This window comes from Puma concolor, chromosome A3, assembly GCF_028749965.1.
Source record: "Puma concolor isolate L17-30 chromosome A3, mPumCon1.1.hap2, whole genome shotgun sequence".
Taxonomy (NCBI): domain Eukaryota; kingdom Metazoa; phylum Chordata; class Mammalia; order Carnivora; family Felidae; genus Puma; species Puma concolor.
Genome location: NC_141669.1, coordinates 77,465,980 through 77,586,532, shown reverse-complemented (window position 1 = coordinate 77,586,532; position 120,553 = coordinate 77,465,980). Strand labels below are relative to the sequence as shown.

The 120,553-nt window shown below is 37.7% G+C and overlaps 1 protein-coding gene across 1 annotated transcript; it reads right to left on the bottom strand.

Annotated features, from left to right (window-relative positions):
* Window positions 1-7,697: 7,697 nt before the first annotated feature.
* Window positions 7,698-120,261, bottom strand: LRPPRC (leucine rich pentatricopeptide repeat containing). Its single transcript, XM_025932164.2, has 38 exons — window positions 120,060-120,261; window positions 105,300-105,496; window positions 103,960-104,082; window positions 101,126-101,247; window positions 100,960-101,018; window positions 100,175-100,261; window positions 99,202-99,328; window positions 98,709-98,853; window positions 98,248-98,393; window positions 97,887-97,992; window positions 97,698-97,805; window positions 88,567-88,685; window positions 86,985-87,078; window positions 83,909-83,975; window positions 69,555-69,582; window positions 67,491-67,548; window positions 66,266-66,372; window positions 65,966-66,043; window positions 65,582-65,626; window positions 65,117-65,230; window positions 63,952-64,082; window positions 63,160-63,245; window positions 61,533-61,740; window positions 51,867-51,991; window positions 51,284-51,390; window positions 41,394-41,462; window positions 40,507-40,597; window positions 32,678-32,820; window positions 32,434-32,542; window positions 29,237-29,363; window positions 23,148-23,236; window positions 19,233-19,437; window positions 17,333-17,472; window positions 17,085-17,200; window positions 14,487-14,561; window positions 12,545-12,629; window positions 9,720-9,862; window positions 7,698-7,857 (listed from the first exon to the last, which is right to left on the bottom strand). The coding sequence occupies exons 1-38, from the start codon at window positions 120,206-120,208 to the stop codon at window positions 7,801-7,803; spliced, it is 4,185 nt and encodes a 1,394-aa protein (XP_025787949.2). The 5' UTR covers window positions 120,209-120,261; the 3' UTR covers window positions 7,698-7,800.
* Window positions 120,262-120,553: the final 292 nt, after the last annotated feature.

Below are 120,553 nucleotides of genomic sequence, written 5' to 3'. Positions count from 1 at the left end.
ACCAGAGTCTGGGACCAAAAAAGGGAGGAAGGTGAGTGGGAGGCAAATAGTAAATGTTCACCCCAGGTTTCCTTGGGCCCTTACTACTAACTGCTCTGGACAGGCAGCATGGGTCTTAACCTCGGAGCTGCTCCGACAGGCAGAAGCTCACACTCTACCTAGACCTACTGAATCCAAATCTGCATTTTAGGAAAATCCCCAGGTGGTTTATGTACCCGAGTTTGAGAGGCAGTGCTCTAGCACACTGCCCTTTTACAGTACAACCATGAAACTCAGGGTATTTACGCTGCCATTATTTACACTGCCACACTGTAACATGGCACATTATGATGTTGATACCTGGCCACTGTCGAATGGGCAGGCCCCATTCAAGATTCACTGATTGTTCTGACAAGGTCCTTCATAGCAAAAGGATCAAGATCAGAATCCTACATTGGATCTGGTCGTCAACTCTCCTTGGTCTCCTTTAGTTGAGAACAGTCTTTAACTTTCCTTGACTTGTGTGACCTTGACACTTGAAGATTCTGCAAATTAGCCGTCAGCTTGAGCTTGATACATTTTCATGACAAAATTCTGGTCATGAATTTAACGGGATATCACAGGCACTTCTTTTGGCAGGGATGTTGCAGAAGTGATGCACCCTTCTCATTGCATCCTGTCGGTGGTGAGGATTTCAATTTGTCCTATACCGAAGATGTCCACTTGGGTCACTTGATCAAGGGAGTGTCTGCCAGCCTTCTCCACAGCCAATCCCCCCTTTGGTAATTAAGCATTCTATAGGTAGGTGCTTTATAAATATGTGAGTTGCCTATTTCTCATTAAACCTTCCACTTAGTGATTTTTCAATTTATAGCAATATAAACCTGTAGTGTCCTGTTTTATTCAGTGGGTTATAATCCCTTAGTCTCATGACTAATTTTCACACTCAAATTGTCCCTGTTTTGGCCCTGGGGCACATTCAAGCTGGTTTCTGCATCCTTTTGATATGTCTCCATCATTGTGTGAACATTTTCTTTCACAAAGAAGTGTTTCAGGCTCATTTTGTTCTTTTCTACCCCCCAGTCCTTAGTCCCAGTGCTTGGAAATGCAGACATTTGTCTAAGAATTCTTTGTTCCTTTTAGTGGAAAATGGTATTTAGAAGCAAAGATCTGAGTGATAAATATGCCCATTGCTATTGCAGCATCACTGCCCCCAGATCCTCTCAGGAGGCAAAACAGGGAATGCATACATGTGGATATATGTACACAGGTCTGTATATATTTGTATGTACACACACACAAACACATCTACCTGTACATGTGAGTTCACATTAATACATCCAATTCCCAAATACCAGCACACCATAGAGTTGATTCTAATTTTCTCCCTTTCTGCATTTGTATCTGGGTTTTGTTTTGTTTTGTTTTGGTTTGGTTTGGTTTGGTTTGAGAGAGAGAGAGAGAACACAAGCGATGGAGGGGCAGAGGGAGAGAGAATCTGAAGCAGGCTCCAGGCTCTATTCTGTCAGCACAGAATCCAATGTGGGGCTAAAGTCACGAACCATGAGACCATGACCTGAGCTGAAGTCAGACACTTAACCAACTAAGCCACCCAGGTGCCCCTGTAACTCCCTTTTCCAATTGTGACAAACCTGGCTTCCACTGTCCTTCATATTTTCACTCATTTGGTTAATCCCCTGTATGTAACCAATCTCCCATCTGCACCCTACTCACTCTGCTGGGGCTGTGTTACCAAGCTGTCCCCTAGTCTGCACAGATGCCATTCTCACCCTACTGCAGCCTACCCCACTCTCAATCCCACACCCATACACAGTCACCTAATGGCTTTAGGCCTGAATGGAGGAGGTAGAGGACACTGGGCTTTTTTATGAACTCCACAGTGATTCCAATGTGCAGTGAGGGCTGGCAGCCAGTGGGGTACATCATCTGAGTTATGGCCACTCAGTCTACAAGGGGCTTTAATGACTCAGTGGACTCTGGTGCACAGGGCTGTGGGGGAAAGGGGCAAAGTGCTGAGGCAGGAGAATTGGAGAAACTCCAGCAGCCACCATTTCTTTCTTTCTTTTCTTCTTCTTTTTTTTGTTACAGCATCCTGGTTCTCCACCCCACAGCTTTAACAAATACCACTATGGACCCCAATCCCAGAGATTCTGATTTCACAGGTCTGTTTTTTGAAACCAAAACAAAACAACAACAACAACAACAACAAAAACTGCTCCCTGGGGCATGCAGGCTGTCCACTCAGCCCCTCCCTGCATTGAAAGGGAGAGAGGTCAGCTTGTGAGTAATTATCAAAAGCAGGGGTTGCAAACTCTTCTGGTTAAGAGTCAGACAGTATTTCAGGCTTTGGGGGCCAGAGTATCTGTTGCGACTACCCAACTCTGTTGCAGCATGAAAGCCACTGCAGACAATTCTGAAACATGGATGGTGTGGCTGTGAAACATTATGTACAAAAACAGGCAGTGCATTGGATTTTGCCCAAGGTTGTAAGCTTTGCACACTCTTGATCAGAAGGCAAAGGTTTTGAAATTTGTATTTTAAGCCCTCCAATTTCAAATTATGCTATTGACAGGGACATTTTAATTAAGCAGAAAGTAATTACCTATATGGACTCAAATATTTCCTGATGTGATTTTTATTTTCCTGCTCTTGTTCTTACAAAAATGATTTAAGACCTAATCTTGCCCCCCGGTCAAGCTAATCTCCCGGGTCAGGTTCACAGAGATCTTGCATTTGCTGTGTTCCCCGCCACCCCCCCCCCCCCCGACTTGTCTTCTTGTTTTGATTCCAGATTAAACAGCTAGCAGCAGGCATATTTAAATGGACACCAAATCCAAGCGCTAACTACAGACCTGGTAGACATAGGGGTTCTACTGAGACTCAAGTATGTCATTCACAGAGGGGTGCAGCACAGCCACCATGTGCCATTTCCTGCTTCCCTTGGCCCAGCCATAGGCCTGGAGCACCCATCAGGCTCCAGAGGAACAGGGCAAGGGACTGGGAAGCCGAAACTGAGGAAGCATCTTGCTGACTGACCTGTTCTTTGGAAAATATATCCAGTGCTCACGCCTGAAAGTAAAGGCCCCTATTTTCATAGTCTAAACTAGATCATTCAAATCTCAAGTTATCTGTCACTTGGTTTATTTTTCAATTTTTTTTTAATGATTGTTTATTTTTGACAGTGTGAGCGGGGGAGGGGCAGAGAGAGAGGGAGACACAGAATCGGAAGCAGGCTCCAGACTCTCAGCTGTCAACACAGAGCCCAACGGACCTGAGCTGAAGTCAGACGCTTACTCCACTGAACCCCCCAGGAACCCCTGACACTTGCTTTTGATAGTAGGATAGGTTCTTCCTTTAAAATGGCCAGGGTATAGAGCAATATCCTGGTCCCTATCACATGGTGTCTGCCCAAGACACTAGGGCAGGGGAGGTGAGAGGCAGGTGGAGCACAGCCCATTTCTGTTGGCAACCGGGGAACAGCAGCAGCCATGTGGTATCAGCAGCTAACAAAACAGTAATTTTTAAGCAGCAGGTTGAGATTTTTTAGCACACACCAACTCAAAGACCAGAAAAACACTTCGCAGCTTTCTATGTAGTAATAGTGCCGTTTATCGTATGATAGTCTTGCCATTTTGTAAAGTTGGAGCAATTCCTTGTTTCCCCAAACCGCCAAAAAGCTCCACTGTCCCTCTTTTTGTTGATTCCACTCTTACACTGAGCTGCACCATCACACATTTGAGAGCCCTCCTCATGGCAATAAAGTTGAGTGTGTTTTCATTTGGGCACATGGGTTTTAAAGAACTTGTTGGGCCTCAGCCCCCAATATCCGAGCTCCTAGCTACCGAGTGGCATCTTTGATCTCTTGGGAAGAAGTGTGAGGAAACCCACCAATGCATGCAAGGCACACACCTCAGAATAGGACTTGAAAAGCAGGACAGGTGCTGTGTTGTTCATTGTCATTCAATGATGCTCACTGGGTTGTCAGTGCCAGGTTCTGGTTCTAACTGGTCGCCCTGCAAAGCACCAGGAGACCTCAGTTTAGGGGAGGAAACGACAAAAGCAAGTAAATAATGAGAATTTCAGTAAGTGTATGCCTGGGGCAGGGTTGGTGAAGATACTACTTTCAAGAGATCTCTGTAAGCATGGATCCCAACAGCCAGCCATTGTCCAAACTAATGTGCAGGGATGGTTAAGTATGAAGTCAGTTAAATGTTTTTGCTCTGCCTGAACCGGATGTTTCTTTTCTTTGTGCAAAAAAGAAAAAGATAAGTGCCTATTTTGAATTTGCAAATGCAGCCATTTCCTTTATTTGTACTAAGGCTGCATAATGTGGGCTTTGTAAAGTCCACAGGTCTGAAAGCAGGATACATTTCTAATAGAAACAGCAAAGCGATAAATTACCATGATTTTGTACCCCCTGCAGCTATTAGCTCCACCATACTTCAGGAATGTTGCTTTCCTTTTATAGAAACTCTACAAATATTGGTTTGTCAGAAAGACAAATATTAAATGAAAATTGTCCTCAAACACGAGAAAAAGTATGCAGAGTACACACATGGCAGACTTGTGGAATAAATTGTATGGGGAAGAACAGTGTGCAATACAATTTACTGGAATTCACAAACTCGGGTGATTATGCCAGAAACTGAGTATTCGACTAAATGGAAGAAAATAACTTTACAATGTAAAGCTGTCCAGACTGGGAACACTTGTGTTAAATGTGAAAGCTTGCTTTTTAAAAAACAGAATACCCTAACAGTTTAGAGATTCTGATTTGACTTTTAACGGGATTTTTAACTGAATTTAAAATTTAACTGGATTGCTTGTTTTTTTGAAAGTCAATCCCAGCCATATCACAGCACTGTGATACCGGGGGGTACATTAACTTCTGTAAGCCCCAACTTTCTCATTGTGACTGTCAGGTAAGAGGAGCGTCCGATGCACAGTAGCGGGTACCCATGGTTAACCCCACAGAACACGTGGCCCTGACAACGGTACATGGGGGCTTGCAGCCAGGTCTGTGTGAGGTCCAGGGGCGCAAACATGACACAGAGAACTGGTCCTCAAGGAATTCACGAGCTGCCTGACACCTGCTCTTTTAAGTGGCTACAGGAGCCCTGGAGAGACAACGAATGTGCTGGGTGGGGAGAAGGGCCAAGAAGCTGCAAAGAGAAGACCCCAATGCTGGCCACAATGAGCACGCCCAAGAAAGGAACAGGAGGGTAGGGAGGAGGGAAGTGTGCCCGGGACTGATCCGTGGTGGTCCCAGTCACCTGCACGGTGTGGAATGCTGCTGACACTCAATGCAGATAAAACCCCCTTCATTTTCAGTGTCCACTTACCATGCGTCCAACTCTACTAATTCTTGCCAACTTTGTACCTCAGAGATTTCAAATTAAATATCCACTTGTCCTTACAACAGAGAAGCTATGATTTCATTTGGTTCTCCACACACAAACCATACACCATTTAACAAAGAAATTCTGGTCGCAACAGAGGCCACCACACAATTTTTAATTTAAAATTTTAAGACTACAGGGCACCTGGGTGGCTCAGTCAGGTAAACGTCCAGCTTCGGCTCAGGTCATGATCTCATAGTTCATGAGTTCAGGCCCCGCGTCGGGCTCTGCACTGACAGCTCGGATCCTGGAGCCTGCTTCAAATTCTGTGCCTCCCTCTCTGTCTTTGTCCCTCCCCTGCTCACACTCTGTTTCTCTCTCAAAAATAAACATAAAATTAAAAAAAAAAATTTAAGACTAAAGTCCTTGAAATGATAAAAGTGGTTATACAAAAACTTGATAAAATTAAAAATGAGGAAGCTCACAGGTTTTTGGGGTACAATTTATTCAAAGCATTTCACAATAAAATTATATTAGGTTCAAATACATGAACATACAATTACATATAAAACACTGTACTTTCCAAAAGTTTACAATGATGTTTACTTTTTAGACTGTTTCCTTGTAATTTTAGTCTAAAACATTATTGAGTTCTAGAATTGTGTCTGATCTCTATTTGTTTCAGTTTTGCAATTAGACATTTAGAAAGCATTTATTAGCCCACCTAGAATATACAATTATATTTTAAATATTTAAATTCGAGGGGGAAGCAGTTATAGTGCTGTTTAGAATGCTAATGATAGATAATAGATAATAATAATAGAATGCTAGATAATGCTATTTCCTCTGTACTACCCTGCATTTTATCAGAGTCCATATACAAGGCTGGCTTAGAGTCACTTCATACAAGTAAGACTATATTCTGTACTCTCAAGTCTCTGGCCCAGGCAACTGAGAAGTCCAGGGTAAGCCCCAAGGCCGTGCCTCATCTGAGAGACCTGTTTCAATGGAGATCAGTAAAATATTGCTCAACTAACTTTTGGTTAGTGTAACTGCAAAAAATAAGGCCAGTGGAATCACTGATGGAGTGAGGCTCTTGGCAAATCCGACAATATCAAAACCACAACAGGTACAGGTCCTGCACCTGGAGCAAACAAAGGAGAGCTTCATTAAGTCCTCTAGGCCAGGACTCGACATTGGCCGAGGCCTCTGATGCGTTAGGTCTAACTGCACAAAACAGAGACAAAGGAAACAATGCCACGATGACATTTACTTCTTGGCTTCCCTCCTTCAGCCTCCTCTTTCATGCTACTTGCAGGCTCTAGATGAAGGATGGTTGGTTCCATGAAGACTCAGGTTAGCAGCACAACCAGCATGAGGCCAGCTTACTTCCTGCGAGGCAAGGTCTCCCCTCGTGTAGATAGTGGGAACCACTGATTTCAAATGGGAGAAGCAATACGCCAAAACAAGGATAAACCTCCAATAAAACATTTTCAGCTTTCTTGGTAATTACCTAATCCCCAAATAGGTCACTGTTACATATTAAGATACTTTTGTAATGGTAAACTGTTTCACAACCCAGCCTGCATTCTTTTACAGTAATTGCTAAACGATTTGGGGATAACTTTGACAAAACTGAATACAAACCACAATCTCCTTCCTATATAAGATCACATATTCATAGGATGAGTATGAAGTAACAAGCCTGGTATGGGATGTACCTATGCTGACAAACACCCGAAACCAAGACAAGAGGAAATGCGCCGCTCGGCTTCATGACCAAAGTCATGGCTAGGACTCAGAGGCATCTATGAACAGAGGCCCTCGGAATTCTTCGTGATAGAAGGGAAAGCATAGTGGGGAGTGTCCAGGCGTTGGCAAATAGCACCCTGACCAAGAGCAAGCAACAGTCTGAGTTTCTGCTTTCCACTGGAAAACAAGTGCTAGATGACTTACAACATGGCTGCTAGTGCCAGCATTTTACAAAATTGGAAAATTATGCAGGGTTTCACACATGAAGAGAATTTCCTATCATAGAATAGTAAAGCCTTAGAAGGCGCACTGAGCATCATTTTGTCTAGCTCCAAAATTTTCACATAAACAATATTAACAAGCAAGTCTTAAATAAAGGAATAACATTTTATGAAAATAATGAACAAAACAGAGCAGGGGAGACATCAAGAGTGTTTGAGAGAAGAACCTTGAAAAGGTACAGCTTCAAACGTCAGACACCATGAAGAAAATGCCGTGTATTTATGTTGTAGGCAAAACCCCAACAAAGCCTAGTGACTAAGTGCACGCCATTGCTGTCAATAAGGTGTTGAACATGTACTTTATGAATAAAAAAAATACACAAAGTAACTTTTCATTTATTTATTCTGTCCTCTCAAATATATTTAAAAAATAACATTTTAGACACTGAACCACAAATACACACAAAATAAAGTAGTGACTGCTTATTTCACAGAGGATTTCCCCTTGAGTCCTTTAGCTGCTTTGCATAAAATTCGAAGCTTTCCTGTTGAGACAAAAAGGGAGGGAAGTTACAGGTACAGTTTCTAGCAAGAGCTGATGGCACAAAACTCAGAAGTCATAAAATGCTGCACAGTGATAGCAAAGACCACCGGGCCCGTGGCAGCTGCTGTCTTCTCAAGCCTCCGCACTCCTTTCTATTCATGAAATCACCAGTTCAAGGGCCCCAAGTCCAGAGTTAAAGCCAGCACCAACAGCCTCCACCGTGTGGGCACATAGGTATTTATGCCTGGGTACGGAGGGTTCAAATAAACATGGTGTACTAACTTGCAAATTAATGACACAATAAAAAGGAATTTGGCATGTATGATTTCTCTTATTAGAACAAAGCAAAACAAAATTTACTGGGCAACCGATTAAAAATGGGCAGAGGACCTGAACAGACATTTTTTCCAAAGAAGACATCCAGATGGCCAACAGACCCAAGAAAAGGTGCTCAACATCACTCATCATCAGGAAAAAGGCAAATCAAAACCACAATGAGGTAGCACCTAATACCTGGCTAGTATCAGAAAGACAAGAAGTTAAGTGATGGCAAGGATGTGGAGATAAGGGAACCCTCGTGCACTGCTGGTGAGAATGCAAACTGGTATAGCTAGTGGAAAAGGCAGTATGGAGGGGTTCTTCAAAAAACTAAAAATGGAAATACCATATGATCCAGTAAGTCCACTACTGAGTATTCACCAAAAGAAAACAAAAACAGCAATTTGAAAAGACATGCACCCTCATGTTCACCGCAGTATTATTTACAGTAGCCAAGACACGGAGACAACTTCAGTGTGCACGAGCGGATGAATGGATAAAGAAAATGTGATGTACGTATCATTATATATGTATGACACATACAACGGATTATTATTCAGCCACAAGAAGAATAAAATCTTCTCATTTGCAATAACATGGATGGACCCTTGAGAACGTTAAGCGAAACGGAATAAATCAGAAAAGGTAGATACTATATAGCCTCACTTACATGTGGAATATAAAAAACAAAACAAAAATCAAAAAACATAAAGCCCCAAGCTCATGGATATAGAGAACAGACTTGTGGTTGCCTCAGGTGGGTGAAGGGGGTCAAAAGGTACAAATTTCTGGTTATAAAATGATTAAATCATGGGGATGTAATGTATAGGGCTAGAATATTGTAGTGCATGTCTTTTTTTTTTTTTTTTAAATAGGCTCCACGTCCAACATGGGGCATAAACTCAAAACTCTGAGGTTAGGAGTCAGATGCTCTACCAACGGGGCCAAACAGGTGCCCCACATATTTTAAAGTAGCTAGGAGAGTGGATCTTGAAAATTCTCACCACAAGAAAAAAAAATCTGTAACTATGTGTGGTATGGATGTTAATGGATTTACTGTGATCATTATAAAAAAATACCGAATCATTACGTTATACTTCTGAAACTATTATAAGGTTACGTCAATTACACCTCAATAAAAAAAGAAACCTTCCTAGATGAAGAAATAAAAACCAACTTGTTTAAAATGAACAAGTAATTAATAGGGACACAATATACTAGGCTATTGAAATACAGGCCATTAAATCCTATTTCAAGTTGAAATGATGAGAGAACTGCCCCAAGGACATTTGATAAATCCATACCTATAGTTGAAGGTCTGAGACTGACCTTGTGTTTTAAAGCTCAGCCCCAGAGTGCTACGTTCTCCCACAGCCAAACTCACGGCAGGACTATTCAGTTCCTGAAGCTCTCCCCTGAGGGTTCTTCACAGAGATCTAATCCTCATGTAATTAAGTATTCAACTTATTTTTTTTTTTACACATTAATATGAAGCATACGTAAATCTGTAGAGGTATTTTTTCTCCTTAATTAAGAAATACTCACAGGGGGTTCGGTGAAAGGGACAGGCTCACCAGCATTCTTCAGCAAAACTGCATAACGCTTTAGAAACAGATCATTCAATTTTATATTCCTTGCAGTCAAATTTTCATACAGTGCTTTAGCAGACGCAGCATCCTTGTCTAAGACTGAAAAAAAAAGATTAATCATAGATAAAGACCACCTACCTTACTCTCTTCTCAAAACACAGCCGTTCAAGGACTCCCGAATCCCTTTATCCCAAGGCAAATGAATAGTTAACTACTTTCAGCAAAAAGCCACATTCAGAAACTACCAGCTCCCTCCCTCGCTCTTCCCCACACCTGTAATTCAGCATTATTCAGTATAAAAGAGAAGATGATAAATAAGGCTATTAAGAGACCCAGGATAGTTAAAGTGGCCATAAACCAAAGTAAACATACACCATTCAACACTCTTCTGCTTAAAACCATACTTAAAGAAAAAAATTTTAACATTTATTTATTTATTTTTAAACGTTTATTTATTTATTTATTTTATTTATTTATTTTTTTAAAATTTTTTTTTTTTCAACGTTTATTTTTGGGACAGAGAGAGACAGAGCATGAACGGGGGAGGGGCAGAGAGAGAGGGAGACACAGAATCGGAAACAGGCTCCAGGCTCTGAGCCATCAGCCCAGAGCCCGACGCGGGGCTCGAACCCACGGACCGCGAGATCGTGACCTGGCTGAAGTCGGACGCTTAACCGACTGCGCCACCCAGGCGCCCCTAAACGTTTATTTATTTTTGAGACAGAGAGAGACAGAGCATGAACGGGGGAGGGACAGAGAGAGAGGGAGACACAGAATCGGAAGCAGGCTCCAGGCTCTGAGCCATCAGCCCAGAGCCTGATGCGGGGCTCGAACCCACAGACCGCGAGATCATGACCTGAGTTGAAGTCGGACGCTTAACCGACTGAGCCACCCAGGCGCCCCAACATTTATTTATTTTTGAGAGAGACAGAGACAGAGTGTGAGTGGGAGAGGGGCAGAGAGAGAGGGAGACAGAATCCAAAGTAGGCTCCAGGCTCTGAGCTTGTTAGCACAGAGCCCTACGCGGGGCTTAAACTCAAGGACCATAAGATCACGCTCTAAGCCGAAGTCGAACACTTAACTGATTGAGCCACCCAGGCACCCCTTAATCCACACTTCGAAATCAAGCCAATTCAAGGATTGTTGTGGGGAGGGTCATGTAAATTATGTGGAAATCTAGATCTACATCATGGTGAAGATCATCAGCTAAACACCACCAAAAAGACTTTCAGTACGTTCTCCTATTGTAAACTAAGCAAATATGAGGGATATATAGTTAGCTACAGTGACAAAAATAATCTAAATACGTTAATCAATCTACACAAAAAAAACTATACACATCTACATAATATTAATGACTTACACTAATATTTCACTTAAATGGATGATGAAGTAGCCTAGGAGCTAAGTTTAGCTGGCTTTCCAGTTGTAGCTGATGTGTAGAAATTTTACTTTGAGGTTTACTATTGGGATCACAAGGTCTCTGCTAACAATCACTGTTGGTAACTCAACTCTTTAACATTTAAGCACCTAACAATCTCCTACCCTACACCAGTGCTGTATAACCAATCCCCACTCCAGCACAGCCAGGGCAAGCCTGCAGGATGGACAGGAGAAGTCTAGGGATCAATCTCAGGATCTCCGAAAAGGGAGCGAGTGTGGGTGACTCATCAGCTCTCACTGGGCTTGAACAGATCTTTGCAGTTTGGGTGAAGTCAATTTCCTATCTATAAATCCTTTGTTATCCTCCCTCAGGGACCAAATCCTTTCCCTGACACTGTCAAGGGCACAGCCCAAACTCTACCATCTTCCAGGAAGCTATTCAGAAAACTCTTCCCTCTTGCCTTTCACTACCTTCCTGGTCTCCCTGCTCTTTCCTGTCCCAATTCCCAAGTGGGATTACAAAAGTTTAGTAGCAGTTTTATGCTGTTTGACACTATTTTGTGGTATTTAGTCATTATTTAACATCTCCCAATCCCCCAAATGGAACTTTGAGAAATTTTGTGATTATTGCCTCTATTTTGAAATAGATCATGGTCACCTTGAAAGGTGGGGAGAAACGAAGAACCAGTTGACTAATTCTGATTGCAGTTTGTTGTCCTGACAACAATAAAATCAACAAAGCAATTCTTTATTTAGCCCTTGCCTCATGTGAGCAAATCAGTTCGTGGCAGGTGGATAGGTGATCATCACTTAGAAATGAAATGCTTACATTTATCTTGACTACTGAGGAAACTTTAGCATGGCTCCCTTTCATGTGTGATGAGCTGGCAATCAGGGAGCAGCAAAGTGCTTAAAAGAGTGGAATTTCAACTGTGGTTTAAAGTAAAATCTTGGGGCCCACTTTTAATGAAGAGGTCTGTTATTTCAGAAATGTAGGCAGGTGGGGAGGGTACTGAAGAGGCAAGAAGGCAAGTCACGTGACAGTCTCAAGTATGTGCCTATCTCATGTTTTGTTTCAGGTGGCCTTGGGGAGACTGGATTGGTTCCCAGTGTGTGCACTCAAGTGGACTTCCAAGTCTTGCCAGGAGCCCAGGAGCCTATTCAACAAAGCTGGGCCCCTCTGAAGATGCCCAGTGATACTTTTTAATGTTAAAATTAGACGAATAATTACCTATTTTTCTTAAATGTGCTTTTAAAACATATTCTGAAGCTAAGTCAATTATTTATATCATGATTACCTGATATTTAGGATTACTGTCTTTGAGCCAAAGACTTAGTTGACAACACTACAAATATCTAAATGATTTAAATACAACATAGTCAGATTAAACTTATTACCATAGCTTTTCATGATAGAAGTGTATGCTTCTTCGTTTTCAATTAATTCAGGAATCAATTCTAACAAAGATTTCAGAGTTGATGCCTAGGAAATTAAATACAGGAAATGTTACCACAGCTCAAAAGAAGAGTGAAATAAAACACTGGTATACGTACATTATATCAGAGAATCTTCACAAGAGTTAGAGCAGAACTGCCTATTCAATTTAATAAACTTTTTTCCCTTCTAGTGTATCTTAGTATTTTATTGTTGATTGGATAACTGATAGCCAAACAAACATTTTTCAAAAGTTAATGCAATTCCACTTAAACTTCTATAAACTGTTTTCTAAAATATCATAAAGACTGCTTCTTTTGTCAACTAGTAACCTTACCAAGAAATTAGGAAATCCTAAAGAGCAGAAACAGATATCTACGATGTCTCAAGGTGCCAAGATTTTTAAACAAAATGTGAAGAATTCAGTCCTTCTGAGTTTTCATGCTTTGAATATAAACAGAGCATTTCCAGATATCCCTGGAATGTTTACTTGGTTACTTTCAGAGGTATCTAGACACGCCAGTGGGTTTGGCTCCTATAGTGAAGACAGACCTGCCATACTCTAGTGAGTAACCAAACACATTCCAATATTGCTGGATAAACCAAGGATGGGTTTTATATACTACCTGGCTTAATTATTCTACTGTCAAACAGGCAGACACTGTAACTGGAATTTTTAAAAATCCTAATTCACTTTTTACATGTTTTCTCAACCTATATATCTGGACCTGCATCCTTCCTGCAATTTAAAGTCTCCTGGGAGGAATGTCCTCAACAGATGTTTTACTGTACATTTCCTGTCCATCTTCCAAGCAAGGTAGTAGGTACTTGGCATGTGGGCGCAGACCCGTGTGTAGAGTGACAAATGCCTTTTAGATTCCTTATACTTTTTAATCCACAAATTTAAAAAAAAAGTCCCTTTGAAAGGAAAAAGAGCAACTAATAAGTACTTCTGAAAAGCTGTTTGCTGTAAATAAATATGAGTAAGAGATAAAAAGTACAACTGGGTAAATTAAAAACACCCCAAAACCAGTGTGTTAGTATGAGGGAAATTAAGGAGAACTAGACAGACTCTCAGACTAGAAACCTAAATGTTTTGCATAAAACAAACATTACAACTGGCACTTGGTTTAAAACTTTGTGCCCAAATAAACTGACAATGAGGTTTATGTTGCTTCAGAGGTAAAATCAGACCTACAAATATTTTTTGGAACTGTACTTTTATTTTTTTTCACATCAAAAATAGGACTTGGCTTTGTTTTATACACACATACACACACGTAGCTTTTTAGTGTGAATGAGGTAACCACACAAATTGAGAACATTAATTTGTGGCACGTGCCAGTTTTAAAGCCAAGTGGCTCATCTACCTGACGGCTTGGACCTGAGAAATGGCTGGCATAGCCACCAGCACAGAGACGCTCTGCAGGAGGACAGCTCCCTCTGTAGGGCTTCCCCACTTAAATGGACCAAGTGACCTAAGCAACAGGATTTTTATCTTCCTTTCTAGGGCCCTGTCTTTCTTCTTCTTTTTTTTTTTTAAAAGTAATCTCTGCTTATAATGAGGGGCTCAAACTTACAACCCTGAGATCAAGACTCGCACGCTCCATCGACTGAGCCAGCTGGGTGCCCCTGTAAGGGCCCCTTCTTGAGGCTCTTCACACACAACTACATGAACGGGCGATTCACTGCATGAACGTGTTTTGCATTTCCAGGACAAAAGGAGCCTGGACTGACTCTGTCTCAGTATCTAAAAAAGTGAACAAGTATAGACAAGCCAAATCTTCGGTCTCTGTAGTGTTTTTACGTAAGGCACTGAACCAACAAGCTCTTCTGTGAAACTCAGGTCCCCGAACAAGACCGGCTTCTAGCCTCCCTGACTGGCCAGCAAATCCCGCACAGTACCTTTCCTGGTTTCCGAGAACTCCTAACGCAGAACACCAAGAAAATTGCAGTTTGTTCAGCAATCGCGCCGCATCTCTAAAAATTGAAACGTTATTCAGTAAGCGAAGGTTTTTGATAAACAAGGAGACCAAGGTGAATATTTCCAATTAACAAAGTTCACAATAATATAGTAATGTGTCATTACCAACAGGAAGGCCTAATTGTCAACCACTTTTTTTAAGGCAAGAAAAAGAAAACAAACTCCAGCTATGCCAAGCTTTTGTGAGTGGAGTGCTGTCCTTGGCACCGCGAGTATGAAGTTTGTTTAAAAAGAAAAGGGAAAAATTAAACCGATGCTTCAACAACCACAGAATAAGGTTTAGGACTGCAAAGAAAGAGGGGAAAAAAGAAGCACTATTCCTCTCCAATTATTCTGCCAAGCATTCACAAGTGAGCTAGGGATCATAAGGTTAATTATACATTTAATAAGGTGTCAGGGAGATAACTGCTCGTTTCTTTATAAAAATTAAAATGTACAAAGCAAGTTCTCTTTAAAGTATAATTACCTACACTTATGCATACAAAAGGACTGATTTCAATCTCTCTATTTTATAAAAGGCTTTCATTGCAACAGACAGCCAGCGCTTGAGAAAGAGACAAAAGTTAAACTCAAAAAAAAAAAGTTTATATGACAGACCAGAGAAATCAAGTGTCTATCCCATCTTAGATGCTATAGTAAAATCAAATATGGCAAGACAATATTTTAGTTTACACTCATCACAGATGTCATTCTCTTAAGTTTCTAAGAGCACACTGTTCTTTCAAAGCTTTAAAACATTGTCAATACTAAAACGGATAGTATAAAAAGAACTTTTGGGGACACACAGAGCATTTACATTATAAACTGATGTTTTCGACATCTGTGAATAAAATATTCTTCACCGCGGCAAGAATAATCTTTTACTGTTTGACAAGCAGGTAAAGGACAGGTGAAGGGTTTATCATCCAAAGCGTCTGTCTGCTGAAGGGGTTGACAACGAAGAGACCGTGGCCGATGTCTCAACGCACAGCTGCCACCAAGAGCCCTGCAGAGGCCGCCGTGTGAGTGCGGCTCCGAGGGCACAGGCACCCACCTCACCCGCTGGCCGCTGTGCACGCTAAGAGCCAGGGCGGTGATGGCTCAGGACAAGCTGGCAGATAAAACAGCAAGTGCCACTTTCTGAAGAACTATCAAGACAGTGTGTTGAAATGGAGTGAATACTATCACATGAATAATTAGAGACACGTAACCCCCCCGGTAGGTACACTTAGATATGTACAGATACGTACACGCAAAGATAAAGCTTTAGAGTTTATTTCTTTTAGGTGGAACTTTTAACACTAAAGGCAGCAAGACAAAACCACGAAAAGATTCCTGAAATCCCTATGTATGATCAACTGCCTTTGCTGTTTAGTTAAAAAAAAAAAAAAAAAAAAAGGCGGGGAAGGGGAGAGGAGAAAAAAGTAACCAAACCAAACAAGAACATTCCCAATTAACTAGAATTTCTCTCTGTCCAGGAACAAAAAGTAAAAAAAAAAAACAAAAAAAAAAAAAACAAAAAAAAAACAACCTCGGAGGCACATGCCAATTTCCACCTTTTGCAAAACTGTTCACACAGGAATTTCTCAAGAACTCCTTTTAAAAATGGCTTGGGTTCTGTTGTCAAACTAGCTGAACTTCAAGGATTAAAACTAGGGCTCCAGCACAGGGGTACGGTTTCCCCTTCCCCATCTACCACTTAATATGTTTCGCAGCTCGTAAAAATGGAATGGAATATAGTACTATTTACTATCAGAAATTGGTCCCAGGCCTCAATTTGACACAGGGAGTCTACACAAACACTGCTGTTGGCGGGATCACGGTGACTGTTTGACTGCCACCTGCTGGGAAGGGCTCCCCAGCGGTGCCTGTTTGTGTACATTGCCAGTGGCAGCTCCGATCACCCACCGTTCTGTCGGCACTTGGCACAGCTTTATATTTAGTGCTGTTAAAATGGCATGAATGCAGTTGTCTCCTTCCCTGAAGATTGCTAATTTAACTGCAAGTGCGGGCCACAGAGACCTGCATTTGTCACTTAATGTGTCTGTGACACACAAGTGAATAGAAAGCAAATTCAACTCTTAATAAACCTTGAATAAGGCACTGAGAATGTTTGAGTATTCAAGTGAGAAGCTGTACTTGAAAAGCAAACATTTCCTACTTTTTGTTTGCAAACTGTGTTGCCATGGTGATGCAGTCTTTAGAGCATTAGAGAAATTAAAGTAGGAAATCAAAGGAAGGGCTTTGCATTACCTATCTGCACAAAAGCATTTGTCTTTAAATCGTTCAGCAAAACACATCTTCCCTCACTCCCCCTTAAATCTAAGGGCAGTTCTAGTCCAGTCTGGCATCTTTCAAACCAACAACCTCCCGCTTACAAGCCAGTCTTTGTCATGTGACCTGGATCCACAGTGAATTTAAATGTACTAGCAGCACCATGCTCTATTTCCAGTATGCTACCCTATACTTAGGTCTAGTAATTTCTCAGTTTATTTCCCATAAGCCACAAGCCCCACTGTCCAGATGTGGCGACTCGTTACCTGTAGGAGAGCTCTGGCGTCATCCACTTTGCCTGAATCCAGAAGCTGAAGGAAAAGATCAGTGACAGGTTTGTAAACTGCAAACTGATTGGCCAGTCTCTCTGCCATGATGCTTACTGAAAAAATAACAGGTAAGAAAACTCTTTTGTTTAAACTGTAGTATGACTCATCCACCAAAGAAACCTGGTCCAGCCTCACCAGAGAGAAAATGTGCTTCTGTGTTCTTTTCGCAAGAACAGCTCACTTACTCTTTTCAACTGCTGGTTCCAACTGCTCCTCTATTACTTTTCTGAATAAGTATGTCAAGCCAAAGTACTGGGGTTTCACGGTTTCATTTCCAGAAGTAAGCATATTTTCAATGTTTTCAATTGCAACATCTATGTTATTGCTGTCAAAGAGTAAAACAAATTATTAAAGAAGTATTTGCTTTTGTATTAATCTTGTAGGCAGTTTCAGTATAACAACTTAAGAGACTGACACATACAAATACTTTAGGAAAAAGGGAAAACAGATTTACAACTAACCAGATAAAAACCACTAGGCAAAACTGAACTGCACATTTAGGTCGCAAAAGCAATCGCTAGGCAGTTTATGCTACAATAATCGAAGTAGTTGCTTATTGTAAAACACTGCCCTAGAGACAAGATCAAACAGCTAATTAATGACAGTCCCTTAAGAAAATAGTTTACCTTAAATATTTAATTTGATTTTGTAGCTCTTTGGGTATCAAATGAAAACTTGTTTAAGTGCTCTAACTTCAGCTTTCTGATCTACAACTGCTTCCTGCTGCATGAGGTAAAGATAATAATTGCATAACACCTCAGGATTCTTCAAGCTGCTGCTGAGGTCTTCGAAGGTCTATTTGCATGTCTTTCAACCAGTCACATCAATTTGTTTTTGTAAGGTATCATACATTTGAAAAATAATTAATTTATACTAAAATTCTCAGAAAAAAGTACCTTTACACTCAAAAAAAAAAAAATCAATTACATGGCCCTATTTAACAAGTTATGATAAAAAATGATCTGTATGACTATCTTTTTGGCCAAGGTACTCCTAACTGATACTTTACAGTCATGATATGGTACTCAGAATCCAAATAATCAATTTTTTGTTGGAATTCTTACCTAAAACATAAGAATCCTCTAATAAAAATGAACACCCTGTTACAGTAAGTTTTTCTCATGGGTTTCAGTGAGATAGTTCCTTAATAGTGAATAAAATCACATTCTCTACATCATATAAAACTGTGTTTAATATGGTAGCATTTTAAAATTCATCCAGATCTTACTTGGATAATTTCCTTGATCTTCTAACCTAAAATAATCACATCCTCTTATCAAGGGAAAATTCAAAGTTCTATCTGGCAGGGGATGGGAACCATTTTAAAAGGAAAAAACAAAACAAAACACAGCTTTTCTGCCCAAAGAAATAGAAACAAACAAAAGACCCTGCAAAAACAAACATTATATTTTGATTATCGCAACCCATCAACTGTATGTGAGATTAACTACTCAAGAACAAAGCACGCAGAGTGTCAATTCCATAATTACCCCATGAATCTTTAACTTAGGCAACGTACTTTGCTAGAGACGTTAATAAAAATCAAGTTCTGATTTACTGCTACAGGGGCATGTCTCCATAAGGAATCTAGAGGTGATGGTAAAAGAACCACCTCTAAACACCTCTTTTCCTATGCGTGTGTGTTGACAGCAGGGATGGGAAGGACGGTGGGGGAAACAGAAATGCCTATTTTTAACAAGCTTGCTTGTCCCTCCGCACTCACAATGTTCTAGCAGAGTGTCACCCTCAGTGTTGCTGACAATCACATGAACTCATTTTTCACGTTCGTAACAGTGTTTCAACACAAGGGCCTGGCATGCACATGAAGAAAGTTACCACCATGGAGAAAGTTTCACAATTCTGAAAAATTTGGTAAATGTCATTCGTTGGTCTAATTTAAAGCTAAAACACATTTTGTAACACATAATTATTCCCTAATAGTTCGAGGACAATCAGCAACTGACATCAATATTTCCTCTGTGTTGGTACGGCTTCTAATAGCCTAAGAAAAGTTTTCAAAGGTGGTATTTGAGATAATGCTCCTTCTAGTATCCAGTGAAAGAAAAGAAACTTGAAAATACTCACTTCTTTATTTGTGCCAAAGCAATGTTATTGATGAAAACCATATTTGAAAGTCCAATTGAATCTTCAAGTCCATTTACCATCTTCTGAATCTCCTGTATACTTTCTACATCACCCTTCAAGGCACATGCCTGAATAAGGCGGGTCACTGCTATCCTAGAAGGTGTTTGCTCCAGATCTAAGGCGGTTTTTAGCGTTTTTAGAGCCTCTACAACAGAAAAGCAGGCGACAGAGTTCTTTTATGAACTGTACTGACTAATGCATTTTGAAAACCAGCTTTTAGATACGAGTACCAAATGGCTACACACAAAAAGCTATGAATAATTTATTCTAGATTACAGAAAACATTAATACTTTATGAGAAACCTAAAAAAAATAATGATCTATTTGGCTATCTATAAAATATCAGAGGCCAGAGAAATTTCTTCTTTAAATCTCAGAGAAAACACAAATGTTACTGACAGAATATGGGTTCCCTTCAGGGATAACATTTAGTGACCAATTTTAAGGAAACTGACAAGTTCAGAAAAATAGAAATAATTTTAAAAATTAAAGAGTCTCCATAAATACTGTAACTTCTACCACATTCATACTTTACCAGATTTTATTACATTCAAACATTACCTGCTTATCCAAATCTAATATCCCAAAGATTCATCTTTGGAAACAATGTCTCTCTCTAAACAGGAGCGATTACACAGAAGCAGCCAAACTAGAACATTCAACTTCCACACTAACTAATTTCATTTTAAATGACTGAACACTTGGTAGATACAGAAAATAAAGATCATCAGATTCCCATGGATATAGCCACAGGTTTGTTTGTTTTTTTTTTTTTTAAGTATCATACTTGTAAGTACTTGATTACGGATAAATATGAGATATCTTGATTTACTGACTCATGTGCCAGTGTAGCGAAATCATTACATTAAAGTAAAGTGGTAGACTGGGGGGGGAATTTAACACTTAGCCTAACAATCACTACTGCTATCAAGAAAAACTTCACGGCTGTTTAGAATTAAAGCAATGTAACCTAGAAAAAATGGAGACTCTGAAGGCAGCTTCCAAATGAGAACAAACCTATCTTTTACAGAAGAACGAGGGAAAGGGAATAACTAAACAGTCTACTAAAAGTGCTACAATAAAAAAAAAAAATACGCTCAGTGTTTATTATTGAGGAAACAATTTTTAACTACTACAAACAAAAAATCCAAATCCGTGATTCTTAAATGGGAAAAATAGGTACTTCAAAAGGCACATTCTCTAATATTTTGTAAATACACACGTATAACTAGGAAACAAAATGTTATTGATATTGTTTTAATAATATAATCTATGAAACAAGCTTGATAAAATCTTCTTTAACTGGTAGTCACACATAGATAATCAACTTAAAAATATTCTTTTAACTAAGAATACAGGCTGCTAGGGAGGATCTTCCCACGACTGGATCAAAACAGTACCAAAAACAAGATAACAATAGTGTTGAGCATTTACTACACGTAGACACAATAGTCAGCAGCTACAATCACAAGTACCCTTCTGAAGTAAGTACCAATTTTATAAGTGAGAAACTGAGACAACGGAGTTTAAAATTTTTTTTTTTTTTTCAACGTTTATTTATTTTTGGGACAGAGAGAGACAGAGCATGAACGGGGGAGGGGCAGAGGGAGGGGCAGAGAGAGAGGGAGACACAGAATCGGAAACAGGCTCCAGGCTCTGAGCCATCAGCCCAGAGCCCGACGCGGGGCTCGAACTCCCGGACCGCGAGATCGTGACCTGGCTGAAGTCGGACGCTTAACCGACTGCGCCACCCAGGCGCCCCGAGACAACGGAGTTTAAATAATTTGCCCAAGGTCATATTGCTAGACAGCAACCCAAGAATCCAACACCCCCACACCTGCATCTACGGGTACATGTGTGAGTGAGAGAGAAGGACTGGGACAACAGACCATTGTATGTCCACTCAAAGGGAGCATGAGACCTTAGAACCTAAATCAAATTCCCAGAACAGGAATTGCCTTCCATATAGTTTAGGACCCAAGAGACACTCAAACGGTACCCATCCACACTCTCCCCGAGTCCTTTTCACAGTCTCCTTAATTTACCAGTAACACTGATTATATTGCCAAGATGCCATATAAATCAGCTATTAATATTCCAGAACAGTATGCGCTTATAAAATTAGATTAAGATTGAACTGGCTTTATTTTTCTGCTTTAGATGGCATTGAGAAAAAGAAACCTGAAAAAGAGAAGGGAATTTTAAAAACTGGGAGCCCTAGTCAGCCACGGAGCAAGGTAAGGAGATGGGGACTGTACCAACACCATTGCCATCCTTGCCGACGACCACAGGACTCTAACAGGTTAGCTGACGGCGACGCTGGCATGGGGGGTGGAGGCGGGAGTGTGGCAAGGCTCCCACTCTCGGCCAACTTCCTGCTGAACTGAACAACTGAGAGGAGTAGATGTGAAATCACATCGTAAAGTTTCTTGTAGTTTTCATAGGGTATCTAATATACAAGCGAAGGACAGTAGTCAAGTTAAAAAAATTCAGTTCAGATTCAGCTCAAAAATTAACCCCTCAAAATTAAAAAAATGTTGTGTCTTTATCTCCATGTCTACAGAAATATTTATATGGGGAGCAAGTTTACAATGTTTTAAAACTCTTTTTCATTCTACATTAAATGTCAACTTGACAAAAAGCCATTTTTTTTTTTTTTTTTTTTTTACATTGAAAATGAAATGACAGCTTTTAAAGTTTTAGTAACAAGCCCTGTCCAAAAGGACTGTCTAGATGGGCTGGCCCTGCCTGTGGAGTGCTGTGACAGAAATTTTGCAAAAGAGAAAAATCATCATTTACCTACTCTGTCCTAATCAATGAGAAGACCTCTAAAGACCAGCGTATTTAAATATTACAGGCCAACATTAAAGATGCACAATTAACAACTTTCTCTCAGGGATGGGAAATTATTTTATAAATGTGCAAGTGAAGAATCACATCATTACTACAGAGCGAGGAAGAAAGGAGACACCATACTGAACAGTGAGAGTTTTTTCAACGTTCCTTAAAGATTTCCTACGTGGGTTTTGTTAGATTGGAAAACTGTGGTTTTAATGGTTTTACTGTATTGACTAAAATTCAAACGTAAAGCCTGAGAGAGGACGCTTACCTACATTTCAGAGAGTCATCGTTTTCCTCCTGGGGAGCTCACTCATAAGATCTCCAGATCCAAATCCATCCACAAATACCCTCTACCAAACAAACGGCCCCCTTTCCAGTCTCCCCCAAAGTCCTCTCCGCAGCTTTCTGGGGTTATTTTCTTAACGTTAATTTAAAAACACTAAACTCTAAACTCCAAACACTGTATTTTATTGCTGTTGGTATTATGAACTATTGAAAAAGTATTAGATTAAGTTTTAAAAATCAATATTATAATCATTTGGTGCACAACCCCACACATTTAACACTCAATTTAACTCATTTGCTATCTCACACACAACCAACACAATATGCAAGAAACAACTGCTGGGAATTGTTTCAGATGCTCTAAAGTATGTTAATTTCCAAAGCAAAATGACTTGTGCTGTGAATTTTAACGCACTTGAAAGCCTGTACTTTCTCTCGTTCTGGAACACAAATTTTGCATGTCTGAAGAGCTGTGATTCATCTTAAGAAAACCCATCTTGTGTTAAATGGAATGGAAACTGGACTAAGTGGTCAAATGACAAGTACATTCATATTCAAGCTGTATTATAAATGCATGTACAGTAATTTACGTCTCTCAGCTACCACAAAAGGCTCTTGATAAGCAGGTAATTTGCTAAATGGACTCCTTTATCCAAGTATTCGAAGGGCGTTACAAGAAAAATCTGCAGAGGCATTAATGTGACGTAAAGGTCAAGCATTGTGACATACCTTTCAAATAATCCCGCCTAACTTGCGTTATGATGAGGAGGCTGTTGGCAGCATCGTTCAGTGTGAAGCCCTTGATGTGGGTCTCAGCGCTAAAAGAAGCAGACATTTAGAAAGGAATTACTGACATGCTTCTGATACGATAATAAATGGTTGAGCACCAAGGTGAAATTATAAAAACTACTGTTCGTATGTTAAAAATATTGCTGCAAAATATCGACCTGGAGACAGCTTTTGTGTTATCCTGTCAATGGTTATAGAAGGATAATTTTTTTTTGCATTCTGACAGATGACAAAGTTGGAAATGAGCAACAAAAGAAACAAAGTACAAGATTTTTTTTAAACAATCGGTTCAGATTCTTGAATGCTGACATATTAGATGACTAAAATAACTGCATGCCCTGCATTGTTCGGCTGTATCCTAAGCTGGATACTTTTTCCTCTTTTTTCTACATTCACCATAATTATAAAATGTAAAACTATTCTTTCGGCAACAAAAATGAACATTTATTTCCAGCGCTGTATATTTTAAATATAAATGAAAGCATATTACTAACACCGTATCATTTGGTTGATTAATTTTCAAATTTCTGTCATCTAGATACATACAGGTTTTAAAGGTGAGCATACTGCACAACTAAATCCATCGTGACATTAAAATTGAAAATTTCACTCAACAATCTTGTCCCAGCCTTTTAATTTGGCAACCCCCCCCCCCAACTTTTTAAAACTCAAGAGCAAAAATCGCTGGACTTCTGGCTAAAACCGACATGATTAAAAACCCTAGCCTGGGATGATTTCTGTTTGCTACACTGTTTGCACATCTCCTGTGATGAAATTTCAGTACCCTTAATGCCCCCAAGGGTTCATCTCCCGATGAGGAAATCCCCACAGGTCACGAGGAGCAAAAGCAATCGCCGCCATTTGCCTTAGCAAGCTCGGTGCTGATCTTGCTGCCAACAACCTCAGCCTGTCGACGTGAACATCGAAGCTGAGCAGATTGCGAGAAAAGCAGGGTCACTCCTAAATTATTCTCGTCAATCCCAAGAAAATCCTCCAAAGACACGGTGACGTGCCCAGCCTCTCAGTCACTTCCAGCCTCTGAGATTCACCCCTGCAGTCCCCGGGCACAGGATTTTCTTATCCCCCCCCACCCCCTGCCTGACCAATCCTCTTAATCCCACCAAAGCACCCATTGCTCAGTTTGACTTTTTTCCTTTGTCCCATCTGTCAAAGCTTTTAAGTCAACAACTCGTGCATGAGACTATAAACTGCATAAAGGATTTACTTTCTCATTCTTTAGCATGATTAAATAAACAGAAGACACATTAAAATTAAGCTCACTTCTTAAGTCAACATTATTACATGTATTATACCATATTTACATGAAAATATTACCTAAAATTCATTGAGACCATTCAGTAACAAAACTTCCCTTTTAACTGACATTAAGTGTGAACTATCAACCTTTCAAAAACCTCAGAACACAGAACATTTTCTTTCAATAATTTCTTTCAATCTCAAGAAACTGCCTTTTCCATACAAATATGAAAGTGGGGATCAACAGAAAGAAACTCTCCTCAGTTCTATAATACACTGAACATCTATATTTTACATATGTACAAACTGACCAATCACAATAAAAATATATTCCAAACTGGCAAAAGGAAAAAAAAAAAACTACAAAAAGTTACTGGCAGAGATCTTTTTGTTGGACAATAAAAGTTTACTTCTGACCTATACTTTGGATCTTTCCTTTTATTAAAAAAAAAAAAAAAAAAATCTAGTTCAGAGCCATCAAATCAAACTTCCTGTGATGATGGGAATATTCCTTATCCATGTTGTCCAGCACGGTCGTTAGCCACCAGCCACACATGGTTATACGGCTACTGTGATGGAGGAATGGAAATGTCAATTTCCTAAAAACGCAGTTTAGTGTTATCAGAGATTTAAAACAATAATTTATCTCCCTTACTGATCTTTGGATAAGCACTTCTCCTCCCTTGAAAGCATTCATTATATCTAAATTTTTATTTTGAAACATGAGGAAGTGTAATTCTAACTAAAAATGAAAGAAAGTTGACTTCTTTAATTTTTTAAAGGCTGCTGTCACTGTTGAGGTGACATACTTTTGAGGTGCCATTATTTGTGGGGAAGGTTTAAATGACCTTCTGAAAATGAAGAAATCTCATTAGAGGTCAAGTAAATGCAACATATCAGAGAGTACAGCAAGGGTACAGCAAAAAAGACTGCATTCTTTAGTTCACAGAGAAAACTGCTCTGAAGACTGAACAAGAGGCATCATGCAGGTAGAGTAACAACAGGTTGCTATCTATGGACTGCCAATAACAGTGCCAAAATACATGGGGGCACTGCCACTTGCTCATTTGGTCATGCTACATCACAATAAAGAAGGCCATTTAAAAAAAGCAACCGTTCTTTTTTACTCAGAGCACTGGTACGAAACTGGAAGAAGTGATGACCTCATTAGAAACGTGAACTTCAACTACCATTTCTGAAGTTCCAGGCCAGAGTTATTTTCAAAACAACCCAATGTAGATCTAACCCAAGGTACAATTCTTCAGAGTTCGATATAACATCTTCTCAGTTCAAGGGAAAGGATGTGCATCCAATCCCCAGATTAGGTGCTTATGGCATGGTAAGGCTTTGCATCTAGGATTCTCTTAGGTGCACCCAGCTGCATGTGGAAGGCAGCTACAAAATCCTCCTGGAAGGATAACACAGCTAAGATAAAAGTGCCCTCAGAGTACAGAAAGGCTTCATGGAGATCCAGAGAAAGAGGAAAAATCAACATACATTTTACACGTTGTGCACATAAGGGCAAACAGGAGGGCTGTGATTGCAGGCATCTTCTACCATCTTCTAGATCAGCAGCTTTCACAACAATTTGTTTGATCAAGATCCCCATCACACAGGGTAAGGAACGTTTCACACAACCTACTAGTGTACATTTTACTAAATAAAACTCACAAAACCATCTTTATCACATGGAATGCTTCGATATTTTCTATTCTATTTCATTTACACAAAATGTTGGTCCTGTCTCACTAAAGAGATCCCATGACCCTTACTGGTTACAACTGCAGTTTGAAAAACCACTTCAATGAAAGATGTGCACACTGCATGAGCACTCTAGGGGGGAGGCAAGAGGCTGTTTAATCCTCTATTTTTAAATCTTATCCTCTGAAAAGTGTCTATTTTTTAAAGTTTATTTATTTATTTTGAGAGAGAGTGAGTGCATGCAAGTGAGGGACGGGCAGAAAGAGAGAGGGAGAGAATCCCAAGCAGGCTCTGCGCTGTCAGCACAGAGCCCGACATGGGGCTTGATCTCAATGAACCATGAGATCATAACTTGAGCCAAGATCAAGAGTCAGATGCCCAAAAACTGAGTTACCCAGATGCCCCTCTATTTTTTGAGTATGTTTTATAATATACTTAACATGTGCTACATTAGTACAATTCATTACTAATGGATATGATCAAAATGTTTATGACATGTGATTATTGAATCACTTGGGGTGTTTAGTAATTCTGGGCCCCAAACCATTGCTGGGTGGATGGACTGAGTCAGATGGGACTGAATCAGAACCTTTGGAGTGGGCTGTGGGGAATCTTCATGCTACCAGAATGTGAGGCTTGCAGTTCTAGAACAAACCCAATTAAAATGAGAAAAAATTACAATCTGTGCTTTGGGGAATTTCAGAGATCTCTGTGACCAACCCCAGAATTAAAAGTTTAAAAAAAAAAATTGGGGGGCGCCTAGTTGGCTCAGTCAGTTAAGTGTCTGACTTCGGCTCAGACAGGTCATGATCTCACAGTTCATGGGCTCGAGCCCCACGTTGGGCTCTATGCTGATAGCTCAGAGCCTAGAGCCTGCTTTGGAATCTGTGTCTCCCTCTCTCTCTCGGCCCTTCCCCTGCTCATGCTGTCTCTTTCTCTCGCTCTTTCTCAAAAATAAATATGTTTTCTTTTTAAAGTTAAAAAAAAAACAACTTTTCTTCTTTGCTTCTATCCCTTCACTTAATCACACCCAGTTCACAACACAAAATGCTCTTCTCTTTACGCTGCCTCCCTTTCCTACTAAATCACTATTGCTTCAGAATGCCTTTGATTACTATGGGCAGTGTTAGGATAGAGAGTTTAGGTAATTTCTGAGAAAAGTAATTTTAGGAAAATACCACATCCCCTTGATGACTTCAATGATTACAGATGGCAATAGGCTGTTCAATGTAAAATTTTCCAAGTCACTAATGGAGCATGTCTCGAGTATTCTAGAGATACGTAATTTAATTAGCAACTGAGTAAAAACACAAATGGGATACAGAATACATTAAAAACCTGAACTTTCAAAAAGTCTTAGTGTGACTGTCCTTGATATAGGACATACAAATGATGGCTGAAGACTACAGATATATATGGTGTGCATGTGTGTGTATAAGTATATATTATACTTGTATATATACATCTATATATACTATACGTATACACACTGTACATGGGTGTGTTATGTATTTCCAGACAAGTACAGTCAGATACATTTTTCAAAATGTAATGAAATACAAACAGTAAATATGACCCTATGGTGCATAATTTTTTTTTTTTTAATTTTTTTTTTTAACGTTTATTTATTTTTGAGACAGGGAGAGACAGAGCATGAACTGGGGAGGGTCAGAGAGAGGGAGACACAGAATCTGAAACAGGCTCCAGGCTCTGAGCTGTCAGCACAGAGCCCGACGCGGGGCTCGAACTCACGGACCGCGAGATCATGACCTGAGCCGAAGTCGGCCGCTTAACCGACTGAGCCACCCAGGCGCCCCTATGGTGCATAACTTTAACGTAACACTAGCATTAACATCAAATTTTCCAGCAAACTGCAAGAATGCCAAGCACCCACTTTCTATTCAGGATTCTAATATTCCAAAAGTACTGTGACTTAAAAATTCTGAAGGCCAACGTTGAGCCAAGAGAGATTATTTAAGAACTTGTAATACGTTAGGAAAAGGCTGACCTTTGCCACTGAAAATAAGGTTATTGACTCATCACCAGGACAGCTCTATATTCCCGGGCAGGTGACTGTGATCTATTCCTTTCTAGGCCCTTTCTGGTTAATAACTCAACTTTTCACATTAACTTCTTGGGGATAAGACAACAGAGTCCATTACCTGACACACCAGGTAAGAAAACTTCACTCTTGTTCTGATTAACGAAGTATTTTACTCTGAGGAACTAGCCAGAGAAACAAAACCCCTACCATGACCACCACACAGATTTTTTTTTTTTTGTAAAAAGTCCAAAATCAAACAAAAAACCCAACAGAAGGGCAAAGAGAAAGGCATTTAAAATGTGCTGAGGGGCGCCTGGGTGGCTCAGTTGGTTAAGCCCCTGACTTGATTTCGGCTCAGGTCATGATCTCGTGGTTTGTGAGATAGAGCCCTGCATCGGGCTCTGTGCCGACAGAGATTCTCTCTCCCTCCCACCCCCCAAATAAACATTTTTTTTAAAATAAGTAAAATCAGTCATTCAATAAAATGTGTTGAGCACTTATATTTTCTCTACTTCACTCTATGTTCTTCAACACCTAGAAGAGATCTCTAATGTAAGTCTCATTATCATCTCCTCATCACATAAAAGAAAAAATGAGACTCACAGATGGGAGGCAATTTCCCCAATAGAAATTTCAAGTAAGATTCGAACCCTTGCCTAAGTTCAAAGCCTTTGGGTGTTTTCATTATATTAGGGTCCTCCCACCAAAAAAGGTTCACAGATCTAGCTGCTGAACAAGAAACAGAGTATGATGAAGAAAGAGCAATTACTTTTCTGTATATGGACATGATAAATGAGTGGCAAAGTTATATTAGGCAAATAAAATGTACTACACTGTTCAGGGCCAGTAAGTTTTTTTTGTGTAGGTTAAAAAGAAACCCATAAAACTAGAAAACCATTTCATAGGATTTTTGTGTGTAGTTGAGGATAATTAAGCAGCTGCTACCAGTACAAATCATTAGAAAAATTCTAATGAGAGCTGATACTTTTTTCTAAGTGACAGGTTTAATAAAGAGACTAATACTTACACATCTTTCACTTGCATTGCTTGTAAGAAGCTATCCTTCTCCAAAAGTAATTTTATAAGACTGCCATAAGTTTCATTGTTCAGCACAATGTTTTGCTTGTGTGCTTTCAGGAAAATACTATATGCATCTATGAAGGAAAAAAACATAAAATGAGGTGACATTACTCTGAAATGGCAAAAAAGGAGGGAAGAAACCCTAGAACATGGCCCCCAAACCACATTATTTCTCCTTGTTTCCATACTCCTCCACCATACCACTCTCCACACACACACTGACCTAAACAGCAGATGCCGTCACCCTTCTCATCTTTGTAAACACAAAGTCACAGCTTTGGAAACTCTACTTAAGCCACATGGAAGGTACCTGAAAGGACTTCCTTTTAAAATGACTTTTCATACTAGTTTTCTGAAGTCAATAAATTATTCTCATGCCAATAAAAATGAAAAAGAGCTCTTCTGAATTTGTTTGTCAAAAGATGATACCAGTTTCAAAATAAGCTGCAAAATGTGTGTTAAAGTCCAAATAAACCACAGTTATAATTTAGATTGAGGGGAGCAAAAGATGCATTTTAAAGCACTCTTTAATCTATAAGTGGGTGGTTACAATGGTTAACATTTCAACACAATAGCATTAAAATGAATATAGCCTATAATTCTAAAATTAGGAGATCAAATTATTTGGCTACGACAGGACTTATACAAAAACATACAATTTTCAAATATACAGGTATCTAACAAGTAAACTAAGCAACATTTGTTTGACTGATTAACAGTTTTATTTCACTTGTTCACAATAACTGTCAGTGAATGAAAAGATGTTACCAAAAGAGAAGTAACTACACTTTTCAGTCACATACTTTTCTGAAATAAAATTGCCTGGCTATAAACATTCCAACTGAAACTATAATCCACTCTCTGGTGTGTATAAACAAACCACAAAAGAGAGGGCATAAGTGAACTACATGTACGAACTTCTATAGGTATAAAGCTCAATGTAAGGAAATGCAGTACATACAATTAGGAGGGAACACGATATTAATGCTCAAAAAAACATTCAGAGCTACTTTAGAGGTTTCTGAACAAGCAGACATACACTTGTATTTCTAAGTTAGGGGAGTCTGTATGAGCCCTTCAATTTAAACTGAAGTGACAATGTGAAAAACCCTCTTTCAAGGTAAACTCAGAGAAAACAAGAGAGAAAAAGTATGACATTAATATCTGCTTCTTAACCAAGGAGAACAGATAAAATCTGTCATTCTGTACACAGTGCTCCCTTTCAAGGGAGCTAAGAGGTTAAATGCAGTGCAATTTTTGTTTACTCCCCAACAAGCATGGTTTCCTGAATGGAAATATAAAATAAGTATAATTCAAATATTTAAGATTGACAAAACAATCTAGAAAATCTTACTGTTTTCTAAAACTACAGGCATTGTAAGAAATCGGTATGTCTGTTTATTATTCTCTACTAGTTGAAGGAAGGAAGGATGGAAGGAGGGAAGGAAGGAGGGAAAAGAAGGAAGGGGCTATCATTGTAAAGTGCCACAGGTTTCTGGTGTAAAAGTTGGTAAGGATGCTAAACTACCAGAAATTCGATAAAGTGCTATTATGCAAAGCATTCAAATTCCAAAGTATTCATATTTTGCTAAGCACTCAAATCCTGAGATTTGTGAATAAAAACTCTGAAGAATAACAGGATAAAACAAGTACAATAAATGTAAGTTGCATACTAAAACCAGAATTGGGGTATATCTCCACGTTTATAATAAACACTACATTATATTTATCTAGTTAACTAGTTAAGGTTTTCATTTAAAAACAATTTTTTTAATTAAAAAAATGTTTATTTAATTTCTGAGAGAGACAGAGCGTGAGTGGGGGACGGGCAGAGAGAGTGGGGGAGACACAGAATCTGAAGCAGGCTCCAGGATCTGAGCTGTCAGCACAGAGCCTGATGCGGGGCTCAAACCCACCAACCACGAGATCATGACCTGAGCTGAAGTCAGATGCTTTAACTGACTAAGCCACCCAGGTGCCCCCCAAAACAACAATTTTTAAAAAGGTAATATATGAAGGAGCTCTAGAGTCTTCAAAAAGTAACCATATACTAATTTCATATTTGTTTCAGTCAAATAAAAACTCCACTGGAATATTTAAATAGTATTGATGATCATAATTAATTTTATATTTAGGTTTACCATATATAAGGTAAGGACTCAAGGATGTATAGGGTGAGTATGCAGCAAAGGAAAATGACACAAAGGATAAAGTTACTCTTCGTGACCCTGTACACTTTACGTCAGTGTCACAAAATTTCCAGTTAAGAAATAACAGGAAATTATAAATTTCTAAATTGATTCCTTTCTATTGAGAACAGAGCTCAAAATGATCAATACTAAAATGAATAAAAATCTACGTAACGGTTTAAGTATCATAAAGCATACTTGAAAATCCACACAAAACTGAAAGAATTAAAGAGCATGCTACCATGCTATGGAGAAAAATTAACAACAAAAAAAGGGAAACAACAGTAATGTACGATTCTGAAAGAGTACAATGAAGTCTAAATGGAAATGTCTACAACGTAATAGGCAAGCTGCTTGCTATCAGAGTGTTCAAGATGGTCATAAAATTTTTAAAGTAGTCATAAAGGTGGTAGGCACATCACGTCAGAAGTTTACTGCTAGAAAACAGGAAGATGAGCAAGACACAGGGTTCACGTCCAGCCTCTAACCTTGGAATGGTGCTTGATCACTTTGGCTTAGATATTTTAAAACAAGTTACAGATATCTTGATTTTTTTTTCATCTCTCAGTACTTCATTATAGATCTCAACATTTAAAGATATTGTCCTATAAGTCGTAAATTCCACTATCATACCTAATAAAAATGAGATGGGGCACCTGGCTAGCTCAGTCAGAAGAGCATGTGACTCTTGATCTCAGGGTCATGAGTTCAAGCCCCACGCTAGACATAAAGATTACTAAAAAAATAAACATAAAAACAAAATGAGATAATTCCTTATTATTATCTACTACTCAGTTTATATATAAGTTTTCCCAACTATCCCAAAATATCTTTGTTAATTTAAAAAATGAAAGAAAGTAATTTATACAAGTTCCATCTCTGTCCTAGAGCACTTCTAATTTGTTAAATGGACTTGGATCTCATGCTACTATTAGACCCCTGTGTACAGGTTTACCTTTGCTTTTCTTTCGTTGGCAGGCATTCAACAGATCTTTCTGGATATTTGCTTCTTCACGTGAAGGTGGTGATGAACTCAGGGAATGCTTTTCATCCTCATACCACAACTTAAAAACAAAATTCTTCAGTTAAACAAAAACTGGTATACACAGTGATTTTTTTAGTATAAAACCGGGCTCACCTATGCCCTAACGTTATACTGACAACAAAATCTGTTATGCTTACAGTTAAAAACAAATTACCTCAGGTACATCAAATGGAACCTCCTGATTATTGTTTCTAAGGATTTCTGCTAATAATCTTAAGGTCTTTGCACGAGGAATAATATTTTCTTCTTGCATTTTATTCCAGACAGCATCAGCTCTTTGCCAGTCACCATTTATTTCTGTAAAATTTGATTAGGCAGAAATTAATGAGCATAACGAAGTAGAATTCATAAAAATGTTTAGAATTTCCTCCTATTTGATGTTGAATTGTAAGCATTACCCCCAAACTACTGCTACCAGGGAAAGGAACAGGATGATTGTGGACCAAAGATGAGAAGACTTCTTTATGTATACCTTTTGAATTTTCAAATTCAAATAGAAATCCCTTACCTATTAAAAAATAACAACAAACCTCCTACCATTTACTACATACTCTGAAAACCTTTTTAAAGTAACTGAGAAGTTGCCCATTTCTGAAATCAAAATCAGAAATAGCTAACAATTCAACTATGTCCGTGAAACTCTGGAAAGATGATGGGTACATGTATGCAGTATAATACACAGCTGAAGGTCTAAAGGGAATGAATACGCGCAGATGTATGATTTTCTTCAAAGGGGACGAATCAACAAATGCTTTTCACTTAGTCGAATAGGGAGAATTCTGTCTCTTCTGCTGACTTGAAGAATGTCTGTGACGTTGTGTGACAGATTTCTCATCCCAACAAATAATGCCACCAGACTATAAGTATTATAGGGCAAGGGAAGTTTACTGGAAGGAAACAGGCAGATTCCTTCATACTGAATATGTAGTATTCCTTTTATGTTCCTTTTATGTGGTAACCTAGTCTTCACAAATAGCAAAAATTTAATAATCAAGACTTTTTTTTTTTAATTTTTTTTTTTAACGTTTATTTATTTTTGAGACAGAGAGAGACACAGCATGAACGGGGGAGGGATAGAGAGAGAGGGAGACACAGAGTCGGAAGCAAGCTCCAGGCTCTGAGCCATCAGCCCAGAGCCCGACGCGGGGCTCGAACTCGCGGACCACGAGATCGTGACCTGAGCCGAAGTCGGACGCTTAACCGACTGAGCCACCCAGGCACCCCTCAAGACGTTGTTTTTTAAAACCTTCTAATGGGTTTTAAAAAGAGAAAAGCTCAAAGTCATTTAATATAATAAACTTTTACTTGTGAAAAACTAGACCAAAATATGAAAAATATCATGACACTAATTAAGTTCAATATAACTATTAAGCACAAAGAAATACTCCTTTAAAAGTGTTTTTTAAATTTTCAAATATGAATAAAGAGTATCTTCATTGTGTACCATCAGCTCTAGGAAAGGGGTTATTTCAGAGCACAAAATGTTCCAGAAAACATAAATAAATGTTTCTCAGGAATTCCAAAATATTAAAACAAATGGGATTTTCCTAGATTCTCCCTGACCCCTCCAACTGAAAAGCTAAGTTTTTTGATAACTAATGACTCCTAAAAGTAAACAACTCAAAGAAGAAAAACAAAACACATTCATGCTCCATCAGAAACCTAAGTAAAAGGGTAGTAAGTAGGAAAATTTCACCAGGTCATACACAGATTGCAGTGATTTTGTACACACTTTGATAATAAAATCATTTGTATATAAAACGCTTAAATTTACAATCTATTTTCAAAACAAGATTCACATAAGCTAATTATGCTTATCCTTCATTAGAATGTTCTTATGTAACGTAAAATTCAGCAGCAACTTTTCAATTATGTGAATATAGAAAACTAATTGAACTAAACACATTAAAAGCAAAACGCCAAGCTCCAGTATCTTTAATCCTGTAGAAGTAGAAAAGGTGGAACACTTCTGTTCCTTGCCAGAGTACTATGGACTATACAAGACACAGGAAAGGTTTCCAAGAACTGGAAACAGCACTGCTAAGGGGCTTTCTAAAGAGATTCATTTTTACACTAACATAAACTATTCCAAACACTGAAGAGAAGATGGGTGGAGGATGTACAAGTCTGTGCCTTCAACTGTAAGAATTAGAGGAAGACAATTTTCTTCTAAAAGAGGCACATGTATATGGAAGCTTCCAGTTTGGGGGTACAAGATATTACAGAGATGTACCTTTAATTAACTAGCAACTTATACAAGAGAATATTTCAAAATACATGAAAATTAGATAGTGTTTATACCATGAAACAACTCAGTCATTTATATTTACACACACACACACACACACACACACACACACACACAAAACACAGACACTTTTTTTTTTGTTTAAAGGGAAAAAACTTCTTGGAAATATGCCTGGATCACAAAATAAGTAACAAACCTTTGAGGCAAACTAGTCAGCGTGCCAACATTTGCACCTGTGTACAAAAACTCACAGAGGCACAGAAAGGCCATGCCTTTCTTGTATAATATCCCTCTGGGGCTTAAAATGCCTTCTACCAAGACAACAACAATCCTACTCGTTGCCTGGGCTGTGGCCAGGGAATGGACACTCTGCCTCTATAATCCCATCACCACCCTCCTGGCACTCTTGGTTCCCCCTCTTTAAAGAATGAGAGGACTGACCACTACACAATCTCTGAGAATTGTTAAGCTATACAACCAACGATTCTGGACACCACTAGTGATTTTACCAGAATACACACTGTTGTGGGATTGTAATTTATGGCAATAGGACCAGTGTGTAACAAGATGTCACTATATGCGTAGCCGCTATGGTAATGAACTAAGAAATGAAAATGTCTAGTTTGGGGTTTTGGTTGAAATCGAAAGTTTTTACATATTACTGATCAGAGGGGGTAATTTCCAAATGATGGTTCCACTCTAAAATAACAAATCTAGGGCTCGGACAGGGATCTCGCTATGCAAGCCTGCACAGTCTTGCTTTGCCTGAATACAATCCAAGACTAGCGAGGGGTGTTCTATGACCTGGGAGACAAGGTTAAGGAGTTCCCACTGGTCAAAGATGGAACAATGTGAGCACCTAGAAAACAATGATCGCAATAAACTGAAACACAAATAAAATTTTAAAATATGAACTCAAGAATTGAAAAAAAAATCAATGTTCAACTTTACAGATTCCAAGGACACCAGCACTTAAATATGGTAATTAAAGAGAAAAGGCACTGATCTTTCCCTGTGAATTTATTTCACATTAAGTAAAAAAGGAAGCCACAGACCATAACGTAGAGTATGAAACATGTAGAGGATAAAATAATCAAGATAATAGGTGTATATGTAAAAACTATATGGATACAAATATACAGAAAAAAGGCTGGAAGGCTGGCCAATTGACAAGTTACTTCTGAGGGGTGGACAAAAGGACATTTCCACATTTTGTTATGTATACTACACTACTGCATTGCTTGACTCTTTAGTAATTTGGAATATACTCATGCCTTATTTGTATAATAAATACACAGTGTGAAAAGAAATGTCAATGGAAGTACTTGAAAAAAAGGAAAAAAGCACATAAATAACTTCAGAGGTAGAATAAATGCTAAAGTGTAAATGTTGGCTTTTTAAAAATCGATTTGTAAGTCATATAGAGAAGGACAGATTCCATATGTTTTCACTCCTATGTGGATCCTGAGAAACTTGACAGAAGACCATGGGGGAGGGGAAGGAAAAAAAAATGGTTAGAGAGGGAGGGAGCCAAAATATAAGAGACTCCTAAAAACTGAGAACAAACTGAGGGTTTATGGGGGGTGGGATGGAAGGGTGGGTGGGTGATGGGTATTGAGGAGGGCACCTGTTGGGATGAGCACTGGGTATTGTATGGAAACCAATTTGACAATAAATTTCCTATTAAAAAAATAATAAATAAATAAAAATAAAAATCGATTTGTAACATTTTAAGACAAAATTACAAACAAACATAAAGCAGTCTGTCTTCCAATAATGTATACAAATAATCAACTATCTGTATATATGTAAAAAGAAATTGACATGTTTAGAATATAAGAAAATGTTCAATAAGAAGGTAAAAATACTATCTCAAAGTAATAGTATATTCATTATGCAGATGAGGGGGCTGCTTCATTCATGTTTGTTACAGGTCTTAGGAACTAATTTTGCAAGACTATCACCATGAAAGGTGACATTAGAAAGTGTACTAGAAAAGATAGAGGGGCACCTGGGTGGCTCAGTTGGTTAAGCGTCCAACTTCGGCTCAGGTCATGATCTCACGGTTTGTGAGTTCGAGCCCTGCATCAGGATCTGTGCTGACAGCTTACTCAGAGCCTGGAGCCTGCTCCAGATTGTCTCCCTTTCTCTCTGGCCCTGCCCTGCTCACACTCTGTCTCTGTCTCTCTCAAAAATAAATAAACATTAAAAAAAAATTTAAAAAAAAAAAAAAAAAAGAAAGAAAAGATAGTTCAAACTAAAATATGAATTGTGACAGATTCTTTTTAACAGATCACCTATGGACATCATACTGTATACAGTAAGTAGAAAATGAAACGCGTTTAGTACAACTAGTATTTAAAGATATGAAAAGTTTCATTTTCTATTTCTTCATCTAGATTACAGTTACATGAATGTTGGCTATCATAAACCACTGAGCCATGTGTATCGTTGTTTTGTGCCTGTTTCTGTAGTATGCTGTAATTCACAACCTGAAGGGTGTGGTGGGTGGGGGATACTCTTTTAAAACAAAACATGGGGCGCCTGGGTGGCGCAGTCGGTTGAGCGTCCGACTTCAGCCAGGTCACGATCTCGCGGTCCGTGAGTTCGAGCCCCGCGTCAGGCTCTGGGCTGATGGCTCAGAGCCTGGAGCCTGTTTCCGATTCTGTGTCTCCCTCTCTCTCTGCCCCTCCCCCGTTCATGCTCTGTCTCTCTCTGTCCCAAAAATAAATAAATGTTGAAAAAAAAAAAAATTTAAAACAAAACAAAACCGCTCTTTGACAAATACCCCAAAATAATCAGGCCAATCGCTTTTAAAGGCTAAAATTACACCATGAGAAAGAATGAATTCATAAAAAGTTCTGGTAGGTCAAACAAATTACTTTTTCAGAAATCCACAATCCAAGATAGGGATTTTTCAAGTATGATAGGACCACATCTCATACATCATTCCATATTATATGTTCCTTTTCAAACAAATTGAGTCCATAGTGCTTTATAAATTATTTAACACGTTTAAGTAGTGGTCCAAGTCAGAGGGCAAAAAGAAGAGCACTGGTTTATTCGGCAGAAAGGGAAGGATTAGGATTATCACAACCATATTATCTATTTGTTTTTTTTTTTAATTTTTTTTAATGTTTTTTATTTATTTTTGAGACAGAGAGAGACAGAGCATGAACAGGGGAGGAGGGTCAGAGAGAGAGGGAGACATCTGAAGACATCTGAAGGAGGGTCAGAGAGAGAGGGAGAATCTGAAGCAGGCTCCAGGCTCCAAGCTGTCAGCACAGAGCCCGACGCAGGGCTCGAACCCTCGGACCGTGAGATCATGACCTGAGCTGAAGTCGGCTGCTTAACCGACTGAGCCACCCAGGCACCCCCCGTATTATCTATTTGCAGCACTACAAAGGTTATGAAGTACACCAACTGGGTTAAAAAGTATACTTCAATATAACGATTCCTCTGGCTTCCAGCCTCACAAGAAGCTACTCTCACATGACTGTGCTCTTCAGACTGCTGGCTCAAATATAGAGCAAAACACTGGAAGGAGGTGTCCAACAGAGCAAAGGAGGGTAAAGGAGAAAAAAATGGTGATAAACCTCAGAGACTGCTTATCCCTAAAGGAAAGTTGAACTTAGAAATTGTTTTCTTGTCTTTAAAAAACAAAACAAGACAGCAAAGGTCATCTGGACAGGGAAATAGAAGTCTGTGAGGCTGGCTACTTCCACCTTCCCCGGACTAGTGCTGTACCTCGTACATTCTTCCAGTTGTTCTTTCACTCTGTATAGCTAGTCTTTAGTCTTGGTCACAGGCCTAACTCTTTCCACAGGGCGCTACCTTTTTATCTGCAGGGCCCTCCTCAATGTCTAGCACAGTAAGGGATTAGGGTCTTCTATGGGGATGACTTTAAACGCTGGGACTTGTGTGGAAACATAAATTCAGGGTTTTTTTTTTCATTTCCAGTTTGCATAAAATTAAAATTTAAGTGTGAAACTGTTCCTCAAAAGGAAGAAAAGGGGGGTGGGGAAGGGAAAGAATTAGCACCTGAATGAATACAGGTTATAATCCACCGACTGAGGACTAAACTCCTAAAATGTAAGTTTTCTAATTATATATTCAATAACAACAAACTCAGTATTATAGGCCAGAATTCATTCAAACCAAAGAATTGAATTTTAAGAATTTTGAGACTTTTAAGAACTACATAGTGAAGTGTGTACTTCAATGCAGCCAACAAGTGAAATGTAAATTTTATGGAAAGTCTTATTTATACCATCAACATAGAAGACAAAGCTTCTAAAGATAATAAATACAAATTCAAAAAGACAAATGAACTAACTTATTCACTGCTGTCTATGGTGTTTGGTGAAGGAAAATTTCCCATGAGAAAAAGAAAATAATCTAGAGCAAATATCTATGAAGTGAAAAAGGGAGGGGAGGGAGAGGAGGGGATGGGAGGTCAGGTCACTATTCTTTTTTTTTTTTTTTATTTAAAAAAAAAAATTTTTTTATGTTTATTTTTGAGAGAGAGACAGTGAGCAGGGGAGGGGCAGAGAGAGCGGGAGACACAGAATCTGAAACAGGCTCCAGGCTCTGAGCTGTCAGCACAGAGCCCGATGTGGGGCTCGAACTCACAGACCGCGAGATCATGACCTGAGCCAAAGTCGGACGCTCAACCGACTGAGCCACCCAGGCACCCCAGGGTCACTGACTATTATAAGTGTTGTTCCTCTCTACCCAAATACCTTAAAAGAGACTACCAAGTTCCCAGATGTATAAACTGGAATCAACACACTAGAGCAATGTTTGGTAATAGAGATCAAAAGTTTCAGAACACAGGGGAGCCTGGGTGGCTTAGTCAGTTGGGTGGCCGACTTCGGCTCAGGTCATGATCTCATGGTCCGTGAGTCTGTGAGTTTGAGCCCCACGTCAGGCTCTGTGCTCACAACTCGGAGCCTGGAGTTTGCTTCGAGTTCTGTGTCTCCCTCTCTCTCTGCACATCCCCCACTTGCACTCTGTCTCTCTCTCTCAAAAATAAATAAATATAAAAAAAAAAAGGTCAGGACACAAATATAAATGCAGTACAAGGAAACAACTAAGAGTATGTGCAAAGATTACGGCACACAGATGGTTAATGCAGCGCTATTTTATAACACGGGAAACTGAATTCTATTCCAACGTCTAGCATTAGGAGATTGGCTGGGTAAATCTAGTACATCCATTCAATGAAGTTATTTGTAGGTAATAAAATATAAGAAAATGTCAAAACCGTATAGAAGCAGTCAAAACCGTATTATAACATAATCACATTTTGAAAACTAGCAACGAGTTTGTATATCAATATGCGTTCTTCTGGAAAAGGATCTTATAGACATGAACAGGTCAATGATTATGCTATTTATAGAAGTGACTGATTGATAAGTCTACTAGAGCACTTAAATAAAAAGAAAACATTAGTCTCTCCTCAAAAAGTCCCATTACATTCTGTGGCCCTGATGAAGATTTTTCTCATCTTCTGATTACTGCAGTAAGATTGTCAGAAATTATGAAACTTGTATGGTATCTAGTGATACAATGTAACATTCTGTGATAAAACTCAATCTGGCCTCTACTTAAACCTCGGTTAAAGGCTACACATTTAACAATCCCTGGACCTTCCTGATACTCCTTTCTAGCACCTGCCTTCAACAGAATAAATGTCACAAGATGAAAACATGAGGAATGGTCAGATTACTTACTATATAGTTTTAGCAGACTGTAGTACAGCTGGTCTCTATCACATTCAAATAGCTTCTGCGTTAGCTCCACTAATTTTTCTAGAGTTTCAACCTTAAAAATAAGAGTAACAGATGGATCTAGACTGTGTAAAGGATATATTTTATAATTCACAAATGTCAGTTGAATAATCCTTCAAATAAGCTTTACCCAAAGGGCAGATTAACTTCATTTAAAAATTTAAAGAGCCAAACAGAACAATGTGAATGTAGTTAATGCTTAAAAATGGCTAAAATGATAAATTTTGTTAGATGTATTTTACCACCATTAAAAAAAATGTTTTAGGTTGAAAAGCTGAAGGACTCTGCAGTCAAGAACAAAACATGAACAATCACCTAACTGAGGGAATCTCCATGAACATGCATTTTGAATAATTCAAAGATACTTGGGGTAGAGGGTAGAATTAGCACATCCTCTATTTATTAATAAGAATATTCCTCCACCCAAGTGGTATACTCCTCTTCCCCTGTGGCTTTTACTTTGCAGGATATGAACAAATATCTGCACTGGAGGAGACAGAAAGTAGAAATTCGACTTGGGCTCCCATCAAGCGACTCCTCTGGTCACTAAGAACTGAAGCAGATTTAAACTGCCAAGGAAACAAGGTTAGCCTGCTCAAGCCAACAACTAGGAGAAAGCAAGTGAGAATCTTCAGGGCCCCAATTAAAATTTTTTGGGATTCCATGGCACCTCAGAAACAAGAATTAAGCTACCGCTTACCTGGAAAACAACCAAGATAACACTGCTTCTATTAATAATGCTGTATGTCCCCAAATGCTCATATGACATGGAGGACACTTGCTTTCTACTCACAGTTTTAGGTGCTTGAGACCAGAAATTAAACACAAACCTGATTACTTGAAATGCATCTATCACAAAACCACTGAAGTCTTGAAGATCGAGCTCTAATGCCTGGAGTCTATAAAATAAAATAATCATACAGCACGTGAGGTAAAACTTAGCTAAATGTTAATTTTCCTTCAAAGTTTTCCTTCTACTGAATTTGCCACTTCCTTCCCAAATATATATCATAACAAAAGAAACCTGTAACTTAATACCATAGTTATCAAAGACTTTTAGGATTAAAACAGCATAAATGGTAACCGATATTTAACCAGTATCTAGAAGATTTGATTTACATCAAAATGTTGCTTTGTAGGTCAATTCTCATTCAATAAATCATTTTTTAAATATTAAAATGGTTAAGCTTTCTTTAGTTCATAAAGAAACCTTGACTCGAACTAAACTCCAAAAGATGTCAAATCAAACACACACACACACACACACACACACACACACACACACACACAGTTTCTCTCTCTCTCAGAGATCCCAATGGACTCAAGAAGCAAAAACTATTGTTACAAAAACTTATTAACCATTATCACAACCATAAACCAATGGCTTTTACTTTTTCCTTTAACATGCTTTGTGAAGTTTAGTGATCAAAAGTACTGACTACCACAAATGTCTGCCTAGTATCTAAAACTAAATGTTTTTTTTGTTTTTTTAAATTTTTTTTAACGTTTATTTATTTTTGAGACAGAGAGAGACAGAGCATGAACGGGAGAGGGGCAGAGAGAGAGGGAGACACAGAATCGGAAACAGGCTCCAGGCTCTGAGCCATCAGCCCAGAGCCTGATGCGGGGCTCAAACTCACGGACCGCGAGATCGTGACCTGAGCTGAAGTCGGACGCCCAACCGACTGAGCCACCCAGGTGCCCCAAACTAAATGTTTAAAGAGCTAGGTACTTAAAACAAACTAAGTACTTTAAACAAGTACTCACAGTCCTAGTTTACTTTAATTACTGACACATAGGTTATATCCTCAATCAGAAATTACTAAGGTTTAGTCAATAACTCTGGCTGTAAAGCAATTATTTTACAATTCTCATACTGGAATGAAAGGAAAACCAATTCACACATAATTCCAAGGATTTGTCATTCTAACTATAGTATTTTCATCATCTGTAAGAGGGCTTCACCATTAAATACTACATTTCAATCACAGCATTATGATAAGAAAACTACACACTCATTAGCCCTGGCTGCTCCAGTCTAGAGGAGGTACCTTTACTGCTTTCTCCACTCCGCTTTGTTGACTAAACCAGGTACCCCTCCAATCTGATCTCTTATTTATAAGTCTTCATTATTTTTTACCTCTTAAAATAATATTGTACAATGTTAAATTAAGAAACGAAGCAGACACTAACACCTCAGAGTTTTGGCAGAATGACAGAAAAGCTGGTACAGCAGAAGCTGTTTAAGTGTTCTCATTCTAACTGTGCAAGTATGCACATTTGGGGATACAAGAACGAAATGCTGAATAAATTACTTGTTTAAATATATTCTCAAATATCATTAATATTTACATTTGCACACAATTTCTACTCAGGGGTTTTCTCATCTAATTACCTGTTTTGTTTCACGTGCATTACACTGAAAATGAAACCAAATGAAATCTAACATATCCAAAAAGCCCTTGCAAAAATTCTGGACAGTCTTCATTAGAAGAAGGCAAAATGCCAGGACTGTTACATTCATTCACTTATAACTTTCAACGTTACTGCTGATCCAAATGCCAACAATCTAAAGAGCACAACTTCTATGGTAAACTCTTCCTTTTTGTGGCTGATTAATCTGCCTGTCACTGGCAGGACAGCTTATACAGCAGATATTCCTATGTTTCATTTTGAAATTGAGAACTGTTTTCACATTATAAATCTCAATCATCAAAAGAACATCTAGGTCAGATTAACTAAATCTCCTAGGCTTCTGTAATAGTCTACATTTCTGGCTTATCTCTTAACATCTTATTGAATTTTAAACACTACAAGTTGAAAGCAAAAATAGAAAATGCAATAAAAATATGGAGAAGAACAGAATTCTAATTGGGATGTTAAATATAACTTATCAAAAAAACCGGTTAACACTTAATTAAAACAATGAACTTACCTAGTTTTTTTTTCTCGTTTTGCGACAATCTAATTAATGGACAGTGAGAATAAAGTAATTACTGTAATAAAAAACCTGGCATGTTTGTTTCCCCCTGGGTTACTGGGCTTCAAAACATTCTTTGTGATGTTCCAATTTAGTAGTAAGTTCACTTGTATAAGAATAATAGTAAGCCAAAAGAAAAAATAATTTTCATTTAATTTCATTACATTACTCTGATATAAATTTCCTGTTATCGTAATAGGCTTCTATACATACTAGTAAAAATACCTATCAAGTAATTATTGTCTTTAAAGCAGAAAGAGATGAAGATTCTTCTACTTCAAATCGATCTCAAGGAAAACTATCTTAAATTTGACTCAAATACAAGTTTTTACCTGTTTTGATTTTTCCTGCCATTAGTGCTAGAAACATGAAATGGTAAACAAACAACTACCCTAGCCCCACACCCTCTAGGCAGCATGGGAGGAAAACCAAGTGCATGAGAGGGACCGGAAGTTTATGTCCAACTATTTATGTCCATAGCTAGAATAGCAAAGGAGGAAAAGGGTATCATGGAGCTTACTAAATCTTCCGATATTTGTCCTTTTCTCTAAAATCTTCAGAGATTGACATAAAGACCATGTCTAGAGGAGTAAGGAAAATATGGCTGAGCAAGTCAAACTAGCAGACTAACTATGGTAAACATGACCCATTTAACTAGGCATTACAGGAGATGCTAAAGAGAGGGGGTATGAACTGGTATGAGAACTGACATCCATCTCTTGAAATGTGGGAGGTCATGGGGGGAAAAAACTAGCTCTAAAAATCCTTCTGAGGGGCGTCTAGCTGGCTCAGTGGGAAGAGCGTGCAACTCTTGATTTCCAGGTTGTGAGTCTGAGTCCCACGTGGGGTGCAGAGATTTCTTAAAAATAAAATCTTTTTTAAGATTTGGTGCAGAGCCCAATGCGGGGGGCTCGAAGTCACAAACTGTGAGATCATGACCTGGGCCAAAATCAAGAGTCAGACGCTTAAGCAACTGTGCCACCCAGGCGCCCCTAACCTTTTGGTTCTAAACACAAAACCATAAAAAGAAAAAAGGTTTTGCCCCCTGAGAAGACAGCAAAATTACTCTGGCTACAATGTGATGGAAGAGTAACAGCAGATAAGAAGAGGGAGAAAAATCAAGAGAATAATTCTGGAGAAAGGATAAGTTCTTTTGATGGTTTAGATTACTAAGGGGTCAAGAGATCATGGAGGTCATACTGCAATATATAAATGCATCAAATCAACATGCTGCATGCCTTAAACTTATGCAATGCTGTATCTTATCTCAATTTTAAAAAGACAGAGAGATCACAGAGATAGGAATTGGTGTAAAAGAACCAAGAGAAAATGTGAAATCAGGACCTGATTTCAAATTCCATGCCTACTACTAACTAAACAAGCTCCACATGGACACTCCAAACTAGTTTCTTTGCCCTAATTACTTCTCAGAGTTGTTTTGTGAGAGAACCCCAAGCAGGTGCCACACTGTCAGTGTAGAGCCTGATGTGGGGCTCAAATTCACAAACCGTGAGATCATGACCTGAGCTGCCACCAGGAGTCAGATGCTTAACCAACTAAGCCACCAGGTGCCCCCATAATAAAGTCCTTTCTTAAATGAGAAAATACCATTACACTATATGCCAACAAATTGGAGAACCAAGAAAAAATGGATAAATTTCTGGAAACATACAACCTTCCAAAACCAAATCAGGAAGAAATAGAATATTTGAACAGATCAATCCTAGCAATGAAATCGATTCAGTAAACAAGTAAGTCCCAGGACCAGATAGCTTCACAGGTAAATTCTACCAAACATCGGAAGAAGAGTAAATACCTATTCTTCTCAAATTATGAAAAAAAAAAAAAAAAAAACAGAAAAGAAAGCTTCGAAATTCATTCTACAAGGGCAGCATTACCCAGATTTAAAAAAGTAAAACCATTTTAGTTTATGATAATTTCTAGCTATGGGACTAGAACTCGGGAGGCCTGCACTTTAGACCAAATCTCTGCTAAGATAATCATAAAAGAGGTATCATCTATAAAGACAGAACCGGGGCACCCAGGTGGCTCAGTCGGTTAAGCAGCTGACTTCGGCTCAGGTCACGATCTCATGGTCTGTGGGTTCGAGCCCTGCATCGGGCCGGGCTCTGTGCTGACAGCTCAGAGCCTGGAGCCTGTTTTGGATTCTGTGTCTCCCTCTCTCTCTGCCCCTCCCCTGCTCACACTCTGTCTCTCTCTCTCTCTCTCTCTCTCTCTCAAAAATAAACAAACATTAAAAAAATTTTTTTTTAAATAAATAAAATAAAGACATAACAAAGTTTCTGTCTCTGTGTATCAGGGGCCTTAATGGTAATAACATTTCACCTACTTCTAAGAAATGGTCCTATGTAAATAATCTGAAAACCAAATATACCTGCATCTATAGCTTAAGATGTGAGTTATGATTTCTTTGTAATAGTAAAAATTTTTCTCAAAAGAAAAATGGGCAAATAAACTTTTTTATTTAAAAGTTTATATAAAAGTTTATATAAAAGTGGGCAAATTCACTTATACAATGGAATGATATGGTAATTAAAAATAATGCTTAGAAGAGTTCTTAATTACATGGAGGGAAATGCAGAAGCAGTGATGTAGGGTAAAGCTATGGTACGATTTATTTCAATTATACATAAAAGAAACAGGCACTGAATAAAGTACAGAAAAACCACAGGGATGACTAGACGAGTAGTGAGATTAATAGTGTGTCTTCGGACTTGGAATATTTTAAACAGTAACATGTGTAGTAAATTTTGTTTGAGTCTATTCACAGGGGAAAAAACAAACATCAGATTGATCATCATCACTGGTACAACACAGAATACAGTTCACAAAATATTTACCTGATATTATTAAATAAGTTTGTAAAAATAATTTGTGAACATTTTCCCAATTTCATTCCAGAATGTGCCAGAAGAACACTGAGAGGAACTAGGGATAGTTAGCCTGCAGAGGATGAGACTGCAGGAGAGAGACAAAAGGTCTGACTTCAACACAGGGAAGAAGGTCACACAGAAGGAAGGGAATAAAACTAACATTTATTAAGTGTTTGATAATGCTGCCCCTCACCTGCTTGTGCTCTCTCTCTCTCTCTCAAAATAATAAATAAACCTTATTTAAGGGGGGGAAAAAAGGCACCTGGGTGGCTCTGTCGGTTAAGCGTCTGACTCTTGACCTCAGTTCAGGTCATGATCTCACAGTTCACGAGTTCAGGCCCCACATCAAGCTCTGAGCTGATGGCTCAGAGCCTGCTTGAGATTCTGTCACTCTTTCTCTCTGCCCCTCACCTGCTGTGCTCTTTCTCTCTCTCAAAATAAACAAACTTTATATTTAAAAAAAGTGTTTGAGGGGCGCCTGGGTGGCGCAGTCGGTTAAGCGTCCGACTTCAACCAGGTCACGATCTCACGGTCCGTGAGTTCGAGCCCCGCGTCGGGCTCTGGCCTGATGGCTCAGAGCCTGGAGCCTGTTTCCGATTCTGTGTCTCCCTCTCTCTCTGCCCCTCGCCCGTTCATGCTCTGTCTCTCTCTGTCCCAAAAATAAATAAACTTTGAAAAAAAAAAAATTTTAAAAAAAGTGTTTGATAATGTACCACTCTTTGAGTGTTTTCTGATAGAGTCCTGCGAGACAGAACAAGGATGAAAGATGGAAGCACTTTCCTACCTCAGAGCCTTTGCACAGGGAGTTCCCTCTACATGAAATGTTTGTTTTTGCCGCCACTCCACATGGCTGGTTCCCAATCCATCCGTTAGTTCTCATCCCAAACATCACTTTCTCAGAAAGACTGAGTCTGGAACAGACCCTTTCTATGTCAATTACTACATTATACAGACTCATTTTTTTAAGGTCTTTCTCTAGGATTAGATTGCAAGATGTCATCAGTAATTATTTGTTAATGATATAAAGAAGAAAGGGAAAGAGGGAAGAAGGGAAGAAGGGAGGGAGGGGAAATTGGTCAAACAGGATTGACCTGGAGGGCATTATGCTAAGTGAAGTCAGGCAGGGAAAAGACAAATACAGTATAATCTCAAACTCCTAGAACAGTGGTTGTCAGGGGCTCAGAGAAAATGAGGAGACGTTGGTCAAAGGGTACAAACTTCCTCTATAAGATGAACAGGTTCTGGGGACCTAATGTACAACACGGTGATAGTATAATATAATACTATGTTATAGGGGTGTCTGGCTGGCTCAGTCAGAGAAGAATGTGCAACTCTTGATCTTGGGATTGTTGAGTCTGAGCTCCACACTGGATATTACTTAAATAAATACAACTTTAAAAAATGTTATTAATTTAAAAAATATATCCTTGAAAGCTGCTGAGAGTAAATTGTAAATGTTCTCACCATAAAAAAGAAATGTAATTATGTGAGGTGATAGAGGCGCTAACTAACATTACTGAGGTAATCATTTTGTACAACATAAGCAATCAGAGGCGCCTGGGTGGCTCAGTTGGTTAAGTGTCTGACTCTCGGTTTCAGCTCAGGTAATGATCTCATGGTTCGTGAGTTCGAGTCCTTCATCGGACTCTGCACTGACAATGCAGAGCCTGCTTGAGATTCCTCTCTCCCTCTCCTCTCTCTCTCTCTGCCCCACTTTCTCTCTCAAAATAAATAAATAAACTTAAAAAATACAAGTAATGAAATCAACATAATGTACACTTAAACTGACACAATGTTATATGTCAGTTATCGCAATAAAGCTGGGGAAAAAGAACTATTTAGAGATTTCCCTTTCTACTTCTTTGCTCTACCTCTAATACCTGTAGTAACCTTCCCAGACCCCATCAGACTCTCAAATGTTAAAGTACTACTATATTCATCAACCCCCACCTCATACTCTATTTTCTCCAGAAAGTCTTGCCTAATTTCCTTCACTGGGAGTAAATTCCACCCTTGAACTTTCAGAACGATTCATACTTTTCTTGTAGCAGTGAACATTTCTCAGTCTCATATAGTAATTATCCTCACACGTTAATCTCACATTCAAAGAGCTTCACATTAGTTCTTAGTCTGATTTCCTTTTCTCTCTTACTTTCATTTGGAAGAGAATACTTTCTCTGAGTATTAAGAATATGTATGCTCATTATAGAAAACTCAGAATATACGGAAAAGTATAAAGTAAAATAGCTATAAATCCAATCTCCTGCAATAAACCATGTGTAGAAATAAAATATAAAGGCTATGTTAAAAGGTATTCTATATGATATATGTACATGGGCTCATTTAAAAAACAACACAAGTTGCTGTTACACTGAATACTGGAATACACACTGAATCCTGCCTCTTCTTTCTTCATTTAATGTGAACATTTTCATAACTGGTTTATCTGATCTCTCACAGTCCATGAAATACAAAGAAGCTTCACCGTACATTCTGCTTTGAAAACTCAACGCCAGCAAGTCTACCCATTGATAAGACACTATTGGCATTTTTGGAAATGATAAAAAATGTTGCTCACTGTTTACAATATTCTTTCATACACTGATATAGTCATAGTTGATTAATTTTTATTATTTTTTATATTTCAACAATTCTGAGAAAACTATGAGAGAGAATTCCAGGTCTTGAATTATTTATTTATTTTTTTTGGGGGGGGGGAGTATGTGAGCAACAGAGAGAGAGAGAGAGAGAGAGAGAGAGAGAGAGAGAGAGAGAATCCTAAGCAGGCTCCCTACTCTCAGCATGGAACCAGACGCGGGGCTCAATCTCACCAACCATGAAATCATGACCTGAGCCGAAATCAAGAGTCAGGCACTTAACTCAGCCACCCAGGTGCCCCTGGGTCTTGAATTTTAATAGTGAAAAAAATAAGTAAGTTCCCACTTTAATTCAATTCCAACTAACCATCAAAAAAAGAAACTAAAAATGTGCTTCAGTCTATTCTCATGTATTACACACCTGCTGTCCTACCCTACAACACGGCAGGGGTTCCACAAAGCCATTCTTTATCCTTTAAGCAATTTTGTACACATCCACTATGAAAATTCTGTCATCAGTAGACAGCCATCCCTAAATGATTATGCTCAATGATGTGGCATTTGGCAAAGCTTTAAAGTAATTAAGAGGCAGTTTTCTCTTGCCTATTCGTGTGACAACATGTACCTTTCTGCTGAGCATCATATTGTGAATTGCGCAGGGTAAAGAAGATAACACAATCCCTACTTTTGAGGGGCAAAGAGAATTAATATTATTGATTACTACCATAATCCAGGAAACATGCAAGCTGCTTTACATACATTATGTGATTGAATCTTAAAGAAAGATACTATATTCCCTTTCATAGATGAGGAAGCTTAAAAAGGTTTAGTAAACTGTCCATTACCACAATAGCAAGTAGATGGCAAAAGGCAAACTCACTCTTATGCCTTTGGCTCTTCCTATAACATGTTGCTTATTCCATAAAGAGACACGCATGATTTCCTACCGTAGAGCCACTCGCCACTATTATCTGAATACCTGAGCTTCATTTCTCCTCTGATCAGTGCCCTGCTAATACTGATACCATGCATACAGAGCAGAAGAACTCAAAAGACTTCTGAAGAGGTGAATCTTAAGAGCTACCTGCATTTTCAGATACACTGTGCACTTTCAATGAAAGAATTTATACTATTTTCTAGAAAATTCAAATGGACTACTTGAGCTACAGAAGCACCTGTCCAAGACAGCACATCCCACTTCCCTCTGACAGGAGGACAGATTGAGTTGTAAGACAGACAGACAGACAGGGAGGAACATTCTGAATCAGTATCACAGTCTTCCCTTTTCATATTTTTCTGCAAAAAACATCAAGAGAAACTAAAGATTTTCTGGGTTATATAACTACATTTTCAATTTCATGATAAGCAGTCATCAATATACAAACAAGGAAGCCACACATCACCTTTGGGAAATTTTGCAAAAAGACACAGAGTAATGGCAAAGTATGATCTGACAGAAACATGATTAAGGATATGTTTACAAGTCTATTCTATTTATTTCACATTTAGTATTTTTTTCTTAAGGTAATGGGTCTATCCTCTGTGGAATGTATTATGTAGAGGAAACAGAATTGTTTAATAGTGAAATTAATCATAATTTGGACAGACTTTATATAGTTGCCCTTTGACTTATCAATTTCAGTAAGCAAAATTTCAATCAAGCCTAGATAAAATACACTAATCCTAAGTAGGCCAGGTTTGTCACCTACCATTTCCCATAAGCTGCTTACCATAGTTTAAAAAAAAAAAAAAAAAAAAAAAAAAAGGAGAAGAAGAAGAAATTTTAAATTAAATGCCAAACAGTTGCAGACAGCACTTGTTTGGCTGATTAACTTGTAGACAAGCATTACAAATAAATCTGAGCATGGTCTGCAGCAAATTAAATTCCACTGCTTTTAAGAACAAAGAATTCCTTGGCAAAGAGGATTAGCAACTTTACACCCAGGAATGCCAGTTTAATTTAATTGTTCCACAATCCAAGATTTAATATGCAAATATCATTTTGATACATAACAGTGAATTTAACAAAGTGAGGAAACAAATTCAATATACAACCAGGCTGCCTTTTCTGAACTGTAATTACATACAATAAAGAAGCTGGCCGAGTACCCCCCAGCCCCCATTACTGGGATTGAATTATATTAACATGAATCAGAACAACTGTAATTAAAGGTTAAAATTCTTAAACATATTCCAATTAAGAGTCTAAATAGCTGTCCAATTAGAATACTGTAGTTAAAAAATCATACCTCAATGATCTTCTTGGCCTCTTTGTAATTTCCTGTTTGTAGGAAGGCGAAAAAGAGATCATACAGCATTGTCATTTCACCTTGTTCTTGGCTCACAAAGTTCATTGCTAGAGAGGAAAGAAAAAAAGCAGAGGAAAAAATACTAAAACACTTGAAGTTCTGGACAAATACAAGAAAACTTTAAAACAAATACTTAGAATGACTTAAAGACTGATGCTGTATGAACCTATTTTCTGTCACATTCCTTATCTAAGGGTATACATTTATGACAGTGAGGACCTAAGACTAGCTTCACGGAGGACTGGTGAGGGTGAGAGGGAAAAACTCCTCCTAAAGGCAGATTACCAAGAAGCAGAGCAAAAAATAATAGAGGGGCAAGTTTGCACAATGAACAGTTATTACAATCAAGGACATTTATAGCATTGAAAATCTACCTTTTTAATTTAGAATTTAATTTAGAAGCACAACAAAGTTTCTCTGGATGTGCTTCCCTTCCTGTTAAATTTTCTCTTCACAGCAATGCATTAAGATTAAGCAAGCAAGAGGGGGAAAAGGATACACCAAGATACTGGAGGTGACCAACCTTTCTGAATTAGATCAGTCTCGCCTTTCTCTATTAGTTTACATAAGACATCATGAATCCTTGGTAATACTTTATACTTTTCATAGCAGTCAATGGTGACTTCAAGAGCGGCACTTAAGTCATCCCTTGGAAACATCAAAATATTAACAATGAATACACAAAATGTACAAGACCAGTCAAAATGTACAAGATGAGCTTTACTCAATAAAGCCAAAATGGGGAGGGGGGAGGGAGAGAAAATAATCCTTGTATAGTATAAATAAATGTTTAGAGTACAGACATCATGAGCAGTTCCCTGTTGTCCCTCCTTTATCTTTTATTATTTTGTTTGCTAAACAGCACTCTTAAAAATAAGTCCAGGTGCACCTGGGTGGCTCAGTCAGTTGACTGTCTCAATTTAGCTTAGGTCATGGTCTCGCGGTTCATGAGCTCGAGCCCCACGTTGGGCTCACAGCTCTCAGCACAGAGCCAGCTTCAGATCCTCTGTCCCACTTTCTCTGCCCTTCCCCCACTTGCCCTCTCCCTCAAAAATAAGCAAACATTAAAAAGAAAAAAATCCAAATGGGGGAGCCTGGGTGGCTCAGTCGGTTAAGCATCTGACTCTTAATTTAGGTTCAGGTTATGATCCCAGGGTTGTGAGACCAAGCCCCACATTTGGCTCTGTGCTGGGTGTGGAGCCTGTTTAGATTCTCTCTGTTTTTCTATCACACATGCACGCGTACTCCCTGTCTCTCAAAAAAACCCAAAAAGTCCAAATAAATGAAGGCATTCTCTGAGATTATTACAAATAAAACCTGATTTCACATATTAAGATGCTATAAGAACACATTATTTCTAAAAATAAGGACTACTATCAAATATTTTTTCCAAATACTTATGTATGTTCATGGCCCTTAATAATTCTAGATTCGGGAAGCTTTATGAAATGTCCAGCAATAACTACCAAGGAATTTTTGAGTACTTTTTTCTTTTTTTAAGTAATTTCTACACCCCGTATGGGGCTCAAACTCACGACCCCAAGATCAAGAGTTGCACACTCCTCCGACTGAGCCAGTCAGGTGCCCCTTGAGTACTTTCAACTTTATCATCCTAGTTTTCATACTGCCACCTCTCCAGACAAGGAGAAAATACCTTCAGGATTCATAATACAGAAACCTTACTGTGGGTAAAAACTAGGACATTCTTAAGATCAGTGAATTCTAGGAGAACCCTGAAGAAATTTCTCATTAGAGGGTGAGGTTTTTAAAATTATTTCCAGGACTACCTGACTGGCTCAATCAGTGGAGCATGCAACTCTTGATCAAAAAGAGTTGTGAGTTTGAGACCCACAGTGGGCATAGAGATTACTTAAAAATAAAACCTTAAAAAAACATTATTTCTAATTGTAAAGTTAGGGCTTCTTTTCTGTGGTAATAAATTAAAATGAAAAGATATTTTCTAAATCAGAGTTTCTTCAATTTTTTTTTTAATGTTTATTTTTGAGAGAAAGAGAGACAGAGGGCGAGCAGAGGAGGCAGAGAGAGAGAGAGAGAGAGAGAGAGAGAGAGAAAACCCAAAGCAGGCTCCAGGCTCTGAGCTGTTGGCACAGAGCCCAACACAGGGCTCGAACCCACAGGCTGCAAGATCATGACCTGAGCCAAAGTCGGCTGCTCAACCGACTGAGCCACCCAGGTGCCCCAAGCCAGAGTTTCTTAAACAAGAGTGTGGAAATACATCGTTATGAGTCCTCAAAAACCATTTTTTCCTTTTCCTTTAAAAGGAAAATGACAGTGTGAGAAATGTGTAAGACCTTAGAAAAACTGTAGAAATTGTGTGATCCAATTCTACATCCCATCCTCTTTTATTTTAAAATAGATGAGGAAATGAAGGCATGTACAGACTGAATGATTAGCCTAAGGCTACTAGGTAAACAGAGGAAGGCACTGCCTTCGGGTCCCTAGACTTCTCACTTTCAGCTAACTACCTGTACTTCTACATTATGCTCTACTTAAAGCACTGCTGTTTGTTTAACCTTATAATAAGGTGGTGCAATTTGGAAGAGGAAATTAAGGAGTTTTGAAGAGAATGTATGAAATATAAACAGACAGGCATGGTTAGTGACAGTTCATAACAAGCTCTGTGGAGAAAACACCTTTCTCTCACACATGCAACAGTTTTCAAAAGGAAGAAAGCATTTTTAAATTTTCTGTTGAAGCCCTAACATTTTGGTCCATTATACAAACGTTCTGTTGCCCGAGACTGAATTACTATTTTATCTAGATTAAGATTTTAAGCTCTACTGAAAGGAAAATACCACGAAGAAGTGTTAATTTTACTGCAATAATACTGACACAGTGAAAACGAGCCGATCCTGAGGGAGCTCTACCTTCTCCCCTTCCTAAGCCCTGTTTACAGTGCATCTTCTGGCACCCCACAGAGTCATTTGAATTTTTGTCATTTGGGGTGAAGACTAAATTACAGGTTAATTTCAAAACTGCAAGTAGATGTTGCAGGCTAGATTACTGTCATACAAGGGAAATGCTACAGTAGCTACCACATACGCTATAAACCTTTATATAATCAGTATTTCCCCTTGCTTCAGACACAAGTTCAGTTACTAGCTTTCTACAATTCCATTTAACGGAAAACCACTAAAATATTTTCAAGAGAATAACTAACACATACTGATTTTTCTAAAGCAGTATGATCTGCTTTTTCAGATCAACTCCCAAACTAGAATAGTACGTCTCAATTGTATTTCCTCTACATTAGGTCAAAGCTATCAATAAATGAATGAATAATTGCTCTGTCAATCAAAGAGACATGTTAACAGTCTTTGGTCTCCAAATACATGCTTCTGAAGATTATACATACTTAGAACAACAACAGAAAAGACAAGAATACCAAACTGGAAATAATTCATATATTTGTTAGTAATTTTAAGTACCACTGTTACTGTTCTCAGGTTGCCAACAAAATGAGTTAGAAATCTATAATGAAACATTTCATACAAAGTGTACTCATGACAGAAATGAACTAATGTAATGACCTGGGGTGGGGGGGTGGGGGGAGGGAGGAATGAGCTAATAATTAGCCGGCTCTTTTCAATCCCTATCGTCTACATTCTGACTTGTGGCTGATTATGTCATTTTAAAAAGAGATAAAAATATCCATGTTTCATATGATATGATGTCATCATTAATCTTTCCTATTAAAGCTTAAAAACTTGGGTGATAAAAATGAAAAATATGAAAAAGTATCTAAAATCAACACAAATAGTTGTATACTCACAGGACTTTTGAATTTCAATCCCACTTGGTAAGTACTACATGCAGCTTTGGCTGTAGCCATGTGATAAATTTCCAGAAGTGGTGATGAAAGGCAGATTATCACAATGGCTGAACTCAAGGATCTATGGGTTCCCTCCCAGTTCTAATTCTCTAATGTGAGGTTCTGTGAATTTGAGCTTATTAGATTAGATTCATCAACTCAAATGTTTCACACCACCAGAGAAAATCATCACATGAAAGTACGACTTTTATTAGACAAGATGAAATCAGTAAGAACAGCAAAACATAAAAAGGAAAAAGTGGAACTGCTTTATACCCAAGATGTGGGACAGCACTTTATCAGTATGCCTCGAGGTTCCATGACCTCAAATGATTCCACGATCTCCTTTGCACACTTTAAACCCTAGAATGGATTTAAAACCCTACTCTAAAATAACAATAATGCTTTGAAGAAATCTTGTTGGTAACATTAATTCTGGATCCAAAGCTTTTGATTCTATGCTTACTTCAGCATATATTCATAACTGAAAGCTTTATGTACAATTGAATCACAAATTTTTAAAAGCCCATTCCTGATAAAAATTTAGCCACCGCTGTCACAAACCTCAAATAATGCTAAAAGAAAACAACTCTATAACATATCAGTATCTCTAAAAATAGGGGGGGTGGCCCCAAGGTGGCTCAGTCTGTTAAGGTTCTGTCTTCGGCTCCGGTCATGATCTCACAGTTCATGGCTTCAAGCCCCACATCAGCTTACATGCTGCGAGTGTGAAGCCTGCTTGGGACTGTCTCTGTCTCTCCCTGTCCCTCTCCCACTGAGGCTTTCTCCCTCAAATTAAATAAACTTGAAAAAAAAACAGAAAAAAGAAAAAAAAACCGTAACTAAGACTTTTTTTCAATGACTAGACCCTCCCCCCCAAATATTTCAATGAAGTACATAAAACAATTTTCATGAATGAAACTATATATGCCAATAAGCAATCATTTAAAAACTTTTTTTCATTGATGCAAACATAAGGTTTATCAAATTCTGTGAGTCTATGAAATGAAGCAGAAGAGAGGAAAGGAATATTCTAAATTCTCAATTTTAAGAACAAGTATCTAAGATATAGGTTGAGTCCAGTAAGTAATGTGAACGTTTAAAAGAGAGTTCTGGGGCACCTGGGTGGCTCAGTTGGTTAAGCCTCCGACTTTGGCTCAGGTCATGATCTCACGGTTCGGGAGTTCGAGCCCCGTGTCAGGCTCTGCCCTGACAGCACAGAGCCTGGAGCCTATTTCAGATTGTGTGTCTCCCTCTCTCTCTCCACCCCTCCCCTGCTCACGCGCTGTCCCTCTCTCAAAAATAAACATTAAAAAAAATTAAAGAAAAAATAAAAGAGAGTTTTATTTATCAACGTGAATGGACTTGGCCCATATTAAAATTCACTCTAGAATCTCTAATTCACTTTTTAAGGGAACATGACTGAACATAAAACTACTACAAACTGTAATTTTCCATTATTACATGGAGGAATATCCAAAATGGCAAGCTTGAAGCTCAGATAGCAAATCTGTTGCCACCTTTTGTTTCGGTCATTATTATGAAATTAAAGTATGTTATGTCACTGACGGAAAAACAAACACTGGACATACATCCATATGAGGCATCCACTGAACACAAAAATACCTTCTCAAAGATACTAGGAAACAAAGCACTCTTAAGTCAAATTCCTCACTATACATACCTGTAAAAACCACAAATGCATCTCACAGAATCTCATGTTGTTAGAATTAGTGACAACGATCTATTCACCTATCAGTAGCCTCAAACTTAATCTCCTTACTTATCGTAAATAACTTTCCAATCCAGAGAGTATACTTGATTTAAACAACGAAAAAGGGACAAATATCGATTTTTAATTGGAATAAGGTGCTTCGACATTATGCATAAAGTGTTCGTGAGGTGGTAATTTACCTGAAGGGCATACTACCTGAAAAGCTCTCAAAATCGGAAATCACTAGAGAAAAGGGGAGTCTGGGGGAGAAAAAAGTTTAAAACAAGAAAAAAAAAAAACAACAATTCACTCGAAGAACAAACTATTCTATAAATCTTAAGCAGTTGTTCAGTGTGGAAAGAAATCAATTCAAGAGAAACCATCGTCCTCATAAAAATTATTCTGTAAGGAGAACCAGCCTTTGAAAGAGCTAAATGTTTTTTTTCTGTTCATCATCTATAAATGAGGAATCTTCAAGTAGACTGGTGTTGCAATTACAACTAATCCTCCCCAAAAAATTAACTGTGTTGAAGGCTTTGTAATTTCCCTAGGTACAATTTAGCTGTCACTTACTTTAAAATTTACTCAAACATGCGTTCGGAACAGCACTAACTTCACATGTCAAGAGCTTTCCAGCCAATTGAGTCTAAACTGGAAGTCGGTGTTAAACAACTGAATGATTAGACAAGATAGCTCATTTCCCTGCTCTTTTGTTCAGAATAAAATGCCACATTTACATTATCAGGCTCAACAGGATTTTCTGACAGAGGGAGAAAAAACCCTACTGAACACTGTCCGTACTAAGCACATGAAGCCTGTCATTTACCAATCATCCTTCAAAAAGCAATAGCCATGAATGTAACTTAATTACGACCCAATGATCCTTGACGAAAAATCATCTTATCACTGTCCTGTCCCCCTAGGGCAAATGAACCACTTTTGTCCTTTGGCACTGATGATGCTAAATTCTTAATTGCAATAATGGAGTAAAAGAGCCAAACCTCCTTAATTTCCTTTCAGCACATAAAGAGTTTTACTCTAGAAGGCAAGCATTCCCATAAATAATAAAAGTATCTAGTACAAATGAAGATGCTAAAATTGAAGGGGAGCAAATATGACAGAATAACCAGCATTTTAAAAAATATATTTCCCATTTACATAACATTCTAAAGTGCTACAATGAGTTTTAAAACTTTTATTATTATAGGTTCATCTTACAGAAATTGTGACCTTTATGAAGAACTCAAGATTAACTTAGCAAGAGTTCTGGGATGATTAAATATAAAGTCCATGGTTCACTTAAATGAAATGCATGTGGACATATACAGATTATAGCACAAATCAGCACAGAAAAGTCCTTAATGGAAAGCAGAAATTAAAGCTTCTCTGATCATTTGCACTAAATAATCCAGTTAAACAGCTTCAGATATTTTTTTCACATGCAATGAAACCAAAATGGATAAGCTGTAAGACAAGTGAATCTGAAACTACATCATACAAATTTTTATGCTTTTAAACCTAATGGCCCAGATTTTATTAATTTCATTTCCTTTACCATGGCATAAAGACAAATCAAAAGCTCTTTTAACCTATTTTAAAGCATTTCTTTCTTCCTTAATATGGAGGGCCCAGATCATCTTCCAGAATCAGGCATGATTTCAATGAAAAGAAAAAAAATTTTAAGTAGTTACCTAAAATAAAGTAGCATTCATTTGGCCTACAGGTAGACACGTGGCTTATAAAATAATCCTAATGTAAATGAAACACCTGAAAGTTTTGTTCAACTCGGCCTATTTTTCCATTCAATACAAGTATTATAATTTTGATAATACAAAAACAGATTAGTTAACCAACTTCTTTACAATTTTCCAAAAGTGTTATTACTTTGTATTTCTCTTTGCAAATAAATGAAAACAAAGTGTATTGTTTTCCACCCCCATAAACTTTTTATACACTTTCCAAGTAACAAACTGACACAGGATTACTTTCTCCTATGTTTTATCTAATGCTGGAAAAGTCAGCATTATCTTTCAAAATTAAGATATTACGGAATCCGAAACATCATCTTTCTAAAAAACCCAATCTCACAGATTTGTTCCAGAATTACAGTATCTAAGTGATAGTCTCTTTAGAGTCTTTGCAGTGGCATTCCAAAATGATGCTTGTCTTTGAATGAAAAGAGGAAGATTTTATATGATGTTCTGAAACGTGTTTCATAATTTTATCTCAAGTCTGAATAAATAAGGCTCATTCTCTAGATGAGCTCACACCTGCTGAGGTCAATTACATGATATTATTGAAGATTAAATATATTTAATCAAATCAAATACATGTGGACTTTTTAGCAGGCTAGTGTAGTTAATCCTTGTACTGCTCTCGTCATGATTCTGAATTAATTAGTTATGTTCCACCAGTTACGGAAAACACAACAGAAAAAAAGTTTCAAAGACAAATTTTTCCTCCAACTTATCCCACACTAGAAGTGCAACTACTGTTTTCTGCAATTCTATAAAAAGGAAATCTCCTTTGTCTTCTCTTTATTACTCTCATGACTTATCTAAAACAGTCAACAAAACCTTTTTATTAAGATAAACTGAAAGATTCTGTCATGGAGACTGCCTCTGCAAAGATACTAAAAAAAAAAAAAAAAAAAAAAAAAAAAAAAAGACTAGACAAATCAAAATAGTGGGTAATAATTTCTCTATGTATCTGAAAGTAGTAAGAAATCAAAAAGCAAAGATACTAATTTAGATTTCTCTAGCCCAATTAAGAGAGACAGCCCAATTTTCCTGAGATCAACAAATCTCTGAGTGTCCTCTATAATCAGAAGCACAGAGCATGCTCTAGGTTAACATGTAGATTCCATGTTATTTCATTTTCCTGTGGATAAGCTCTCCTTGGTTCATGAGCCCCATCTGCAGACCTCTTTCAGAAAACTTTCATGTCTTCTCTGTATTCAAAGTATTTCTATTTGTAAGATACTATTCTACCATGGCCTCGTTTTCATTGTTAATTATTTTATTTTTGCCCAGTAGTGGAGGAGGGCCTAATTCTTCTGGGCACTGGGCCCATTTCTTTCAAATCCCTAAGCAGAGCTTCACATGCAATTTGCAGAGATGGGTCTCTCACACAATCAAAAAAATTCTAGTAGGAAGCATATTAATTATAGGATTTCGATATAAAGTTGGCTGTGAACATGAGAACTCAGTAACACAGTAATTGTTTGAATCGCTATTTCTTTAAAAGGATGTAATGCTGAGATTGTAGAGGTTAAGATGTGGCCAATCACCTAACTTGATAAGCTTTTTTTTGATTGGATGACAAACTGTTTCATCAAACATATATATGTATGTATGTATCTGTGTGTGTATAAATATATATATATATCTACATTTCCTAACATGGAGCCAAGATGATTTTTATTCCCCATTTTGAATTCAATACTAGGGACACCTGGCTGGCTTCAGCAGGAAAGCATGTGCTTCCTGATCCTGGGGTCGTGAGTTCGAGCCCCACGCTGAGTGTAGAGATTACTTAAGTAAATAAAACTTAAAAAAAAAATTCAATAATAAACCATTCATTATATTCAATTAATTATACCCTCTAATTAATAAAGGAAAACTACCAGAAATTTGGGAAGAATATGAGAACGATTAAGATGTATCTTTTATTTTTCCTGGCATTGATAGGGCAGTATCTATACTAAAATCAGAAAAATCCCTACACTTCTCTTGATGAGCACTGACTAACATAAGGAACTGCTGAATCACTGTATTATACACCTGAAACTAATATAACTCTATGTTAACTACAGTGGAATTAAAATAAAATCAGAAAATCAGAAAATCCCAATCACAAAACAGGCAAATTAAAAACTGCATTAAACCATGAAAAAGATGATAAAGAGGAAAGATGTAAGAATTTTTTTTTAAAAAGGCAAAAAAAGGGAAAACAAATGCAAAAGGAAAAGAAGATATAATAAAGGGTGCATAGCGGTCTTACTAAAATGTTTTACTCACTGCAAGAGAGCAGGGTTGATTTTTATGATTTGTATTGCAAACAATACCTTAAATTGGGCATATTAAAGCATATCGGTTGCTATCGAATGTAAAAATTTTCAAACTAAGTAAACCTCACCCTATCTACAAAATTCATCTTCCTCCTCCAACGCACAGAGACATCCTCTACAGCATTTATCAAAGCTAGAAAACCTGTATTGGCACATACTATTAAAATCAATTACAACATGGAGAAAAGGAGCACCAAAGAGATGCTGCTACATTACTACTCGAATAACAATCAGGATGCAGAATCAAAAGCCCCAGAGAATCCTTCCTTCTTATATTAATAATTAACACCTCTAAAGCTCATAACTGGGAAAAATTAGATTCAATTTCATGTGATATCATCACATGCCCCACAAAAAAATTCAGCGCACACCAATCCATTGAGAAGTAAGCCATAGGGCCACAGAGCTGCTGGTCATTTTCAACGTCATCTAGCCCATAAAAGTCCTCTTATTTGTGGTAAATAACCTCCAAGGCTTCCATAGCACCACAGAGTATTTACAAAGTGTAATTCCCAAATGATTAGCCTCATTATTTGAATACCAAGATTTAAAATTCATAATTCACTTAACTTACTTTTCCAGATACAGAGTGACCAGTGGGGAACTTAAGGCAGTGGATGGTTTCGCTAACCCCAGAGTCATGATGGCTTTGTGCAACTGTTTTACTGTTTCAGTTTCACCTCTTAAAGCTGCGCCATTCAGGATGTGGAAAAAGGACAAGACTGTTGCATCTTTGATAAGAACATCCTTCTCTTTCATCTCCTTTAGAATGTTAATAGCATCTACAATGAAGTAACACAAAAGACCCTTAGGTAATTTCATGTAGGGAAAACAAACTGCTATTAAAACAGCATTTCAAGCCCAGCAGGAATGTAAATTCTAGTGTATAATGCCGATTTCAAGTTAATTACTACTTGCATTTCTAAACGAGACTACAATTATAAATCCACAATAGCATGGTTTTATCATTTCCCTGCAACTTTGACTACAAATTATAGATAGGGACTGTGTGCCCACTCTGCACCACATAACCCTGTACGGTCTGCCCTATAGCTGTAAGATCCTCCTAAATGGAGGCTTTTATCGTTCAAAGCTAACATCTGCTAAATCACATCATTGTTTCTTCAGCAGATGGCTTGTCAGGAGGCCAGATAATAAAGATGTGTTTACACTGTATATACAGCCAGACTAATGGTCTGATACCGATAGGGCCTGTTTGCTATGTCGATACTAATTAGCCAAGCAGAGCCAATGAAAGCTTTCCAAAAGACTGCATGTTAATACATTAGATTCATTAAGCTTCATTAGGAAGGCAGAAACAAACATTTTAGGATATGGAATAAGTGCGTTTTTATAATGTTGTTCTTAATTATTGCCCAGACAAAATGTTTTGACCGTTTTACAAAAAGTGATTTTTAAAAAGCAGGCTAATGCTTATAAAGAGTTTTCTGTATTAGAAGGACGTCCCAAGAAAAAATTCAACGTTCAGATCAAGTATTTCCTCCTTACATTTTTCACTGTAAAAATTTTCTTTAAATATCTTCTCTAGAAATAAAAAGGAGAGGAAGGCTAAAAAGGAAGTTTCAAAATCAAGCCCAATGAGAAATTTAAGAAACAAGCAAACAGTAAGAATCTATGATCAAGTGTAAGTAATTAGGCTTAGTATTATCTCAACAGTGAGAAAATTACAGCATGCATCTCAGTTGTAAAATCAGCAAGGTTTTCCCTGCAAACTTCTAAATGAAAACTTATTAAGGTATATACATTTTTTGTTAATGTTATTAAAAGTTAAGACAAAGACTACAACAGAAATCATATTCTTAAATAAAGGGTATGTTTATAGGTTTTACGTTCAGCCTTCAGATGTTCTTAAGCAAAAACAAAGCCATTAGTGCAGGCATATAAGCAAATTGTGCCATAAGTCATGATCTTCAAACTCAATCCAAACAGCAATGCTAATAAAAACTAGCTGTAGAAATGCAAAAAGCACTGAGCTGTGCAAATGTAAATGACAAGCTTGCCAATCCATTAAAACTAATGGCCTACACTGTCCACGCAGCTCTGGATGGATTCACATGCAAATTTGTATGCAAAGTGTTCAAGCACTTTGCAGGACATGATATACCATTAATATCAATTCACATGTTATTCCAGTGGCAAGATACTTGCATCACCTATTTCCTTTATGTGCCGAGGCTTACCTTGGAGCTTGCCATGTTTTCCCAATACTTTTACAAGGCCTACATACTTGCTGGTGTCAAGGACAGCAGATGGATCTAAACGGTCACTAAAAATTAAAGGCACATTTATGTTATGTTAAAAGTTGATTGTGAAAAGAACTGCAATATCCATGTTATCACTTTTCAAAACTCATCAGTTGTTCTGAGCTGCTATTAGTGTGGGCCTCTACATTTCTGTGAAGGTTTATTTTTGAAGCCATATTCAAATTCACATGTAATTATACTCAAAGTGACAAAAGGGTAAAAACCTAACACTACATGTTTATTGCATCACACCATCTGCAAATGTTACAAACGAAGGAACTCTTTGCTTCGTGGCACTTTACGTGATTCTAACTTTGTGATAAACATTGAAATACTCAAAGACATTATTTTTAATTAAAAAATCTATCAGGATGGGAAACCAAAGATACCTGAGAAATGGACAGAATGTTGTTCACACTACAGAAGAGAAAGGGGAATGTTAAGCCTTATAATCACCCCTGTTGTGATATGCAGTTGTAGAATAATCAATGGGGAAAAATCCTTGGCTTTCAGGCACAGGATGTCTTATCATACTTAAACAAAGACTCTTTGCTGAAAACAAGCTGCAATTAATCAAAGGGAGTCATTTTATGAAATTTCAAAAAACAATGACAAAAAAGATTTTTTAAAAATTACATTCTATAAGAGGAATATTCGATTTACACGATCCATGAAGGACTGACTACCCGCATAAATGCTGATGATTTGTTCCAGTGCCAGGGTACTCACAATTCTTGTTTCAGGTTCAATGCATCTTCTGCATTATCATGTCGACAGCACAAATTTATTAAAGCTGCATAGCCACCAACAACCATGTCCGATTCATATTTTGCTTTCAATTCAAGAGCTTTTTGCATGTTCTAAAATAAAGGACAGAAGTAAAAAAGAAAGAAGGAAGATGGTATAAAATGATATAAAAGTAAAAATGTAAAATCTCTAAGTTTAACACTCGGAGTGTAGAAAAAGTTAACAGCACTTTAAAAACAAATGGATCCGGTGTTAATAATTTCACCTTTCTCCTTGGGGTGTTTTTATTCACCTTTCACAAGCAGCCAAGATACATATGTAGGGTTTAAAAGATTTGTTACATGTAACGCAACATGAACTGCTATGTCAAATCTGATGTTTTAGCTTTGTAGGTACTGTAGGTACTGCATTGTAAAAAAGATGTCCAAATTAAATATGTACCAAGTCAGCTCCTACTCGCAGTCCAATGTCCACACAGAGAAATATGTATCATCGCAAAGCTCCTCACAGTCTACTTTAATATCCAAGTGAAGCAATATTTTACAATTCAACAGTACCATGTTATAATCTTAAACTCAGTTATGCTTTTTTCCCCTAGAAACACAGGCATACAACCAAATCATATTGAACTAGAAACTGAAAAAGTCTAGTGATATACCACAAATTGCAGACACACACTAAAACGAACACAAAGTACAGCTGGACGCCTGCTGAAAAAATGCAAGAGACCCTTTATCTCAGAAAGAGCTTTTTTCCAGCAGGAAAATGGAATTTCAATCCCTGCATTAACAACCTAGTAATATTTGACTTGCAAATGACTACTGCATGTATCAGTTGCTTGACAATCTAGATATAAGAGACCGGAGCCATGGCTTGAAAGGACATTTGGCATGTATGATAAACCTATCACGGCTGTTACTATCATTCACTTTGCAGATTATCGTAAACAAACTACAGCAACCCGAAAACATGCCATTCAAGGTGTAGCTGAAATTAGTTAACCTTTCATTTAATTGCACTCTTCACACATGATGTATAATAATCAATTGTGAAAATTATAAATATTATATTTGGCTTTCTTACTTTTATCTATAAGAATTTTTTTTTTACCTTAATGGCATATTTGAAATACTTAAACAAATATTACCTCTTCTGAACAAAGCACTAGTATGAGTTGTTTTAGGACATCTCCTATAGGTTGATTTTCAGCTTTTAGTTTTTCAAGTGTAGACTCCAAAACAGATGATGTAAGCTGCGTAGTCTACAGGAATGGAAAGAAAAGAGAAATTTACTACTAAAAGAAAATGTACCCCTTGTCATTCTTCCCTTTAAACTGACCTTTCCTAGATGTCAAGAGTGCTATCAAGGATATTAATCTGGGGAGCCGGATGTGGATGGACTCCAAGGGTTTTTGAAGTTCCTGAGATACATATGCGAATTTCTTAGATATGCTGATTTTTCTAAGATAGGGAATAGCTGTTACTAACTTCTTAGATATGTACTGATGACAAAAATGCTAGGAATCACTGGTTTTATAAGGACAAAATCTAGAATTCTCATTAAATGTGGTGGTTATATAGCATCTAGAATCTACTCAAAAAAACCTACTTACTTTTCGAGAGTCTATCTTCTCTCTGTCAACCAACATATTAACATCCTAAAATTGAGATTTAAATTAGAATTAAAAAACATATGGAAAAGTATATCAGCAAATGTCAAAAGCAGATTTTAGGAGTTTCAGCTCATTTTACTATGTTTTCATCTTTTCAAAATCTTCCAGAAATTCTATTCATACTTCATTAACCATTGTAATTAATGTTTTAAACACATTCTTTGAGATATATAAGCAATATTTACCAACCATCAATGAAAAAAACCTTATTTTCATAGTTGCCACGTAAACTTTTTTTGTCCAAAAGCATCACACTTAAGTAAAATTTTAACATGCTTTTATATATAAATCAAGCATTTTTAAAAAGTTTACTATTTCACACACCTTAATCAATTCAGGGACGTGGTAGCTATCCAGTAGATTACGAATGCCTCTGTAGATATTTTCAGGAATTTTTACATTCTGTGCAAAGGGAAAGGAGGAAGAAAAAAAAAAAAAACATCCTGAGTTTTAGACAACCAAACTGAAATTTGTCTAACAGAAATTATCTCAGACATAATTTAAGTCTCCAACTCGTGTATGTCATTGAGAAGTGGTCTGGTTGTACTTAAAAGCAGCAATTTCAAATCTAATAGATACATGTCAGACAGGACAGGCATTATATAGCAAAAAATGAAATGGTACCATCTCCTTCAGCTGATGGAAGTATTGTCTCAAACGCTCCTCCTTGGCCTGTACCTCTGAGTCACTCATGCTGTCAATCAAGTTATAAAGAAAATAGCCAACAGCTTCTGTGGAAAAAAACAAGAGAAAGCATTCCACTAAAATTACTGAGACTGTCATGTTATCAAGATTAATTTATAAGAAATCATTTTGGTGTGAGATGTCACCCTGATGAGAGGCTCTGAAATGGCAACAATGATCACTGAGGCATAGAGATTATGTGGTTTGGGAGCACATATCTAACTGGTGAGTGAAAGGAATATTAATTATTTTCAGACCGAGTGACAGCTTTTCAGTACTGAATCTTACTTCAATCTATTTTTTTCCACCACTCTGTGACAGAAGTGGTCCTGCCCAAGGCCTTACCCCTTTCCTGTCCAAACCACGAGTAGGAAGAATAAATAAATGCCTTGTACACATTTCTGTACTAATTTTTTTTTGTGGACAATATTTGGGGAACATGTAAAATTAGAAATGGCTGCTAAGTGTTGAGTACAGAAAGTTAAATAATTTTAATAAGCAGATACAGTAATCCTGTGGAGAGCTGCCTATTAGCCAATGAAAAACCAAGATTAACAAAGATGTTTTGTAACAACAGTAATTTTCCTATGCGTTCAAGCATAAAATGTAGAGGGCCATATGTTAATACCTAGAATAGAAAATCTGAACTTTCAAGAAGGGTACCTTCTTAAAGAAAACCATATAGGTTTTCTTTATAAACCTTCATAAAGAAAAGCATCTAGGCTTCATTAGGTGGAAAACAAAAACCATTAAATGTCAAAATAAGAGATTTTGGATAATAAATTATATTTACGTAGGAATAAATCTAAAGATCTCTTTTACTATCTTACAAATTTAAAATTAACTATACCTCCAAAACAGTAAAATAACAAACACTAAGAATACTGGTTTGTAAGCCTATTTTGGTAGGTGCTGTAAGAGGCAGTTCTTCAATATCTAAGAAGGAAAAAGCCTCCAACCCTGTCTTTAAAAAAATTATAATGATAAAACCAAACACCTCATAGATCTCAAAATGTTGTAGTTATCAATATAAAGATTTATAACCAAATGTTTTCAAATTTCACTTTCAAAAAGAAAATGTTTACTGCCGTAATCCTTCTAGCCCATCATTACACAGAAGAATGGATTTGTGGATAAGTTACAATCATCGAAATTGAAACGCTACCCGTTGGTCCTGGAGGCTCCTGGCAATAACGTCCATCCTTGTACAACAGTTCTGTTATCTGGTAAGACAGAAAATGCGCGCATTGCAGCAAGAGAAGCAAACAAGAACAAATACAATCTGAAATTGAATTCTTGAAATAATAAAACCTCTCCCCAGTAAGGTATTATTCTATATCACAGTTATTCAACACTACCCCACCTGCCAAGGAGATTGTTTCGTTTTTAAATAATAGGTCTTTAAAAACAAAAACAAAACAAATCCATGTCGAAGAAAAACTACAGTGTTTCATGAAATGTCACTAAACCGATTTGTTTATATATTGCTTTAAATAAATTGTTAGAAACAGGACAGAGCTTACAGGAATTACCAACCAGTATTATTTCTCATCATGTTGTTTTGGTCTTGTTGACACCTGGCCAGTTTCCGCGTTTAAATGAAGTATTACAGAAGTAATAAAGTAAAAATATCCTGGACTCGTAAATAGCTTAATTTTTTTTTAGTTTTTTTTTTTTTTCAAACGACATTTTCCCAGTCATTTCAATGGCATTAAAACCAAAGGGGTCAAGAGCTCTAATGTGCTTGTTCTCAAGGATTCTTAGCAGAGGAATGCACAAATACTCAAAGACATACACACCACTAATTCTTCAACATTAATTCTGCAAGCCAATTTTAACAAAAGAAATCCAAATACGTATTTCATGATGAAAATGATTACAAAACCTATAGTAGTGACTTGTAACTTTTGGACACAGTGTTTGACTATGTATCCTTGGGCTGAAGATAGTAAGAAGGGAGTTAAGAATTCTAAATTACTTTATGGGTATTCTACGACTGAATTTATTTGCTCTTAAAATACTGCCTGGCACATATTACAAGTGTTGACAACTCAAAATGCAGTTACTTCTACTACTATTTATTTGCTAATATAGAAAATTAGGCAAAATTGGCCACATCCCACTTTACTCCACCATGTAAATCATGCTGCAGTTAATGGCAATTCAAAGGATAGTTAAGGTAGACAGTACTTAAAAACAAAGTAAAATGAAACAGTTCTTACCTACAAACTATTTTTCACTAACACAGACATATACAGAAGATAGACAATATAATCCTACTAGAAGTTGTAATTTATAGCCATCTAATAGATGTAAGATAGCCACATTTAATACTAAATTTTGAACAAAAACACATTTCATGAATAAACCAATAAAAAAATCTTTCTAGTCAAAAAATCATTTCTAAATACAGATATCCCAAGCATAAGTTATAACTGACTGTATAGTTTGGCAGTATAATACTTAAAACAGAATTAAAGGAAATTTAGATTAAAAAAAATTTTTTTTAAATGTTTATTTATTTTTGAGAGAGAGAGAGAGAGAGAGAAACAGAGCGTGAGTGGGGGAGGAGCAGAGAGAGAGAGAGAGAGACACAGAATCCGAGGCAGGCTCTAGGCTCTGAGCTGTCAGCACAGAGACCAATGTGGGGCTCGAACTCACAAATTGTGAGATCATAACCTGAGCCGAAGTCAGACCCTCTACCAACTGAGCCACCCAAGCACCCCTATGGAAATTTAGATTTTAAAAAATATATAAATTGGAAATTCCTGTTAACGATGTATGTTCTGATTTTATTTAGCTACAAATGTTTCCTGCAATTCAGCATAAGGGTAACGGTACTTCTTGCATAAAAGCAATTAACTTTTTAAAAAACTAGCAATTTAAAATTGATCTATACATCATTCATATACAGAGACACATAAATGTCCATATGTATATATAACTTAAAAACTAATTATTAAATTTTATGCCAAACGTCACTGCAATAATGTTAACAGCTGTCCTTTGGAAAAGATGAAAACCTTACGAAGAATTTAGGACGAAGTCAAGGATCACTGCAATAATCAATTTCAGGCTCTAGGAAGACAGTTTGAAAACTACCGATTTCAAGACTCTAAAATTCATTAATTTATAATAATATATCATAAATGTACGAAGCTACTATAACTTTTGCTCTTAAAAGCATTTTAGAAATCACCTTATGAATTGCATTATGAGGAGTACTTACCTTGCTCCAAAGATTTATATCCATAGACCTGCAGAGGGCAGCAAAGGATTAAAAATAAATCCAGAGGCTTAAAAAACATTGTAAGTTACAACACACTGGCAACTATTATATGCAATGCAGATAAAAGCCATAAAAAAAGTAAGTAAATGAATTTTTCCAAAGTTAAGTTGAATTTTTGGGATAATCTGGAAAGGCTGACTCTTTGAACTCAATCAAAATAATGATTAATTTAAACAAGAATCATTAAGAATCATCCCTAAATCTTTGCGTCCAAGTTTGAAAGAGCAGGATATATATATGCATACTCTCGGAGCATCTGCCCACAGACTGTTTATTACTTGTCTTAGTAAAGATAGAAACCATATAATGGACAAATTGAACAACATCTTCACTAGGTGATCAAAATTAGACTAATGGACATTGCTGATGGACAATGTGTGATTTTTAGATTTAACTCCCTGAGGGCAGAATATCACTCCAGTGCTATTCCTCCAGGCAGGAATGTAAAACCTAAAGTTAATCATGGGGAACCACAGTAAGGAATATTCTATAAAATAACTGGCTTGTATTCCCCAAAAATGTTAATGTAAAAGACAAAAGCTGAAGAAACATTCTGGATTAGAGAAAATTAAAGAAAAAGGACAACATCCATCCATGAAGGAGCTTCTGGAAGACAGGGGGGGAAATACATACATACATACATAAATCTATCTATCTATCTAGAATAAAAAGAGCCATATTAGATAAAAGTATTCCATCAATGTTAAATTTTCTGAATTTGTAAACTGTGCTGTGGTTGTGTAACAATATCCTTGTTGTGTAGCGGGGCCCCTAGTTGGTTCAGTCAGTAGAGCATGTACCCTTCTAAGTTCAAGCTCCTTGTAGGGTATACAGATTACTTAAAAATAAAACCTTAACAAAAAAAAAAAAAAAAAAAAAAAAAGAATATCCTTATTCTGTAGAATAACCCCCCCAAAATCATAAATTTTATTATGTATATGTGTGTACATTGATTGATGCATGCACACATGCATACACACAATAAGCATGGGTGTATATTGATTGAGTGAATGAATAATAATAATGTAGAAAAATAATGTCGAAAAATGCTAAAAGTTAGTAAACGGGGCATATAAGAGTTCTTTGTACCATCCTTCCAATTTTCTATACATCTGAAATTACTCCAAAGAAAGCAAAAAGAATGTCTCACCCAAATTTCTCCTATTTAAATGAAAAGCCATTTATGAAACAGGATAACCAGTGAACCAGTGTAACCAGTCTTACACTATTTTTAAGCTTCATAAATTTAATGTCTACAAGTTCTGTACATTTAATTTAAATATATCATCTACTTTAAAAAGACTATGTGTTTTAATGGTAATTTTATTTTTTTAACGTTTGTTTATTTTGGGAAGAGAAAGCATGAGTGGGATAGCAGCAGAAACCCAGGCTGCACACTGTCGGCACAGAGACTGACATGGGGCGCAAACCCACTAACCGTGAGATCATGACCCAAGCCAAACTCAGGAATCGGGACACTCAACCACCCGAGCCACCAAGGCACCCCTTAATGGTAATTTTATAATGCAAATATAATTTACTAAAACTTACAGACTATATTTACTACATATATTTACATTGTAAAATACCCACAAAATCTACAAGCCTTTTTAAATCTATACCTTTTTAAACTTGATGTTGGGCAGCTTTGAGTGGACTGAATTTTGGTATATGGAGTTAACAAGGCACTTATTTTTTATTCTAAAAACATATTCAGAATGGGGGCGCCAGGGTGGCTCAGTCGGTAGAGCATGCAACTCTTTATCTCAGGGTTGTAAGTCTGAGCCTCATGCTGGGTGCAGATAGATATTATTTAAAAATAAAATCTTAATCCCTCTCAAAATAACACCAGGATTCTTCACAGAACTAGGACAAATAATCTTAAAATTTGTATGGAACCAGAAGAGACCCTGATAGCCAAAGCAATCTTGAAAAAGAAAACCAAAGCAGGAAGGCATCACAATCCTGGACTTCAAGCTATGCTACAAAGCTGTAATCATCAAGATAGTATGGTACTGGCACAAGAACAGACACTCAGGTCAATGGAACAGAAAAGAGAACCCAGACATGGACCCACAAACGTATGGCCAACTAATCTTTGACAAAGCAGGAAAGAATATCCAATGGAATAAAGACAGTCTCTTCAGCAAGTGGTGCTGGGAAAACTGGACAGCAACATGCAGAAGAATGAACCTGGACCACTTTCTTACACCATACACAAAAATACACTCAAAATGGATGAAAGACCTAAACATACGACAGGAAGCCATCAAAATCCTCAAGGAGAAAGCAGGCAAAAACCTTTTCGATCTTGGCCACAGACACTTCTTACTCAACAGGTCTCTACAGGCAACGGAAACAAAAGCAAAAACAAACTACTGGGACCTCATCAAAATAAAAAGCTTCTGCACAGCAAAGGAAACAATCAGCAAAACTAAAAGGCAACTGACAGAATGGGAGAAGATATTTGCAAACGACATACCACATAAAGGGTTAGTATCCAAAATCTATAAAGAACTTCTCAAACTCTACACCCAAAAAACAAATAATCCAGTGAAGAAGTGGGCAAAAGACATGAATAGACACTTCTCCAAAGAGACATCCAGATGGCCAACCGACACATGAAAACATGCTCAACATCACTCATTATCAGGGAATTACAAATCAAAACCACAATGAGATACCACCTTACACCTGTCAGAATGGCTAACATTAACAACTCAGGCAACAACAGATGTTGGTGAGGATGCAGAGAAAGAGGATCTCTTTTGCACTGTTGGTGGGAATGCAAGCTGGTGCAGCCACTTTGGAAAACAGTGTGGAGGCTCCTCAAAAAGTTAAAAATAGAACTACCCTATGACCCAGCAATTGCACTACTAGGCATCTATCCAAGGGATACAGGTGTGCTGTTTCAAAGGGACACATGCACCCCCATGTTTATAGCAGCACTATCAACAACAGCCAAAGTACGGAAAGAGCCCAAATGTCCATCAATGGATGAATGGATAAAGAAGATGTGGTATATATATACAATGGAGTATTACTCGGCAATCAAAAAGAATGAAATCTCACCATTTACAACTACGTGGATGGAACTGGAGGGTATTATGCTAAGTGAAATTAGTCAGAGAAAGACAAATATCATATGACTTCACTCATATGAGGACTTTGAGACAAAACAGATGAACATAAGGGAAGCAAAAATAATATAAAAACAGGGAGGGGGACAAAACATAAGAGACTCTTAAATATGGAGAACAAACAGAGGGTTACTGGAGGGGTTGTGGGAAGAGTGATGGGCTAAATGGGTAAGGGCATTAAGGAATCTACTCCTCAAATCATTGTTACACTATATGCTAACTAACTTGGATGTAAATTTAAAAAAATAAAATTGAAAAAAAATAAGTAAAATAAAATAAAGTAAAATAAAATAAAACAAAACAAAACAAAACAAAATAAAATAAAATAAAATAAAATAAAATAAAATAAAATAAAATAAAATAAAATAAAATAAAATCTTAAGAGGTGCCTGGGTGGTTCAGTTGGTTAAATATCCAACTCTTGATTTCAGCTCAGGTTGTGATGTCTCAGTTTGTGAGTTCAAGTCCCCCATCAAGCTCTGGCTGACAGTGCAGAGGCTGCTTGGGATTCTCTGTCCCCCTCTCTCTCTGTCCCTCCCCCATCTCACACGCGTGCATGCACTCTCTCTCTCTCTCAAAATAAATAAATAAACATTTAAAATATAAAAATAAAATAAAATCTTAAAAAAATTATTTTTTTCAGAATGCACTATCAACACACACCAAAAACTTAGATGAATTTCAGGGGCATTATGCTGAGTAAAAACAGGCCTGTCTCAAAACATGATTTACTTTGTGTGTCCATTCATATTATCTTTGCAAAATAACAAAATTATATAAATTGAAAACAAATTAGTGGTTGCCACAGGTTAAGGATGGGGTGGGGGCAGGGGTAGGACTACAGGGGGAGTCCTGGGCGGGGGGGTATGCAGGATAACTGTGGTGATGGAGTAGTTCTTTATCATCACTGCAGTGATGGTTACGCAAAGCTACACACACAATATAAAATGTCAGAACTATACACACACATTATACCAATGTGTTTTGATAATGTACTATAATTATGTAAGATATAACCAGTGGGGGGAAATGGGTAGATAGCACATAGGCCTTCTGTGTCCTATCTTTGCAACTTCCTATGATTCCATAATTATTTCAAAATAAAAACTACAAACATGTCCATGCATGATGAAATCATCCCTCCCACTGATGCACATTAAGGAATTTTGAAAAAAGAAGATGGACTCTTAGCTATAGGTGTAGAAAAAAATGTGTATGAAGCCCTGTGTTTAGTATAGTGTTTGTTTTCATTTGGGAAAAATTCTTTGAGAAATCAGTTAACAGAAGAAATGATAAACTGACCTAAAAATCATAGCTTAGGGCTGTAGAAGAAAACAATGTCTCAACTATTAATGAGAGTTTTCATCTCGCCCATCCACTGACTACAGTGCAGCCTCCTTGGACTACTTGACGTTTCCATATGCAAAAAGAAAAGAAAAAAAAAAACTTTTATTTTGCCAAATAGTTAACTGAAAGAAGGGTGAGAACTCAAGATATGAAAATATAATGCCGCACAGTGAATGTAAGATACAGTAAAGTCTATATTGATAAAAATAAGGCATCTTTTCTGACCAGGCCAGAAACAGCTTTGATTTAATTCGAAGGAATCTTAACCTATGGGTACCTACCACATCTAAGGAATTGGTAGGGGTGCAGGGTGGTGGGGGAGTGAGAAGCAGGGAAGTTTGCAGGCAAGTTAGAAGCCAATGCCCCAAAGCACACAACAGTAAGTGGCAAGACTTAAGAGCGGTTTGTCACCTTTTTGGTATCATGGACCCCTTTTTGGGAAGCTGATGAATCCCTCTTCTCAGGTACTGCTAATTTTGTCAGGTGTGATAATATTATAGTGGTCATGTTGTTGTATTTAAAGTAAGTTCTGAGGTGTATACTGAAGTATTTATAGGTAGAATGACAAGAGGTCTGTAATTTAAAGAGTCCAAGTTGGGGGGGGGGGGGGGCAGGGGAGGAAACAAATGAAACAAGATGGTCTAAATCTTAACTGTTTGCTAATGGGTACTTGGGAGTCTACTTTTGTGAATGTTTGAAAACTCCATAGTAGAAGACAAACATTAAATAATTTGGGTGTAAATTTTAAAAAATAAAAAATAAAAAAAATAAAAAATAAAAAATTCTTATTAATAAATAAATAAAAAGACAAACACTATCTCTGGTCTAAATGTTGCATCTCTATTCCAATGCTCAACATTAATAAGCTGGGCTTCCTTTTTTAAGAAAAGCTACTTAATCATATCTCTCACCAAACATCAACGTACATAAAATAAAAAATATTAAGATACTAAACTGCCCTCCAACCTGGCAATAAGTACCTAGGAAAGGCATAGAAATAAACTTTCAAAACTGTACATTTATCTAAAACAACTGACAATGACTAAAAGCACTACCTTGAATGTGAACCTTCATGATGGATGGCACAGGTTCAAAGAAAAAGTGCAGAATCTTTTAAAACTAAGTTTTTGTCAAGAAAAGGCAACACTTCTTCACTGAATGTTCACTGCTATCTGGTCTCTGGCCTCAAACCTCCACTGAAAGTACTCTTGCTAAAATAACCACTAATCTCTATTCAAATTTCAACTAACGCTTTTTAATCTCCCTTGACTAAGTTTTGAGATTTGTGTTGTTGATCATTCTCCACCAGTCTCCTACTGATGCTTCTCCTTTCAAAGGACTCCTTTCAAAAATTTCCTTCCTATCTGCTCCTTAAGCAATCCTCTGTACTGGGTTCCAGGTACCTCATATTTTTTTACTTATTTTTAAGACAATCCTGTAGGTTTTAAAATTCCTTATGTTTTATAAGGAATATAAGAAAATTCCTTATGTTTTATAAGGAATATAAGAATATTCCTTATGTTTTATAAGGAATATAAGAATATTCCTTATGTTTTATAAGGAATATAAGAATATTCCTTATGTTTTATAAGGAATATAAGAATATTCCTTATGTTTTATAAGGAATATAAGAATATTCCTTATGTTTTATAAGGAATATAAGAATATTCCTTATGTTTTATAAGGAATATAAGAATATTCCTTATGTTTTATAAGGAATATAAGAATATTCCTTATGTTTTATAAGGAATATAAGAATATTCCTTATGTTTTATAAGGAATATAAGAATATTCCTTATGTTTTATAAGGAATATAAGAATATTCCTTATGTTTTATAAGGAATATAAGAATATTCCTTATGTTTTATAAGGAATATAAGAATATTCCTTATAATTTATAAGGAATATAAGAATATTCCTTATATTTAAGACAATCCTGTAGGTTTTAAAATTCCTTGTTTCACAGAAGATGAAACAGACTTAGAAAGGCTAGGTACAGTAGAAAGAGAAAGACTGAGAAAGGCTGGCTCAGCTGGTACAACATGTGACTCTTGATCTCAGGGTCATGAGTTCAAGTCCCATATTGGGCACACAGATTATTTAAAACAAAACAAAACAAAACAAATCCATCTGGGGCGCTTAGGAGGCTCAGTGTGTTAAGCATCTGACTCTTGATTTTGGCTCAAGTCATGATCTCAGGGTTGTGAGATGGAGTCTTGCATCGGGCTTCACACTAAATGCAGAGCCTACTTGAGATTCTCTCCCTCCCTTTCTCTCTGCCCCTCTCTGTGCTCTCCATCTCTAAAAAAAAAATTTTTTTTAACAGCTAAATAAAGTTTCACAGGTCCCTCAAAAGGCAACTCAAAGGACCCCACAAACTGTGGATCACCTTCCCTTACCTGCACCCATTTCTCTCCTCTTTGAATATCCACTGTCAGCCTTACCTTCATTACATAAATCTTTCAATGGCTCAAAGCCATGACTCAAAGTCCAAACCTCACAACTTAGAAGAGATCATTGGAATGCACTTCCTTTGCCTTAAACAAATTCTTACTCATCCTTTAATACTCAGCTCAGCACCTTTTCTGCACATCTTAGCCTGGACTCATCCCTCCCTTGACCTTGGTAGAAGACATAGTACCTTCTCCTCTACACGTTGGTAATGATCAAGACCAGTTTGCAGGTGCTTTCTTACTTTCTGGTCTCCCAACTATGAACAACCTGGTGACAGTAAGTTTCCTGTTCATCCTTGGATTCAAGGATGAACCTATTATCTTGTGGTCCCAGCGTTTGGCACACACAAATAAGTTAAAATTTCTGAGCACTTAAACCATAGTTCATGAAATACTTCCTCTGCTTCTATAAAGATGTCATGAATGGGAGCATCTTTTCTGACTGAAAAGAGGGCCTTACAATCCGGCATTTAACTTGGTGAATTCAATAGGGTAATGCCAGAAACTTCATTTTTTTTCCCCCAACACATGGAAAGGAGCACCACTTCAATGGAATAAACAAACTCCTACTTGCCAAGTTTAGACTATTGCCATTGGGTCAGGAAATCCCTCCTTCTATCACAGAACTCTGTTTCTGTGGCAAAAAAAGACTTAAATACTGGCATGCCAATTTGGAAACATTTATCTTTTTGACATGGTATATTCCCAGCCAAGTTGTGAACTAGCTTCAGTGACATTTTGTGTCTTAGAAGTGACTCAATATTTCTGGTGGTAGTATTCAGTAATATATAATATGTATACTGCCCTCTTTCTTATTTGAACTTTGTTCAGCTAGCACTATTATTAGGAGGAAAGAAAAGTCTTACTCATACTTAATGTCAGCCTGCCTTGAATCTGACATAGGAATTTACTAACTTTATCAGTCAGATCTAAAATGCCCTTTAAAATAGTCTTAAGGGGGGCCTGGGTGGCGCAGTCGGTTGAGCGTCCGACTTCAGCCAGGTCACGATCTCGCGGTCCGTGAGTTCGAGCCCCGCGTCGGGCTCTGGGCTGATGGCTCAGAGCCTGGAGCCTGTTTCCGATTCTGTGTCTCCCTCTCTCTCTGCCCCTCCCCCGTTCATGCTCTGTCTCTCTCTGTCCCCAAAAGAAATAAACGTTGGAAAAAAAAAAAAATTAAAAAAAAAAAAGTCTTAAAAACAGCCTTATTTTTTTAAAAAAGTTTAGAGTTAAGAATTCCCTAATAATCTTAAATAATCTCATCTTCACTAAGCAGTATTGAATTTAAATAGTTTTCTACAGGTGACTTTGCCTACAAATGTTAACAGACAATTTATAAACTGGAAAATTTTAGGAAGGCATATACTTCTTTTTCTTTTAAAGAGAGAATGCGGGGGCGCCTGGGTGGCGCAGTCGGTTAAGCGTCCGACTTCAGCCAGGTCACGATCTCGCGGTCCGGGAGTTCGAGCCCCGCGTCGGGCTCTGGGCTGATGGCTCAGAGCCTGGAGCCTGTTTCCGATTCTGTGTCTCCCTCTCTCTCTGCCCCTCCCCCGTTCATGCTCTGTCTCTCTCTGTCCCAAAAATAAATAAACGTTGAAAAAAAAAAAAAATTAAAAAAAAAAAAAAAAGAAAAAAAAAATAAAGAGAGAATGCGGGGGGGGGGGGGGGAGAGAGAGAGAGAGAGAGAGAGAGAGAAAGAATCTCAAGTGGGCTCCATGCTCAGCACAGAGCCCGATACGGGGCTCAACCCCATGACCCTGGTATCATGACCCGAGCCAAAATCAAGACTCAGATGCTTAACCAAATGAGCCACCCAGGCACCCCAGAAAGGCATATACTTGATTGGTAATCAATGACCAGGTCTTGAGATGATCAATTTACAGAAATACTAGCTCACCAAACACTACTCTCAGAAGACATGGAGAAAACAGTATTGGTATTTCAAAACTATTGTGGGATAGCATAAAAAATTAATCTGGGCCAACAGGTTACAGAACACATGCTAGGAACTATTTCCTCACAGACCCTGGACGTACTACTAGAAGGCAGTTTATTTGGTTTTTTTATTTTACTTTTTTTAAAAGGCAGTTTATATTAAGGGTAGAGAACTATCCCAAAATTGCATTCCAATACTGAAATGCATATTCAAGTTTCCCTTATGATTAGCTAAAGTGACTACAGTATCTCATTTAATGCTCTAGAACTTCTTACATTTCGAATGACTATGAATAATCCTTCATAGTCTTTACTTTTGGTAAGGAGTAATTAAGTGAATCTCTTCTGTGTTCATCCTCCCGGGAGTTGCTGAGGGTTAATCTGGACTCTATTGGGAATGCAGATGAGTACCCAGTTGTCTTCTCATTCAGCCAATTCTAAACTAGAGTACAAGACCCTGGAGAAGCATGGGATAGGTGACTGTTTTAATAGTTGTATTAAATGTCCTACAAAGGGATTTTAAAATATACATACTATTTGATTCAGCATCAAACAAAAGAACAGAAAGCTACATTAATCCTAAGATACTGGACTGTAACAACATTAATTACATTCCGAATTTTTAATAGTTTTTGTGGTGGGAGAGAGCGAAAGAAATCACCTAGTTACAAATGCTTAAAAATATGCTATGAACAATGCCAAATTACCACAGGCTGAAACTTTTCTGTATCTACAATAAGACAAACTCACCAATGTAACAGTTTTGAACCTGAAGACTTAAAAATACTTTCCTGGAAGGGACTAGTTACAACTTGTTGCAGTGTAGACTACCAGAGAGAAGAGACCCTGGCCGAGAGCTCTGGAGATCTGCAGAGCTGGCCTCAGTCTTTAGCGGAGTACTTACAATCACATCTGAGTGAGGTAACAATCTGCAGCCTAGGGAACTATCCAAGACCTTTTGAGAGACTGAAAAAGACAATTCCCAAAACTCACACAGGGGTTGTAATAGCTCACATTCCCAATGATCTCAAAAATACATGGTCTAGGGGTGCCTGGCTGGTGGAGTTGGTGGAGCATGTGACTCTTGATCTCGGGGTTGTGGGTGCAAGCCCTATGCTGTGTGTAGAAATTATTTAAAAATACTAACAACAACAACAACAACAACAAAAACATAGGCTAGCAGGCAAAATACTCACAAGAATACTGCCTCAATAATGGAGCTGGATTAATTTACTGGGAATAATCCTAGACTGAAGGCTGATCTAGTCCTGCGTAAAGCATAAAAGCAACAAGCACTAAGAAAACTGTTCCAATAACTTAACTCAAAACATCAGAACAAAAGCTCAAAAATATTTAAAGGAATAAAAAAAAATCCACATTTAACAGAATAAAATCTACAACTGGCCTCCAATCAGAAATTACAAAGAAACAGAAATGTATGATGTATACTGAGAAAAAATTTAACCAATGGAAACAGACCAGAAATGATACAAACAATAGAATTAATAGACACATCAAAACACCTATTGACAATATTCCATTTAGTCATGAAAGAAGAAAAAAAAAAGCATAAGCATGTCAAGGAGATATGGAAGATATGTTTAAAAAATCCAAATTGGATTCCTAGAAATTAGAAATATATCCGAGATTAAACTACATTCTAAATGTATCTCTGCCTCAGCCAAGCCTCCGCACTGCACAAATTAAGTCTACTTTCTTCAAGATAAAGGACAAGTTCCCATATGTTATTCACCACATTTCAGTCTGATCCCAACCAGCGCCTCCAATCTCCACAACAAATACTTGCTGAATTAAAGGGAATGCCTAAACACAGAGGCAGACAAAAAGGCCTCCATAATTAATTCAACCATGTGCCAGGTATTAATCTAGAACTGGAGATAGCGCAATAAACCAAACAAACAAAAGGTGATGTTCTAATAATCCAAACAGCTGCCACAAAATCTGTCACAAAATAGTAACAGAAAGATACATACCCATGCCCTTACTTAGAACTGTTTATTTTTCCAAATTACAACAACTTAGTTTACCTAATTTCCCAGCCCACAATAAATCAAAAATAGCAAATTACTGAAGGATGCATAGGTTACTTAAATACACTGAAAGATGTCAAGAGCAAAGCAAAAGCTCTTACAGCAAAGATGATGACACAAAATTAAAAAGCAGAAACAGAGAGGTGCCTGGGTGGCTCAGTCAGTTAAGCATCCAACTTTTGATAATGGCTCAGATCATAATCTCACGGTTTGTGAGATTCAGCTGCACTGTCAGTGTGGAGCCTGCTTAGGATTCTCTCCCTCTCTCTCTGCATCCCCCCCAAATAAACAAACATTTTTTAAATTTTTTTTTTTTTTTTTTAACTTTTTATTTTTTTTATTTATTTTTGGGACAGAGAGAGACAGAGCATGAACGGGGGAGGGGCAGAGGGAGAGGGAGACACAGAATCGGAAACAGGCTCCAGGCTCTGAGCCATCAGCCCAGAGCCTGACGCGGGGCTCGAACCCACGGACCGCGAGATCGTGACCTGGCTGAAGTCGGACGCTTAACCGACTGCGCCACCCAGGCGCCCCAACAAACATTTTTTAAAAAGCAGAAACAGAAAACACAACAAATTTAGTGTAGAGGCAAGCAACTCTGCATACTTCAATCACTGAGGCACTCCCAGCTCAATGACTGACCTAGGTATATACCAGAACGTACAGTGTGGTTTTTTTCCGTCACACTGGACCAACTTTATAGTCCAAATACCTTGTTTAAGAAGACTAGGACATGTGAAATGTAACAACTGCCATTCAAACGGACTACAAAAACATAACATCAGTCAAGTTAAAGAAGGAAATACACAGGCCTGGAAGTTTATACAACAAACTTTCAAGGACAAACAAATGACAATGTTACTATTTCACTTCATAATATATTATGGGTTTTTATTTTAAGTTTACTTATTTATTTTGAGAGAGACAGAGCACAGAGGAGGGGAAGAGAGAGAGGGAGAATCCCAAGATATGGGGCTCAAACTCACAAAACTGTAAGATAGTGACCTGAGCTGAAATCAGGAGTCAGATATTTAACCAACTGAGCCACTCATGTGCCCTGGTTCTTAGTTTTATGGGTTTTTTAAAAATCTGGCTCTACTAGCATTTTGATCCACTTAATTATGTATTTTGTATTTTTAAACTTTAAAGGTGCAGCCCTTGGTTTGTGTTTTAACCTAATTCAAAACTATGACTGAAAAGAGTGGAACCACACTGGAAATGGTAGCAACACAGAATCCCACCGACCTGTTCTACCTTTCCTGGCCTGCAAGGGAGGTGCTGGAGAGGTCTACAAAAAACCCTAGTGTTCCCACTGATGAAACAGGCTAAAAATTACTGAGATTAGTATCAGAAATTAGAAATTAGAGGGGCGCCTGGGTGGCGCAGTCGGTTAAGCGTCCGACTTCAGCCAGTTCACGATCTCGCGGTCCGGGAGTTCGAGCCCCGCGTCAGGCTCTGGGCTGATGGCTCAGAGCCTGGAGCCTGTTTCCGATTCTGTGTCTCCCTCTCTCTCTGCCCCTCCCTCGTTCATGCTCTGTCTCTCTCTGTCCCAAAAATAAATAAACATTGAAAAAAAAAATTAAAAAAAAAAAAAAGAAATTAGAAATTAGAAAACAAAATTAGAAACCTGTCCTTTTGTAATTACCACTGTGAACAACTGATTCAACAAGGATTACCAACGACTGCTAAAAAACACTGAATGAAAGGTTCTGTGAAAGAGGACAGACCCACTGTCTCAAAGTATCATCCCACAGACTTCTCACTAATCACAAAGGGAGTGAGGTTCCTTTGCAAGAGAGACATGGCAGCCACCACCATAACCAAGTGATCAAACTCAGCTGATGGCACGAACATTGTATCTCTTGCTGCAATAAGAAATGCCATCACCTATCAAGTATTCTTGCTAAAAATATTCAACCTGAGTCTGATTATGAGAAAGAAACTGGATGAATACAAAATGTGGGAGGGACATTCTACAGATCAAATAGCCTGGGACCCTTCAAAAAAGTTAATGTCATAAAGACAAAAAGAAGGTAGGGGAATTGTTCTGGATTAAGAGAATATAAAGAGGCAGCAACCAATGCAATGCATGCACTTACTGAATCCTCAATCAAAAAGTAAAATAGCTATAAAAGAAATATTTAGAACTAGGGACAATCTAAACATGAACTATGGGGGCGCCTGGGTGGCGCAGTCGGTTAAGCGTCCGACTTCAGCCAGGTCACGATCTCGCGGTCCGTGAGTTCGAGCCCCGCGTCGGGCTCTGGGCTGATGGCTCAGAGCCTGGAGCCTGTTTCCGATTCTGTGTCTCCCTCTCTCTCTGCCCCTCCCCCGTTCATGCTCTGTCTCTCTCTGTCCCAGAAATAAATAAACGTTGGAAAAAAAAAAAATTTTTTTTAAAAAAAATTAAAAAAAAAAATAAATAAACATGAACTATGTATACTAGATGATATTATAATATTATTAAATTTTAGGAGTGATATCGGTATTGTGATTATATAGACGATGACCTTATTTTTTTTTTTTAATTTTTTTCAACATTTATTTATTTTTGAGAGAAAGACAGAGTGTGAGCAGCAGAGGGACAGAGAGAGAGGGAGACACACGATCCAAAGCAGGGTCCAGGCTCTGAGCTGTCAGCACAGAGCCCAACATGGGGTTCGAACCCACAGACCACAAGATCGTGACCAGAGCCGAAGTCAGACACTTGACTGAGCCACCCAGGTGCCCCACGATGATGACCTTGTTCTTAAAGAGAAAAAAGCTGAAGGATCCAGAATCACGATGTCTACAACTTCAAGTGGTTCAGCAAAAATGGAAAAAGCATATATACATATGTGCTTGTGTGTACATATATGTTTGAGAAAGCAAATATAGCAAAATATCAAAAATGGTGACTCTACATAAAGGGTATGTGGATGTTTCCTCTACTATACTTTCAACTCATTATGTTTGAATTATTTTGAAAATAACAACACTAAGAAGGAAAAAGGTCATTAACATCCCCTGAGCACACAGAGGAAGACCGTAGTATTATCCTCACTAAAGTCACCTTGTAATTAAATATTCAAAGTACCATTCAAACATACATACAACTTTGGAACTCCAACCTGCCATTTTCAAACAGTGCTTTCTTCTCTGATACAAGACCTTTACCAAATCTGTGTGTATTTCTTGGAAAAGATGATATAAAAGACTGCCTGCACTCAAGTCAACTAATTAACAGGAAGAAGAAAACAGGTAAGGTTATTTCAGGTAACTAGTGAATGGAAAGATTTGGAAGACAAGAATATCTGTATGTTTCCTTACACAGCAGATCAAAAAAACAGGAGCAATCAGGCATAGAACATTATGTAAGGCAATCATCTTACCTCCTAAAGCCTAGAATTAGGCTGCCTCTCAAAGAAGCAAATGAGAAAGGCAATGTATTCGATTCCACTGCAAAAGAAAGTGATCATCATTAAATCCCAGACCAAACCCAAAAAACTTAAAAATTATCACCTTATTTGGAAACACATTTATAGCAATACTTTTTCATTTTCATTTTGGAAATTGTTTTTAAAATGGAAATGTTCTGATACAAAATTAATTAGATAATGCAGTAATATATACCTACAACATAAGCCATCCTTTAAAAACATTTTTATTCCATGTTCATGAATATATACAACTAATGAATTTGTGGTTTTTTTGGTATAAATGGTAATAAGTAATCTACCAGCACACTGACAGTCAGTCTGGTACGCATGCCAAAACTGTACATTACTAGACAATGTGGCCCTACAAAGGAAGAAACTGTAACTACCCATAGGACTTCTGTCCTTTAAAGGAGAAAAGTTCTGGGGCACTTGGGTGGCTCAGTTGGTTAAGCGTCTGACTTCGGTTCAGGTCATGATCTCACGGTTCGTGGGTTTGAGCCCCGTGTCAGGCTCTGTGCTAACAGCTCAGAGCCTGGAGCCTGCTTCAGATTCTGTGTCTCCCTCCCTCTCTCTCCCTCTCTGCCTGTTCCCTGCTCAAATTCTGACTCTGTCCGTCTCACGCACGCTTGCTCTCAAAAATAAACATTAGAAAAAAATGTAAGAAGTTCTTTTCTCAGAGTAGCACTGGGTTCTGTAGAACCACTTACACTTTGTCATTCCATTTTCCACTATGATCAATAACCTCATACACGTAAGAGTGACAGCCTAAAGTCATAATAAGTCTTCACCTCTGTTAGATAACTGATTTATATTCACCTTCCACTTTTCTAAGTATTTGCTTGTTCTATTATTCATTTTATCATTTAACAATTTACGACATTGTATGTTTCAATGATGACATCGTAAGCCTGATTGCCTTACCACATAAGGCCTGATTCTTCACATAACCCTTACTAGCAAGGGAGGAAATCAAAGTAGGTAACTTCTGAATTTATTTTTCCCTGCCACTGTATTAAAATGGTGCCATGTTGCAAGTAACTGATTTAATCTTTTCATACATAATGTGAGTACTGAATGATCCAAGATGGACAGAATTAGAGAGGAGCTCATAGTCGAGGTAAATTCTGAAAACAGAATTAATAAATACAGTTTAGTGAAGATTAAGATACCTGGTTAACTTAAAAACAAAAACACAACTCATGGGAAAGTCACATAAGATTTTAAGAGTATTTGCCCATCTCTTCTAAACATGAATTAAAATTTAACTCACACACATAAGAAAACTGTTATATCCTTCAACAGGGAATATAAGTTTCTCAATGGTTTTACACAGAACTAAAAAATCTGAAAATCATTTTTTAAATGACCAGCATTTAGTCACTCAAGGAAGTTTTAAAGTGGACATAACTACATGCTTTTCAGCAACCTTTAATAAAACTGCTTGATGAAATTAATTTTCCACGCCTACAAACACAAGTGGGGAAATGTTTCCTACTACTACACAAAGTGGATCAAGACAAGCCACTTATTCTTCTCTACTACTTGCTATTCCTTTTGATGTAGTAACCAAAAGTGCCTACCTCAGAGCTGCCTACAGGGAATACCAGCAATTATAGAACTAACTGCTTTTCAAAGACCTGTAAATCAAAGCAGGGAGGGGAGGGCACTGACAGGAGTGGCCTGAAGTACTTCTTAAGTTCCTAGAATTTTTCTTTTTCAAATTTAATAGCCTCTTGAAACGTTATTTTTATACTATTCACACTAGTATTTTACAGAATATTGTCAAGTTTTTGTTCATTAAAAAGTGACCAGAAACATCTTAGCAAGATGAAAGCTGCCGACAAAAAGCATCTAGTTTCCTTAGCAACAAATAAGTCTTAAAATCAGGTGGCTGACAACAAAGCGGAATGGATGCTACAGGGAAAAGGCAGCTCTCGTGTATACACCTCGTGCACCCAGATTCCTCTGCTAACGCTTCTGTTTTTGACCTGTGAGGAAGGCAAATTTTTATATTATACTGAGTAGAAGGCAAAATCAATACCCTCAGATAGCAGCTAGCATTAACACCCAACCTTAAACTCAAATAACTACACCTCCAGGAGTCACCATTCTTCATACTGAACACCTTGCCTTTCCCTTATGATATTACGATGAACTATTTTCAATACCAGTAATATGGTTTTTACAATGTTTCCACCTATGCAGTCTGGGTACACATTAATCCAAGATGGACTTCTAACATTTTAGGAGTATAGAAACTGATGTTTGTGCGTTTTCTTTTTAAACAGCATCTTTTTCACAGGATTAGAAAAATGGTCAAGTAATGTCATAGATAAGTTCAAAAATGAAAACTGTAAGAAATGTCTTATTCATCAAAATGTGGGTAGGGTGAAAGAATCAGGTCAAATGAGACAATCTTGGTTCCGGCTCAATCACTAACTTTGACCAAATCATTTAACATCTCTGCCTTTCTTCATCCATCAATGCAAGTAATTTTATTAACATGTGATGAACACTGTAAAGCACCATAGCATTTGTTAAGTGTTTAGTAAACATCTGCTGTATTTTGGTTAATGAGGACTAGGAGATGGGCTTCATGGAACAGTGGCTATAATACGCATCAGTTTAGAAAACACTTTCAGAAACAATATCTCCTATGATTTTCACACTGACTTGCACAAGGCAGAGAAGTAACACTATCCCCATTTCAAGAAATTGAAGCAAAAGGACTGTTCCAGGTCCCATAATCAGTGGCTTAATTATAAATAGAACCAAGTCTTCTGGGTCCTAACCTACTACCAAATAATCTCCAAGGTTCTTTTAACTTTAAAATTACTTCCAAATTGTCCATAAGTTAAACTCATAAACTGTCTTATCAATCTCGCTTAAGCAAAACATATTAAAAAAACACAGAAAGTTACCTTGACCTTCCCTGAGGTACGTATCAAGGACATGAACTACCCTGTATGCCCTCAATAGTAACTGAAATCAATACCTGTCAAGTTTACAGCTAATGTTGCATACTTACAAAATGATAAAACATAGGATAAATTCCCAGTAACTGCTTCACTTCTGAATTCAGCTTGTGAAAATACATTATTTTCAGGTAGACATCCATTTTCCTAGGGATAAAGCATATTTCAATGATAACATGCCTCAGCTATAAATATGTTGATATGCCATTCAAATTTCCTGTTTTCCCATTTCTTTATATCAACACATTCTTTGATAATCCTTCACCCAAAACAATCATTTTCTAGAACAATACGTAAACTGAATAAATGAACTTTAACAAAAACTATGAGAGTTTCAACATTCCAAATTAAATACCTAATCTTCAAATTCAAATATGTGTTACCCTTAGGATGCCTTCCTTCTAGAAAGAATTTATTATTGAAGGCATGAGACCAATTCTCTCATTCATAACAAAATAAAAATTCAATGCACTTGGATTTAACACCAAATGGTGTTAAACAATTTAACACCAAATGGTTAATCATGTGGCCCAATGCCATCATTTGTTTAATAATTTAATATCTGAGCCAAAATTCAACTCCAATACATTTACTGACTCACTGTATACTAGCACAATATTGAAAGCAACCTAATCAATAATAAGCAATAACTAGAAATAAATTAAGGTATATCCATACAATAAAACAGCACTCAAGCATAAAAAAATAACTGTTGGAATTACACACTGGAATAGAAAGTGCCAAGTGAAAAAAGTAGGTTGGGGAAGTAAGACCCTGTGGGGAAATGAATTTTTAAATATAAATTTTTTAACAGTAAAATATGTATACCACAGGCTCAAAATACTCTGCTAAATACTCAGGGAAGAGAGGTAAAGACACTTAAGATATAAACTCTGCCTTTAAAAGGACTGTAGTTATGTAATTATTTCAAAGAAAGAAAAGAACACTAAAATTATTAGAAAAATCTAGGCATTATGGGAATAACCACCTAGGAAGCAGACCTTCTAAATAAAGTATTTCTTATTAAGGTGGCTGGTGCTCTGCCATAATGTTCCTAACTGCAGACCATTTTGTTCTGAAAACGCAAAGTACAGCCCTTGCTGATCCAATGCACTATCCAAGTCAATTACTTCATTTGCCCCTTCATAAATGCCTTGCCTCTTGTGATGGGAACAGGAATTACTGGGTAGGAAAATAATGCTTTGCAGTCAAACAAAAGATTATTTTAAAAAAAGAATAAGTGTACTATGTATGGTAAGTATACTAAGACTGTATTATGAAAATTCATATACAAGTGAAAAGTAATGGTCAAAAACTGAAAACTTGTAGTTACACTGTAAAGCAGGATTAAGGAGCGTCTAAATGTTTTATTTACATTTTTCTTGATATTGACATATTGCCTTTTAACACACTAGAAAATTGGTGTTTTACCTTTTCAAGTTTTTTAAGTTTAACCACTATAGATGTTACACTAACTGGTGTTTTTACAAAGCTTTTAGAAAATTGTATACAGACAATGACCATTTTTAGTACTAAGCTTAATGACTTTTCTTTTTTGGGGGTTACTACTAAACAATTAGGGAGGAAAGAAATCTCTTCAATTATGAAATTAAAACCACACTTACTTGTACTCACCTGCAAAACCCCACGAACTGACCTCACGCTACCAAAGGATGGAAACACGTAATTTATATAAGTCTCCTGATCAGGATTTACTCCCACTTCATTCATTGCTTTGAGAACTTCAATTATACCTATAGGATAAAATTTAGAAGCACAGAAATGAAATACCTGGAACAAATTAACAGAAGATCAGAAAGTTCAGTTTATTTACTATCTGAATCATAATGTATGAAAGAATACTCATTTTGTCTAAAAAGAGAAAGCAGAAAAGCAAAAGAACTGGGAAATACGATGACAAATCTATTAATCCAGTGGCAAGTTCTAAGGGAATATCCCACAAATTATAACTGTAAGAAAATTTAAGGGGCGCCTGGGTGGCGCAGTCGGTTAAGCGTCCGACTTCAGCCGGGTCACGATCCTCGCGGTCCGTGAGTTCGAGCCCCACGTCAGGCTCTGGGCTGATGGCTCAGAGCCTGGAGCCTGTTTCCGATTCTGTGTCTCCCTCTCTCTCTGCTCCTCCCCCATTCATGCTCTCTCTCTGTCCCAAAAAAAAATAAATAAATGTTAAAAAAAAAAAAAAAAAAAAAGAAAATTTAAAACAATTGAAAAATAAGCCTAATACTTCTGGTATTATACAAATGAACACAGATCATAAAATAGCATTGCTATTACACAGCAGTGATGGATCAACATAATAAAACTTGACCAGAATAAACACTGCAGAGGGAAGGGATGAGCGGGGCACAGGGCGAGGGGATCTGTCAAGGACAAAAGTGTTCTCTCAAGCCTTTATATTAAAAATTCCCTAATTGCTAACTTTAAAAAAATTTTTTTAAGTTTTTATTTATTATTCTTGAGAGAGAGAGAGACAGAATGAGCAAGCAAGCGAGCACGAGTGGGGTAGGGGCAGAGAGAGAATTCTAAGCAGGGTCCAAGCTGTCAGCTCAGAACCCAATGTGGGGCTTGAACTCACGAAACAGGAGATCATGACCTGAGCTGAGATCAAGAGTCAGACACTCAACCAACTGAACCACCCAGGCACCCCTTAACTTCCGATTTCCTATTTTATAGGAGTAAAAAGGAAAAAGGAACAACAGATTCTAAGAAATTATTATCTCGATATAGTTAAAAATAAAAATCTACAAGATTGTTTCTCCCTTCTCCCACTTACAAAAAAATCTTTTATTAAAGTCTTAAAAGTCACTGCATGTTTTCCAAAGCTATAGTTAGGTTCAAATAGTGCAAACGGATTCCTTTTTTTAAATTTATATTTTAATGTTTATTTATTTTTCAGATAACACAAGAGACAGAGTGTAAGCAGGAGAGGGGCAGACAGAGGGAGACACAGAATCTGAAGGGGGCTCCAGGCTCTGAGCTGTCAGCCCAGAGCCCAACGCGGGGTTTAAACTCATAAACTGTGAGATAATAACCTGAGCGGAAGTCAGACACTAAACCAACTGAGCCACTCAGGCGCCCCCAAACTGATTTTTTTTTTTTTAATATTTTTTTTTTTCAACGTTTATTTATTTTTGGGACAGAGAGAGACAGAGCATGAATGGGCGAGGGGCAGACAGAGAGGGAGACACAGAATCGGAAACAGGCTCCAGGCTCTGAGCCATCAGCCCAGAGCCCGACGCGGGGCTCGAACTCACGGACCGCGAGATCGTGACCTGGCTGAAGTCGGACGCTTAACCGACTGCGCCACCCAGGCACCCCAAACTGATTTCTTTATACAAGACCAATTAATCTGGAAAATTACCAAACTACTCAGGTGTCACCTACCTTGACACACAGTTTAATAAAAGAAAGGACTCTTTAAAACTTATTTTCTTTAGTTTCATTACTTTCACATTAAAACTTCCCCTAAAGATCCCTGTGTTTGCCCTATCACATCATCTATAGAAAAATTACATTTCTACAGGGGCGCCTGGGTGGCTCAGTCGGTTGAGGGTCCAATTTCAGCTCAGGTCATGATCTCGCAGTCCGTCAGTTCACACCCCATGTCAGGCTCTGTGCTGACAGCTCGGAGCCTGGAGCCTGCTTCAGATTCTGTGCCTCCCTCTCTCTCTGTCCCTCCCCACTCATGCTCTGTCTCTCTCTGTCAAAAATAAATAAACATTAAAAAAAATTTTTTTTCATTACATTTCTACAAATTTGTTATATAATGTGCTCTAGCGCAATACTTGATTGTAAATTCCCACCGAGGACAGAAATATATAGGCAAGTGTGACAACATTATGAATATCTGCACATTTATTTATTTATTTTAATGTTTATTTATTCTTGAGAGACAGAGTATGAGTGGGGAGGGTCAGAGAGACAGGGAGACACAGAATCTGAAGCAGGCTCCAGGCTCTGAGCTGTTAGCACAGAGCCTGATGTAGGGCTTGAACTCACAAACTGTGAGATCATGACCTGAGCCGAAGTTGGACACTTAAGCGACTAAGCCACCCAGGCGCCCTGCACAATTCTTTTAGATAAAATTCAGATTATTATTCAGATTAAACAGTTTATTATACTTAAAATCACTAATGATCTTCAAAACCTTAAATATTTAAACGTATTTTTTAAGATACAAATACAATACTTAAAAAACCCTCAAGGTAAAGCATGTGCTTAGTTCTAAGTTTAGGAGAACATGCATGTTGGTCCATGGAGCACACAACAGGCATAACAATATTTGTAAGCAAAATTTAGGAGAAGTATTCCTCTAACAATTCACTAGGAACTACTACTAATAACATTGATAACTATCATAAAAAATGGCAAATCACACTATGCTCTTCTTTACATGCAAAGATTACTAAGCACTTGAGAGGAGGGCATAGCTAGTTGCCTTTCAATTACTAGTAACAGACTTGTGCTAATCTAATGTCCTCAATGTCCTTTCTCACCAATAGGGATTGCTTTCATGACCACGGTTTAAATAACTAAGTTTCTAGTAAGACTCTCCAGTGAAATGACAAAACAAAAACAAGTTCAAAGTTTAAAGAGACCTTTAAGTTTAAAGAGCTTTCTACCCTGTTCTGGCACTTAATAGTAGTGTAAATCTGAGCAAATAACTTCCCCTCTCTGAGCCATAATTTCTTTTTTTTTTTTAATTTTTAAATATTTATTTTTGACAGAGAGACAGAGCATGAGTGGGGGAGGGGCAGAGAGAGGGAGACACAGAATCTGAAGTAGGCTCCAGGCTCTGAGCTGTCCGCACAGAGCCCGATGTGGGGCTCAAACTCATGGACCGCGAGATCATGACCTGAGCCAAAGTCGGAGGGTTAACCAACTGAGCCACCCAGGCGCCCCTCTGAGCCATAATTTCTTAGCTTACACATTAGAAATAACAACATGCCAGGAACCATGCCTTTTAGACACTTCATCAAAAAACACTTGGCTTAATCCTTCCTAACTACCAACCTTGTTAGATTCAGCAAATTGATATGTGTCAAGGCACTCAATGAATGGAAAATTTTTCTGACTTACAGAGTCTAGGCCTAGTGAATAAATAGAAACGGTATCAAGAACTGTAAGTACTACCCACAGGCATGGAAGAAATTCTTGTGGTCTAGGCCTAGAGGAAGACTGAGAACAGGAAAAAGAGAACACACTGAACAGAAAGAATCCTAGTACTTAGTTTTGATCAATCTATCAACAGCTGACTCCTGAACAACATGGGTTAGGGGCACTGGCTCCAGTGCAATTGAAAAGCCGCACATAACTTCTGACTCTCTAAAAACTTAACTACTAACAGACTAATGTTGACCAGAAGCCTTATCAAAAACAATCAATTAGTACATTATTTTGCATGTGCTATGTATTAAATACTGTATTCTTACAATAAAGTAACCTTGAGAAAAAAATGTTATACAGAAAGTGTAAGTTCTCTCTCTCCCTCTCTCAAAATAAAGAAAGAGAGAAAGAAAGCAAGAAAGCAAGAAAGAAAGGAAGGAAGGAAGGGGCTCAGTCAGTTAAGCATCCAACTCTTGATTTTGGCTCAGGACATGTTCTCATGGTTCTCTCACAGTTCATGAGATCAAGCCCCGCGTCCAGACAATGCAGAGCCTCCTTGGGATTCCTGCTCTCCCTCTCTCTCTCTGCCCCTCCCCCGCTCACATGCACATTCTCTCTCAAAATACTAAAAAATAAACTCAAAAAAAGAAAAAAAAATCGTTAAGGAAGAGAAAATACATTTTCAATACTGTATTTATTTAAAAAATCCGGGGGCGCCTGGGTGGCTCAGTCAGTTGGGTATCTGACTTCGGCTCAGGTCATGATCTCACAGTTCGTGAGTTCGAGCCCTGTGTCAGCTCTGTGCTGACAACTCGGAGCCTGGAGCCTACTCCAGATTCTGTGTCTCCCTCTCTCTCTCTCTCACCCCTGCTTGCTGTCTCTCAAAACTGAATAAACATTTAAAATTTTTTTTAATAAATAAATAAATAAATAAATAATAAAAATAAAAAATCCATGTTTATGGGAACCTATGCAGTTCAAACCTGTTACCTATATTTTCAGGGGCCAACTGTATTAACAAGGCTTTCGACTCAGTCTACTGGGGGCGGGGGGGGGGGTGTACTTCTCTATGTAAATAAAGCTGGAAATGTCTTCAGAAGTCAATCTTTATTTTAACCAAAGTGTTAAACTGAATGATTTCTCTAAGATCAAAGGCATATCTTGAATAAGAAACCAAGTCTCCTAGGGCAGGTGGGTAGCTCAGGCAGTTGAGCATCCAACTCTTAATTTTGGCTCAGGTCATGACCTCACAGTTTGTGGGTTTGAGCCCCATGTCAGGCTCTGCGCTGACAGTACAGAACCTGTTTGGGATTCTCTCTCTCCCTCTCTCTCTGTCCCTCTCCAGGTCGCATGCCCTCTCTCTCTCAAAATAAATAAATAAACATTAAAAAAAAAAAAAGTTTCCTAATTGCTGGCAGGTGCTCATAACACCACAAAACTGCAAAAACCTACACTTTATCCTGGAATCAGAAGAACGTGGGATCAAGTCCTTGCTCTGTCACCAAAAACTGATTTTTAGCAGTTCTTCATCTATAAGAATGATGATAATAAAACTTTCCACTTAGCTCTCAAGGTGGTCATTTAAAGGAAAAAATGTGTGAAACCCTAAAAATACTAAATAAATGTTACTAGTAACACTAATGATTTCGTTTTTTTAGCTGTCTTAAAATACCCTAGTAATTTTTTAAATTTTCTTAGTGATACCCAGAGTAAATGCAGAATAATGTAACTATATATTTGATTTTCTGATGTCTGAAAATAGACCAACAAATTGAATGTAAACAGAAGATTCTTATTTCTGTACAAAACACTTCACTCTGATATCTAGGATCCAAAGACATTTTATTCTCTTAACTCATTGTTCTTCCAAAAGGTACATTAGGGGGAGGAGTGTATTCTGCTCATTTAGAGGATGTGTGATGCCAGCATTTTTTAACATGTATTTTTCTAACTGAAATTAAAGTTGGTTTAAGAAAACCCAGGTCCAGGGGCACCTGGGTGGCTCAGTCAGTTAAGCGTCCGACTTCAGCTCAGGTCATGATCTCGCGGTCCGTGAGTTCGAGCCCCGTGTCGGGCTCTGTGCTGACAGCTCAGAGCCTGGAGCCTGTTTCAGATTCTGTGTCTCCCTCTCTCTCTGACCCTCCCCCGTTCATGCTCTGTCTCAAAAATAAACAAACATTAAAAAAAAAATTTTTTTTAAAAAGAAAACCCAGGTCCACACCTGCCTGATCAGTTAAGTTCAGTCACTCCCTTAGGCATTCTGAGGGAGGATACAAAGATATTCACTTCAATAACTACAGTCCGATGGGAGGACAGAAAAACTTATCAATAAGGAGAAAAAAACATGATTGATCTCACATACCCACTTACCTCCTCCTAAAAAATACAATTCATATATTTTTTAATTTTTTAAATATTTATTTATGTATTTTGAGAGAGAGGGGACAGCAGGGGGGGAGGAGGAAAGAGAGAATCCCAAGCAGGTGCCTTCATATTTCTCTTTTACTTATTTTTACTTTTATCTTTTTTTTTAAATTTTTTTCTACGTTTATTCATTTACTTTGAGAGAGAGAGAGAAAGCACGAGTTGGGGAGGGGCAGAGAGAGAGGTGACAGTGAGAATCCCAAACAGTCTCCATGCTGCCAGCACAGAGCCCAACACAGGGCTTGAACCCACGAACCGAACCATGAGATCATGACCTGAGCCGAAGTCAGATGCTTAACCAACTGAGCCACCTAGGTGCCCCTCGTATTTTTCTTTTAAATAAGAAGATTAAAATAATCATATATTAACCTAGGGAAACATAGATTCCAAACCTCTGTGAACTTAGAAAATCAAACTAAGACTAAGCAATCGAATACAAATATTTAAGGAGCACCTGATGGCTCAGTCGGTTGAGCCACCAACTCTTGATTTCGGCTCAGGTCACAATCTCACAGTTGTGAGATCTGAGCCCTCACCAGGGCTCCATGCTGGGCATGGAGCCTGCTTAAGATTCTCTCTCCCTTTCCCTCTGTCCCTCCCCTACTTGTGCACGTGCTCTCTCACTCTCAAAAAAAAAAAAAAAAAAAAATTTCAAAGATAGTCACGACAAAGTTTATGAATCCAGAGGAAAGCCTCCATTCAAAAAGCTTTGTAGAATGAAAATAGTTTATACTTTTGGGAAAGAGAAATGGTTGATCTGAACAACTTCCACAAACTATGACCACTTACTCCACATGATTTTTGACTCTTATGTAGGGCACTCCCTCTACCAGAGGCAATATCTTATTTCTTGAAAAGTATTCTCTATTCAACCAACTTTACTCAATTGGCATTCAAGCTTCTGTATGGCCCCTTCCTTATAGATCTTATCCCTTCTATACTCTTAACTTTTCGGTTTTCTAAATATACTCAGGGATATAAATCCTCAATCATTTTGGGTTATTCCCTCTCATTCAGGCCAACTTGCAAAAATTCTAAGTGGTGACTTTTCCATTTGTGCCACAGAGAAAAATACTAGTAAGATGAGCTATAAGGAAATCACTGTGAGAATCTTCCTTAGGGGTTGGTGATGGCTGAACTGGCAGCCAGAAATATTCTAGAATTCAATAATAGTATGAATGATCATAGTACTACCGTTGAAAACTCTTGCTTCAGTTTGATCTGATCTCTAAATACCTTTCTTTGATTTCATGAAGGGTTTTATCTATTCCTTATGAAATGCTCCTCTACATCTTCCAACACTACAGCTGTTATTTTCTTCTGTTCTTTCTACCAGTTTATATAGGACATTTTCCTGGACAAGAACAAGTTCATTGCACTGATAAAAATGTGACCTTCTTACCTGACCCTGAAGAAACCATACAAAGTATGTATAGCCATTTTGTTGTCACATGAAGGACAACTGGAGAACACATACTTTACTATATTTCTGGACCTCCCACAAAGGGAGAAACTAGTTTTTAAAAACTGTAACACAACTGACAGTATCTTGTACCTCAGTTACCTTTCTCAGCTTTTATGTTTTTCCAGATAAAACCATCACTGATTAAAAAACTTATACCACTTTTTTAAATGTCCTAATGTAAAAACTGGCACCTAACTTTTAGTTAATAGCTAAGAATTTTTATAAAATAAACAGCATAACACTTACAAATGTCTAATACAGAGGTGTTATGATATTTAAAAAGAGTGTTTAAAACAGAACAGAAATCCTCAGTTCTAAGCCCAGCAGCACTGACAGCTAGGTGTGGAACCCAAGGTCAGTCATGGAATCTCTCTGCTGCTCTCAGTTACTTCATTAATATAAAGCAGTCTTTCAACAAGGCACCTTTGTGATCTAAATTATGAGCTTCTAAGAGAGGATGGATTCAAGATAAAGCCCATTTTTCTACTAGTTTGAGCTACAACTATCAAAAGAAATCACCTGAATTCTTCTATGCTTACTAAGTTGTTAAAGTGTGGTAACCAATTCAAGTCTAGACACACTGATACGGTTGAAGAAAGCAAATTTTCCTGATGAACAAACAAACATTTCAACAGGGGTATTTTCTTATCTGTGTAGAGGTGGACAATATGAATATGCCCGAAGATTTTCATGGAATGATGTAAATTTTCTCTGGTTCAAAAATACTGTGTTAAAGGTTACTTCTTGGGAGCTTTCAGAACTGGAGGATGTGCAAAGAGTTAATCAACTAGCATACTGTTTTCATGAAGATTTTTCTAAAAAGGATTTTGAGACTTTTATAGCCAGAAACAATTAGGGAATACTTGTTTCACTATTTCCTTTAGACCAGAAGACGACTATATATTTAAAATAAAATTGCAATATGAAAGTCTGCTAAAAGCACTTTTTTTGTTGTTTGTGCATTTTGTTTGTCACCCAGTGTCATACTAACAACTCTGCATCTCATTCTAAAGCACATTATACTGCGAGATAAAATGAAAAAGACCATTTTTTGTTTCCCCAAGGGGGAAGTACTTCTGTTAAAAGCATCTTTTTATGAGACTACTCTTTCTGAATTACCAATAATGCAAACCAAAGAATTAGATACTGTACTCTAAAATTTAATATTTGTTCAATTCTTATTCATATCCTATAGGTATCCCATGTGTACAAGGAAAAAGTATGCTAAATGCGTAAGCGTACTTAAGAACCTGAGAGATTGAACATTTCTGTCCTTCAATCAGCAGGCTGTCAGGTCATGAGCACTCATTTTGCAATAAAAGTTTTCCTGCCTTCCCTATTATTGTAACTCAGCTCAGTTAAGGAGACTGGTCCACAAAGAAAATGGCTTGATTATGTGTAACTTTATCTTGAATAAGGCTAGACAAATTAATTTTGAACGGTATATGTAAAATCAAAAACTAAGGAGTTTTTCGAAAAACTTAAAAATAAAAAACTGTTTAAAACTACACTCACAAGTCTGAATATCAAGATCAGAGACGAAGTCAGAATGAAATTAAGACGAAAGAAATCCACTATGTTTTTAAAAATGCTTACCCAATTCTTGACTCTGACTTCAATCAATTCTATTTTCTCAGAAGGTCTACTACTCAGAGAGAAGTTTGCCTTCCCAAAGAATCCAACTAGATGTGTGTAGAAACTTACACTGGATCTCTGGACCATTATGAATCTGTAAAAGGCAAAACCTAACCTTGAACATTTTTCTCCTTCTGATGTCCAGCTAGCAATGGCCAGAAATAATGAGTTCTGACAGGAAAACCTTCTTCCCTCAGAGCCTTCATTAGAGCTTTTGCCAAATCTGAAAGAGATATCATAAAATATTACAAAGCTACTTCAGCAAAACTTATTTATGTCAGTTTTAATGATGAGAATATCATACCAGTTTTATTGCCTTGTAATGCGCAGTGGAGTGTGAACTGCAAAGGAGATGTATGCATCTGGGATTCCTTTAACTGCTTGCAATAATCTTTCAGCTTCTCTGCAGGCTAGGGGGAAAAGGTACCACACATCAGCCGGGTCTGCAAATATCCTACCATTTGACCTTCTGCAGATATGCTACCACTCCTGGAATGAAAAATTTCAACCTCTCGTCCTCTTTCTAACTGATAAACTTATAACACAGAAACAAAGTTTTCATAATGTTTGTAATTGGTCTCATCTCACAGTATGTTCTTCTACTTTATAGACTCTTATTTTCACTGCCTATTACACTGTCAATAAAGTAAAAACAGACAGGATACCGTATTCATAGTCACACAGTGTCGTAAAAAGAAACTGCCAAAGTCATTCAGATTGTCTTCCCTTGATACAGGACATGCTAATAAAATTTGGAATGCTGTATCTTCCAATTTTTCAGTGACTAAAAGCAGAATGAGGTTCATTGCATCTGGGAAGAAAAGAAAAGAAAGATATTCTGTTACTGAATTGAATAATATTTTTACACTGCAGCCACTCTGAAAGACAAACTTATGAACTACAAAGGCCAAAAGGATATATCTCCCTAGATAACAGTGAAACACTTCCAAATCAAAACATTCCCATCTGCTCATTAACTCAAGTTGTTCAGTTCATTAATCTGACTTCTAAGAGTCCTGTGTTCATGTACTACAATCCGCTATCGTTAGAGAATGCCCTTTCCATCATGTAAGAATAGTAATTCAGATTTTTAGAAAAATCATAAAAATAAATTTTTAAAAACTACCTGGAATATATCTTCTTTCATATGTAACTTTTTCCAAAATTTCTGGGACATATTGAGAATACCCAGCTTTACTGAAACTAAAAATAATTTGCAATAAATCACGGTCCATAAGGTAAAGATCAGACTTCTTCACCTTCTCCAGAGTCTGCAGACAGTTTCAGAAATTAGAAGAACGAGTTAGAAACCAGTATTTTTAAATTATAGCCAAATAAATTAAAATACCAAAATTTTAAAAATTAGGAACATACACCATCTAAAGGTTTAGGGCTTATATTATAAAACAGAAAACATTACATTTCAGCAATAACTAAGATCAACACCAAGGTACCAAACTTGAAAAATTCTCCATCAATACTAATGTCTACAAGAAATACCTTTAAAAACAGATATAAGCTACACTTTTCTGCTTCATGCAAAACATAACACAAGCTCACACAAATGATTTTTTTTATGCAATAGTTTTAAAATATTATTTACATGACATAAGACATACCTGCTTAACATGATCAATGTCACCCTTTTCAGCATATGCATTCAATAATGCTAAGTATGTGTCTGGACCAGGCTCAATTCCAGCCTCTCTCATCACTGTGAGAATATTTTCTGCATTCTCTATATCTCTGGAAGATATTCAAAGAAAACAGAACAGATTATTATAATACTGGCAAATGTAATACTATCATTCTAAAATATATTAGCCTATACTTATTAAAATTAACAACTCTTATAAACCATTTAGCAAAGGACATCAGAAAAGAGCAAATACACATGAAACCAGCTATAGGTTTCTGAAACAACAAAAATAATAAATGTTCCAAATTTTTACAGGTAACTTTTCCAAAAGAGAAACCAAACTGCATAATAATCACATAGACCTTAAATTAATGTGCCCTCTTTCATCAAGTGTGCTATGACTCAAATTTACCTTTTTAGGGAAGAATAACATTTAGTAAATTATTCTTCAAAAATAAAACTGTTTTCCAAGAGCATCAAGAGAGCAGTTAAAATACAAAGTCAAGGGGCGCCTGGGTGGCTCAGTCGGTTGAGTGTCCGACTTCAGCTCAGGTCATGATCTCACAGTTCGTGAGTTCGAGCCCCGCGTTGGGGCCTGTGCTGACAGCTCGGAGCCTAGAGCCTGCTTCGGATTCTGTGTCTCCCTCTCTCTCTGCCCCTCCCCCACACATGCTCTGTCTCTCTCCCTCTGTCAAAAATAAATAAAAATTTTAAAACAAACAAACAAAAAGTCAACTAGTTTGGATCAGGCCCAATTTTTAAAATTGAATTATTTTCAAATAAAAGTTTTATGAAACAGATAAATTTAAGAGTAAGTTCTTAAAAAATTGCATGTTCTACTTCACACGCTCAAAATTTTTGAGGGGTTAGATAAACATGGTTTAAGAATTTTCTACAATAATTTCCTATAACTTAAACCTCGCTCGAGAACAAAACCTTAAGTTGAACATTACCCGGCTCTTGCATGCCCTGTAACAAGAGCACTGAAAACTGCCTCCGTGATTGGCAGGTCCTTAGTTTTCATAAATCCAAGAATCTTGCTGCGATAAAAGAGAAATGAAAATACTTTTTGGAAACATACATCAGAACCACTTTTTACAACATACAAACACAAAATCTCACTCCCTGAAATTATATCAATTATATCAAATTATAGATCTTGAACTACCATTGGTAAAAATAGCAGGTAAGTTTTTAAAATTTGATTGTTTCTTCTATACTAATTAACCTTTAAAAAGCCTATAAAGTTTAATAAAAATCCATTCAATTAAAAATGAGTTATACATTTCAATTTATTCCTTATTTCCTAAAGCTGCCATCCAAAAGTAGTACTAAATTTTACAGAGAAATAAACGTCACAACTGATTTTATAGGAATCAGCAAGATAGAATATTGCAAGTTTTATAAATGAATACAGTTTAAATGGCTAAGAACATTTCCTTTAGGAAATAATCAATTTAAAGGACTAAAGCCAACTTTATACACCTCAGCAATTTTAAGCCTCTGTTCCAGTAAATCAAAATTTTAATTAAAATAGCAATACTCATTTATCTTTCTCCTCTTACACAATTTTATATTTTACCTAAGTCATATTACCAAATTTGCTAGATTAAAATCCTTCTGAAATAATTTCCCTAAGAAGAAGCTTAAAAGAAAAAGAAATACAAATGAACATATCCTAGGTTTACAGGACTTAACAAATTTGTTTGCTTAAACATACATTTATAGAGCTCCATACCTGGCACCTTCAATATCTCCTACATTACAATAAGCTGCGATCAACCTCTGGTATGTCACCTGTCAATGAAATGGGCTAGTTAATATTTTTTTAAATACTATTTTTTTCCTGGGATTGAAAAAAAAAGTGATATAACCAATAAACATTTACGATAGCAGCTACCTACTCGATTTGGTTGAATGTTTGCTTCCTCCATTTTTGCCAAGAAGTCAGTTGGTGAAAATTTATATTCATTTTGAAGATAGACTTTAAGTAAAGCATTATAATGACTTACATCATACACAGTACCTACAAATAAAATTAAATCAAATTTTTAGAAAAGGACCTAAAATCATATTCTTTATCACAACTAAAATATGCATACTTAAATTTAACAAACAAAAGGGGTAAAATGGTCACTTCAGCATTTCACCCCATACTTAGGCCCAACTATACAGAAATCTTGTCAGAACAGAGCAAGTTAAGCATTTAAGACAGTAATTAACTGAATTACTATACAGTCACAAGTAACTGCTTATTCAGATGTTAAGATGTAAAGTGACAAAGATTTTCTTACTTATGAAGCATAATATCCCTTCCTGTTAGAAAATGTTGACAATACCTCTGTATTTAAAGTGACAAACATTTTTGATAGAAAGCAGTCCTTGCCACAGAACAGACACACCAAGACGGACTGTGACTGCAGTTGTTCTATACAGGGAGGACTGTACTAGCAGACCTGGTTATTTACTCACCAGGCTACTCAGTGTTTGTTTGAAGGCTCCATTTCCAGTTACAGTTTCTAGTCTGCTATTGTTAATTACCCCTATTCCAAAGCTCTTTGTTTTCTTCCAGGTCCTATCTTGCCTAAGGCCACATCAATCAAAGTAACCATTCAGCCTTCCTCAACCCACTGATGACATCTTGGTCATCGTATGAATCTAATGCTAATGTTTTACTAAATTTGCACGAATTAAATTTTGTATCTAAACTGCCTGTAGCAACACAGGCCTCTGGTCAGTCAGTTTGAGATTCTAGACCACACAGGACTTATTCTATTAATATTTGCTTTTATCTTACTAGACTTGTACATACTGTGCTATGTTTCAGAAACTGTGCTAAGTGCTCTGCATCTAGAGGCTCTGTTAGTCTTCACAACGCTTTGAGACATACTCTTATCCCCATCTTACGCATGAGGAAAACTGACTCTTCCACTTGTCCAAGGCCCCATGGCTAGTAGGTGACCACAGATTTGAATGTAGGTGGTCTGCCCTGAATGCCCAATCTGTTAACCATTGTAACACTTTATATAAGGCCTTAAGGGGAACCATGTACAATTCAACATCTGCAATGTGACTGTGCATCAAGGTTACCATACGGCGCCTGAAAACTTCTAAAAAATCATCAAGTTGAACTCTAATAATGGTTGGCTAAAAAGCGTCTCTAAGGCTGAAAGAAAGAACGTATATCCTTTTTCACAAAAATTTCTCCCAGTTCAACATGTATTTTTAAATCACATGACTTACTGACATACAGAAATTTTTAGTTTTTTTGAAGTCAATTCTTTATTTTCACTTTCCTGCTGCTTTTATACCTAGAAGACTATTTTCCATTCTGAAATCCATTATTCATCTATTCTTCTCAAAACTTTAAACAAACGAACTTGTCATCAAAATTAGTTCTAAATGAATTCAAAACTGAGGTGAGGCTCTGTTTATTGTATAGTTTTCTTCCATATAGGTACTACATGTTTCTTGAAGGATATTCATAGATATTTTATATATCTGTGACTAAACTTAGAACCTTCTACCCATTTTATTTTCTAACTAGGAAAAGTTATAGATTCCTGAACATTTAATATTTCCTACTACTTTACTGTAAGTTGATTTTCTGGGATTTTACAGGTAAACAAGTATATCATCTAAAGAACCGTAATTTCTCATATTGTTTCACAACTTATTTCACTGCATGATATTAGTTGTTGGCTTTAAATTTAACATGTTAAAGAAGTATCCTTCTATTCTTTGTTAAGGTTTTTAAAAATCAAGAATGAACATTGGATTTTATCTAATGGTCTTTTAAACTATGTTATTTTCTGAATAGATACTATGTTCACGGTTCAAAATTTTCAAAGCATAAAAAGGTACAGAGTAAAACTGTATCTGGTATTTATTATCCTTCAAGAACTATTTTAATGTTATATGCATATACAGATATAAATATTTTTCTTCAAAATAGTAGCATACTATATACACCATTCTGCACCTTAATTTTTCCTTCTATTTTGGAGAACACCCCACGTTAGTATAGAAGAACTCCATTTAACAGTTGCACAGTATCCCATTTCATGGACACCCCATAATTTATCTGATCCCCAGTGAGAGACATTAGAGTTGGTTCCAATTCCTAACTATTACAAACAAGCCACAATAAAGGATATCCCTTTGCACATTTGAATATATCTGTGATCTAAATTTTTTTTTTTAATTTTTTAATGTTTATTTATTTTGGAGAATGGAGGAGAGGGAGGGGAGGGTCAGAGAGAGGGACACACAGAATTCGAAGCAGACTCCAAACTCTGAGCTTTCAGCACAGAGCCTGATGCAGGGCTCGAACTCATGAACTACAAGATCATGATTTGAGCTGAAGTCAGATGCTTAACCTGCTGAGCCACCCAGGTACCCCTGTTATCTAAATTCTAACAAATGGAACTGCTTGGTCAAATGGTATGTGCGCTCCCAACTTTGACAATACAACTGCCTTTTTATCCTGTCCTTTTTCTTTTTAACTTACCATAAAAGTAATAATTGTTATGAAAATTACTTTTTTTTTCATTTGAGTATAGTTGACAATTATTTTATTCTCAATGCCTCTAGATGTCGCTATAACTCACCAGATAAATATTACCAAGTAGCTCTTCCATAAAATTGAATTATAGCATTTATGTAAATAAATTCTTATTTACCAAAAAAAAAAATATCTACACTTTTTACATATACACATATTTTTAAACAATCATACCCAATTTCTTAAGTTTGTCCCATATCCTATGAGCAAATTCGGTTCTCTCTGATAACTGTAGTTCAGGCAAGAGAGAACCACAGCTGCGCAGGAGAAGCAAGGCTTGATTACCACCTGGGCTCCCTGTGAAAAAAGGTAACAGATATCATTTAACACAACAGCAATATCATACAGGTAAATATCAAAACTTAAACTGAAATCCGTAAATAGTCAAAACTCTCCTGCCTCACTGAGATGGTAAGAGTACCCACAAACTAGAAAAACCCTACCCAAATCCACAAGTAACATTTACAATGTTACTAAAAATTATGTTTTTAAAATTAGTCTGCTTTTAAAAAGCTAAGGTTATGAATCCATGTAATCTGCAAGGCTCTATACCATATAAAAATACACAGAACTTAATTTATAAGCACTACTTACTACAATTCAAAGGCTAAGCTTCTCAGTATCTTATGAAAATAGTACAGAGCAGTACAATTAAAACCCATGAATACCAAGTTTACAATCAATTACAAAATAATGTAAACTTCCTTCTCCTTTTACCCATGGCCTTTATCTACATGTCTCTGAAAGATGACTTTAAAACCAAACAAAAACAAAAAAACAAACCACTCACTGTATGATTCCACTTAAATAAAGTATTGAGGTGATAAAAATATTCTAAAATTAACTATGGTAATAGTCGTTCAACTCTGAATAAATCAAAAAGAGAAAATGATACAATAGCTTTTAAATACACACAATTATAACTGACACTTCTTTGATATCCATCATCATTAGATTCCATAGCTTCTTAATGTGAATGAAATCCACAGATGGGCTTTAGGAAGCTGGTGAATATTCTGTAACTACATGCAAAATTATGTGCATGTTTGCATGCTCAGCTTGTGGGGGGTGGGAGGTGGTAAGAGGGCCTACAACCTTCCACCAGATTATCAAAGTAAGTGATTCAAATGGATTATAATAGCTAAGTGAAAATGAAAGGGAAATAATGATTATTGGTCCTTCTGGGAATCTATCATATGTAAGCATCCTAGGGAAAGTTGACACCATACATGGCAAGATAAGAAACGCTTCCAAATGATTTACCACTGAGTGACTTTTTTTTATAAAAAAGTGGAAAGCAAGAAGACAATTTTTATTTGATTTTGGAAAAAATATCTAATACGAAAATGTTTCATGCAAAACTTTGCCCTGATGAGTTGGAAAGATCAAAAGATCACAATCATAACATAAAATCATGATCAATAGAAATAACAAACAAAATTAAAAGTATCAAATAACATGTTTTGCAGTGATCTTGTCCCGAAACAAGAAAATATACAAAAAATTTGAAATACCTGAGTGACAGGTGTTATCAAAGACTTTTTGTAGAAGAGTCTTTGGGATGCGGCCAGTTCTTCGGACAGAATTATCCAGTCTCATTAGAGCCCAGTCAAATTGACTGGCATTCTTTCTATGAGAAGAGGGCTCCTCTTGAAGATAATTCTTTTTCTCAACAGCAATGGCATATAGCCTGGCTTGGCTCAGCAGCCCTCTATAAAATTAAACACAATTGGTAATTAACTAAACTCACTTATTATCCATATAAATTCTTTTATTGAGCAAAATTTATACAAAGTTTATTGGTTACCAAATACCTGAATTCTGGTACAAAACCAGAAATGCTCAGAGAAGTGTAAGATGGTAGAAAAGAAAAGTTCTGCCTTTTACTCTAAATAAAATCACAAGCACACACAAATTGTATGCAAAGTAAATCTCCTGAATAACTGTGTCTTGATAACTTTCCACATGGAATCATTTCAAAGTAAGACAATAATATGATGTGGTTTAAGCGTGTGTGTGTGTGTGTGTGTGTGTGTGTGTGTTTTATTTTCCTTAAGTAAAACCAGCTTAATGAAGGAAAATGAAGCAGTTTATGCTACAAAGTTCTTCTCACCTTTACAGAGATCTAAAATGTACTTAAAATTCTGATAACTGCTTTCAAATGTTTTCTAGGTGTAATCTCATTATGAATTTAAAAGAAGACCAATAACCAAGTTTAAATTATGCAATTTTTTAAAGAATCATTCAGGACCAAAGAATTTTCAATCTCTCTAAATAAATTTGAAACATTTTATAGTGACTGTTTCGGCTCTCAATTCATAGCTGCTTTCCATCTGTCAAAATACTAATTATATAGTACCTTTCTAGTTATTTTAACAAGTTCAATCATTGAAAATAAAACTAGATTTCTGGTATTAAACATCATTAATTTTCAGGGGCTCCTGGGTGACTCAGTCGGTTAAGTGTCCGACTGCGGCTCAGGTCATGATCTCACGGTTTGTGGGTTCAAGCCCTGCCTTCGGCTCTGTGCTGACAGCTCAGAGCCTGGAGCCTGCTTCGGATTCTGTGTATCCCTCACTCTCTGCCCCTCCCCCGCTTGTGCTCTGTCTCTCAAAAAAAAAAATAAATAAATAAACATCATTAATTTTCAAAAATTAAAAAAAGTTTATAAATTAGATAAGGTCAGATTAATACATGTAGGTTTATAAAGAACAAAAAACCTTTTTTTTTTTAAATTTTTTTTAACGTTTATTTATTTTTGAGACAAAGAGAGACAGAGCATGAATGGGGGGAGGGTCAGAGAGAGGGAGACACAGAATCTGAAACAGGCTCCAGGCTCTGAGCTGTCAGCACAGAGCCCGACGCGGGGCTCAAACTCACGGATCGCGAGATCATGACCCGAGCCGAAGTCGGCCACTCAACCGACTGAGCCACCCAGGTGCCCCAACAAAAAACCTTTAAAGCATTCAATATTTTAATAATAGGAGAACTAACACATAAGCCAAATGCTCTAAAACATGAAATCAGAGGTATTCCATACTGCAGAAATATAGGCTATACCTGATTTACAAATAACAGACTTAAAAATAATCCTTATGTGTGAGAAATACCCTATCATGAAACTTTGAATTGAATTTAAACTTTCACTGCATTCAAACACCACTTTTTAACACAAAATTTCTAATGCACAAAGATTTACATTTATTCCAAAATATCTTAGAGTTTCCAATAGCAGCTAGTTAAGTATAACTAAATAATATATACAAAGTACATATTAACAAAGTGTGATATAAAAAAATACTTATTAATCCAGGGACACCTTCATGATAATCCCATTTTTCTTGCAGGTTCACATTTTTACCCCAATTACCAATAAACATTTACATAGTAGTAAGTTTAAAAATAAAGCTGTTGGTTTCCTACCCTATGTTCTCTACCTGGAAAACCAGTCACAAATTGAATGATTAAGTATATGATACTACATTAAAGAAATCTACGCCAAAAGTTTCACCACAAGGTTATGTAAAATACAGAGGCAGTAACAGATACTAGACTAGAAATTCTATTAACTGTGATCTGGGACAAATCACAAGCACTCTGGCCATCAATGATTCTACCTATGTAAACAAATTGGAAAACAGTGGAAAAAAATCAGGATACTAATTAAATAAGACAATGTTTTCTTACCTTTACAAACCTAATGATCAGCACACTGTAGATGGCTAATTGATTAATTTGTAAATGGCTCATTTGTTAAATGAACTGAATTAATTAAATGCTAATTACCTATGAACCATACAAGATACGCTCCTACTTATTTATTCATTATTTTCAAAGGTTTTCTCTGGCCATTTGCCTATCTACTGAATCAGTTGTTACTAAACTATGCCCTTGTTAGGCAAACACAAAACAGCATTATTTTAAATCACCCAGAACATGTCAGGTTCAGGTGAATATGCAATAAATAATACTGTTCAAAACAACCAAAGCTAATTAATACGGGAATTTCAAAATTGTAGTGAAGTACATTTGCCAAGATTTTCTTATACAACCCAAATCTTATAAACTGTGAAAAAGCACAAAAATAAAACCTTTGCTAAAAGGCAGTTTTAAGATGTAAGATCAAACAAACACAAAATTCAGAGAGAAGACAAAGTACACTATTCTGAACATTTTAAAGCTAATTTTTCCACAAATAAATCTTTAATGCAGACAACTCTCCTTCACACAAGTATACTCAATTTCATTTTTTTTTTTTTAAGTTTATTTTGAGAGAGAGAGAGAGCGTGCGCACACACGTACAAGCAGGGAAGGAACAGAGAGAAGAAACAGAATTCCAAGCAGGCTCTGCACCATCAGTGCAGAGCCTGACGTGGGGCTTGAACTCATGAACCCTGAGATCATGACCTGAGCTGAGATCAAGAATTGGACGCTTAACTGCACCACCCAGGTGCCCCAGTATATTCACTCAACTTTCATTAGATAAGCTAAACTATGGACCCACCATAGAATGAACTGGGGTGAAGGACGGGTTACACATTTAACCGAAAGATTCTTCACTCTTCAAAAAGTCTCCAGTGCTTCCCTACATGGTAGTGCTTTCTACATTTATTTAAAAAAAATTTTTTTTAATGTTTTTATTTATTTTTGAGACAGAGAGAGACAGAGCATGGGGGAGGGGCAGAGAGAGAGGGAGACACAGAATCGGAAGCTGTTAGCACAGAGCCCGATGCGGGGCTCGAACTCATGGACTGTGAGATCATGACCTGAGCCAAAGTTGGACGCTTAGTGACTGAGCCACCCAGGCGCCCCATATTTATTTTTTTTTAATGTTTATTTATTTCTGAGACAGAGAGAGACAGAGCATGAGTGGGGGAGGGGCAGAGAGAGAGGGAGACACAGAATCTGAAGCAGGCTCCAGGCTCCAAGCTGTCAGCACAGAGCCTGATGCAGGGCTCAAACTCACAGACCGCGAGATCATGAGCTGAGCCGAAGTCGGACCCTCAACCCACTGAGCCACCTAGGCGCGCCCCTACATTTATTATTTGGCCCAAAATTTATTTTTAAATTCCTCAGTAACAAGAATTTCATGCCTGGAACAACAGGTATGTTGTGACAGAAAGTAAAGAAAAGAACAACTCCGGGGTGAAGGAGAGTCTATGTAGTATAGGCACCTACCCATCAAGCTTGCACAAGCTGGAACGCACTGCCTCCAATCTCATGACCAAAACTGATGTAACCACATAAGTGAAAATTTCATCATCTCATCAACAAGTCATAAATGGCTCTTTTGAATTTTTGAGTTAAACATTTTAGGTTCCCTCCAGAGACTCTGGCACTCACCACTAACATTCAGATTACCCACAAATTTCCTCTGGTAAAATGTGGCATTGTTTTTATCATTTTTTTTTTTTTTTAACTGGTGGTGGTTTTTATTTCAACTCTTTAGTACAAAAAAAATAATGACTTTATAGTTGAGTGTCCATATTTCAAAAAGGTACAAGGACCTATCATTATAAGCAGGCTTCCGTGAGATTCCTCTCTTTAAGCCTGTACTTTTTTCCAATACTTTACTTTTTTCTAATATTTTACTTTTTCAAGGCATTTTTAGGTTTACAGAAAAAGTGTGCAGAGTACAGAGTTCCTGTATATCCTCTTCCCCTTCACCCAGTTTCCCCTATTTACATCTTGCATTAGTGTGGTACATGTGTTACAAATGATGAACCAATCATGATACATTAACTAAAGCCTATAGTTTACAATAGGGTTCACTCCGTGAAAAACCTATGGGTTCTGACAAATCTATGGTAAGCACTACAGTACCACACATAAGAGTTTCACTGTCCTGAAAATGCCCTATGCTCCACCTATTCATCCCTTCCCCCCCTCCTCCTGAACTGCTGTTAATTACCTTTGTCCTTCTCTATAGTTTTGCCTTTTCCAAAATGTCTTACAGTTGGAATCACACAGTAACGGAGCCTTTTTCAGACTGGCTTCTTTCACCTACTAAAATACATTTAAGGTTCTTCCATGTCTTTTTGTGGCTTAACACATTTCTTTTTAGTGCTGAATAATACTCCATTTTACAAATTTACATAATTTGTTTATCTGTTCACCTAATGAAGAACAGACATACTGGCTGATTCCAACCTGGGCAAATATGAATAAAGCATCAATAAACATTTGTGTGCAGACTTTAATGTGGATGTAAATTTTCAATTCACTTAGGTAAATATCTAGGAGTGTGACTGCTGGATTATAGGGTAAGCTTATGTTTATTCAGCTTTGCAAGAAACTGACAAACTGCCTTCCAAAATGGCTGTACCGCTTTGCATTCCCACCAGCAATAAATATGAGAGCTCCCTATTGCCCCATCTCCTCACCAACATTTGGTCCCGAAGATGTTTTGGATTTTAGTCATTTTAAAAAGTATGTAGTGGTATCTAATTGTTGTTTGAATCTGCAATTCCCTAATGACATATGATGGTGAACATCTTTTCATATGCTTACTTGCCTCCTATATGTATTCCTTTTTGAACTTTCCAAATCTTCTGTTCATTTCCAATTGGGTTATTACGTTTTTCTTTTTTAATTTTCTTATTGTTGAGTTTTTTTTTTTATTTTTTTTTTATTTTTTATTTTTGGGACAGAGAGAGACAGAGCATGAACGGGGGAGGGGCAGAGAGAGAGGGAGACACAGAATCGGAAACAGGCTCCAGGCTCTGAGCCATCAGCCCAGAGCCTGACGCGGGGCTCGAACTCACGGACCGCGAGATCGTGACCTGGCTGAAGTCGGATGCTCAACCGACTGCGCCACCCAGGCGCCCCGCTTATTGTTGAGTTTTAAGAGATCTTTGTATGTTTTGGGTAGTCTTGGTGTTTATTTTTTCAAATAAACTTTTTATTGAAGTGTTACTCATTCGTTTTAAACTCCAAATGTACACCAAACAAACACACATTCTCAAAACATCATCTTCCCTGTTACTGTCATCATTTTGCTATTATAAGTCAATCCAGCTTCTAGCACTTTGGAGCTACTAGAATTTAAAAAAAAGATATAGATATGCAATAGAATAGGTATAACCAGTAGTTAATGTATATTATGCATTTAATGATGCATGCTAAATAACAAAAAATTATTACTATAATCCTCATTCTACAGATAAAACTGAAGCAACTTGCCCAGAGTCACAGTAAAAGCTAGTTAATGACAGGATGACAGGTCCAGGATTTGTACTTGGGTAGTCATCTTCTGAAAGGAGTTCAACAAGGCAGAAAGGCATCAAGAAAATGAATGTGGCTGCAAAGGGGGTTCACAATGGAAAGTGGTAGCAGTGGGGATCTCAAACTTATCTCAAGTTCTTACCAATCCCCTATTTTAATTATTCCACTCGAGTTTTCTTTAGCCTGTTGATACGGCTGACTACATGGATTGATTTTCAAATATTGAGCCACCATCGCACACAGTTATAATTCTTTTTATACATCTTATATATTACTGATTCCACTTAAGTTTTAACATGTTAAAAATTCAAAAAGATAATGCCTTTTTTTTTGGTAGGCTCCATGCCCCATGTGTGGCTTGAACTCATGACCCTGAGATCAAGAGTCACATGCTCTACTGACTGAGCCAACCACACGCCCCAACAGAGAAAGTTTTTAAATGTTTATTTATTTATTTAGAAAGAGAGAGAATGAGCACACATGCGGGCAGAGGCAGAGAGAGGGTAAGAGAGAATCCCAAGCAGGCTCCACACTCAGTGTGGAACTCAGTATGGAGCCTGACTTGGGGCTGGTTGCCACAGCCACCATATCATGACCTGAGTCAATATCAAGAGTCACTTAACCCACTAAGCCACCCAGGCACCCCCAGAGAAATGTTTTTTAAAAATACTAGTTGTTCTGGGGCACCTGGGTGGCGCAGTCGGTTAAGCGTCCGACTTCAGCCAGGTCATGATCTCACGGTCCGTGAGTTCGAGCCCCACGTCAGGCTCTGGGCTGATGGCTTGGAGCCTGTTTCCGATTCTGTGTCTCCCTCTCTCTCTGCCCCTCCCCCGTTCATGTTCTGTCTCTGTCTGTCCCATAAATAAATAAAAACGTTGAAAAAAAAAAAATACTAGTTGTTCACTTCACAATTCAGATTGGTACCCCAAACCATAAGCTGTATCGTGACTTCAATAAACCCTATCTTTGAGAGTCAAGGAGTATAATTTCTATAGTAGTCCACACAAGAAAAAAATACACAATGCCTCCTTTTAAAAGTGGTTGGTACCCCTTTCAAATTTCTCTACTGCTACTGACTATACCACCACTACATGGGTTCCACAACCCTGGAATCGTGACTGGAGCTGAAATCAAGAGTCGGCTCCACCGACTGAGGCACCCAGATGCCCCCAGAATACATGGGTTTTTTGCAACAAACTCCTTACTTTCTTAGGCTTCAGCTTTTATTAATACAACTGCCAGATCAACCATCCCCCAAACCATCTTCATGTCATTCCCTCTTTAATATCCTTTAGTTGTTCTTTACTTTTACACAACAAACCTAAGTTCTTTGATTTATTAATTCAAAAAATATTTACTGAGCACCTTCTATGTCCAAGGCACCGTGCTAGGATCAGCCCTTCTACTTATCTAGTAAGTAAATCTGATAATCAATTAAACTTCAAAAAAATTTAAAAACTGCTGTTAAGCTCTAGAAGGAAATAAGAGACTTCAATGAAAGAGTAACAGCAGGGTTCTATTATGAATAAAATGTTCAAGAAAAATGGGGATGCCCGGCTGGCTCAGTTGGAAGAGCATGTGACTCTTGATCCCGAGGTCATGAGTTTGAGCCCACACAGGGTGTAGAGATTACTAAAAAATGAAATCTTTTAAAAAATGCTCAAGGTAAATGTAACTTTAATTTTTTAGCTGAGGGTGAAAAGAAGCAGCCATAGAAAAGAGTGGATAAGTATTCCAAGCAAGCTAGAACAGTCAGTAGGCCAAGTAAGTGAGCAACAGATGGGATGAGGTTGGAGAGGGAGACTGTGCTAGATCATGAAGGACTATGAAGATGAAGAGTCTGGATTTTATTCTTGGTACAGATTTTATGCCAGGTACAGAACTGTATCAGAAACGTATTGAAGGTTTATAAGCAGGGGTTATGGCTTATTTCTGTTTTGAAAAGATTAGTCTAACTGCTGGGTGAAGAACAAATTAGAGGGCACCAAGAATTAAGACAGAGAGGGCCACCTGAGTGGCCCAGTCAGTTAAGCATCTAACTTCGGCTCAGGTCATGATCTCAGTTGTGGGTTCGAGCCCCACGTCGGGCTCTGTGCTGACAGCTCAGAGCCTGGAGCCTGCTTTGGATTGTGTCTCCCTCTCTTTCTGCCTCTCCCCCACTCATACTCTGTGTCCTTCTCGCCCAAAAATAACATTAAAAAAATTTTTTTTGAAATAAAAAGTATTAAGACAGAGATACCATTTAGGAAACCACTGCAGTAGTTGAGGTAAAAGGCCAAGGGAAGCTACACCCCAGTGGGTGATGGAGATGGAAAAGAAATACCTGGTACCAAGGCCCCCAGCTGATTTTTTTTTTTAATGTTTCTTCATTTCTGAGAGAGAGAGAGAGCACAAGTGGGGGAGAAGCAGAGACAGAGAGAGGGAGACACAGAATCCGAAGCAGGCTCCAGGCTCTGAGCTGTCAGCACAGAGCCCGGGGTGGGGCCTGAACTCATGAACCATGAGATCGTGACCTGAGCCGAAGTTGGATGCTTAACAGACTGAACCACCCAGGCATCCTGGTCCCCAGCTGATTTAACTGCAAATTCCAAGCAACAAGTCTCACCAATACAATTTGTTAATTCTCACTTCCTTATAAATAACCAAGAGAATTTCATGTAAAAGTGCCTTAGAGAGGCTTCCTTAATCCTCCGTATACATCCTACCCTATTGCGTATCATTTTCACGAACACTGGATAAGGACCATCTTAGAGACAAAAACAGAAGGCTCCACGGCAGGGTGGAAACACAGGAGCTCTGAACTTAAGAGCATGAGTCTGAGTCCTACAGTCCAGCCTGAATTCAGGCACTGCCATTTATAAGATGTGTGACTTGGCCAAGTTACTCCAACTTTCTCTCAGCCTGTAAATTCTGGGAGTATTTACCTCACAAGGACATCACAAAAGATTAATGGAGATAATACAGTGTTTCCCAAAATATCACCCTTCTGCTAGGCAGGATGATTTTAGATAGCATTTAGGCAAAAAATTTCCATTTCAGTACTTTTATCTATTTTAATTAATATTTAAAAATAACTATCACATCAAGCTCTCTATTTTACTAACATTTTTGCTTAAGATGAAATTAAGTTATAAAAAGATCACTTTAAACCTAAAACCAATGTAAAGAAAAATATTAAATATAATTAATGGTTGCAGTTATACTCAGATTTCACAATAAAATCTGAAGGCAGTACACAAATGCCCGAAGTTTGAGCAACACTGAGACAGTGTACATAAAAGACCCGGCAGAGTAAGCATAATAAATATTAACTACGCATTTCCTAGAGCATTTTCTTCTTTTAAAGATGTATTAGCAGAGGTGCCTGGGTGGCTCAGTCGGTTAAGCATCCGACTTCAGCTCAGGTCATGATCTCGTGGTTTGTGGGTTTGAGCCCCACATCGGGCTCTGTGCTGATAGCTCAGAGCCTAGAGCCCGCTTCAGATTCTGTGTCTCCCTCTCTCTCTGCCCCTCCCCTGCTAGCTCACTCTCTCTCTCTCAAAAATAAACATTAAAAAAAAAAAAAATGTTTTGTAAAGCTACTTCAATGAACTTTCTCACTCAACTATTTTGCAAAACCTCAATTCTCCAAAAAGTCTTGCCCAGTTAAGCTGTATCCCAAACACAGTTCTATGCTTTATGGTAAGTCACAAAATTTTAGACTAAAAAAGCCACTTGAACTCTTCTACACTTAAACGTCTCCTGGCTCGGGCCACCTGGGTGGCTCAGTTGGTTAAGTGTCCGAGTTTGGCTAACGTCATGATCTCATGGTTTGTGGGTTCAAGCCCTTCATCGGGCTCTGTGCTGACAGCTCAGAACCTACTTCGGATTTTCAGTCTCCCCCTCTCTCTGCCTCTCCTTCACCTGCACACATGTGTGCTTGCTCTCTCTCTCTCTCTCTCTCTCAAAAATAAATAAATATTAAAAGAAAAAAGAAGTCTCCCGGCTGGAAACACCAATTCCTTTTTACCTATCCAGACGTCCCCTCCACCTTAGGCTCTCCCGGTCCAAAGGTACATCTCCTTTGTCTCAGCTATGACAGGAAGGGATGAATAGTCAATTACCCCAGTTGGGACCTATGATGTAATATGGAACAGGATACTCTCTAGAATCTATGAAGGGAGAATCTGGAAGGACAAGATTACTCTAAAGATCCCTTGCAGAGTTTACATTCTAAGATCATATCATATGCTTACTCACTTAGGATAGTCTTTAATTCCTAAATTTATGATGTATCATATCACCTTTTTAAAATGGTATATCCACAGGTAATCCATATTACTTACGTATATAAGTAACCTAAACACCTAAAGCACAACACATTCAAAACACTTCAAAACCGGGCATCACAGTGTCTGTAGTAAATCCCAACTGGAGATTTCAGATAAATTACTTTGTTCTTCTAAGCTTCTTTCCTAATTTGTAATATGAACCCACAAGAGATGAAATGCATGTGTGATGTATTCATAAAAAGCTTGAAAACAGTAAAGATCTAATCTGAAGGTACTATTTATCCTCATCTCCAAATCTATTATGCGTAATTCCGCCAAGGTGCTGACCAACTTTCTGTTCTCAATCTCTCAAGAAGAAAAGGAAGTGTTTGTTTTTTGGTCTGCAGTTCTGCACCACCTAGCTGAGGTCCTATTAGCCCAAATCTGTGGTATCAATGTTGTTCCTACTGGTCTATCCATCCCTAGCCTCTCTCTCTCCTATAGTCTGTGTTAACTTTGTCAAGACTTATACCTCTCAAAGTTCTCCAATGGCTTTCAACCATCAAATGACCAACTTTTTTTTTTTTTTTTTTAACATTTACTCATTTTTGAGAGTGAGAGAGACAGAGCATGAGTGGGGGAGGGGCGGAGAGAGAGGGAGACACAGAATCTGAAGCAGGCTCCAGGCTCTGAGCTGTCAGCACAGGCCCCGACGCGGGGCTCGAACTCAAGGAGTGCGAGATCATGATCTGAGCTGAAGTTTGGAAGTTTAACCAATTGAGCCACCCAGGCGCCCCTCAAATGACCAACTTCTAATCAACCTTAATAGCTACAAGAAATCAACCAGCCTTCGCAGTATCAACCCCACAGAGCCACATAGGATAAAAGTATGGCCTCGAACAAGTCTCCTCCTCTTCTCTTCCCCTGGAACACTTTGGCTGCTTATTACCAAATGTCCTCTTAAGCTCAAGTGAGCCCCTAACATAAACAAATGTGACTGTTCTTCTATCTGAAATACTACAGTATATTTCTTTTTTAATGTTTATTTTTGAGAGTACACAAGCGGGAGAGGAGCAGAGACAGAGGGAGAGAGAGAATTCCAAGCAGGCTCTGCACTATTGGCGCAATAGCCCCAAATGGGGCTCAAACTCATAAACCATGAGATCATGACCTGAGCTGAAATCAAGAGTTGGATGCTTAACCGACTGAGCCACCCAGATGCCCCAGTATTATATTCCTCTTTTATGAACAGCATATATGAGTTGTACATGTGCCTATCGTAGCCCTCTGTAATGGATAAATTTATACACACAGAAGTTGAATCATAATGCCAAAAGGACCCAGACTCTTAATATTTGTTAAGATTCTTGTCTTATTAAAAAATAAACAAGGGAAAGTTTTCTTTCCTTCCAACTTGAGAAGTCACATCTTTCTGTCACAGGGCAATATGTGCTCTTCACCTTTAAGCCAAACATCAATCGAGATCCACTTCCAAATTGATTTGATTCAAAGCTTATCTTTCCTCTGAAGCACAGAGGCCTAAAAAAGTCTCACAAGAAAATATAAGCAGTTTCTGATCCAGAAGTGTGAGAAAAAGAGAGTCTGTGGGAAAGCAATAGGGTTTGCCCCTCAAATTCCCCAAAAAGATAAGCTAAGAGCTGGTTTTTAAGAAAACAATTGTCTAAAAAAATGAAAAAAAAGTGCTGAAATGGGAAATGAAAAGCAAGACTAAAGAATATAAAAGTATATACTTTTTGGCGCTTGAATTTTGAAAACAAATTAATAAATTCTAATAATTTTACTCAATGATACTCATCTGTCCTTCCCAGGACATTCTAGGAAATCAAGACTGGGGTGAACGTGTGGAGGTTTGCCACACTATATGCATGGATTAAATATCCCTTCAAACTTCTCTGCGTGTCATGATATTCCTTCCTCCATGTCTAAGATTTTCACTGATTTACCCAACAAATATCTGACACCCATACTACTATGAGCCATGAAGTCAGCCACTAGAGGAGGCAAAAAGAATAAAACAAAGTCCTTACCTTCAAGGAAAGATGTCAATGAAATAAGAATGAAAAATCTCTAGGAAGCAGATAGAAATGGCAACATTCACTAAAACAGGGAATACACAAGGAACAGATTTGAGAGGAAAGATGAGTCCAGCTTGAGATTTGATGGGTTTGAGGCACAAGTAGTTTAACCACTGGAGGTGTCTATATCCAGGAAAAGAAAAAAACACCATGATCAGATAGGTAGGTAGGGACTGATAAACCCAACACATGAGCATTTAAGAGATGAAGTGAAGAAAAAGGAAGCAACAAAGCAGGTGAGAAAAATCCTAAAGAGAAGAGAATCATGAAAGACTCATGCAAAGCAAAGGGTCTCATGAAGGGCAAAATGGGACACAGGGTAATATGCCAGAGCTCAAGGCCTTAAAAGTGGGTCTGGTAATTAAGAAGTCCCTGGGAAAAAAAATGAAATAAACTTTCATCTACACATACATAAATTATGTATACATACATACATACATACATACAAACATCCATACACAAAGGACATATATATCTCAATGGCTCTCTCTGGGTGATAGAATTAAGGATAACTTTTTTTTAAGAGTTTATTTTTAAGTAATCTTTATACCCAATGTGGAGCTCAAACTCACATCAAGAGATCAAGAGCTGCACACTCCACCAACTGAGCCAAGCGCCCAACAGTGACTTTTAATTTATAACTATCCCCTCTCTATTTTGCAATTGCTCAAGGCACTTGAGTTTTATAATTTAAAAATGTACAAGAAAAAAGTAATAAGGCAACGATAGCTTTTACCAGTAGTGTGACTGCAGTGGGTGAAAGAGTGAACACAAAGAGAGGAAATAAAGGAGACAGGAATACGAACAGGGAAGGAAAACTCGTAAGCATCTACAGTTAAGTCCAGAGTTCTAGGAAAGGTTTTGTTTTCCAGGCGGGAAAGATGTGGGCATGCTTACATGAGACTGTATAAAAGGATTGTTAAGAGTGCAAGAGAAAGAGGGAATACTTCTTTATTGCTTGCTATGAGCTCAGCACACAGTGGGGAGCAAGACAAAGTCCTGCTCTTATGCAATTCACTTTCTCTACTAAGGAAACAAACAAGTCAGACACACCACCTAAAACAAAAATAGGATAGTTTTTTAGAGTGAATGTTGAGGTAAGCCTTCTCTGAAGAAACAGTGTTTAAGTTGAATCCTGAATGACAAGAAATCAGCTTTGCAAAGAAGGGAGAAAAGCCTTGTTACCTTTACTTTACAGATCATGAAACTGAGACTCAAAGAGGTTAGGTAAGATTATGTAGCAAGTAAATAGAATCCAGGTCTGATGAACACTGAGACCAATACTCTTTCTACCGATTGTGTTCTATTGTTTTCCACAAATGCAACAGTGAAGATGAAAGATAATATCGACCCTCCTCTGGGCTCACAGGAATAGTTAAGGATTAAAAAAATTAAGAGTAATTGGCACAACTTTCTCAAAATAAAGTCTTGGAAAGCAAAGAAATGCAGTTCTGTGGAAGCAGAGGCATGGCTCCTGAGGTTAGCTGTTGCAGGCCTAATGAGAACAACCCAGGCAGGCCATAAGTTACAAGCAGGCTACACTCCAAAGATCTGTAACTGACTCCTTAAGAAGTCATAAAATGTTTCCTCCATATAATTTTATGCAGAGAGTAAGTTTCCAGGCTGCTTCACAAAGATCCATGTAATCATAGTTATTACTAGTGTAATAACTAATAAAGCACTAAGTACCAGGTCCTATGTTAAGTGCTTTTTATAGATAATCTCATGCGGTACTACCAATGTTATTACCACTCCATCTAACTGAGGAAACTGAGGTCTAGAAATGTTGAGTAACTTGTCCAATAGCAAATCCTTAGCACTTAGTCCTGTTGTCTCCCAAAGTACTTTTTATCTATAAACAGTCTTTCAAAATCACTTTTTCTCCTATTTTAAAAGCTCAGTGCCCATCTCCCCTTCTTAGGTGGGTCAGAATACTACTCGTAACACTTTTCCATCAAAGTTCCTAATCCCCCCTACTTCCAAGTCTATGTCTGACCTATCTCCTGATAAACCTCAATCCATCAGAGCATCCGTTCACACACTGACACCCACTGGGAATTTAACTTCCCTTCCACGTGTTCACTTATTCATCCACTGACACTTTTACAGAGCCCTACTGTGACAATTCCCAACTCATACCACACTCTTGTAAATAGCTAGGGGAAAACCCCACTCCAGAAAATGTATGCAAAAGCCCAAGCTGGTAATAATTAAACGTCCCTCTCTAAATGATCCCTAGCTCACCCAAGTTCCCAACCTATTCCTCCCGTCCCCCCACAATAAACCTCTCGAAATACACGTCCTAGCTGATTACTGATCACCGATAATGTTCCCACGTGGGACAGCACACAAGCCGGGTCAATCCCAAGGAGAAGAGGAACACCCGATCCCAGCAGCCGCGTTCAAAGGCCACCCCTCAGCCCCCAGCTTCATAGGCCGCTGGTAGCCGGAGGGCAGGACGACCCAGTCTTAGGCGAGAGCAGAATCCATGCCGGAAGCAAACCATGCACACGGCCATGACCTTCCGAAGTCGACCGACCCTGTCAGCAGTAAACCCCCTGTGGGGAAGGGGGTCTAAGACCCCCAGGACGCTCGGCCCCTAGAGCGACGGAGAGGGACAGGCGGACCTGGCCCCCACCAGCGCGTCACGATCCCGGGGGACGCCCGCGCTGCAGGAGGACGGGGGCAGAGCATGGACACTCACCCGGCGACCGGCCCGGCGCGGGCGGCGGGCAGAAAAGGGGCGGCGTGCAGCCGGCTCACGCCACCTGCCAGGAGGCGCAGGGATAGCGGGAGGCGCGGGGTCGTCCCGGCCCGGAGGAGCCAGCGGGCGGATCTCAGCAGGGCTGCCATGGCTCAGCCGTCCCCAAGGCAGAATGCACGCTCGGCGAGAGGGAATGGGGGAGCACGTGATCGCGGGGTCGCCCGGCGCGGAAGAGACCAAAGGCTGGGCGCGCCAGACGTAGGGGGAGCCACGCGTTGTTTTCACTTGGAAGGCGGATAAACCTATTTCTCTGAGGACAAATGAGCCCCATGCGATGTGCTATTAATAATGAGACTTGACTGATTATTTGAGAGAGGTTCTGTTTTCGTTTTCTAGCCTTCCTCCCAGCATGATCAGTGCGTCCACCCCTGCGCTTTTCAGTTGGTAGAGTCAGAAGAGGTCAACTCCTCCCAGGTTAGCGCAGGGGCTTGCGG

Excerpts from the sequence above, each read along its gene's own strand:
- LRPPRC (XM_025932164.2), bottom strand. The coding sequence starts at position 120,208 with ATGGCAGCCCTGCTGAGATCCGCCCGCTGGCTCCTCCGGGCCGGGACG. Across the intron at positions 97,993-98,247 it reads ACTGTGTGACTATGAATACG|CCTGCAGAGAAGCTGAAAGA; the intron begins GTATCCTGTCTG and ends TTTTCCCCCTAG. Across the intron at positions 32,543-32,677 it reads TTCCATTTGATGTACCTGAG|TTGTGGTATGAGGATGAAAA; the intron begins GTAATTTGTTTT and ends TTTGTTTTTAAG.